Here is a 144179-nt window from a genome sequence, read left to right on the forward strand (position 1 = left end):
CAGGGACCTGGGGGCAGTGGCAGTGGGCACACGGTCCAGGGGACGGAGGCACAGGAACACAGGGGAACTGAGAGGGCTGCTGTGCGACAGGGGGCGGACAGGCCAAGGGAACCCACTCTCCACGAGGCCCTCTCCTATATCATGGGAGCATACCACCACTCCCAGGAGACGATGGTTACAGTCCTGGCCAAGTTTCAGGAGACCCAGCGCCTGCAGGAGGAACAGTATTTGGGCTTCAGGGAGGAACTCAGAACCATTAGCTCCGCCCTGGGCACCATCGTAGGGGTGCTGAAGGCCATACAGAACACCATGAGGGACACCGTGGCACTCCAAGGGGCCCCTGACACTAGCATGGACGATGAACTGCCCACCACCTCCGCCGGCGCTAGTGGACAGGAGGCACCGCCACAGGACCACCACACCAGCACCCCACCCCCTGCAGACAGAGAACCACCCCGCAAGCGGTCCCTGAGATCCAGGAACAGGACAGAGCACGATGGCAAGACCCCGCCAAGAAATGAGACCACCCTGATTGTCATCCCACTGTCCCACTTTGTAACCCTGTCCATATTGGAACTGCCCCAGCTCCACTTCCTATGCCCATATGGGCAGTGCACCTGTGAGACTAATAGACTGGACTCTGCCATGGACATTCCTCCACCATCACCCCTCACCATTTTACCACCCCCCTCCAATATTTAGCACTTCAAGAAACACCCTTGAACCACAAAACAATCTGGAGTCAGTCTGTGATTTTGAAAATGTGTATTACCAATGACAGTGACAAAATCCGTTCTCAAATGTAATGTCAACATACCTATGTCACACATCACAAGTCCATGAGGAATGTAAACAGATGACACACGTTGGTAACCACACCTGTGAAACCGTAATGGAAATGTACAACTCAGTTACCATATACTGGTTGAAATTGACAGACAGGATAGAGTTAGAATTGTGAAAGTACTTGTAGTAGGCAGGAATGTGTACTCACCTGTGTGTCACTGGAAATGTTGCTGGATAACTGAGTCCCTGTTGTCAATGTCTTCTTCCTCTGCTTCCTCCTCATCACTGTCCACAGGCTCCACAGCTGCCACAACACCGTCATCTGGACCATCCTCCTGCAGAAAAGGCACCTGGCGTCGCAAAGCCAGATTGTGAAGCATACAGCAGGCGATGATGATCTGGCACACCTTCCTTGGTGAGTAGAATAGGGAACCACCTGTCATATGGATGCACCTGAACCTGGCCTTCAGGAGGCCGAAGGTGCGTTCGATCACCCTCCTAGTCGCACATGGGCCTCATTGTAGCGTTCCTCTGCCCTGGTCCTGGGATTCCTCACTGGGGTCAGTAGCCATGACAGGTTGGGGTAACCAGAGTCCCCTAATAGCCACACACGGTGCCTCTGGAGTTGACCCATCACATAAGGGATGCTGCTATTCCGCAGGATGTAGGCGTCATGCACTGAGCCAGGGAACATAGCATTTACCTGGGAGATGTACTGGTCTGCCAAACATGCCATCTGTACATTCATGGAATGATAACTCTTCCGGTTCCTGTACACCTGTTCACTCCTGTGGGGGGGGACCAGAGCTACATGGGTCCCATCAATGGCACCTATGATGTTGGGGATATGTTCAAGGGCATAGAACTCACCTTTAACTGTAGCCAAACCCTCCACCTGAGGGAAAACGATGTAGCTCCTCATGTGTTTCAGCAGGGCAGACAACACTCTGGACAACACATTGGAAAACACAGGCTGGGACATCCCTGATGCCATGGCCACTGTTGTTTGAAATGACCCACTTGCAAGGAAATGGAGCACTGATAGCACCTGCACTTGATGGGGTATCCCTGTGGGATGGCGGATAGCTGACATCAGGTCAGGCTCCAACAGGGTACACAGTTCCTGGATTGTGGCACGGTCAAACCTGTAGATGATGATTAAATGTCGCTCCTCCATTGTCAACAGGTCCACCAGCGGTCGGTACACCGGAGGATTTCGCCATCTCCTCACATGTCCCAGCTGACGGTGCCTAGGAAGGACAACAGCGACCACAGAGTCAAACAACTCAGAGGTATGTACCCACAGTGTACACAGAACACGAAACAAAATCCAAAAAGTTGTCTGTATGTGTGTTGAGTCCAGGCCTAGGTATGTGTGACGAAGTTCAAAACAAAGCCATGTGGGCCCCTGAAATGGCGGCTGCCTTACCTCTAAACTGGGACAATGGGATGTGAGGTAACTGCGCTGGCATTGTACACCGTCGCGGTAGGTGGTCGAAGACCGCGGCGCAATGCTGCATTGGTTAACATTGGAACCTATGGGTCCCAGGAGCCAATAAGGAAGTGCGCCGGCGGTGATGATACGCACCGCCGCGGACGTGACCGCCATTTTCTATCTGTTCAATCACTCAATACCTGATCTTCGACAGGAGAGGACCTACACTGGAAGTGCTGCTGTGACCTCGGTCTGGAAGAGACAATGGCTCGTGCTTCTGGGGAAAGGGCCCCAGCCTTCACTGCACAGGAGTTGGAGAAGCTCGTGGACAGGGTCCTCCCCCAGCACACGCTACTCTACGGTCCTCCAGACCAACAGGTGAGTACACAGGGAGCATGTTGTATGGGCTATGCCTGTGTGGAGAGGGCTGGTTGTAAGTAGGAAGGGGGCAGAGTTCTGCGTGCATGAAGGACTGTGAATGCATGTGCCACATGGCAAGGCGAGGGATGTGGGCAACTCACTTCGATGGTGCAGTTGCTAATGACTTCTCTTCTTCCCCTGTACATGTCATGTAGGTCAGCGCCCACCTGAAGAAGGATATTTGGCGTGCCATCGCCAAGGACGTCCGGACCCTGGAGGTCCACCAGAGACGGAGCGACCACTGCCGGAAAAGTTGGGAGGACATTCGCCGCTGGGGCAAGAAGACGGCGGAGGCTCAGCTGGGGATGGCCTCCCAACGTGGGAGGGGTGCCCGTCGAACCATGACCCCCCTGATGTTCCGGATTCTGGCGGTGGCCTACCCAGAGTTGTATGGGCGCATGAGGGCATCACAGCAGACACCAGGGGGTGAGTACACTGACATTCTCATGACTTTGCGCGCAGTGGAGGGGTCTGGGTGGGGGAGGAGGGCTGTGGGTTTCCCTAGGCCAGGGAGAGTTCTGTAGGCTAGGCCCCTCCGTAATGCAGGCCATGTGGCACTCCACCCCACCTCTGTAGAGTGCCAAGTACAGGTATACATGCCCCTGTGTCATCTATGTGTGCTGATGTCCACCATAGCCATGTAGGCCATATCCCAAGAACTGCATCTGTAGAGCCCAACAGCGCGGCGTAGTGCAGGGGGCTGCTGTGTCTGTATTGTCCGTCAACGGTAGCGGTAAGCCATGTACTCAACCTGTCTTTCTTCTGTCGTCCCCCCCCCCTTTTTGTGGTCACCCTGTTCTTGTGTGCATCAGCATCATCAGGCGGAGGTTCAGAGGCACCGGAGCATGAGGGAGCTGCATCCCACATGGCCATGGAGGGCCACACCACGGACTCAGAATACACCAGTGGGACGGAGGGCGAGGGAGCTTCACGGCGGGGACAGGATCAGCAACCAGCGACACGGACTCGTCCTCCGATGGGAGCTCTCCCCCCCCTACCAGCACCGCCCTCCCAGCAGCCCCTCAGCCTTCGCCCCGTGCCCGCTCACCCAGGAGGGTGGGCATCACCTTCGCCCCAGGCACCTCAGCCCCTGCCCCTGACACCTCTGCTGCCCTCAGTGAGGAGGCCATTGACCTCCTCAGGTCCCTCACTGTTGGGCAGTCTACCATTTTGAATGCCATCCAGGGTGTAGAAAAGGAATTGCAACACACAAGTGCATTCCTGGAGGCATTCAGTCTGGTCAGGCTGCCCTTCATCGAACCCTGCAATCTCTGGCCTCAGCACTGATGGCAGCCATTGTCCCTGTCTCTAGCCTCCCCCCTCCAACTTCCTCCACCCAGACCCAATCCCCTGTACCTCAGCCTATCCCAAGCACACCATCAGACCAGCCTGCACACACATCAACACACAAGGGAAGCTCAGGCAAACATAAGCACCACACATCCCACAGGCATTCACACAAGCATTACACACATACAGACACAGCAACATCCACTGCCTCCACTGTGTCCCCCTCCTCGTCATCTCCCTCCTCCCTCCCAGAGTCGTCTACACTCTCACCTGCATGCACTACCACTACAGCCACTAGGTCCCGCACCAGCACACCCACCACCACACCCCGCTCACCTGCACTCACCACCCCCACTACCATTTACACGTCCCCTGTGTCCTCTCCCAGTGTGTCTGTGACGCCCCCTCCCAAAGTACACAAACGCAGGCACACACCCACCCAACAGCCATCCACCTCACGACAGCCTCCAGCGCATGCACCTGCACCCAAAGCCACAAACGTTACACCTCCTACAACCACCTCCTCTTCCTCCACTCCCAGACCACTCCCAGACCCCCTCCAGCTACCCGTCCCAGTGTTCCTAAGAAACTTTTCCTGAGCAAGCTTGACCTCTTTCCCATCCCCCCCTCCAATTCATAGGTCCCGTACTAGCACCTCAGCCAAAAAAATCTCCGGTACCAGTGGTGCCTGTTAGATGTATGTGGAGGGCAGCAAGTGTGACACGGAGCCACAGCACCGCCAGTCCCCCCCCTGTGAAGCACCAGAAGTTGGACAGTGCCCGGCGGGAGAGGGGGAAGACTCCAGCAGGCAAAGCCGCTCACAAGGGTCCCGGGGGGAGTGTCCACTCAGCTGTGACTCCTCCCAAGGTGGTCAAGGGGCAGAAGAAATCGCCAAAGTCTGGGAAGAGCAGCACGGCGGAGAAGACCGCCATCATCCCCGCTGCCCAGGAGGCCACCGCCAGCCCCATCGTCAGTGGCCAGGAGGCCACCGCCAGAGTCAGTGCCCAGGAGGGCAGCCCGATCGTCAGTGGCCAGGAGGCCACCGCCAGTGTCAGTGCCCAGGAGGGCCCCGGCACCCACAGCCCCGCTGGGCAATGAAGGACCGCCATGGCAAGCACCGCTTAACAGGGCACAGACCACCATGGCAAGCACCGCTGAACAGGCCAAGCACCGCTGAACAGGGCACAGACCGCCATGGCAAGCACCGCTGAACAGGACAAGCACCGCTGAACAGGCCAAGCACTGCTGAACAGGGCACAGACCGCCATGGCAAGCACCGCTGAACAGGACAAGCACCGCTGAACAGGGCACAGACCGCCATGGTAAGCACCGCTGAACAGGACAAGCACCGCTGAACAGGGCACAGACCGCCATGGCAAGCACCGCTGAACAGGACAAGCACCGCTGAACAGGGCACAGACCGCCATGGCAAGCACCGCTGAACAGGGCACAGACCGCCAAGGCAAGCACCGCTGAACAGGACAAGCACCGCTGAACAGGGCACAGACCGCCATGGCAAGCACCGCTGAACAGGCCAAGCACCGCTTAACAGGGCACAGACCGCCATGGCAAGCACCGCTGAACAGGACAAGCACCGCTGAACAGGGCACAGACCGCCATGGCAAGCACCGCTGAACAGGCCAAGCACCGCTTAACAGGGCACAGACCGCCATGGTAAGCACCGCTGAACAGGGCAAGCACCGCCAACTCAAGCACCGCTAGCCCATGTGCGGCAGGGGCAGTGACGGAACTGGGACCGTCACGGGGAGAGTGATGCACTCTGGGCTCCAGTCCCCCTCCAGAACCAGTGGAGCACAGCATCCACTTTTTCTGTCCTGCACAGGATGAAGCACTCTGGGCACCAGTCCCCCTCCAGAACCAGTTGAGAACAGCATCCACTCCTTCTGTCCTGCACAGGATGAAGCACTCTGGGCACCAGTCCGCCTCCAGAACCAGTTGAGAACAGCATCCACTCCTTCTGTCCCGCACAGGATGAAGCACTCTGGGCACCAGTCCCCCTCCAGAACCAGTGGAGACTGTTATCCACTTGAGAGACTGTGGCTTTGCACTCCCCAGGATATGGCAGTGGGCAAACCACCCACTGTAGAGACTTGAGAGACTGTGGCTTTGCACTCCCCAGGATTGAACAGTGGGCAAACCACCCACTGTAGAGACTTGAGAGACTGTGGCTTTGCACTCCCCAGGATATGGCAGCGGGCAAACCACCCACTGTAGAGACTTGAGAGACTGTGGCTTTGCACTCCCCAGGATTGAACAGTGGGCAAACCACCCACTGTAGAGACTTGAGAGACTGTGGCTTTGCACTCCCCAGGATTGAACACTGGGCAAACCACCCACTGTAAACACTTGAGAGACTGTGGCTTTGCACTCCCCAGGATATGGCAGTGGGCAAACCACCCACTGTAGAGACTTGAGAGACTGTGGCTTTGCACTCCCCAGGATTGAACAGTGGGCAAACCACCCACTGTAGAGACTTGAGAGACTGTGGCTTTGCACTCCCCAGGATATGGCAGTGGGCAAACCACCCACTGAAGAGACTTGAGATACTGTGGCTTTGCACTCCCCAGGATATGGCAGTGGGCAAACCACCCACTGTAGAGACTTGAGAGACTGTGGCTTTGCACTCCCAGGATGTAACAGTGGGCAAACCACCTACTGTAGAGACTTGAGAGACTGTGGCTTTGCACTCCCCAGGATTGAACAGTGGGCAAACCACCCACTGTAGAGACTTGAGAGACTGTGGCTTTGCATTCCCCAGGATACATCAATGGGCATGGAGCCCCCTCGTGGATCTGGCGTCGTGCAGTCATCCGGCTGAGGCACCCCCCTTCCCTTCACCTTGAGGTGCCTGTTGTATTTCTATCTGATGCCCCGGCAGTGTTCTCTCTGTTTTGATCAGGTATCTGATGTGGGCCTCGCCCATGCATTTTGGGCCCAGTGGTTCACGGACATTGAATGGTGCATTACCTGCACTACTAATCGTGATGTATATTTTGTTGAATGTGTATATTTATCTGTATATATTTGGTTACTGTATTTTGATATATTACAATGGTTGCACTCATTTCCTTTTGTCTTTGCATTCTTCTGGGGGGTTTGGGGGTTGTTACTGTAATGTTTGGATATGCATTGGTTTGAGTGTTGTAGTGGGTGAGGGTCGGGTGGGGGTGTTGCGTGTGTGTGTCCCTGACTTTTGCCTCCCCTCCCCTATGTCGTAGGTGCAGTACGCACCGTTGTCTTCGGCGCCGACGTTGATGATGGTCGTACAGGAGCAGGAAGACTATCGCAGGGAGTATTTGGAGTTCCGGATCCATGGTGTCCTGATTCTTTGTGGAGTGTGTAGAGGTGATCGTTTTCCCTTTGAAATGGCTGTTTCCGTCTTGTTTTTATCCACGGTGAATCCACCCCGGAAAAGGTGGCGGATTGGTAAATTGTGATACTGTGGGCGGTACTTTATCTTCCGCCTGTCTGTTAGCGGTGACTGCCGCGCTGTTTGTCTGTACCGCCGTGGCGGTCGGAGTGTTAAAGTGGCTGTCTTTGTTGGCGGTTTCCGCCACGGTCATAATTCCCATTTTTTTACCGCCGGCCTGTTTGCGGTCTTACCGCCGCTTTAACACCGTCCGCCAGGGTTGTAATGACCACCATTGTTTGGCAAGGATGGAATTACTTTGCAATCACTGGACATCAACCCTGTGTGGTCTGGTGGGACGAAAATTGATATGTTGGGATACACAGTGATAAGGATAGAGTTTTGTGACAGGCAAACTCTAGGCAAAGTATATGTTGCTAAAAGGGTGACAATATGTTGCGATGGAGGCATCAAGTAGACTTGGGAATAATGTTCGATCCCAGTTTGAGGGAAAAGATTTTACTACTGAAGTACGAAGCTAAGAATAATTATATTGTTGATGAGTACCCCAAAGTTTTCAGTGGCAAAGTTTTCAGTGGCAATCTTGGGTTATTAAAGGGTTTTGAGCATAAGACTACATTGAAAAAAATACTTTACCATCTGTGCGCAAAGTGAGAAAAGTTCCTAATTTGATGCTAGGTTAATTGAAATAAGAACACAAGAGACTTTTGGGTGAAAATGTGATTCAAGAGACTGAGGCGTTGGAGTGGCTTACTCTGGTGGACTTGGCATCCAAGGAAAGGGGCAGGAAGATTTGTTTGTGTGTAGCTTTAAGAGATTTAAATAGGTATGTATGGGTGGACCGGTAACGTCACCCCTATATCTCTGAGTCCCTTGCTACATTGGGAGAGGCCAAGGTTTTTAGTGTAATAGATTTGTCTTCAGCCTACCACATAATTCTCTTACACTCTGATACAAGACCTTTGACTTTTCTTGTAACCCCGTTAGGTGCTTACAGGTTCCTTTGTATGCCTTTTGGTTTGGCAGTGGTGGCCTGCTTTCAATGTGTAATGTTAACGTTACGAAAAGGCATACCAAAGGTACTAGTGTTTCAAGACGATATCCTGATATCAGGGAAGGAACTGGTGGATCATGATTACGTTTTGGAACTGGTTCTGGACAAAATGTGTGAGAGTGGCCTCACTTTGAGTAGAGAAAAATTTAAGTTCAGACTATCTTCAGTCACATATCTTGGTCATACTATATCAAGAGAAGGTGTGAGTCCTAAACTGGAATATAATGGAGGCAACTTCACCCACCAAACAAAGATCATGTCAGGTCTTTCTTGGATTTGGCAGAACTCTGTACCAAATATATTCCAAATGTACAATGATCTCTTTGCCTTTGAGGAATTTGATGAAGAAGGGTTGTAGATTTGTGTGGAATGAAGAGTGCATGAGTGTGTTTAAAGCCATTAAAGATGCAATTGCCATTATGCCTACATTGGGGCAGTTTGATGTATGCCCCAGGATGTTGCTATCCACAGACGTGAGCTTCACTGAACTTGGGGTGGTGTTTTCTCAAATGATAGATGATGAGGAAAGGGTCAGTGCATTTGCCTTGCGTTCCATCAGGAGGGCTGAGGGAAGGTGCTTAGTGATTGAACGTGAGGCATTGGCTGTATCATGGACAGTTTATCATTTTAAGTTCTTCCTGTGGGAAATATCTTCCACGGTGAGAACCGATCATTGTCCTCTAGTTAAGATATTTTCTTGCAGAGAAGATGCACACTTGACTCCTAGGATAACAAGCATTTGCAATGCAATAGGCCTCTCATTTTCTTGAGTCAAACCTATTGGCACTGTAAATTCATAACTGGACATTTTTTCCTATATAAATTGGTCAACCCTGCCTCATAATGTTGTCTTTTTTTTGCCATATAATTCCAGTGGCCCAGTATTTAACTAAAGCACTTCCATTTACCTTCTTCCTCTATCTTAAAACATATAAAATTATCATATAAACCTTTATCAGAAATAAACTTTTGGCATTAGAGTGTAATGCTCAAAACACCATAAACAAATATCATTTGAGATGGATTGGAGGGTGAAAGGAAAGAGGGAGTCTGGAGTAAAGATGGAGAGGACAAGTGGTGTAGTAAAGGTGTCATGGGGCCTGGAGTAAGAAAGAAAAATGAATGACTGGCATTTCGGTAGAAAAATACAGCAGTAATTAGAGTTGAGTGAGGTCCATAGTGCCACTGCACCTGTTGCTCCATTGATAAGTAGGCCTCAAGAGAGAAAGCAGATGGGGCAGAAAAAGAGAAGCAGAAGGAATACAACAGACAAAAGGAAGAAAGAAGGGGTCTCAAAGAAATAAAAGAAAGAATGAGAAAATGAAAACACAGCTAAGAAGAAAAAGCAAACGTGTGAGACAAAAGAAAAAAGGGAAGGTAGCTAGCAAACAAAAGATAAAGAGGAAAAAATAATGAAAGAAGTGTGGAAAGAAAAAGAGAAATGAACATTGTAGAAAAAAGAGAGATGGTGAGAGAAACAAGCAGTAAAAGAACCAGGGCATGTACGTACTGACACATTTCCCACAGACACAGAATGGGAAAAACACTTTGACACTTCGGGTCCCGACAAGTAACTTGTGGCTTCCACATACAGATGGAAAAAAGGGGGATTTATAGTAAAACGTGTATTGACAGATATAGATAAGAAAAACACCAGAGAAAGTAAGGAAGAAAGATCTTTAAAAAAGTTAAAGGACACATACCAAGTCAAATGAAAGATCAAATAAAAAGGACAAAGAAAGAATGAAGGGTAGAAACAAAAATAGTGAAAGAATGAATGCCTGGTGAAGAACGAGAGGAATGAAACAAGGAAAGAAATAACCACGTTTTTGCTAGTTTGAGGGAAATAAAAAAAGGGAAAATAAATAGATGAAAGAAAGAGTGAATGTGGATTTTAAAAGCTAGAAAGAGAAAAGTGGGGGAGAAAGAAAACATTGAGAGCAAACAGAGTAAAGGAAAGAACAGAGTGAGATAGGTGAAACAGAGCCTTCCAAATAAAGGTGGCAGCTAAGGCTAGATTTAATTTGCTCCCCCCCATCCTCAAACAGAAGTCAGAGTGTGGAACAGCAGGGGGCACTGCAGAACTGAAAGAGGTGTATTTGCAGAGTTGTATGTGAACTCCAATACAGCAATATTGGGGCGCTTCAGATCGGGGTTATAGACAGAACTGGAATAACAGAAAGGCAGCGGGTGAGGAATCAGAAACAGAGCGGCATGTAATTCCAAGTACTGGAATAATGGGGCATTGCAGGTTAGTGTTGAGGTGCACTGACAGAGTTGTATGTGGCCGGCAGTACTGGAATAGTAACAGGCACATTATGTCATAAGTGAGGTATGTTAATGGAGCTATGTGTGGAACCTAGTATTGGTGTGTCAGTGTTGCAGAGTGATAGCCTGGAGGTGCCCTGGTGAAGCTGCGAGTGGGGTCCAGCATGGGAGTGGCATTGCCTCTGAACAACAGAAGCGAGGAGTCCTGAAGGACATGTGTGTGAGCCTTAGTACTGAGAAGAAATGTGCACTGAATGTCAGAATTGAGGGATTCTGGTGGAGCTGTGATGGTTCGTAACAACAGTGGTGTTGGATGCTAGACTTGAGGTGCACTGGCTGAGCTGTGTTTTGCTCTTTTGGGGTGCAGTATTGGCTTAGCAGGGGGCTGAATATTAAAATTGAGCTGCTGTAATTGAACTGCATGTGAGTGGGGTCCCAGAACAGGAAAGGAAGTGACCTTGCTGGGGTAGAACTGAGGTGCACTGATGGAGCTGTGCCCGAGGTCCCAGTACTGATTGTAAGAACTGAGATGCTCTGGCACACAGCGTGTGTGGGGTTCTGGCACGGACACGGACACAGCTGAGTGTGTGAACTGAGGTGCACTGATGGAGCTGCGCTCGAGGTCTCAGTACTGGAGCAGTAGAGTGTACTGACTGGAAGAACTGAGGTGCCGTGGCAGACAGTGCATGTGGGGTTCCTGGCACTGGCACGGCTCAGGGCTCGGAGTGTGTGAACTGAGGTCCACCGATGGAGCTGCGTCTGAGGTCCCAGTACTGATTGTAAGAACTGAAGTGCTCTGGCAGACAGCACGTGTGGAGTTCGGACACAGCTGAGGGGCTTGGAGTGGGTGAACTGAGATGCACTGATTGAGCTGCGCCAGAGGTCCCAGTACTGGAGCAGCAGAGTCTACTGACTCCAGGAATTGAGGTGCTCTGGCAGACGGTGCGTGTGGGGTTCCTGGCTCTGGCACGGCTGATGGCTCAGAGTGTGTGAACTGATGTGCACTGATGGAACTGCGCCCGAGGTCCCAGTACTGGAGCAGCAGAGTGTACTGACTGGAAGAATTGAGGTGCCATGGCAGACAGCGTGTGTGGGGTTCCTGGCACTGGCATGCCTGAGGGCTCGAGTGTGTGAACTGAGATGCACTGATGGATCTGCACTTGAGGTCCCAGCACTGGAGCAGCAGAGTGTAGTGACTACAAGAACTAAGGTGCTGTGGCAGACAGCGAGTGTGGGGTTCCTAGCACGTCTTTTGGCTTGGAGTGTGTGAACTGAAGTGTACTTATGGAGCTGCGAGTGGGATCCCAGAGCAGAAGTGGGCACTGTCTCTAAGGATTTCGAAACCCTGGTAGAGCTGGGTGCCTAGGCCATAAGCAACAGGCAGGCACACTTGGAAAAGAAAATCCAAGCCAAGGAAGGGTGTGAGCCAGGCAGCTGGGAGAGGGTGCAGAGAGGCCACAAAGACCAAATGTGATCAAGATAGCCTGCTTTATAGCTTTACTTACAGCTAAGCTCTGAGCAAGAATGCTCTGCAAATGAAATGGGAAGCTTTCCCTGGATAGGAGCAAGAAACAAAGTTAAAAAAGGCCCCTACAGCCGAGATAAACAAGACAAAGCATAATTATACAGTAGTTAGTCCATGCTCCCAGACAGAAGAAGGAAGGACAATGAGGCATGACTGACCACTAGCAAGCAAGGATTTCTAAATGACACTTAAACTAACAAATGAAACAGCTGGAAGCCCACAGAAGAAGAATACTTAAAAGTATGCAAGAGGACGTATGCCTATGCTCGACCTAAAAAGGTAGAGTGAAGGACTGACTGAATTTAACTTTCGAGTGGAATATGCTGAGCAAGCCTCTAACAAAGCAGCAGATTGCTTATCGAGGTTGTCCATGATGAAGGAAAAGTCTGCAACTGTGTCCCAAGAAGAAGAAAAGGAGGACGAACCCTTTAGTGTGCATGGATAAGAGAATGTGCGATAAGTGAGGAGGAAGGGAACAAATTGTGTGAGGAGGATGATGTTCTAAAGGCAGTGTCACAATCTGTGAACAAGGAGTGGCCTGAGTACAAATGTTTATCAAAGACCTTGAAAGGATATTGGAATGTACGTGATGGGTTGAGTTTGATGGAAAATAACGTTTATAGAAGTTCTAAAATTGTTCCTACTTTGAGCATAAGAGAGAAGACAATCAATTTGACCTATTTAGGGTATTTGGGCAGAAATTTGACAAAATCCAACCTGCGACAATGGTCCAAGAGTTGATAATCAGGTGGAGGGTGTAGGGAAAGATTGTATGTTGTGTGGAAGAAGTGACAAAAACAAAATACCAATACCACACAACTAGCCCCAGTGGAGGTTCCCAAGGAGCCATGGACTAAATTAGGATTGGCTATAATGAGTCCTGTACACAGTTTATCACCACAGGAGAAATTTGTTCTGTTGTTGGTGGACTATACATCAAAATTGTTGGTTACCATGCATGTGAGTACGTTGAACACCAGAGTGGTAATAGAATTTTTAAGGAGGAATTCGCCAGAGAAGGGGTACCTCAGTTCTTGGTTACAGATAATGAGGTCCAGTTTTGTTCTAATGAAATGTGTGAGTTTCTCAAGGTATAGTCTATTATTCCTTTAAAGACAGCCCTCTATTCTCCACAAGCGAATGGTCTTGCGGTGTGGATGAATTGGTGGTTAAAGATTGTGTGAAGACAGCAGTAGAAATGAGAGGATCCTTGTCTCAGGTCTTGAAAAGAAATGGTGGGCTCACATGACTACAACTAATTGTTTCATGTTAGAATCTCCTTTTTTCCCCTACTCAAAGGCAGATTGCCTGGATCAAAACTCAGTCTTCATTGACTTAAAGCCAGTTTGGAAAAGTAAGTTAAAAAGAAACTTCTTGAAACTGATATAGTCAGGATAAGAAGAGACTACCAGAGTAAGTACAAAGCTAGATTTAATTAACAGAATTGTGCCAATACTGTGATGTGTAGGGGATGCAGTTTTGGGGGAAACCCCTAATTTTGTCAAGAAGGGTACTTCCAAATTCATGGGTTCATTTATCATCAAAAGGTAAAAAGAAACGTTGGACTCTGGAGATGTCAAGACTTGGTGAAAAACAAAAATAAGAAGCTAATGTCTTAGCAAAAGATACAAGTTTTGGATAAGTTAGAGCAAAATTTGTTATTTTTTTAGTATTTTTTTTTATATTCTTGCTATTTGATTGTCCTGCTTGGGCAACATAGTGGATCTGTTTTATTTGCTATTTACAGACTTGGCCCTCATTACAATGCCGGTGATAAAGTGGTGGTAATACTGCCAACAGGCCGGCAGTAATAAATATGAAATTATGACCACAGCGGAAACCGCTCAGACAGACAGCACTTTAACACACCGACCGCCAGGGTGAAACCAACAGGCACCACAGCGGTAACCGCCAACAACCAGGTGGAAGACAATGTACCGCCCACAGTAAAATGACATACCTATCTCCCACCTTTTCCGGGGCAGTACCAACGACATCAAAAGCCTGGTGAAAACAGAACACAGAAGGGAAACAACTCACCTTTGGGGACTCAGGGAAGAACCACGCCACCATGGAGCCTGAACTGCATGTGTTCCCCATGCTTTTCTGCCTTCTGCTCCATTGCGAACACCAATGCCGGCGAAGTGCCGCCTAGCACATAGGGGAGGGAGGGAGGAAAAAGAGAGTGACACACACACGCAACACGCAACACCACACACACAACCAGATGCAGTAACATAACATATACACCCCGTACCCCTCAGGAATAATGCAAGGACAAATACTATAGTGTAAAAAGGCTGTAATAAGATAAATATAGGTGTAATCGGTGCATCCAAATCAAAAAGGAAATACATATTTACAATGCAAGGGATACTGCCCAGTCCTCAATATCCATGGGCCACAGGGCCACATCACAAAGTCCAAGGCCCAACCTCACTCCTACAACGACACGGAGAGAACACTGCAGGGGAATCAGGTTTTAAAATAGATAGGCACCTCAGGGGGACAGGGAATGGGGGGGCAACTCAGTCGGAAGATGGTACAACGCCACTGGTCCTGGAGGGGGCAACATGCCCATCACTCTATCCTGGGGAGTGCAAGGCCACAGTTTCTCAAGTGGGTGATTTGCCCACTGCTTGATCCTGGGGAGTGCAAGGAACAGTCTCACAAGTGGGTGATTTGCCCACTGCTTGGTCCTGGGGAGTGCAAGGCCACAGTCTCTCAAGTGGGAGATGTCCCCACTGGTTCTGGAGGGGGCATCGTGCCCAGTGAGCTTCATTCTGGGAAGGATGGGGTGAGTGGATGGCATCTCCACTGGTTCTGGAGGGGGCAACATGCCCTGTGATGCAGATCTTGGGGAGTGCAAGGTCACAGTCTCTCACCTGGGTGTCAGACCCACAGGATTTGCTAGGGCCAGGCCGCACTACAGCCCAATGATGCAGGACTACACACAGTCTGCCGGCAGTGACGGCTGCTCAGTGGTGGCAGTGGCGGTGCTGGTGGCGGTACTGGCAGTGGTGGGGGGAGGCTCCAGACCTTCCCCTGCAGCCTCGGTCAGCTGCCCACTTGGGCTGCTGCTGCTAGCAATGGTGCTGCAAGGCTGCCCACCGGGGCTGCTGCTGCTGGCAGTGGTGCTGGTGGCGGTGCTGGCAGTGGTGGGGGGAGGATCCAGCCCTTCCCCTGCAGCCTCGGACAGCTGCCCACTGGGGCTGCTGCTGCTGTTAGTGGTGCTGGTGGCGGTGATGGCAGTGGTTGGGGGAGGCCCCAGCCCTTCCCCATCCAGCCTCGGACAGCTGAACCACCATGGTTGGTGGTGGGTGCTCCGACTGAGTCCCAGCACCAGACCTCTTGTCCTTTTTGCCTGCTGGTGCAGGCCCCTTGCCCTTCCTGCCAGCAGCCGGGGATGGCTCCTTGCTCCTTTTGTCAGCAGCCGGGATTGCTCCTTGCTCTTCCTTTTACCAGCTGGGGGTGCCTCCTTGCCCTTCCTTTTTGCAGCTAGAGGTGCCACCTTGCCCTTCCCTGCAGCAGCTGGAGGTGTGTCCTTGCCCTTCCTTGCAGCACTTGGCGCTGACACCCTATCAGTGTTGCTGCCTGGTTCCCGGGATCCTCTCCCAACTGGTGTAGCTGTGGACACTATTGTGCCCCTGGTCTGGGTGGCTGAGGTGCTTGCATAGGTTTTGACCACCCTGGCCGGACGTGAGGGATGGGGGGAGGGATAGGGAAGAGGTCAATGTTGGTGCGGGAAAGCTTCTTAGGGACATTGGGGCGGGAAAAGGGAGAAGGTTTGGTAGTGGAGGAAGAGGGAGTGGTTGTAGGAGGTGTCAGTCTGCTGTGTTTGGGGGCAGGTGCATGGGCTGGATGCTGTTGTGAGGTGGATGGCTGTTGGGTGTCTGAGTGCTTGCGTTTGTGTACTTTGGGAGGAGGGGGCACGCACACAGTGGGAGAGGACACAGGGGGTGTGTGCATGGAAGTGGGGGTGGTGACTGCCAGTGAGGGGTGTGTGCTGTTAGGTGTGCTGGTGATGGGGGTAGTGGATGAGGATGTAGTACATGCAGGTGTGAGTGGAGACGCAACTTGGAGGGAGGTGGAGGATGAGGAGGAGGGGGCCACAGTGGAGGCAGTGGATGTTGGTATGTCTGCATCTGGATGGTGCTTGTGTGAGTGCCTGTGGGATGAAGTGGGGTGCCTGTGTTTGCCTGAGCCACTCCTGTGTGTTGTTCTGGGTGCATGCTTGTCTGCCTGTGTGCTTGGGATAGGTTGGGGATGAGGGGAATGGGATTGGGTAGAGGAAGTTGGAGAGGGGAGACTAGAAACATGGACAATGGCTGCCATCAGAGAGGAGGCCAGAGCCTGGATTGATCTATGTTGGGCCGCCATGCCAGTGTGAATGCCCTCCAGGAATGCATTTGTCTGTTGCATTTGGGCTGCCAGCCCCTGGGTGGCATTCACAATGGTAGACTGCCCAACAGAGATGGATCGCAGGAGGCCAATGGCCTCCTCACTCAGGGCAGCAGGGCTAACTGGGGCAGGGCCTGGGGTATTTGGGCAGAAATTTGACAAAATCCAACCTGCGACAATGGTCCAAGAGTTGATAATCAGGTGGAGGGTGTAGGGAAAGATTGTATGTTGTGTGGAAGAAGTGACAAAAACAAAATACCAATACCACACAACTAGCCCCAGTGGAGGTTCCCAAGGAGCCATGGACTAAATTAGGATTGGCTATAATGAGTCCTGTACACAGTTTATCACCACAGGAGAAATTTGTTCTGTTGTTGGTGGACTATACATCAAAATTGTTGGTTACCATGCATGTGAGTACGTTGAACACCAGAGTGGTAATAGAATTTTTAAGGAGGAATTCGCCAGAGAAGGGGTACCTCAGTTCTTGGTTACAGATAATGAGGTCCAGTTTTGTTCTAATGAAATGTGTGAGTTTCTCAAGGTATAGTCTATTATTCCTTTAAAGACAGCCCTCTATTCTCCACAAGCGAATGGTCTTGCGGTGTGGATGAATTGGTGGTTAAAGATTGTGTGAAGACAGCAGTAGAAATGAGAGGATCCTTGTCTCAGGTCTTGAAAAGAAATGGTGGGCTCACATGACTACAACTAATTGTTTCATGTTAGAATCTCCTTTTTTCCCCTACTCAAAGGCAGATTGCCTGGATCAAAACTCAGTCTTCATTGACTTAAAGCCAGTTTGGAAAAGTAAGTTAAAAAGAAACTTCTTGAAACTGATATAGTCAGGATAAGAAGAGACTACCAGAGTAAGTACAAAGCTAGATTTAATTAACAGAATTGTGCCAATACTGTGATGTGTAGGGGATGCAGTTTTGGGGGAAACCCCTAATTTTGTCAAGAAGGGTACTTCCAAATTCATGGGTTCATTTATCATCAAAAGGTAAAAAGAAACGTTGGACTCTGGAGATGTCAAGACTTGGTGAAAAACAAAAATAAGAAGCTAATGTCTTAGCAAAAGATACAAGTTTTGGATAAGTTAGAGCAAAATTTGTTATTTTTTTAGTATTTTTTTTTATATTCTTGCTATTTGATTGTCCTGCTTGGGCAACATAGTGGATCTGTTTTATTTGCTATTTACAGACTTGGCCCTCATTACAATGCCGGTGATAAAGTGGTGGTAATACTGCCAACAGGCCGGCAGTAATAAATATGAAATTATGACCACAGCGGAAACCGCTCAGACAGACAGCACTTTAACACACCGACCGCCAGGGTGAAACCAACAGGCACCACAGCGGTAACCGCCAACAACCAGGTGGAAGACAATGTACCGCCCACAGTAAAATGACATACCTATCTCCCACCTTTTCCGGGGCAGTACCAACGACATCAAAAGCCTGGTGAAAACAGAACACAGAAGGGAAACAACTCACCTTTGGGGACTCAGGGAAGAACCACGCCACCATGGAGCCTGAACTGCATGTGTTCCCCATGCTTTTCTGCCTTCTGCTCCATTGCGAACACCAATGCCGGCGAAGTGCCGCCTAGCACATAGGGGAGGGAGGGAGGAAAAAGAGAGTGACACACACACGCAACACGCAACACCACACACACAACCAGATGCAGTAACATAACATATACACCCCGTACCCCTCAGGAATAATGCAAGGACAAATACTATAGTGTAAAAAGGCTGTAATAAGATAAATATAGGTGTAATCGGTGCATCCAAATCAAAAAGGAAATACATATTTACAATGCAAGGGATACTGCCCAGTCCTCAATATCCATGGGCCACAGGGCCACATCACAAAGTCCAAGGCCCAACCTCACTCCTACAACGACACGGAGAGAACACTGCAGGGGCATCAGGTTTTAAAATAGATAGGCACCTCAGGGGGACAGGGAATGGGGGGGCAACTCAGTCGGAAGATGGTACAACGCCACTGGTCCTGGAGGGGGCAACATGCCCATCACTCTATCCTGGGGAGTGCAAGGCCACAGTTTCTCAAGTGGGTGATTTGCCCACTGCTTGATCCTGGGGAGTGCAAGGAACAGTCTCACAAGTGGGTGATTTGCCCACTGCTTGGTCCTGGGGAGTGCAAGGCCACAGTCTCTCAAGTGGGAGATGTCCCCACTGGTTCTGGAGGGGGCATCGTGCCCAGTGAGCTTCATTCTGGGAAGGATGGGGTGAGTGGATGGCATCTCCACTGGTTCTGGAGGGGGCAACATGCCCTGTGATGCAGATCTTGGGGAGTGCAAGGTCACAGTCTCTCACCTGGGTGTCAGACCCACAGGATTTGCTAGGGCCAGGCCGCACTACAGCCCAATGATGCAGGACTACACACAGTCTGCCGGCAGTGACGGCTGCTCAGTGGTGGCAGTGGCGGTGCTGGTGGCGGTACTGGCAGTGGTGGGGGGAGGCTCCAGACCTTCCCCTGCAGCCTCGGTCAGCTGCCCACTTGGGCTGCTGCTGCTAGCAATGGTGCTGCAAGGCTGCCCACCGGGGCTGCTGCTGCTGGCAGTGGTGCTGGTGGCGGTGCTGGCAGTGGTGGGGGGAGGATCCAGCCCTTCCCCTGCAGCCTCGGACAGCTGCCCACTGGGGCTGCTGCTGCTGTTAGTGGTGCTGGTGGCGGTGATGGCAGTGGTTGGGGGAGGCCCCAGCCCTTCCCCATCCAGCCTCGGACAGCTGAACCACCATGGTTGGTGGTGGGTGCTCCGACTGAGTCCCAGCACCAGACCTCTTGTCCTTTTTGCCTGCTGGTGCAGGCCCCTTGCCCTTCCTGCCAGCAGCCGGGGATGGCTCCTTGCTCCTTTTGTCAGCAGCCGGGATTGCTCCTTGCTCTTCCTTTTACCAGCTGGGGGTGCCTCCTTGCCCTTCCTTTTTGCAGCTAGAGGTGCCACCTTGCCCTTCCCTGCAGCACCTGGGGGTGCCTCTTTGCCCTTCCCTGCAGCAGCTGGAGGTGTGTCCTTGCCCTTCCTTGCAGCACTTGGCGCTGACACCCTATCAGTGTTGCTGCCTGGTTCCCGGGATCCTCTCCCAACTGGTGTAGCTGTGGACACTATTGTGCCCCTGGTCTGGGTGGCTGAGGTGCTTGCATAGGTTTTGACCACCCTGGCCGGACGTGAGGGATGGGGGGAGGGATAGGGAAGAGGTCAATGTTGGTGCAGAAAAGCTTCTTAGGGACATTGGGGCGGGAAAAGGGAGAAGGTTTGGTAGTGGAGGAAGAGGGAGTGGTTGTAGGAGGTGTCAGTCTGCTGTGTTTGGGGGCAGGTGCATGGGCTGGATGCTGTTGTGAGGTGGATGGCTGTTGGGTGTCTGAGTGCTTGCGTTTGTGTACTTTGGGAGGAGGGGGCACGCACACAGTGGGAGAGGACACAGGGGGTGTGTGCATGGAAGTGGGGGTGGTGACTGCCAGTGAGGGGTGTGTGCTGTTAGGTGTGCTGGTGATGGGGGTAGTGGATGAGGATGTAGTACATGCAGGTGTGAGTGGAGACGCAACTTGGAGGGAGGTGGAGGATGAGGAGGAGGGGGCCACAGTGGAGGCAGTGGATGTTGGTATGTCTGCATCTGGATGGTGCTTGTGTGAGTGCCTGTGGGATGAAGTGGGGTGCCTGTGTTTGCCTGAGCCACTCCTGTGTGTTGTTCTGGGTGCATGCTTGTCTGCCTGTGTGCTTGGGATAGGTTGGGGATGAGGGGAATGGGATTGGGTAGAGGAAGTTGGAGAGGGGAGACTAGAAACATGGACAATGGCTGCCATCAGAGAGGAGGCCAGAGCCTGGATTGATCTATGTTGGGCCGCCATGCCAGTGTGAATGCCCTCCAGGAATGCATTTGTCTGTTGCATTTGGGCTGCCAGCCCCTGGGTGGCATTCACAATGGTAGACTGCCCAACAGAGATGGATCGCAGGAGGCCAATGGCCTCCTCACTCAGGGCAGCAGGGCTAACTGGGGCAGGGCCTGAGGTGCCTGGGGTGAAGGAGATGACCACCCTCCTGGGTGTGCGGGCACGGGAAACTCACTGAGGGGCTGCTGAGAGAGCAGTGCTGGTACCGGGGTGGCAGCTGTACCTGTAGCTGGGGTGGGCACCGAGGTGTCCGCCACCACGAGGGAGCTTCCATCGGAGGAGGAATCCATGTCCGAACTGTCCCCTCCTGTCTCCACCGTGGTGCTCCCCTTGCCCTCCGTCCCACTGGTGCCCTCACCGTCGGTGGAGTCGGCATCCTGAGTCCTGTGGGATGCAGCTCCTTCCGTCACCGGTGCCTCTGCTCGTCTGCCAGATGATGCTGATGCACATAAGGACAGGGTGACAAAGCAAAAAGGGGGGAAGAGACAAAGGATACACTTGGTCAATGGAGGCAACAACACCACAGTTGGCGTACATGATACACACACACAGGGAACAGCCCTACGCCCTAGGCAATGCACTACCAGTCACAATGCTAGTCACCAGGCCATGGATAGGGACACCTAATGCCAATTGCAGCATACCTGAGACCCACAGACCCCTGCCCAGTAGTGGATGCCTACTAGCTTGGTTGGAGTTAAGGTATTTTACATCAGAACCCTGCCAAACATGGGACCTACTCTCCAATGTCAGGCCTGGCCTAGCGGCACCCACAGGCCCGCATCCCCAACCCGGATACCACCCCACCAGGCGCAAGTTGTATATAGGGGCACTGTACTCACCCCCTTGTGGCTGCTGTGATGCCCCCAAGCATCCATCCAGCTCTGGATAGGCCACTGCCAGTATGTGGCCCACTGTACCCCGTAGTGCCCAATGTTAACCAATGAGGAGTTGCACAGCGGTTTTCAACCGCCTCCCGCAATGGCGCACGTCAGCGAAATTACCTCATTTCCACCTGTCCCTCCAAACAGGACAGGCTGACGCCATTTCAGGGGGGTGCAGGCCATGGCTCCTAACTGTGTCACAGTACACATATGCACCATGTGGACCTCTCCAACAAAATACTGTTACAATCACAGCATGCATTGAAGTGTAGTGGTTGGAAATAAGAGATACTGACCAGCTGCTCACCATTTTGCCCCATTGATTGCAACTGCTGCGGATGAATAGGAGATGGAGACATCCCCCGTGCACAGACCCCTGGTGGACTTGGCAACAATGGAGGACAGGCACATTATCCTCACCTATAGACTGAACAGGGCCACAATCACAGAGCTGTGTGCCCAATTGGAGCCTGACATAATTTCTGCTATCTGTCACCCCACTGGGATCCCCTCTTGTGCAAGTGCTATCAGTGCTCCATTTCCTGGCAGCGGGCTCCTTCCAAGTGACAGTGCGCTTGGCAGTAGGAATGTCTCAGACAATGTTCTCAATAGTGCTGACCAGAGTGTTGTCTGCCCTGATTAAACACTTACGCAGCTACATCGTTTTCCCCCAGGTGGAAGATTTGGCCACAGTGAAAGCTGATTTCTATGCAATGGGACATATCCCCAACATTATAGGTGCAATTGATGGTACACATATTGCATTTGTCCCCCCCCCCCAGCGAAATGAACAGGTGTTCAGAAATCGAAAGAGCTTTTACTCCATGAATGTGCAGATGGTATGCCTGGTGGACCAGCACATCTCCCACGTCAATTCAAAAAATCCTGGGGCTGTGCATGATGGCTTTATCGTGAGGAATAGCAGCATCCCATATGTGATGGCTCAACCCCAGAGGCACAAGGTGTGGCTAATAGGTGAGCCCTTGTTCCCACCCACTATATGTTGGTGTTTGGGTATGGTGTGGGCCCTAAGGGTTGGTGTGTGGCTAACAGTTGTCCCTCAATATTTGCAGGTGACTCTGGTTACCCCCAACCTCTCATGACTACTGACCCCTGAGAGGAATCGCAGGACAAGGGCAGAGGAACGTTACAATGAGGCACATGGGCGAACAAGAAGAATTATAGAGAGGACCTTTGGCCTCCTTAAGGCCAGGTTTTGTTGCCTCCATCTAATAGGTGGATCCCTGTACTACTCACCCAAGAAGGTCTGCCAGATCATTGTGGCATGCTGTATGATGCACAACCTTGCCTTACCTCGCCAGGTGCCTTTTCTGCAGGAGGATGAGGATGGAGATGGCCGTGTGGCAGCAGTGGACCCTGTGGACAGCGAAGATGAGGAGGCAGAGGATAAGGATGAGGACAACAGAAGTGCAATAATTTGTCAATACTTCCAATGACACACAGGTAAGACAGTGTCACTTCACATTTAATTGACAGTTTTGTGTTTGACATTGTCACTGGCAGGCTGATTTTCCCACTTCTCTGGCCACTCACTGTACCCTTTGGCATCTCTGTTTGCAGATATTTGTGCCCCACTGTCGCTCCAGGTGTGCTGACTGCAGCCAACTACAGGTCAGTCCTATGTATGCATTACTGTACAGTTGAAATGCAATGTTTAAACCTTGTTAAACTAATACATACTTAAATCATTTGACATACTCCATACTTCAAAGGGTGTTTATTTAAGTGCTAAGAAGTAGAGGGGGGTGTGCAATAGGCTGGGGTGATGGTGGAGCAAAGTCCAGTTTACAGTCAAGTCTATTTGTATCACAGGTGCATTGTCCAAGGGGGCGTAGGAAGGGGAGCAATGGCAGTTCAAGGTGGACAGGGTGACAGAGTGGGACACAAGGGGGACATTCAGGAGAGTCTTATTTCCTGGTTGGGTTTTGGCAATAGTCTCTGGCTTCTGCCTGGATCGCAGGAAATGTTTGCAGGGTGGTTCTCCTTCTGCCGAGGGAGGGGTGCTGGTGGCCTGTTGGTCCTGTGGTGGGGCCTGCTGTCCACTAGCGGCATGGGAGGTGGAGGGCTGGTCATTGGTTTGGCTAGGCTAGTGGCAGAGGCCTGGTAGGGTGCCACTGCCTCCCTCATAGTGCTGGCCATGTCTGCCAGCACCCCTGCAATGGAGACCAGGGTGGTGTTGATGTCCTTCAAGTGCTCCCTTATCCCCAGGTAATGTCCCCCCTGCAGCCGCATGTTCTCCTGCAACTTGTCCAGTATCTGGCCCAGTGTATCCTGGGAATGTTGGCATGCTCCCAGGATCGTGGTGAGTGCCTCCTGGAGAGTCAGTTCCCTGGGCCTGTCCTCTCCCTGTAGCACAGCAGTCCTCCCAGCTTTCCTGTTGTCCTGTGCCTCTGTCCCCTGAACCGTGTGCCCACTGCCACTGACCCCAGGTCCCTGATCATCCTGTGTTTGTGGGGTGGCCTAGGGTCCCTGTAGTGGTGGACACACTGCTGATTGATGTTTCCTGTGGACAGAGGTATGGGCCCTCTGGGTGGATGCTCTGTGGTGGTGTGAGAGTGTGCCTGGGTAGCCGACTGTCCGGAGATCCCTGATGTGCCAGGTTGGTCATCCAGATCCAGGTGAGCGGAGCTGCTGTCATCACTGTGGGCCTCTACTGGGGGGGGACTGGATGTTGGTGGCACCTCTTCTCTGGTGACATTGGCTGGGGGACCTGTGGGGATGTAAATGCAGTGTTATTGTTTCTGCGTGTGACATCATGTGCATGGGTGTGTTGCCCTCTATGGTTGTTGTTGCCCTGGCAGATTTGCTTTTGTGTGAGTTGCTATTTGGTGGGCTATGTGATTCTCGCCAGTGTGCATGCAGTGGTGATAGGTTTCCATGCAGGTCTGTGAGGGGTGTCCATGCAATGGTATTACATGCAGGGCTTGGTATTATGATAAGTGGGTTGTGATGGTGGGGTATGGGAGGTGGTGAAGTGATGGGAGTGAGGGTAAGGGTGGGGGTTTGTGATGGCATGCAGGTTTGGGGGTGATAGTAATAGAGATTTGACTTATCAGAGTCCAGTCCTCCTCCTACTCCTGCCAGGCCCTCAGGGTGCATGATTGACAAGACTTGCTCCTCCCATGTTGTTTGTTGTGGGGGAGGAGGTGTGGGTCAAGCGCCAATCCTCTGTACAGCTAGTTGGTGTCTTGCTGCTGTGGAACGCATCTTCCCCCGTAGGTTGTTCCACCTCTTCCTGATGTCATCCCTTGTTCTTGGGTGCTGTCCCACAGTGTTGACCCTGTCCACGATTCTCCGCCATAGCTCCATCTTCCTAGCAATGGATGTCTGCTGCACCTGTGATCCAAATAGCTGTGGCTGTACCTGGATGATTTCCTCCACCATGACCCTTAGCTCCTCCTCAGAGAATCGGGGGTGTTGTTGTGGTGCCATGGGTGTAGTGTGAGTGGTGTGGGTGAGGGTGTGTGGGGTGATGTGTTGGGGTGTGTGATGTAAGGTGCCTGGATGTTGTATAGGTGATGATGTTATGTGGCTTTGGTTGTGTGGGTTCTCTTGATGTATCTCTCTCTGTTGCCAATGGTTTGTAGTCGTAAAGGGTTGTGGGTGCTGTGGGTGTGTGTTTTGTAGTGGTGTGGGTGTGATGTATGTATGCGTGTCAGGTGTGTGTAGTTTGAATTGTCCAATGTGGTGTAGTTTTGTTTGAGTGTGTGGATTTTGAGCGCGGTGGTATGTACCGCCAATGGTTTACCGCCATTGAATGTCTGCCGCAGTGATTCATGGGTCATAATGCTGTGGGCGTAGTTCTGTTGGCATGACAGTGTGGGTTTTGCTACCACCAGTTTATCACTGACCTTTGGGCTGGCGGACTTGTGTGTGTGGCTGTATAGTGACGGATTGGTATGTGTGTGTCATAATATGCTTGGCAGTTATCTGCCGCAGCAGCGTTATGTTGGCAGCAGTTGGCATGGCGGTAAGCGGGATTTACCACCAATGTCATAATGAGGGCCATTGTTTTTTAATTTTATATAGGTATAATAAACTTTATGATGCATAAATGCCCTTATCTATAGTAATGTATAAGTTGCATTACACGTATGCAAATTACTTATGTAATCTATTTTTGGAGTTTCATATTTGTTTATTTTATTTTTTTTAGTGGAAAAGATGTGTTGTGTTTACTTATGGTGGTTCTTGTGCTCCACATCTTAAACTAAATCTAATTTCAAATTAACTTGGAATTTGTTTACTTGAAGAAGAGATATCCCCTTCGTACACGGCTCCTTTACGGAGTCTAGTAGTGTCACTGTCCCAAAATGCAGAGCAGATTTTATTAGGCAAAGCATTTGTTTGTACAGGCATAAATATTCGCTGCCTATGTAATACCTTTGTTACTGTATCATCCACCACATTCAGCCTTTTTCTTGAAGGTAGGAGTTTAGCTTTCTTAACCTTGAAAGAACAAATATATAGTTTGTGTGGTAGACCTTCCATATTTTCATGCTACTCAGGCATGAAATAGGTCACGAGATGCCCTATATGAGCTTTGAAGAAGAGGGAGTTTGTCTCAGTTCTCAACCAGAGCTTTGGGGAAACAGAAAGGATGAGGCTATTTCTGGGTTTACTCCCACAGGGTAGATCAAGCTTCCCTCTAAGCATTGGGAGGTGCCTACACAGACAAAATACAGGGGTCCCTTACCGAAATGACACCAACGTCGTCATTTCTGCTCCTGGTCACTGGTGGCATATCAAGACATTTGACATTTGAAAATGTTTACAATTCGAGTGAGCTCTCCGGAGGCAGCTTCAGGGTGGCCCTAAATACCTTACCTCAATTCCTATGCTCAATAAAAGCTCACATTCACATCCTTAAATCACTGGCTTTGAGAAAAAAAAAGTTCCCTAGAATGCAGCTCACGTCCAGTGGAGTTGATTCTTCCATCAGCGAGTTCAAAGGCCTAACTGGTTGAACCTGCACATCATCTGCAGAACCTGCAAAACCCAAACCTAGACTTCTGCCGGGGTCAAAAACGGTCCACAAGGGGCAGATAAAATGATAACTGTCAGCAGTGCATGGAAAAGTCCCAGCCACAATCAAACAGTGGAATACTCGTTCTGCCTCAATTGCTAAGGTCTTCAGTGGGAGGAATCCATACTATCTACCTATCAGCATGGCATAGTACATCAAAAGACAGATGGGTGCTAGGCATGGTATAGAATGCTTACAAGCTCAGCTTACTGAGCTCTCAGCCAATATCCACCCAGTTATGTTGAAACCATTTTGGGACGGGTGCAGTGCTTTAAATGGGCCGGTACTGTCCGGTACTGAGTACCGGCACTTTTTTATTTTGAGAGGGAGAGTACCGGCACATCTCAGGAAAAACGTAATACTTTTAATTGGAGAGTACCGGCACTTCTAGGAAACAAGCAGGTACTCTGCCACAGAGTACCTGCACTTTAATTTTTCCATTTCAAGCACTGGACGGGTGACACAGGAAATGCAAACCTTAACAAAAAAAGGCAAACTAAAAAAGCTCCAAAACATCAGAAAATGAAGGGGTTTATCCCAATAGGTTGTAGTTATAAAACAGGGATCAAAAATGAGTTCCAGCACATAACAGATCTAAAGACTGCAAAGAAATGGATCAAGGAAGAAATGTGCTACTTGTTTGTGCTGCACCCCATTTGCAGGATCAGTTTTGCGTGTGCCTTCCAAATGAATGGCTGTGGGAAAAAAATCAAAACTCTACCTATATCTGGACAACAAATTGTTCAAATCCAACTGACATTAGAAGGTGGTGGGATATTTTGTGCAGAATTGGGACTTTACATACTATTTGACACATTCAGAATCATTCCAGTGCAACTAATTCAGTAAGTAGAATTATTCCTGGACACACAGAGGTCAGAAAGGTATATCATTCACTGGTCACACTGTGTTATAATCTTCATTACAATAATCTCATGCACCCTCGGACCAGTTGACCCTACAGATCTCCTTATTTCTGGTCCATATGGCATCATGCATATTCTTAGACTTGTGCTCTCTGTGAGGCCTCTGCAGGAATATCTAGAGGATTAGTCATACCAGTGAACAGAGGATTGGGACAACAATACGACTGCCCATTGTAGCTTTTCATACATTCCTGGTGGTGCCAGAAGTATAAACATGTTGAGAGAAGTGCCCTTCCAAAAGTAATTTCCTCCACAGCTCATCACGACAGATTCTTCACTACAAGGTTGTGGTGGGAACGTGAACAATCTATCAATAAAAGGAAGATTGTTGACAAGGGACTGTGGTACTTCCTGCTTTTCAGAACACTAAACTCCTTTTTAATTTGACAGGACAAAGGAGTATTATCAGAACATTCAGAGAAGAATGAGATCCAGTGCTTTTTCCGAAGAAATTCGGAATATTTAGCACCTGATCTTTGCTTGAAATTTCCACATCTCGGCATTCTACCTATCATGCACTCAAAACAACCAGGGGGAAGCTTAACGTGTATATCCTTGAAGAACACACATGATTTCTCAACAACGGGGTGTTCAATGATGCCTTCACTGGTTTGGAAGCATCAGATTATGATTTATTTGGCCCCATGAGATGCGCAAAGTTTGACACTCCAGTCATAATGCCTGAGCCAAGGCAATTAAATATTCTTTTGTTACTGATCAAAGTCATTTCTTCACACGTTGCCACCAAGTGTTTTACTCCCTGAGGAAATAATCAAGTAGAAAAATTATAACTAAAATGCTCCCCATTTCTCCAGTCGCAATATCCTGACCTTTTCCTGCCTCAAATGCCACACAGGCATCTTCCATGAAATCTGGATTTCTTGACCAGGATATTAAACAAGATCTGGCTCCACAGTCTTCCGTCTCTAAGACTGACTGCTTAGCTCCCAAGAACCTGCAGGAAAGACACTTAAATCATCCCTGGCATTGCATAAATGTTGTGAAAGAGGCCGTTTCCATGAAAAATATTATCAAATGTCCTCGAATGGAAGAAGTTTTGCATTTGGTTGTTGGAGAAGCAGACTAACCCTAGAATGTGCCAAGAAATAACAGTAGTTCCCTACCTTTTATTTGGCTAAAATTCACTGCCACTTTTTCTTAATAAAGTTCACTGCTTTTACTGTTTATTTCAGATGTTCTGCCATCACCTTTTCACCATCGCTGTGATCAATGAAAATGTTACCTTGTCACCAAATCGTTCTCTCCTTCAGAATCAAACACAGCATTGTCCAATTAATGATTCTCCCTTTTTGAACCCATGCATAAGACACGCCTGCAACATGCATGTTGGGCGTTTTCTATGTCGAGCGGACATCACATTTGCCAAGTGTTAGAGTGCAAACCATTTATGTCCAAACCATGTATGTTTATGTTCATAATCGTGTTTGGGGTTTCCACCCTGATAAAGTTTTTCTGCAAGCTCTTCTTCCCTTTCTTTTCAAGCTATTATCAGGATTTCACCGTAACAGGTCCACTTTGTTGGTTTTATTCTTTTTTAAGCCACCATCTCCTCGAGGGTCTTTGTATACCTTATACATAGAACGAGCCCTAGATTATTATCTTGATGAAGCGAAATGTATAAAGAATTTAAAACAGTTTTTTTTGTAAATCACGATTCTAATTAAACAGGTTTAGCTTCCTTAAATCAAGTGAATGTTAGATGAGTAATGTCCTCCATCGTTATCAAAAAGCCAGTGGAAGCAGAAGCGAGGGAAGGCTCCCGCACCCGGGTGCCTCAAGAATGCTGTGCTCCATCATTTCGGGAAATGGGCTAGTAGACTTATGGCATGCACAACACAGACATAACAGAGAGGGTACGCGCATTAACACCACACACAACAGCTGGTCTTGCATAGATATGTGGATTGTTACCGGGGATGTGGACTCCTGGACTATAGAAGTGGCGCACTGCCCACATACACTTTCAGACCACTCTCCTGTGCTTTTGGTGATGCAAATTCTGAGTGGAATACAGCGTGCATTTCTGTGGTGTCTCCCAGCGGGGGCTTTGCGTGACCAAGCCTGCAGGGTGGAGGTACGGGAGGCCATTGTAGAATACTTTGCCTGGTATGAGGGCTCTGTGCAGTCACCTTGGACTCTCTAGGAGGCTTTCAAGGTTGTTATTAGAGGAATTTGTCTGGCTAAGTAGCATGGTGTCCTTCGTGCTCTGCACCGCAAACTGACAACTTTGGGGTATAAGCTGGGAGATCTGGAGAGGCGTTACTATGACTTTGGTGACATTATACTCCTGGCACCGGCTAGAAGGTATCTTGACAAGTATGATGAAGCAGCGAGATGCGAGACGTTTTTTGCGGAAAAATGCGCAGGCCTGATGGTATGGGGAAGGTGAAAGATCCAGAAAAAAGCTTGCTAATCATCTGCACAGACCATGGGCCAGTGATTACGTAGTGGCATTGGAGGATGAGCAAGAAGGATTACAGCTGGGAACAGAGGCAGTGCAGCGGACGATGAGTTCCTTTTTCGCCGCCCTGTATTCGGCTAATGCTCTTCCCCACAATGAAATGTACACTGACTATTTTGATGAGCTCCAATTGTTGTGGCTGGATGACGGTCACAGAAAATACTTGGATGCCCCTTTCACTGAGGAAGACATAGTGCAGGTCATTCTGGAATTGCCAGGAGAGAAAGTGCCGGGTTTGGATGGTCTAACAGCTGTGTTTTATAAGGAATACACGAAATTGAGGGGGACGCACCTCATAGAAATGTACTCTGAATCGCTAGAGCGGGGCCTTCTCCCGCCCTCCCTTCATGAGGCATTAATAGTAACCATTCTCAAGCCGAATGAGGATCCGGTTAAATGTGACTCATACCCCCATTATCTTTAATAAATGTGGACAATAAAATCCTGGCTAAACTGATAGCATCGAGAGTACTTTCCCTGCTGCCGACCATTGTTGGGGCGGACCAATCTGGGTTTGTTCCTGGTAGGTCCACCACTCATAATTTTCCAGACTTATTTTGCAGTGGTACAGTCGGTTGGCCCTGGGGACCATGCAGCAGCAATATTTCTAGACACTACCAAGGCGTTTGACTCTCTGGACTGGTCGTACCTTTTGCGCTCCTGACCCGGTTAGGATTAAGCCCTAGGTTCATCAGTCTGGGCTGACTGCTGTACGCTGAACCCTCTAATACACTGTGCATTAATAGCTCGGTCACTGAGCCCTTCTCAGTTCTCAGAGACACCCGCCAAGGGTGCCCACTTTTGCCACTGTTGTTTGCCATGGCGATGGAGCCACTTGCAGCGCGCCTCAGGCAGCAACACACACATAGAGGTTTAGTCTTTACACCCCAAACTATCCTGGTGTTGAAGTACACAGATGTTGTGGTGCTCTACCTTTGCGACCCACAGACCAAGCTAGACCCCATTATACGCGAATGTATGCTCTTCGAGGATCTCTTGGGCAAAAGCTGTGGAGTTGCCACAGACGGAAGATACTGCTCCATTTGCCTTAGAGTTCCCCCTGAGCTGGGTGATGGTACCCTTGAGATACTGTAATGCTATCTGTACTTAATCACTGATTCCATCTTGACCACCGACTGCATTTAGTGCTTAGCTTAGCTTCAAATGCCATCTCATAGGAGACGCAGGTATTTTTCCTTGCACAATTTGTTCTCTACATTGAACATGTTTTGCTTTTTTCACTAGGGAAGGGAACATAACATGGGGGATGCAACGATGATAGAGTGTATAAGGCTGAGAATGTTTATAGCAGAGAAGGGTACGTCTCTGTCTTGGAAATAAACCTTGGCATCTGCCCAATCCTTTTGTGTGTGTTTTAAACACTGAACAAGTACAGCAAGCACTTGAATTTCACAACTTACTCGAAGGGAGGGGGGAGGTTACCAGAACCTTCCTCTTCAGTTTGGTTAAGGTATATAAGGTAGGGAAACTTGGCGCTGAGGCAGAAGGAACTCATTTCTGAGGGTGGACGCATTGCTCAGAAAAATCAGAAACCCATTGGGGAAAATTTCTCCTGTCTCAGCTGTCCAGGGTTCCAAAGCTTGACGTTGGCAAAAACAAGGATGATGTTGGATTTGATCTCCATGGTGATGCATTTTTAATTCTTAATTATCTAGCTTTACTGTGTGCACGCATAAATATATATCCACTGCACACATATTCGTTGTTGAGCTATTTATTTTTTCTGTTTATTATCATTATTCTACTGCTGTGATTATTTTAGTAGCTACACGTGTCTTGCTGCATTCAAGTTGTGTTTTCGGAGGACATTGCGTTCACTGTTAACTTCCTTTGTATGGGCGGGTGGGTGACGATTGGAGTCATGGGAATTGCTTACATTGCCCTTCGAGCAGGAGGGACTCTTGGCGCCAGACATGGATCTGTACCACGACTGTGCCCAGGTGCAATTTGCGCACTCCTTGATACACCCAGTATAGTTTTTGCCTTGCACTACCCCAGGGCATGACCTGGTGTGGCCCTGCCAACTGTCAAGAGCCCTCTATTTGCCTCGAGGAAGGCCCTGGACTAGGCTTGATATGGTTGCCTGCAATGTGATTGCGTGGCATGACCTACGTCGCAGAGTGGGATCGGCGGTTCTGTATGCACTTTCCATGCTCCTTCTGGATTAAACCAGGATCCCCATCACTGGCGATGCAGGCACCTGATTGAGGCTACAGAGAATCCAGTTGACCTCCATGGGTGCCCGGTACCCAGATCAACAATTTATTACTACTGATCAGGTGCTGTAGGGGGCCTCAAACACTCCACTCTGTAGGCTCACTTATTTTCAGCTTCAGGCTGTGAATAGAGCTCAGCATGCTGACTTTCCAACGGCGCTGACCGTGCTCCAGGCACTGGAAACACTTTAAACATCCATAACACCACACCGTATGGTCACTAAGCTATACAGAATCACACAGTCTATGGCGCTGATAGCTTGTCCTAACTCACGGAGCCTGTAGGAGCAAGATTTGGGGGCACCTATCACAGATGCTGACTGGAAGTATTGTTGTGCACATATCAGAACATTTTCCCCCAAACTATTGACTGTGGTTAATTCATTTTAAATTTCTACACTATACCGCATGGGACTACGTAGTGACTTCTGTTGTCGGAGATGCTCGTCCGTGAACGCGGACTTCTTGCATGCTGACAGGGGATGCCCCAGGGTGTGCAAATTCTGGCAGGATGTGTTTGGGGTGGTGGACATGGCATTCCTCACACGCCTTTGGCGGCCCTTTTAGGGTTTGTGAAGAATGTCCTGTTGGGCATTGGAAAACTGGTTGGCATGATGCTTCTCATGGCCAAGCGCAGGATAACCATGAGATGGTGCCGCAGTGGGGTCGCTTGCAAAACGGACTGGCTGAGGGACTCTGCATATTGCCCGGAACAGCTCCAGTTGTATTGGGATATGATACCACTAAGGTCACGTCCCCCAGACATATGGACCCCCCTGATTAACTGTTTACAAACACAGGGGGTTTATACAGTTGCGAAAGGGATGGTGTACATGGATGAACACACCATGGAGATGGAGGATAATATGCCAGCTGTAAAATGGTGACTTACTGGATGAACGCTTTTTGCGCTTTGCATGCATGTCAATGTGGGTGTCCTCTTATTTCTTGTTACATATATAATTTACTAGACATGATTATTCCTTGCATGATATAACGTTCTGCTGTGGGATCTTAGGCAACGAAGCTTAAATACAGGTTAATGAAGAAAATTGTTTGCTATGATATGTTGAGCCTAGCGGAAATGATGTTGTGACGTCCCTAAGTGCCAGTACATTGTGACTATTCTAGAGAATGTCTTTATTCTGTACCATATATGTTTTTCTTTGTTACTGAAAATTCAACGAATAAATAGTTTTTAAAAAAAGCCAGTGCAACAGTGCTGCACAGGGTCAAGTCTCTCCCCACAAGAGGATAGACTCCCAATACAGACTTCACGACGAATGTCAAAACAGATGAAATCTACAGAACGGCCACCCGGAGATAAGTGTACACACACGTGGACATTACTGCTTTGACTTATATTCACCAGAAAACTCACGTCTGTTTTGGTGGAAAATGGGACATTTCTGCCTAGTTTAAAAAACACAGACATAACTGGGATGCGATCAGCCTCTCACACCCCTGGGCCCCAGCACCACAGTATTAGCTCTGGTCTCTCACAAGCTTCGCTGGTAGCATGCACGTTTTATCTTTTCAGCAAGTAAACAGGAGCCTATTGTTGACAATTTTGGACCCACCCTGCACTGAGGCACCATTTGATAAAAAAACACAGACAGACGCCCGCCGCCTCCTTTTGGGGTTCTAATGTTGGCAAACTGCAGCAATAACGTTACCTCAGCCGGCCCCTCCCGCCCTGCCTGCTTCTTTAGAAACTGTGATTTCTTCAGAAAGGCATTCAGAGAGGGCAGGTGTAACCACAGCGGGTGGGGCTCTCCTGCCTGCTGCAGTTTCTCCCCTCCCGGAGAGGGAGATCCACCTTCTCCTGGAAGCGGGTTGAAAACCGGTATTACAGGTACATCCAAAGACGTGGATGTCACCGTTATTTCTTAGCGCAGGCGTCTCCTCCCCTCTCTAAGCAGGTTTATAGTCTTCCTCCTATCACTTATCGTGAAGTCAGGTCTCTTCCTGCTGTCGGCGACACACTCCACCAGAGAAGTCCGGCCACCCTCAAACCTGCGACAAATAACAGGACGCTGCAAACCGTAAGCCCAAGGAGGCGAGGAAGCGCGCACTGAACATAGATTTCTAAAGCAGGGTAAAAAAAGATCAAAATATAAAAGGAAAATTGCGAATTCGAAAGAAAACAAGGGAAGACATCGAAAGAAGTGAAATGAGAATATAAAAAGAAAGTAGAAGCACACTATAAGACGGGCAGACGTAGAGAGAAAAACAGGATTAAAGAACAGAAAGTGAAAATACAAAGGTGGGAGAGACAAAGGGCGGAGAGACCGAAGCCGCAAAACAAAAGGTGAAGCAAAACGTAAAGTTCCAGGAGGTGGAAACTAAGCACCCTGCAAAAGAGAAAAGAAACGAGATGGAGACCGCGTAAAAAGTCTCTCAAAAAGAGAGCTGCCTGGACCAGCCCGGTGCACCTTCGGAAGGGGCGGGAACCTGTCACCCAACACCTTCCTCCTGCGGGGCTCTCTTCAGGAGACTTACCTACTCCGGAGCAAGCGGCTGAGCCACGCACCCCGTGCACCCCGACAGAGACTCCAGGCAACCCCAGGGAAAGCACACAAAGTGTCGGAACCTCCAGGTAGAGACCCTCAAAGAACGGTCGCGAGGCACTCGTTCACCCCCAGAAGACGATTCTCTGGAGAGGGGTACGACACCCCCAGTAGAAGTCCTCACATTGCCCGAGACCCCAAGAAGCATGCCTCGGGCCTTCCTGATCAAGAAATCCTCTGCGTCCAACAGCAGGAGGAAGTGGTGTGAGGTGCCCGACGAGGAGAGGGGCGAGATCTACATCCCAGGTGAGCCCGGGGCTCCTCCAGGTTGTAGAAATCTTTATTGGGTGGGTCGTACTGTGATTGAAGTGGGGGGGGGGGTCGTCTGGCACCCTTGCGCCCATGGCCCACGGTGTCACTGCACCTGCTGCACTGTTAATCACGTCCTTCCTTCAGGTCTCTGAGTTTTGCGGTTTGGGGGAGAAGGGGGGATGGGATGGGGTTGGTGGGGGTCGACCTTAACGCTCCAACCTCTATTCCTATAGGGTTGATCGCAGTGCTAAAGGCAAGTGGCTTGCTGATATGGGGAAGTGTTGTAATCAGGAAACGGCTATAGGGTGTGCCAATCGATGTTTTTAACACAAATGCAACCTATTCTTTTTTTACAGACCCTAAATCCCTCAAATGATACCCATTACATGGCATTCGGCAATTATTGCTGTTTTGGCTACAACAAGGATGCCTAACACTGTGTGGGCAGCAGGCACTCAACCCACTCGGGCTAACTGTAATCGGGCCTGCTGCAGGATGCCCTGATCTGTTGTGAATGGGGGAGATGCGTTCTTAGTGTCGTAGATGATACCGATGGAAGTAACGGATTTCTTCTGAGGGAAGAAAGAATGGAGTGATGTTGATTGGTTTATGGGGAGGGGTGTGCGGGGTCGGTAGGAGGGACTGACTCTACGTTGGGCACAGCATACACAGGAGTGAAGAGTAAGAGATTACCCCAGCAGTGCATGTGGTCAACGTGTATAGGTCATGTCGCAGCGCGCCTGTTGTCGCATGTACGTGTCTTGGCCTAAGCAGGTCACGCCATTTGTATCACAGCTGTCAGGTGCCCTCTGTCATGAGGGCGACCTGCAACAGGCACTGATTGTGCTCACATAGAGAAGCACCGAGCATGCCGACACTTCAGCCCTATTGAGAAAAGTTTAAGTACCAAATGGGTACTTTAAACATAGGTGTATTTGGTTTATCAGACATTTGCCAGAAACGCAGTTTCTTACCAATTAGGTATTACTGATAGGGACTGTTTCCTCATTTTCCACCTGAAAATTATTATTTTCACAATATTTCTCACACCTGGCAAATACAGCAGCCCGGTCGGTCCCCTAGTAATCAGGACGTCATTTTCCCGTTCCCCTAAAATCAATAGCGGTGCTCTCATCTTAGGCCTTTTTGCAGTGCCACAGAAGTTGCCGGTTCAAATTCCTGTTGCAGAAATGGCACCAGCTGAATAAAAACCACCCCAAAAGTAAGAGCCTATGACATCTCCATTGATGTTTTCGAAAAAAAACTTTGGCAAGCCGATAGATAGTTCTCAGCTCTGGAAAGGCCGGGCTACATTAGCTCAGATAGTGTTTTTCCCAATGGCACGCTTGCCTCCAGATGCACACGCATGCAGGGCCTGCAATCTTGAAACAGGTTTTTTTTTTAGAATACTGGTTCCAAGATGGTTGTGAAGTTCATGCTGCTTGAGTGCGCATGAGTCACGAATCATAGAGGCTAATTTTAATATACCACTCTAACATGGTGGAGGGCCATGTTAGAATGGTAAATTAAAATGGTAAAAAAGTGTAAGCGAAGAGAAAAAAAGGGAAGCAAGCAGCCATGCAGCATTTTAACACTTGCAGCAAGCACAAATGTATTCAGTCTCCCCTGCCTTGCAAACACCTAAACAGCTTGACTTTACAAGTTCAAAACTGCCCGGTTTGCAAACATGGGCCACTCTTTTGCTATGTGATTCGCTAATCCGGCCAATTTTATTTTGGTGCCCGGGACTGTTTTCTGTCTCAGCCCGACCCTGAAGGTCTACACTGGACAGTGTTCACAATAAGGAACAAGAAACAGCTCCCAAGAAGGACTTGTCTTGAAGAGGGTGACAACCAGTCCTCCTGGACACCGCCTGTTCACCCCACCAATCATTCGCATGAACTGTCTCTCCACCTCCATAGCAATCCCATCTGTCTGGTGACTGTAGCACAGAGACTGTGATAAATGCGTGGAAGGGTAAATATAAAGAACACAAAACCGATCCCAACAAACAAACCCACCAAATGAACAACTAACTTCGGGTTCCGGACTACCGTGGTACTCGCCACTAAGCCCATCGGTACCTCGTCAGCGGTAGTAAAGCATTATGAAAATGCTATTGCAATATTCATGCATTCCGGTTTTCAAATCTAGCTCAACAGAGAGCGTCCACTGCCGAGATTTGTGCATAACCTGAAGGCCAAACTTGGAAAATTACGAAAAAAGTACCCCGCATCTTGTGACTAAGAATGTATGTTATGTGAACGCTTTGACAGAATTCCGTGGAATGCCCAATTGTGGTATCAGCGTTGTGTTTGCACAGCAACACCCCTTAGTTGATTTTTTTGTTTATCCTAACGGGCACCTGAACATGTTGAGCCACTGATCTGAGCCCAGCCGCTGCAGGGCTTTTTCCTATAGCCACGTTCGTATTGCACAGCGCACGCCGCAAATTACATTCATTCTCTAGACGCTCCAGAATGGGAATTATTGTTACCAGGAAGTAAACATTTATACTCAGGTTAGGCACGCAAACGCCTCTGCAGCAAGTAGTCCACACAAGCGCTAATTTAACCACTTGGCTATGGTGTTCGGGGATGGGTTTCCTAATCAAAACCCGGGGCCTACACGTCTTATTCGGCAGAGGGGCCTACTTTGCCAACACTCGGACTTAAAGTGTCCCTTATACAACAGAGGAGGAGAAGGGGTTTCATCATGCACGAACAATCTCTCCTGCAGTTGGAGGGGGCGATCTGCCCCCTAAACCAACAAAAGTGCAATTTGGATTGAAAGCTGCGTTATCCGGTGGTTGAACATGCCCGGTGGGGGGAGGCGGGTCGGTTTAACAGGCCCCTCCCTAAATAGCAACATGCACAGGGCTATGATTGAATGGCCTCTCCCGTTAGCTGTCGGCACTTCCGCCTTTGTTCTGGATGAAAAGTTCGACTAATCTCCGGCTCTTGGTGTAACTGTAGGAGGCTCAGATAATTGGGTTTGGGGAAGGGGAGGGCAGGGGTGTGTGTCTTTTCTCATACAGTGGGCTGTGTAGCAGATATTGTCACGATTAGGAGGCTCCGACTACAAACTCTTCTGCAGTGAGGTGGTGTGTGTGTTGGGGGCGGTTTCGTTAGATGACCTCTCGGTCACATACGATCAAACCTGCAACAACCCTGTATCCGCCCCCTCTACCCTAGACCCCTGAGAAGGACAGGTTTGCCTGGAGGAACTCTTTCGCCAGTGGAACAGTTTCTTTGGAACTTGCCGGTGGAAAGTTGTTCCGCTAAACAGCAACAGCGCAACTCTTCCTCCAGTGAGCGTTTTTGACCATTTGACAGTGGTAGAGCACGAGGTTCACGAGCGAGTCCCGTTTTTTTGCTTTACCTCTGGGTCCTGTAAAACCCTTTATAACACCTGGACTACAAGTCCCAAAATGCAAAGAAAACACCCCGCTTGTTTGACCTACTGACGGATGAAGCTGGGGACATCAACAGTCACACTGATTTTAGCTTTTGAAGATAGACTAATTGTTACATAGTTTGAAGGGCTGAAGCACAAACTGTAAATCGGGGCTTTCAAAGACAATCTAAGGTTACTAGGTTTCTCAATGTCACCTGAAGCATGGCTTTCCTTATATGACCTAGTGCTTTCTGGGAGATACGTTCCTCGTTCATGTCAAATAAACCAATTGAACTAACACACCTGAATGCAGCGATTTGAAAGGGAGACACCCAAAGTTGGAATATGGGGTCCCTGAATGCTAGGAGCCATCTCGCAACCTTAGCAATGTGCCTGTTCTTGTAGCCAAAGCAAAACTCGCAGATTTCTCACTTTCTTAGGTTGATCCATGAGCAGCTCACCCGGTCCAGGTTTTTGCTTTTCATTATAGGTTTTGTAGTTCACTTCATACCATTATAAAATCAGGAATACAAGTCTCAGAATGCACAGGAAAAACAACTTGGGCTCAACGAGATAGGATGGTTTGGAAATCCTGAGAGCTCTGCATTCCTCCCTGAAGACAGACGCACATGCTCCAAGATCCTGCAATTGACTGGGATCTAGATGGACATCCTATACAGGGGATGAGCCCAATTTCAACAAAGTCGGTTTACTCGCTCTGCGAATCTAGCGTGAGAGGACATAGAAACTCTCCTTTTCTGATTGTCTATTGACCACAAAGCTCATTTTCTACAGCTAGTTCCCTGTTACATAAAAACATCAGTACCAAGTGGACCCAAATCATGATGTGCAGCACTTTCGGTCAGTCCTGGCTTTGCAGCCTTCATAACTTTGCATTCTGGGACTTGTAGTTTTCTTCTATTAGAACACTGCGATTAAAAATCACAGTGTGCAAATTACCGGTGGATAAAAGGCTACATCTGGCTAAAGGTGTTAACATGAGCAGAGATCACTCGGCTCTGCTAAGTTCCCCGGGTCCACGCGTGATGTGCTGCTCCAGTCTCGTTTCTTTCTTTGAATTCTGGAACTTGTATTCTTGTTTATTCCATTATAAAACAACACTACAAGTTCCACAATTAAAAGAAAAAAAAAATCGTGAACTGGAGCAGGACTTCATACATGGGCATGGGAAACCTGGCAGCTGTGAGCACTTGCCAGCTATGCCCCACTAATCAACGACATCCAAACTCTCACTCTATCACTTACCTGGCATTTGCACAATTTCCTGACTCTCACTTCTTCAGTGTTTTACCATCCAACGTTTTATTCGACACAATGGTGCAGTCATGACAGGCAATGAGCTAGAGTGGCTTCTTTAATGTGACCGGTCTACACTAACTAAATTCAACCCTGATATGGACACTTCTTTCAGACTAACGGCCTTCTGCCATGATTAATACAATATAATAGCTATCAAACCAACCTCTGTTAAACCGCCCACATAGAAACCACCAATACCAACAATTCTTGCAATAGCTCACAGTGCTTTTAACCAGAACTCTTTGCTGCCCATATACTTACTTTAGGGTCACCCTCCCTTTCTGATGTGCCTGACCCTAATAAGTTTCCTTTGGGTCAGTGGTTGCCAAGTAGACTGGAATTTGCACAGTATTTCTCTGAATTATAAACGTCTTGTGGAAGCCGCTTTCCCTCTACTGGGTTTGAACTGCATTTCCAGATGTGGCTATGCAGTAATCACATTTAGAGCACTATTGAAACATTCTTCTCTCTAATTACTTTTAGAACAAGTTCTTGAACCTCAAACAGATCGTGCCATTGTGTTTTTGTACAGTTATTACACACTACTTTAAGGCAAACTGAGTAGGGGTGAAGCATATGTTACCTGAGCAATACCTCTATTTATAATGCTTGTGTGAGAGTTTCCTGAAGGCGATGTTTCAAGGCAAATAAAAGAAAGATTTGTTCAAATTAAAGAATTTGTTTTTTAGGATTCTGACAAGAGAGTGTTGCAATTTCACTCTAATTCAGCATCTTTCCTTTGCTCCTTTTATGTCCCCTAGAGTTCTGAATCCCCTCTTTACCAGAGCTTCACAGATAGGGTGTCAAGATGGATTTGTGCCACTAAGACACCAATTTTCCATTCCTGGGCTCTACCTTTACATACATATCATTGCTATCAAGTGCAATGGTCCAATTGGCCCAATTAAAATTAACCAAGACTAAAACTCCCAGAAGACACCGATATGTTAAATAAAGAACCAGGACTGAAAAAGTTGTAACCTAGTGAAAAGGAGTCATCTGGTCACCCTAATCACAGAGCAACCATGTCCATCCCCTGCCACAAGTGTTTGGGCGGGTTGGGGGGGTGGAGGATAGCCATGAAACAACACAAATTATAGTCTGGGTGAAAAAAGGGGGCATGTTGTGGTGGCTGGATGATGACTGTAAATGTGGTGTTTGTTCCTCATTTCCAACCATTTGAATTGTGCTATCTGATGTGAATGCATGCTTCACTATCAGGAGGGGCTAGTTTTTTGTTTTTAGATTTCGCCTGTATGGAGCTCGTGCTGTGCTGGTAAAATCTTTTGTATTTAATATAAATCATAAAAGCAGCGTACAACCTACCATTACTTTTCATTGGTTTGTGTGCTTACCATTTAATTTTCCTCTGTTTCTATTGGCTGTAGCATACTCTGCATACTATTTCCAGTTGTTTCTCGTGTGGTTCTCTTTTCAGTGTCCCATGGCTCAAGTTCTGTTTTCATCCTCCTTTGTCAAACATTTGTTTATGTTTTGCCTGGACAGTGCTTGTTAACTACTTGGAGCCTTTTTTCCACACCATGGGTAATTTGCGAGAGCCTCACTCTCCCTTTCTCTTACCTTTGATTTTTACTTTGCCTACTCACAAATTAAACTGTATGCAAATCCAGGTCTGCCCCTTCTCTTGAGCACTGAGAGTGGAAAATGTGACTGTAACTTTACACTCTGTGATGTACACGCACCATCACGCATTAACACTGTTAACTTCAGACAGTTTACTTAAACTCAATCGAACAACTCAGTCGCACTCACTTGCACGCTCTATTAACTTTTATTTTTATTATTTTTGTGTATAACCTCTAACATCATTATACTTCCCACACAGAATATAGTGCCAGATGTAGCAAAGGTTTTTCCCCATTCTGTGTCTATGGGAAAAAGTGTTTGTACATATGGCCCATACTGCCTTGCAATCCTCTGCCTGCCCACTCCCATTAGTAGCTGTTGCTACCAACAGGCTCATACCTAAGTTGCTTGGTTCCCACAAGCACATTATGTGCATGTCTGTCCATTTAAACACAGACGTGCAGAATCACGCACTGGCCGTCCATTCCCAGTGATTGCTCCGACACTGATGTGAGTGCAGAGACTCGGCTCTTTAATAATCTTTAATGTGTTTGACTCTTTAAACTGTTCAATTTACCCGTTGTTAATCCCTTGTTCGTGGGGTATCTCTAAGTGCACATGTGCATTTTGACAGGAAGGTGGATAAGCATCCCCGAAAGCTATTCCTTTCTCATATCATGCAAAGTGCGCTCCCTTGAATACACCTTCGGGGTTCCGAAGGTCTTTGTCCCCGCATGTTGTGGGGTTGATTTTCTTTCAACTGCACTCCCGCAAGATGGACAAGACTTTATTTTTCTGTTCAGTATACTGGATTTCATTTTCTAACACACAATGATGTTTCCTTGACACAAGCACGTTTCTGGTGAGCACAAGATGGATACTCCATTGCAACACCGTCTTATATGCAGATTTTCTGGCATGCAGTGACACATTATATTAATTTCTATCTGGGCCTGCACAATAATCATGGGGTAATGTGTCCGTTGGCATGTATAACACCCACGCGGGTCAGACGACTTTGCTACTGTCTTCACCTCTGGGTTTTGCTCCCGATCACGCGTTGTTGGGCATTCCACACTTAGCATCCCTTGGGGGTCCCCTCCTTCACTCACCTGGTGATTTATGATTACAGATGTCTGCTTATGTTTACCCTTCGTGCTCCCTGAACTGGCTTACACCCAAAACAGGTCTCAAATTAATTTCCCCTAATCGTAGCCTGGTGTACTCAAACTGATTGAATCAGATCAACAGTATTCCTTATATCTCTATACTTAAAGAGGTAAGGCTACCCACTCTCTTAAAAACTCTCACGAGGTTTTACAAATATGTTGTATTATCCATTAAGAATGTATATATGCTTTGTTGTAGACGTCTACTTCTATGTCCTAATAAAGACACCATTCCTAAATTGAATCACTTGAGTCAAAACGTTGATGTGCTTTCTGTTGACTTTATAGACAAACATTGGCAAAGCCAATAGGTTTCGCCTATGTGAAATACATTGGCTTTGCCAATGTTTATTTACATTGGCTTTGCCAATGTTTTTTTACATGTTGCACAGAAGCTGATCTGCTGTGCAACATGGTTTAAAGTAAAAAAAAAAAAAAAAAAACACTATGAGCGGTCAATGCTGGCCACGTCAAAGCACTTTTAAATTTTTTACTCCAAGCCATGTCAAAGTCAATATATTTCTCATAGGCGAAACCTATTGGCTTTGCAAATGCTTGTTTTTGGAGTTCCTGACTGTCGGCCCGCCCCAGTGAGGCAACAGCTGCGATAGTGGTGAGGGCGCGCTGTGTGTTTTGTTGATATCACAGCAAGTGTGGTTAGGACCCTGAGCAAACAAACTGAAAAGGCCCTGCCTTCCAACCTCCAACTGCTTAGCAAATGTACCAGTAAAAGGTAAACCTGGGTGTTTCTTCCTCACCAAAGCTTTGCTAGAAGAACGCAGCACCCCAATATTGTCAGTTAATGATAGAACCGACCCTCAGGTCCCCCAAAGCGGTGGCTGAAGTACGTAAGAAAGAAATATGGGAACTGTGATGTTGAGTGCAGTGAATTTGATGGCAGGGCTAAAAAGAACATAATATACTGCAAACATTTTGTTGGTCTCTAGTACAGATGATTGCATATACAATTTGATGAACACAATTTTAATTGAAAAGGAAATGCAAGTTAAACTAATCTGTTGGAAATGCATTGATCTGTTAGGAAGGCTCAGTTGCTTACTGCAATTACTTCAGGTGCCTGAGTGTGTCAACGAATTTCACAGATTTTAATCCTGGTTTGTGCAGTGGGGAATAGTGTTATGCATATCTGTAGTGCTGTGAGGGTCCAGCCTAGGACCGAAAGCACTGCAAATATGTTTGTCATTTGTTTAAAATGTATTAAAAGCAGCATGAGATGGGCTGCTGAAGTTTAAGAAAGTGTTCTAGTGTGTAAGAGAGACTGCACACTGTATAAGATAGGCTACCACAAAATGTGTAAAAATAATTCAGTGTTTAAATGCTTGCTGTGCTTTCAAAAGTTACATTTCTAGTAATATACAATCAGACTTTACCTAGTGAAAACTTTTTTTTAAAATCATAGGTTGTTGTTAAAGTAGGCATTTCGGAACTGGTAACATCATTTGCAGTATCTCTCAGAACGAATAATGTTTTGCCACTATGAAATGTCAGATGACTCCTTCAATTAAGGCCTATACTGGTCCCCAAGCAGCATTTAGACTTGCAGATTAACCAACTGCATGCATTTATAATTCTTTCTTGTAGCAGGCACAGGGGGAGAATGTGTTCCTTCTTCAGCTGTCTGCCCTACTTCCGGGCCATGAATCCCTGTTCTTCCCAATGACCTTTTAAGGCATGGGCAAGGTGGGCTCTAGCCCAGGGCCCCGGCCTTTCAGGGGTCTCCTCTGTTCTGCAGAGTGTTGCCCTGGTTACCTTGAATAATTCTTAAACAGATTGTTTTAAATATCGTTTTTCTTTCATTTATGTTTGGATGGGTGATGCCTGAGAGTCTATTACAAGTCATTTTGCAGAGAAATGTTGTGTTTGTTTCATGCAACATCCATTAAAAAGTCTCTTTTAGATCAAAGCAGGACCTCACCTATGAGAAATGGGAGGGCATCACAGCTATTATTTACAGTAATATCAGTGAGCTGCTGCTGCTACAATATTGAAAACACATCACTATCCATGAATATTAGACATTTAGAATTTGAGACAATGTGCCTGCGCACTGTCAGTGACTTGGCCAAAGAGGGCATTAAAGAAATGAAATTGGATCATAAATTCAAAGCTCTTCTGAAGACGGGCCCCCAAAATACATTTGGTCCAGGGCCCCCAAAACTCTTAAGATGTCTCTGCTCCTGCCCCTTCCCTTTGTCAGTGTGTACCTCTCCATCCCTTTCCCTTCTTTCTGCAGTTCCCTTTCTTGATCTGCGTGAAGGCTAGTTGTGAAAAATAAGTCCTGCCCACCAAAGATAAAAGAAATTGCAGAACGGATAAAAAACACTAGACAAGGAACACGTTTAAAAAATGGAGGCTGCCTAGGTGTTGATGATCTCTGAAAGGGAGAGTTAGTTTGAAATGGTTAAAATAGTTGGTAGTAAAATGTGTAAAGAACCCTCTAGCAGGAGCCAAGAGAAGCTGTTTCTATTGCAGTACACCAAAAACAGCAAAGTATTCCTACCGACCCTTGAAACATAAGACTTGAAGTCTTAGAAGTCCAAACTAATAAATCCATAAAGTCAATATTTCCAAAAGTAGTTCTTCAGTGCCTCATCTGGGGTAATTAATGTTATATATATGCCACTGCAGAGCTATACACTACAATCCCATTTTAGAAAAAAATATTTTCCATTTTTCATTCTTACAGAGATCTGGAGTTTCACACCTCTATGCGTGAGTAGCTCATCCAGACTTGATTTAAACTGCACTCTGGACTTGGTGTCTTGTTCATCCCATTATACAATCAACTACAAATACCAAAATGCAAAGCAAAAACTTGGACTTGTGTTACTCATGCATGGACATTAGAAACCGGAGAGCCTTGTTCTTAGCTGATCCTCACTCCAAGATTGCATATTTTAAAAGTACCTCTTGTCTTAGGCAAGATGGAATTTCCTTCAAGGAAACTTAGATGCTTAATTGGCCAATGAGCGTTCACTTCCTTAACAGTAAAATTCTGAATTTCAAAAGTACACCATCGGCTTTTGCACAAGCAAGGACGTTTTTGGTCCAGCAATCAAAACACTGGTCTTCAAAGTCCCTTACATCTAGACTTTTAAGATTCTGTGAGTGTGAACATCAAAGAGAAGAGACAATTCACCACACTTGCCCATGTTTTATTTGAGCTACACTTGCAGGTGGCCTGCACCAGCGCTCATTTTTAGGGATATGACTTATTTTTGAGATTTTTACCTAGAACAGTAATGAGACATAAAGGTGCTTGAGCCAGCAGATTAACAGAGAGAGCTGAGCCATGCGTTTGGCTTGGCTCTAAGAGCCCATGTACACACTGAGCCATGAAAATATTTGCAGGTATATCAAACAACACACATCATGTACAACTATGTTAAAGTGTCTTCAAAATTCAAAAAAAGTCTATTTCTTTAACATATGGAAGTGCTTCACCACAGTACGTGAGATTATATCACTACACTGAGAAGTATTTATTAAAAGTGATAGTTTTTAAACTTGGAACATTCCACCCCAACCTGATGACAATGACATTGGTGAACTAAGAGACAAGCCATTTGTCATGTATACTTTATGTGTAGCCTAAATTCTTACTATAGATGGAGCAACACTATGGTCTATTAAATAAATTGAAAGAGATTTTTGAAAAGTGCACATTGTGAACTCATGTTTTTGAAGGTGCTCTGAAGTGTGATAATGAAGAAAAAAAGAGCCTCTGTGGAATAAAATATTTGCCTAGGATTGCACATCAAGCTTCGAAGCTGAGATTTATCACAGTTTTTCTAGTTTCACACTGTGCAATTGAGTCACTTGATGAACAAGTCAAATAAAGAGACAGGAAGAGTAGGGTGGAAGAAGAAAGAGGCATGAAGTGGAATCCATACTTTGCATCACGGTATTCGACAGCTCCAGCAATCTCATGTGCAGGTGGTAGGGGTTCTGAGGAAATCTTTGGACCACTGCTCTTATTCTTTTTTTAATACATAGTTAAGCAATAGTTTATCCTATGTGATTAAATATGTCAGCTCTGTCTTTCTCACTGCACAGGAAAACATCCTGCATAGTGTGCAAGAAGAGCTTTCTTATCAATCAATCAGTCTTTTTAAAAGCGCAACACTAGCACCCTTAGGGGTATCTGGGCGCTGAGGTTGACGCATCTGCGCCGAAAAGCCAGATCTTGAGTTGCTTTCTGAAGTCTGCCAGGAAGGGTGCGGTTCAGAGGTGGAGGTCATTCCAGGCTTTGGCAGCGATGTAGGAGAATGCGCGGCCCCCGATGCGGTTTCGATCGATGCAGGGGACATGGGTGAGTGAAATGGAGTGCAGGCGTCTCGAGGGAAGAAATAATTTCAGCTGGTGGTTGATGTAGGAAGGTCCTTGTTTGTGAAAGGCTTTGTAGGCGTGTGTGAGCGTCTTGAACTGGCATCTTTTCTGGACAGGGAGCCAGTGGAGGTTTTTGAGGTGAGGAGAGATGTGGATACACATCGGGAGGTCCAGGATGAGTCTTGCCAGAAGAACTCAGCAGCTCCTATAGCAATAATGGCCCAAAAAGGTAAACAGAAAAATTACAAACTATACAAAATATCTGTATGCCAAAATATTGATATGCACACAATACCACCATCTCACGTTTCTGCCCAAAAATTATAGCACTAGAGGTAAACAATGATACAGTGACTCAGCAAGAGTGCCATGAGTCTCATGCAAGTAAGGAAAATGGCCCCCCTAACCAGATCTCGGTATTAAGAGACTGCAATTATTGGGGTCCAAACACCCATTTTCCCAGTGCAGTTTCACTTGCTGCAATGCTACAATAGGTGGGAATTAAGTAAATCATGATTTGGGAATGTAATACCAGGTAGCCATTTTTGTAGATATTTGTGTTTTGTCTTTATACCTGAGATAAAGTAACTCCCTGCTTGCTCTACGATATGAGGATATTGCAGATCACCCAAGAAGTTTGGGACTGTATTCCTTCAAGAGGTCATGGAACTCCCAAGTGACATGCAGTATTATTTTAAGCTATGAAACAGGGTATTTTCTTACAATATATGGTCACTCAATTACTCTTTTAATCAAACCTCTTACATCACTGAGGTCTGCTTCTTCATAAGAAAGAAATATTATGACAGCAGACGAAGGCAGATGCTAATTTGTTATAAAAACATATTTGAAACAGTCTAATTTAAATTAGGGTGGAAAAGGGTTGTAGCTCAGAATGACTGTTTGCAAGCTGAGAGATTCTATCCTATGTGCGAAAAACATAAACATCTCACTATAAATCTCCCCTTTCTTCTAATCACTGTTCATTTTAGAAATCAGATATTGACGAAATATCAGTTCTCTTCTTTGTTGTTTATACTGCAGCTGCAATGATGCTGCGTGATCTGCTTTTCACCTTGGTTGCTGTCTCTGTCAGCATGCTTTATGATGTCACAACTCAACTGTAATAAATTGTTAGAGTTGAATAGCTACGAAATGTTCTTGTTACAGACGACTACAGGCATCACAATGTATCTTTAATAAGGAAATTAGAGACAGGTTTGTATTCTGGGGTTGCAGGCTTTCCTGCATTGTATTTGTATTCTAGATTTTAAGTCTATTTTGTCAAATGAAACCGATTCTGTTACTCTTTATCTAAAACTTCTGTCTTGTTTCATAGTGAAAAATACAGAATCGTTGTCACAACGTGGAGACTCTCTAAGCTATTCAATTAAAAATGCTTGTACCACCCAGGTGCATTCTCCCAATGATCAACTATCTGCAACTCTTTAACGAGTCAAATGCAAATGAACATTTGAGTTGAGGAAAAGATCAATGGAACACATGGTAGTGGATTAAAAATAACACATTGTTGAAGACAAAGAACCTACAATGTTTCCAACACCACAACTTCTGATGACAGTCGAATATAATTCACAGGGAAAAATCTTTGTGGCATCTGCCATTTCTGAATTGATCATTTCACTCTGTCTTTGCCACATCGATTTTGTCTGCCTGTGTTGTGATGCAGAAAGGTGGGCACGCATTTGAATACACACAGGCCGAGAAAACACATCGAGGCAGCCACTGATACACACGAAAAATGGGCAAAGAAAAATGCAAACATGGGCATAAACTGGAGAGACACTGGTCCTTCTTTAGAGTTTGCCAGTGATACTCCATCAAAACATGACAGACATCCTGTCTGCAGTATTACAAGTGCCATAGGCTATCATGCACTGGTATTATGGCGGGTGGAACATCTATCATTGTTTGTGAAGGAGTATCCCATTCACAAACCCTAAATAAGGCCCATAGTCAACTATGCATGAACGAAGTAAGATACTGGAAAGATGCAGACACCGAGGGACATGAATAGACATGGGTAGAATCCAAGAGAGTATAGGCAGGCACTGTGGAGACACAGCGACACACAGGATGAGACAATCAATGAAGAAACAAACTGAGTCTTGGGGAGGTGTTAAACAGACTGAGCTAGCTAGACAAGGGGAGATACCGGGATACTCTCAAGATGGTCTGATTTTGACGCAAATGAATTGACTGGGCAAGCCAACGCAATTTCATACTACTGTGCAGCAAACCTATAGAAACCTGTGTCAGGATCACGACACTCTGAACAGCCAGTGCTTAATTTGTGCTTGTTGTAACCGGTGCTAAGCACCGGCACTTATTTTTGAGGGCCGGCGCTTATTGTTCTGCCTCAAGCATTTACAGCGAGCTAAAGACACATTTGGGAAAGACGGAGGAAGAGAAACACGAAAAATCTTCACAATGGGAGAAAGCAGAAAACTGCAAGAGTGAGCTGAAGGGACAGGGAGGGGCTTTAAATGGATTGAAGATGCCCGAAGTGGCTTCGGGATTACTTGCCTCAGTATTCCGTGTTCACACATTTAATTGCAGCAGGCAACATGTTTAAGAGGAGGGCTTTGAGCACTGGAACGTTTTCATTTACAAATTAAGCACTGTGAACAACCCATCCATTGGACAGGGCCACACCTACTCTCACATCTCCACCAAGAAGCACCAATAGGCACGACCCCACCCACCCCGGTAACTTTTTAAATAAGCCTTATGAAGCGTGTACTGTCAGGTTACTCTATCTCTCTGACCATATGACAGGAATGTGTGGTTCCACGCTCTCTTGTAAACCTTTAATGTGTAATCTGTTTGGGGCCCTCAATATTGTATATTCGGGGTGCATCTTTCAGTATTTTGGCACAGTTTACAGTGCTGTTATGTCTTTTCAACCCTTTGATGTCCCCGGGAGACCAGTGCCCTTCCAAAAGTAGAACGAGGTCTGAAGCGCACGCAGGACGAGGCCGGAAACGCCTTGTTCGGAAGGTCTTTGGCAAGGTTCCCGGACGCATTCCTGGGTGGTGTCTAGAGTAACTGGTTTCCCAGAGGCGTTGGTTCCTTCAAATGGTTTCAAAATGTTATTTAGGATGCAAATGGTAACAGTAATCTGGGAGGCTCTACAGTAGACGTAGGAAGAAGACGCCGACCATCCCAGCATGGGTGTCAAACGTAGGCACTGATAGCTTGACTGCCGGAAGGCAGTTAGTGGAATATCAAAACATAACATATATGTCACATGGATCCTCATATCAGATTCAGCGAGTTCACGTTGAAATGTGTCCATCAGTACTCTACCTTAACTGGAAGCCAGGAAAGATTTTCTTGCCCTGGCATGATTTCTCATCTCATAAAAAAAAAAACTTGAATAAAAAGGTACCTTTATGTCTTTCAATACAGCATTTGCTTTAATGCGCTTTCCTAGAATGTGCCTTAATCAGTAGCACAGCCAGTTCGGTTGCTCATTTTCAGAGTTGAGCGTGCAAGCGCTGTGGCCTGTTGTAATCTCTTTGTGGTCTTTTAACCACACCTACTCTTGCTATTCATTCTTTGTTGTGCTTGTTTCAAATGCTTGAATTTTATTGGTGCATTTTGTGAAGTCCCTCCTTTGTGTGCTGAGTTCCCTCCCAGGCGATTTCACTAAGTGAACATTTTTGTTGGCCATCACACTACGTCATGCTTTGTCCTGTTACAGCGTGTGATGGCCCCTCCCCTGGTTTCGGTTTGCCTTTCATCCCAGCCGCGATCCTTTCTGACATTCAAGCAGGGAGCCAATAATCCTCACGCTCATGGCGGCCGTGGTGCTTTGATTCGGCTCGCTCATGTCAACTAATTTACTTTTTGTTTTCAATTCAAGTGGCAAGAAAAGCATAGTTAGAAATTTACAACTCCAATAGCTCTAACTAAAGCAAAAGCGAGACCATTGTATTGCTAATGCTTGTTCATCTTGTAAATGACTTATAATGTTATTAGGATTGCCCAAAGGCCATCAGCAGCGTACAGATAAAACCCGGATGGTCCACGTTACCAGAACGTGCTGAGTACTCCAGATGCTGAACACAGCGGGTTCAGTAACATATGGGCTGGTCCAGGGTCTCCATTCACAGCCTGCTATAAATGTTCAAACGCTGGGATGTTCTTTAAGCAACACAACTGTGGTTGGGTGCAATGGAGGTTTAGAGGTGGGGCTGAGGCCCGAAGTCAAACCATACTGTGCACATTGGAAAGCCTGTGCAGAATGAGTTGGGTGCATGGTCACAGGGCCTGCCCAAAGGCCTGGTCGTGCAACCAATCCTCCCTGTGCAAGACCAAAGGCAAGGGTGGGTGGACAAAGGGGTATGAAGTATATCATAAAAAACAAAATTCCATGAAAAGAAAAACTTGAATTGTAAATGCTGGTTTCTTCTGTTCAAAAGATATTAACATAAATTTAACAAAGATCAGCAAATCAATAAAAACAAAATTTAAATGAAGTTATAGTTACTGCAGAAAAAAACGAAAGTGCTTTGAAATTGGCCAGTTATGGTTAGCTGAGCAAACCACAGATTGAGCTTCCGGGAGGCATTGGAGAGACAGCACAGGAAAGAGCATACTGATTATTCCATTAGGCTGAAGACAGTCTGCCAACAACAAGTGTGTGAAGCTTAGGTCTACTGGTAACCCACAATTAGCATGCTTATGGATTTTTAAGTATTTTAAATACACTAAGTGATAAATTGCATTTAAATGTGGAGTTGTTTTGGTGTTGGGATGGTAAATGGTGGGGCTGTCTTTATTATGTGAAAAGTGTGCCTCTGGATGTTTCTGCATGTTCATTTGAACTTCTGGGGATGATATAAACTGTAAAGTTTTTTATGTATATCACATACGTTTCTTATGTGTCCTTTTGAACCCGTATAGAGAGGCTGGCTTATGCTTCATTCTCCCTGGAAGCCATTGCGATTGGTTTAAGTGTCACTCGTCTCTCCTTTCTCAAGTGGCTTCTTTCTTTCCAGGCTGTTAGGCCTGACAGCGTTAGGGTGGTCATCCCCCAACTTTTTGCCTGCCTCTCTCCACTTTTCTGACACTGTTTTGCTGGTTTTAGGAAACTGCGCACTTTACCACTGCTATCCAGCTTTAAAGTGCATATGCTTTCTCCCATAAAACATGGTCACATTGGTTCATACCCAATTGGCATATTTGATCTACTTGTAAGTCCCTAGTAAAGTGCACTACATGTGGCCAGGGATTTAAGATTAAATGTTACTAGTGGGCCCGCAGCACTGGTTGTGCAACCCACATAATTAGCTCCTTAACCATGTCTCAGGCCTGCCTTTGCAAGGCCTGTGTGTGCAGTTTCACTGCCACTTCGACTTGACATTCAAAAGTACTTGCTAAGCCTTAAACTCCCCTTTTTCTACATACAAGTCATCCCTAAGGTAGGCCCTGGGTAACCCAGAGGACAGGGTGCTGTGTAGGTAACAGGCAGGACATATACCTATGTGTTTTATATGTCCTGGTAGTGGAAAACTAAATTTGTTTTCCACTACTGTGGGGCCTGCTCCTTTTATAGCCCAACATTAGGGCTACCCTCACATACTGTTTGAGTGGTAGATTCTGATCAGAAAGAGGTAAACAAGTCATGTTTAGTATGGCCAGAATGGTAATACAAAATCCTGCTTATTGGTGAGTTTGGAATTTATATTACTATTTTAGAAATGCCACTTTTAGAAAGTGAGCATTTCTCTGCACTTAAAATCCATCTGTGCCTTACAGCCTGTCTCCAATCCATGTCTGGGTTGGGCTGGTTGACAGCTCCCTTGTGCATTTCACCCAGACAACCAAAAACACAGGATACTTAGTCACACCTGCACTCATCTGCAAACTGAATGGGTCTTCCTGGGCTGGAGGGGTGGAGAGGCCTGACACACGTTTCAAAGGCTAGTGGCCTGCCCTCACAAAATAGACTGCCAAACCCCCTACTGGGACCCTGGCAGACAGACCTGTACTGAAAGGGGACCTTGTGCACTTCAAAACCACACGTTGAAGTCTCCCCCCACTTCAAAGGCACTTTTGGGTATATAAAGTAGGTCCCTGTCCCCACCAACTCAGACACTTCCTGCGACAGACACTCTGAACCAGATTCTGCAACCTGCCAAGATGAGCCTCCTGGCTGCCCAAAGGACTCACCTGGACTGCTTTGCTGTGAAGGACTGCTGACTTGCTGTTGCCCTGCTGCCTTGCTGGACTCTGACTCTGCTGAAAAGTGCTCTCCAAGGGCTTGGATTGAGCTTGCCTCCTGTTCCCGAAGTCTCAGTGCCAAAAACACTTCTGCTCTTCAAGGAAACTCCTTGTGCGGTGAAAATCGACATACACCCTGCTGGAATTGACGTACAGCCTGCCCAGCGGTGAAAGAATCGCCTCATCGCCAAACAGGAACGACGCAGCCCGGCTCCCAGAGTGGAGATCGACGCAGCGCCTCCATTGTGACTGGAACTTTGACGCACAGCCATACCGGATCGATGCATCTCTGAGCCGGAACAACACAGCCTGGCTTCCTGTGTGAGGAATCACGGCAGCGCCTGCCATGCTACAGAAACTCTGACGCATCGCCATACTGGATCGATGCAGCACCTGTGACTTCATTTCACACACCCAGATTTTCCGTTCGTCGTCCCTGGGCGTCAAAAGACGGAGTGCCGGCAATCAAAGCCCTTGCAGCGTGGAAAGAATCGATGCATCATCTGTACCGTGACTGGAAATCCGACGCACACCTTCCTTTTTCCATGCATCTCCTCCTCTGCGGTCTTCGTGCTTGTAATTGTGACGCAAACCAGGTACTTTGTGAGTATAAAATACAATTGTTGATTTTTAAGAACTTAAGACTCCTCATATCATTTCAAAAGTGATATTCCAACTTGTGCTTATCAAATCTTGATTGCTTTGACCTTAATTTAATTAGATAAGTATCTTATATTTTTCTGAACCTGTGTGGTGTATTTTTGTGGTGTTTTCACTGTGTTATTGCATGATTTATTGCACAAATACTTTACACATTGCCTTCTAAGTTAAGCCTGACTGCTCAGTGCCAAGCTACCAGAGGGTGGGCACAGGATAATTTGGATTGTGTGTGATTTACCCCGACTAAGATTGTGGTCCCTACTTGGACAAGGGTGTATACCTCTGCCAACTAGAGACCCCATTTCTAACACAGGCAAATTGTGATTTTTATAGTGGAGAGAGGGCACTGCAAAGATCAGTGTCTTGGTACCCTTGTGCTTATGACAGCCTGTCCCGACCCTGAGCATGGAGCTCTGGTCTCCTCATAACCCGCAGTTGGCCGAAATGTGGATTTTCTGTATTTTAGATAGATTTAGTGGGAAAATTAATTTCAATCTGGAGTTGCACTGATGCTGGGATTGCAAATGGAGGAGCTCTTTTTTTAATATGTGGAAACAATGTCTCTAGGTGTTTCTGTGTATCCATTTGAACTGTCTTGCAATGATTTGAACTGCATTGTTTTTTTTATATACTGAGGCTTAATGTCTGTCCATAGTTTGTATTTCCTATTGGCTGTTTTTTGGCCGCATGTAGGGCCTGACTATACTCCTGCTTCCCAGAAAAGCTATTGCAATTAGCCTCTGTCCACTTTCCTTCCCTACCAAGCCACTATTTAATCCCCCCTCCCACACTTGGAGTGTTCAGTCCACCTGTCCAGGTAAAGGGTAAAGAGTTTAAGGGTGGCTTCCTATGTCCTCTTCCCTGTTTGGACTTGTTAAGGCATGGAAAGTTACTAGGGCCAGACAACCTGATCCTCCAGCAAAACACGTTGTCCTTATCTCTTCCCCCTTCCCCTTAAGCTAACATCTTCCACCTACAGGTTTCTTCGATCAAAACCAGGGGTACAGTGTATGCAGTTCAGGTGGATTTCTGCATGGTATGCACTCAAAACTTTACTTGTGGCCCAACAGTACCTTCAAGGTTGGGCCTCTAGTGCTCTTGAGTGGATACCTTATAGCAGTTTCTGACAGTCTAACACTATCTCATGGGTTTGTGCTGGTACTTCACCTGCGTGGACTCCATAAAATAATTTCCAGTGGTTTCAGAGTGCTGCCTTTTGTCAGGCTCCTATTACTCCAGATTCGACACCATGTAGTATTTACAGATGATCTAACGGTGCCTCCTGGGGATAGGCCCCTATCGTGTCTGGGTGGACTCCATAAAGTAATTGTTGGTGGTTAACAGTGCCTTCTGAGGATAAGCTCCTATTGCTCCTGGGAAGACCTACATATAGTCAATACTTATGGGCTAAACAATGTCTCCTGAGATTGCTCTGTTTTGCTCCTGGGTGGAGTTCAGAAGTGATAGAAGTATCACTTTATATGTGCCATCTTCAAAGAGAGTCTGCAGTCCCTCGCTTTCTCCTATGCCCTCCTCCTGCTCTCTTTGTGTTTTCCCCATACCCCCACCCTCCTCCTGCTCTCCATTGTGTTTCAGCCACCCCAACCACCACCCGCTCTCTGTTGTTTTTCATCCACCCCACACCCTCCTCCCGTTCTCTGTTCTTTTTCTGCCAACCCCCTGCCTACTTCCGCTCTCTGTTCTTTCAACCTCTGTTGTTTCACCCACCACCCTGCCCTCCTCTTCTGTCTCTTGTTTCAACTCCCCTCCAAACTCCTTCCACACTCTTCGTTGTTTCAACCTCATGCACTCCGTTGTTTGGTCCACCCACAACTTCTTCCTGCTCTCCATTGTATTTCCAAACTTCCCCCCTCATGTTGCTGGACCCGTCTACCGCCCGCATGCGCTGTTTTATACATATTGTACAGCAGCGCAGGCTGCTGGGCAACATGTCTTAAAGGGAAAAAAGCCCTATGATTCGGTCAGTGCTGGCTGCTTCATCATGCTTATTTTTTCTGTAACGATGTTGCACACCTGCTTGGGCTGCTGTGCAACATGTAAAAAAAAACATTGACAAAGCCAATACATTTGACATAGCATGTTTTTAAAGCAGCCTTTTCTCTACATCTGACAGGGTTGCTTAAAAAAATATAATTCATGCAATCTGAATGCAGGGATTGAAGTCTGCTGTCCCTCCAAAGCCTCCACCACCTGCACTCGCAGTCAGGTGGTGTGAGGGCTACTTCCTCATACATATTAATTTAACAGGAGTTTTTGCAAGCTTGTGCTAATGGGAATTTTGCGATGTGACTAATTAGTACAGCAACTGCAGCACAAAATGAAGGTCCGGTGGTATGTAAAAAACACCAACTGCTTAATGACATCTGTCGTACTTCAGACACATCGTATGGCTTCCTTATCCATTACTAACTCCGTACTTTATTGCTCGTATACATTCTATCCTTATTCTCCCTCTTTCAGGGTGGAAGAGATCGGAATCTATGCCCTGGCACTGACCAGACTTTCTGGGGAGCTCACTTCTTAGGTCTAGTAAAAACTAACCCTTCCACCTGCCCATTCAACCTTTGACCTACAGATTAGAACTCATGCTCAGATGTTTGATATTGTTGATAAAGGAGTTTATTAATAAGCAGGGCCACTGGCATTTAGTGGCGTAACTCAAAATGAATGTGAGGAGGGGGTCCCTGGGTCTCCCATAACTCAGATATCCATTTGCCTTGGGCTGAATGCCCCCCCCCCCACCCTAAAGGGTTGGACCCTATTCATTCAAATTCACCCATGCACCACAGGGGCTGCATTTGGAATTGTGTGATTCTGTGGCCAATTTTTTTTTGGCACAAGTATTGATTTGAGGCATTCACTGCATAAATAATCCATCATCTGCTGCAAACAAAATTATGAAGTAATGTTATCACAAAATATGCCGCATTAGGTCGCGTAATTTGCCTGTTCTTGCCACATAATTTAGTCAAACTTGCTACATAAATTGGTCTTCCAGCTGCATAATCATTATTACACTGGCCTCTTATACAAGGACCCGAGGTGAACGTGGTCTAACAGTTTCCACAGTGACTGCACAATGGTCACCACTGGGCTCTGACAGTTGCCAGTTCCTTCCTGAGTGGAACAAGAACCAGAGAGGTGATAAAATTCCCTCTGCCTGCACCAGCCTAGTGAGTCATCCCCTATCACTCCCGTCCTAGAGAACAACAAGGAACGAGATAGGAAGGACTCTAGAGAGATTATTTGGAGTGGTTTTGTTTGAGAGAATTTACCAGAATGAAAACAAAACGGCTCCACCCGTGACCCAAGCGCACGTCGAACAACTTTTAACACGGTGTCACGAAATGGGCGGAGGGAGGCGAGGAAGGGAAGACGATGCCCAACCCGTGGGTGGAATTGGCTTGGACTCTCAGATCTGTGTAACAGTCATCTTGTCCTGCCGAAGCTTGTAACTACTGCCGGCAGCCTACACCCTCCACCCGACAGAAACCGCTCTGCCGTGCGGAGGCGGACACGTGCAGACGCACCTTCTGCTGGGCGGGAAAGCTGCTGGATGTGCGAACGTTTGGATGAACCACGGAGTGGAGAGCGAGGGTGTGTACGTCAGAGCCTGTCTGCTAAGATTCTGGAACCCGTGTAAAGAATTACAAGACGGGAGTCCGAGCGCACCTGCACTGTGCTTTATTCTGTTATAATGCAACATTTGTGTGGCTGTTTAGAGACCTGATAAGGCGGCTCTTCTTGGACGCCCTTTGGGTGGTAAGTGGTTGGAAAGATGGCAATTGTAAGATAACTGTTAATGGTATTAAATCACGCCTTTTCATCCTATGGGCTTTGCCATAGCTTTTGGCTGATGCTGTGCAGCTAATAAAAGAAAACAATGAAAAAAAAGAACTTTGCGATGATGTGTATACGATCATGTGCGAATACGCGCATGCCTGTCACCACACATGCGCACACATATATTATGATGTAGCTGCCATTTCAATTCTTTTGCCTCTTGGAGCAGCAGATTTTTAAAAAAACGTAAATGTGTGTGAAAGCAATTTTGAAAAAAAAGTAAGATCTTGGGAGGCGCAAACATAAAACGAGGAAGGAAAGCCACTTAAGAAGTAACAAACGATAATGACAAGAAAGTCAACCAATGTTAAGCAGTGGACTGACTCCAAGTCCACTGAAAGTTTCTGATATGGACCTTAAGTGGTCTTTTTGCAACAGAGAGCAAAATAGACTAGTTTTAGACTGAGCCTGCTGGAAGACGCATTTGATTCGCAATCATCTCAATTAAAAACGTATTCAGCACTTACAGTGTCATTTAATTTTTGCTGTAAAAATGTTTGTTGTGGCGGTTTCATACATATTGTTGCTGAAGATTTCACAGTATGATGGAATGGTGTCGATCACACCTCTGAAACATCTTAAATACCCGAGGCTAACCTGAAATGAGGGTAGCTCACCAGTATTTTCATTCGTAAAAAAAAAAAAAGGCATGTTTTTCTTAGGAGCCCACTGCAGGGGTCGGCAAATATCAAGCCTGCCTAGTCTTGATTCCATTTCATGCCTGTTACTTCCACCACCCTTCACCTAAAGTTTATTTATCTCATTCTTAAAAGTTGTTTTTCAACCCTGTTTTCTTCTTTTCTCTCTTTGCCACTGTTTTCTTCCTGTCTTTTATTTCTTCTTTCTTCCTTTTGTCTTTTTCCTCCTCTTGCTCTGTGGCAAAGTTTGAGGATGACAAATAAGTCCGGATCCCAAAAAATGAGTGCCGGTGCCAGGCACCTGCAAAAACAACAAAATGATGGATGGAATGCCTGAATTAATCTCAGCTGCTGGCAATCGCTCAGAACAGCATCCCAATCCATTGTTTTCTGATCACCATGCCTCCTCAGTTTGAACCCAGCCATATGCAAATCAGTCTTGACTGTAGACCTCATGGGAACAGTCCCATCCGACTAGGGCGAAACTGGTCCTGGGCTGCTTGTGTTTTGGCTAAGGGAGGACCTGGCTTGGCAGATCGGGCTGGTCTGTTCCTTTTGTTGCAGGGTCAAGACTGGTTTGCATATAGCTGGGTCCAAACTGAGATGGTATGGTGTGGAAAATAACAATGGATTTGAATGCGGCTCAAGTGATTACCAGTGGCTGAGATTAAAACAAGCATTCCATCCATCACTGTTTTGTAGAATTACGGTGCCAGGCATCTGCCACCACTTACACAAATTGATTCTACATTTTATCCTGGAGGAGGCTACCTGCCCAAAGATCCAAGTACCTGATGTTATGTCATGTTATGTGGATTTTGTACAGTGGATTTCACACCCATAGTGTCTCTCTTGGCACTGGAAAGATTTCCACTGCCGCCAGTCTGGGTCACAGGCTGCCAACATTTGTTGGGTAATGAAATAGGCTTGAGCAAGTAGGTAGGATTTTACCTCATTTTTGTTTTCTTCTCTGATAAAACACCAGTGAGTTCCACTGTCAGGAGAGGTCAGGAGAAGGAACAGCTGTCCCTTTTTAGAAGTTTATAACTTGGAATACCAGTAGGGCTTAGGTGGCGAGTTGGTTGCGCTGGGAATATACGACCACTTCAGTTTAGCAGTGTCCATTTTGACTGCATTTTGAAAAGCTGAGGTTTGTTTGCCAGGTTTTTATTCACACCTAGGAATACATTGTCTGACTAGTCTATAGAAGATCTGCATTTGGAAGAGCAGACTAAAATGACCTCTTGTCAGTGCGTCTGACAGTAAGCATGTGGTGCTGGGTGGGTACACGAGGGAAGCTGTGCACCCAATATCATAACGTAAATGTACTATGACCATTGGCTGAGACATAATCTAGGGTGACAGCACCACATCCACATGGTGTTGCCTCTTCCCGCATAGCCTGCTCAAACGCAGATGTTGAAAGGTGTTGCTGTCATTTCAGTTGTGCTATATTTTGCAGTAATTCCCAGTGGACCTTTCCTAAAGATGCCAATGCAGGGTACTTCAATGGTATTTATCTTTCCAGTTAGTTTTTTTTATTGTGCTGCTGCTTCACGAGATTTGTCCATGTGACTTGTGCAGCGCTGGATGTTCGAATCTCCAGCAAATCGACTATGGTTGATATCTGGTTCGTCAATGTTTATACCTTCTGGTGTGAAGGAGAGCAAGCAGCTAAGCTTTCTAGCTCGTTGCATCCAAGTTGAGTTACATGCACTCGTTTTTACCAGACCAGAAGGTTTGGCTGTCTGTTTCATCGTTATTTCAATCTTTTCCAGTGCTGTCATCATCCTCTGCTGCGCTTAGATTAGTCCCAGAGGTCCTCCTACCTAATCTTCGCCCCCTCCCTGAAGAAAAATAAATGGGGGTACGATTTGCAAAAGGTTTTCTGCCACTTACTCTTGTAGTTCTCTCAATTTACTCCTGAGTTCCACGATTAAATCAAGAGTAACCCTGGGGTACTCCTTGCTTCAGTGCTTAATTAAAAAAAAACATGAGTGCCAGGCCCAAAGTATTTCATGAGAGGCCACAGGAGGCCATAGCAGCTCGTACGCCGTACCAGCGCTGCAAGTGCCTGTACCACCATTACCTTCTAACAATAACTCTATCATCTGTGCCAATTTGGATTATTCCATGTAACAAAAACTGTAAAACTGGCCTGGACGAAATATGGTTATGCTTTTCTGTACTGAATTTGAAAAATCTTGTTTTCTCAAAAATATACGGAAAGAAGCACCATATGGTGACCACTCAGACATAAGTGCTTAGATGGAGAAAGAAGCGCTGATACCAGCAACATCAGCACACATTAAACTACCTTCTGGAACAAGCCGGCTGTGCTATAAGGGTAAGTCACCCCACCTTATTGAAAAATCCTTACTAATCGGGACCGCAGTGTTCCAAATCAAACAAAATATCACCCTTGCTCCCCGCCGTCTTAGCGCACTGGCCCAAATTTTGAAATAATAGCTGATGTTGTAAAACAGGTGAACTGTGAAGTACTGTCAAACCTGCCCTGACCACAGTTAGCCTTTCCTCACAGCTACATTGTGGTCACCATGGAACCACAACAAAAGCCATGTATCTATAACCCGCCTTTACTCATTGCAGAACACAGGATCACAAAGATGGAGGTGGGCATCTGTCCCAGGTAGCATTAGTTGAAACTGCTAAACATATTGCAGTTTGCTACAGAGGCTGACAAAATTGCTTTCAATGTACTGGAGTAATTTTTCAGTTCTGAATCCATCAACTAGGAATTTGCTTGCCTCAAAACAAAGACCTACACTTCACCATCTAAAAGCAGCCACAAGTTAATATAATACAATTTATGCTGCAATTAAGGGGGTTTGGATTCTAACATAAAAGCATTATTTGGTTGAAAAGAGTTTAGACGCAGTCGTGTGGACTAGTGTGGAACTACAGATAGGTACATAACACATTGAGGAAATTGAACTGCTTGCCAACCTTGTAACTCTGACAGGTAGCAGGTGTAGGAATGTACCGTCGCGGAAGAGCCAATGACCCAGGTGCCCTTCTGAGTGAGAAAGGCCACCTGGCTGTGGACATCTTACTAGATCGGTTGCCGCCTTTGGTGCCTTTGAGCACTGTGTTCTACTGGAAGTGCTGGAGGGAGCTGCTGGCTCTCACAAGCACTTTTTAGAGCAGAGTTCAGAATAAGTGGAACACATTTCTACAGAAAATGTTAACCCTGTTTTGTGAAATAAGTAATTTATTATACTCAACTTGATGAGTTTGTGAAGGTCGTAGAGTATATCACCAGAATACCATGTTTTAAATATTTAGCTACAGAAGTTTAATAGCCAGAATATTCACTACCGAGTGTTCTGAATGACATTGTGGCAGAAGTGTTGCAGCGGTGAGAATTATCCTGAGGTTATATCGATCATATTGTAAAGGGAAAGACTTTGTTTTCTCTGTTTCCCCTTTCGGCGGTAACTGAAGTTACTGACAGAATCAGAATTAAGAGTGATGCCGGGCACCACGCAACCAATGATTTCTCAGTACACGTTTTACTAGGAAAAAACAAACAAATTGTGGGAGGCCAGGTTGGGACAAAATGTCATTAAACGTTTTGGAATCAGTGGAGAAACACGGATGTCCGAGGTTATGCCCGATTTATTAGTTCAAAACTCATAATGACCCAGTAATTCCTCAACCTAACAATTATCAGTAATTTCAGATGCAAGATTACTGCTGAGGCGGTCCAGCATCACTCATAACCGAGATAAAATGTCTGCTTCACGTACTCACATTAGTGAATTGTCATGGACCACAAAGGCCCCAAAATTCCTCCTGTGATGTGTTAAATGTGTGGGTGGATGTGATGGTTATTGGGCCCTACCTTAGAGGGCTCCTGTGCAAACTTGCATTAAGTGTCATGCTTTTGTAACGCAGGATGAAAATAGCAGAAAGGGGTACTACTAAAGTATCTCATGATACCACCTGGATACCAAGATACCATTAGCCATCCTTTGGATTAAACAGGAGAATATCGAATCCCAAATATCGAAGGGACAGTGTATTGTGTCCACAATAACGTGGGACAAAGTAGTAAAAGTGAAGTGCACAAGGGATGTATGGATGTACTCTCCTTAACTCCACACCTGTATACCTTGAAGATGTGTAACACCAAGGTACGTATATGTGGAGTTAGGCATAAAAAAATGTATATAAACTTACCTTTTGACATTTTGTCCCTCAGTATTGTGCGAATGATATCCTGTCCTGTCGATATTCGATATTCCCAGCTTTCACCATGCTTTGTCTTTCCTTTCAGTAACTATGCACCCAGAGGGAGCTCCTGGATGTAAAACATTTCCTTTCAGGATATTTAAAATATTGAAGTCCCAATAGAAGTATAGTGGCTGGATGGAGAAGCAATGATAGTCAAGGGTACTGCTGCCTGATTAGATTCCGTGTGTTTTTGTGTTGTAGTGAGTCTATGGTTGCACTTTCATCATCCTTTTACTAATGTTTGCCTGTTTTTGATTATTGCAGTTAGTCTCGGGTTTGTGGCCCAGGCGGTCCCCACCTTCACTGAGATGCCGCCATCCTGCTGTGAGGCGATTGACCTCTCAAGACGAGACTCTGGTTACGGTGAAAGTAGTCCCCTCTACACATCACATGGACCAGAGGATGATGCTGAACGTGTCTCCGAGACGGACAGTGAAATCACAACCTACCTGCATGCCAAGATGACGGTAAGGGTGCTCGAAAGAACCCCCAAGAGAAAAGGACATTATTACCTTCACCTTTATGAGCTGCCCAGAATTCTTCACACTGGCTGGGCTATTTTTTATGAAAAGGCAATTAGTGATAGCACTGCCAGATAACAAGATGGCTGCTTTTATGTGGTGGCTGCTGTATCTCAGAATAATTTGACCGAACATCTATTTATGCTTCCAATGTCAAGAAAAATGAAGCCTACTTTAGATGCCATTTGCTAGCAGGGCCAGCACAAGATATGGGCAGTGTGGGCAGCTGCCCAGGGCCCTGCACATAGCCCACCAACTTGGAGCCCTGCATCAGGAAGACACAGTCAGGCCACCGGTCCTTGTGTGCCCCCTGCCTTTCTAATTGAAAGAAAGTTGTCTTATTGCAATTGTGCCCACAGGAGAGCCCCCCCACTCCAATGGTCCCAGTTGCAAGGAGACACATTCTGCAGGTTTGTCCTGCAATTAGACCTCTGCCCACACTAAGGCACCTTGGGATGCTTGTTGTCCTTCAGTTTACCTCTCCCCCAGTATTAACAAATAAGCAACTCTCCACTTGCAGCCTCTTATGAGCTGTTAGAGGTGCTTTTAGGTGGCTGAGATGGAGGGGCTGCAGTCCAGGAGAGGGCTGCACAAATCAGCTTTAGGAGCAGGGGCATCTATTGAGACTCTAACAGCTTTAAATGTGTCACATTGTATGAAATCAAGAGGGGTCCCAAACTCCCTTTCTGCACAGGGCCCCCAAAATCCCAGCCCCGTCTCATTGCTAGTTTAGCTTCTCACCAAAGACACCTGCACATTCAAGTAGCAATGGTGCTTAAAGCGTCTCCCTCCCTCCTGTCTGAGCTGAGCGGCTGGAATCTTGTGGCAATGTAGGAATATGTTATAAATCGGGGTGGCGAAATTATGGAGCAACCAAAAAAAATAATACAACATTTTGCAGTGCTGCACATTGCGTACCAGTATTATTTTGCTTTTTTACCACTTTAGCACATATGTTCAGTTTACTAAATGGTAATAGTGTATGTGAAAACGGTTTGCCTCGTTAATACCAGTTTGACTCCTGTTTACAACAGTCAGCAACTGAGTGCTGGTGCTTGAATTGCAGACAAAATTATGGAAACTGTGACCGAGTGCAGTCCCACACAGGTCATCATCTTCAAAACCCTTTGAGTAGACCGAGTGTGCGGAGAGAGCAAGTTCAGTCCTCCTTAGAAGAGTCCTTTTCACCCTCCTTCTAGCTCTCTTCATCCTTCCATCCAATTATCCATCCGTCTGTCCATTCCGTCACCTTTCCATCTATTCACCTATTGCTGTCATTCAACCATCCATGTATTCACTCTTCTGCATCTCTCCATTCTTCGGTCCTTCCATCCACACTTTCACCAGTCTTTTCACTCTTCCATCCAACCTTTCACCCTTCCACCTATCAGTCCTCTCACACTCCCAACCAGTCATTCTTCCACCCGTACATCCTGCCTTTCACTTTTCACATGCCTTCTACCTTCCTTCACGTTGCGTTCCTTCCTTTCTCCTCTGGTTCTTTTTCCCCTTTCTACCTACCCGCCTTTTTTTGCTCTCATCCTTACTTTTGTTTTCGTACCTTTCTTGCTTCATATCTTTCGGATGCTCATTATATTCCCACGTGCTGTTCTCTCTGCATTCTCCCCTGCTTAATAATTCTGTTCCTGTGTTCCCTTCCCTAATGTATGTGTGAGCCCAGCTTACCAGTTTATCGGGCCCAGCCGCAGCCCCCGCCTAAGCTTCTACAATGGGGGATTCCCCGCACCAGGGCAAGGCATGTGTAGGAGGCTGGCCTGGTTTGTAGTGGTACCAAGGGGTACTTACACTCTGCACCAGGTCCAGTTATCCCTTATTAGTGTAGAAGAGGTGTCTAGCAGCGTAGGCTGATAGAAAAGGGTAGCTTAGGAGAGCAGCTTAGGCTGAACTAGGAGACGTGTGAAGCTCCTACTATACCACTGGTGTCATATGCACAATATCATAAGAAAACCCAATACACAGATATACTAAAAATAAAAGTACTTTATTTTTATGACAATATGCCAAAGTATCTCAGTGAGTACCCTCAGTATGAGGATAGCAAATATACACAAGATATATGTACACAATACCAAAAATATGCAGTAATAGCAATAGAAAGCAATGCAAGCAATGTACAGTCACAATAGATTGCAATGAGAGCACATAGGGATAGGGGCAACACAAACCATATACTCTAGAAGCGGAATGCGAACCACAAGTGGACCCCAAACCTATGCGACCTTGTAGAGGGTCGCTGGGACTGTAAGAAAACAGTGAGGGTTAGAAAAATAGCCCACCCCAAGACCCTGAAAAGTGGGTGCAATGTGCACCTAAGTTCCCCAGAGAGCACAGAAGTCGTGATAGGGGAATTCTGCAAGGAAGACCAACACCAGCAATGCAACAACGATGGATTTCCGGACGAGAGTACCTGTGGAACAAGGGGACCAAGTCCAAAAGTCACGATCAAGTCAGGAGTGGGCAGATGCCCAGGAAATGCCAGCTGTTGGTGCAAAGAAGCTGCCACCGGATGGTAGAAGGTGTGGATTCTGCAAAAATGAAGAGGGCTAGAAACTTTCCCTTTGGAGGATGGATGTCCCACATCGTGAAGAAGCTTGCAGAGCTGTTTCCGTGCAGAAAGACCACAAACAAGCCTTGCTAGCTGCAAGGATTGCTGTTAGGGTTTTTGGATGCTGCTGTGGCCCAGGAGGGACCAGGATGTCACCAATTGCGTGAGGAGACAGAGGGGGCGTCCAGCAAGACAAAGAGCCCACTCAGAGGCAAGCAGCACCTGCAGAAGTGCCGGAACAGGCACTACGAAGTGGAGTGAACCAAAGCTCACCCGAAGTCACAAAGGAAGGTCCCACGACGCCGGAGGACAACTCAGGAGGTCGTGCACTGCAGGTTAGAGTGTCGGGGACCCAGGCTTGGCTGTGCACAAAGGAAATCCTGGAAGAGTGCACAGGAGCCAGAGCAGCTGCAAATCACGTGTTACCCAGCAATGCAGTCTAGCGTGGGGAGGCAAGGACTTACCTCCACCAAACTTGGACTGAAGAGTCACTGGACTGTGGGAGTCACTTGGACAGAGTTGCTGAGTTCCAGGGACCACGCTCTTTGTGCTGAGAGGGGACCCAGAGGACCGGTGATGCAGTTCTTTGGTGCCTGCGGTTGCAGGGGGAGGATTCAGTCGACCCACAGGAGATTTCTTCAGAGCTTCTAGTGCAGAGAGGAGGCAGACTACCCCCACAGCATGCACCACCAGGAAAACAGTCGAGAAGGCGGCCGGATCAGCATTACAAGGTTGCAGTAGTTGTCTTTGCTACTTTGTTGCAGTTTTGCAGGCTTCCAGAGCAGTCAGCGGTCGATTCCTTGGCAGAAGGTGAAGAGAGAGATGCAGAGGAACTCTGATGAGCTCTTGCATTCGTTATCTAAAGAATTCCCCAAAGCAGAGACCCTAAATAGCCAGAAAAGGAGGTTTGGCTACTTAGGAGAGAGGATAGGCTAGCAACACCTGTAGGAGCCTATCAGAAGGAGTCTCTGACGTCACCTGCTGGCACTGGCCACTCAGAGCAGTCCAGTGTGCCAGCAGCACCTCTGTTTCCAAGATGGCAGAGGTCTGGAGCACACTGGAGGAGCTCTGGGCACCTCCCAGGGGAGGTGCAGGTCAGGGGAGTGGTCACTCCCCTTTCCTTTGTCCAGTTTCACGCCAGAGCAGGGCTGGGGGATCCCTGAACTGGTGTAGACTGGCTTATGCGGAGATGGGCACCATCTGTGCCCATCAAAGCATTTCCAGAGGCTGGGGGAGGCTACTCCTCCCCTGACACCTTTTTCCAAAGGGAGAGGGTGTAACACCCTCTCTCCGAGGAAGTCCTTTGTTCTGCCTTCCTGGGTCAAGCCTGGCTGGACCCCAGGAGGGCAGAAACCTGTCTGAGGGGTTGGCAGCAGCAGCAGCTGCAGTGAAACCCCGGGAAAGGTAGTTTGGCAGTACCCGGGTCTGTGCTAGAGACTCGGGGTATCATGTAATTGTCTCCCCAATGCCAGAATGGCATTGGGGTGACAATTCCATGATCTTAGACATGTTACATGGCCATGTTCGGAGTTACCATTGTGACGCTATACATATGTTGTGACATATGTATAGTCCACGCGTGTAATGGTGTCCCCGCACTCACAAAGTCCGGGGAATTTGCCCTGAACAATGTGGGGGCACCTTGGCTAGTGCCAGGGTGCCCACACACTAAGTAACTTAGTAACTTAGCACCCAACCTTTACCAGATAAAGGTTAGACATATAGGTGACTTATAAGTTACTTAAGTGCAGGCTGCAGTGGCAGGCCTGTGTAAGAATTGTCAGAGCTCCTTATGGGTGGCAAAAGAAATGCTGCAGCCCATAGGGATCTCCTGGAACCCCAATACCCTGGGTACCTCAGTACCATATACTAGGGAATTATAAGGGTGTTCCAGTATGCCAATGTAAATTGGAGAAATTGGTCACTAGCCTGTTAGTGACAATTTGGAAAGAAATGAGAGAGCATAACCACTGAGGTTCTGGTTAGCAGAGCCTCAGTGAGACAGTTAGTCATAACACAGGTAACACATACAGGGCACACTTATGAGCACTGGGGCCCTGGCTGGCAGGGTCCCAGTGACACATACAACTAAAACAACATATATACAGTGAAATATGGGGGTAACATGCCAGGCAAGATGGTACTTTCCTACAGCATGCCGTTTCTTCTGGTTCATCATGAAGCGTAAATTACTCCAACAGGGTGTGTACAAATGCGCGTTTCTTTTCCGAAGCTGGCTTCCTACTCAGAAGGCTTGTTAAAGCTCTCTGCCCCTTCTCTCGCTGCTTTGCATGAGGGACTCGCCTCCTCTTTCCTTTCAGCTGCAGGTAACTTAAGACCAGCAATGACCATTTAGGAGCGGTTGTTGTTTTAAGAAAAAGAATGGGAACTGTTTCCACAAAATGTAAAAGTAGGAATGTTTCCAATACTGCCAGCCCTATCCATGGCACTTTTACTAGCAACTTTTGATCAGTTTGAGTTAGAAACATTTTTTTGTCGTAACCTAGACACTGAGCAGCATTCATGGCCTATATGACATGTACAGTAAACCAACAATTATGCAGAAAATGCAGCAGCCACAGAATCGCATAGTTTCAGTAGCCCTAGTTATGAGAAACCATCCAAGCCATTTTATTTTCATTATAATATTGATATGAAGATGAAACATATGCATTCCTTGTATCCTTAGGATACTTTTCCAGTGAAGTGATTTTAATGACAAAAGTTCATCTCAAAAGCAGGCGAGGGAATGAAACGTCCAAGTCACAATATTGTAGTGCTTGGGAGAACAAACTCAAGACCAGTCTCAGAGCCAAACATAGACATCATTGGCTGATTCTTGAGAAATTCAGCAATATGATAGGCATACAAGATTGAGATATGTGCTTCTTCCCATGCAGGTAGAGAATGGAAATTGCCCAAGGGATCCTTTCCGATGCCACGTGTGCCAGAAGACCTTCTCCTTCCAGCGCATGCTGAACCGTCACCTCAAGTGCCACAATGACATCAAACGGCACGTCTGCAACTTCTGCGGCAAAGGCTTCAATGACACCTTCGACCTCAAACGACATGTCCGAACACACACGGGTAAGGAAGAACCCAACTGAAACTGACAAACGTATGCCTTTTCTGCCATTTCGAGTACCAGCAGCCAATAGCTGGTAGCTCATTCTGTCTTGAAGGATCACTCTCATCTCTCCCACATGCAGATCACCTTAACACAGAGGTCTTCAAACTGGGGTCAGGCCCCCCTAGAGGGGCCTCAAGTGATCCCGGGGGGGGCCCAGACTCTGGCCAAAATAAATATTATACAGATAACAGGCCTTTGTTTTAAGCAGAAGCATGTTATTGCAGTTGTAAAAAGGTAACAGTACTTAACTGCAATGTTTAAATAGGTTTAGACATATTTAAACATTGCCATGTTTATAAAATAATTGTGAAAAGTTCTGAGGGGGACCCAATGATTTTTATTTTTCAACTGGGGGGGGCGCGGCATTAAACAGTTTGGAGACCTCTGCCTTAACACAATAACTGCACCCCAGTGGTCCTCACCTTGATATTCTGTTACTTCGTACAAAGGATCCAAGTCACAAAATAAAGACAACACCCTTCCAATCACAGATCCTACATCGTGTAGTATGCTCCCAATCTATGCAAGCACTTCAGAACCCCACAGCGGGATAGTAAGCGCTATATAAATGTAGCAGTTCAATACATTACAGTACCATTGTGGATTCCTAGCTCTTTTCTCCATCCAGGTTAAAGTGACTGGTTTGCGTGTTGTTAATGTAATATACACACCAGTGCTTAATTTGTAAATAAAAACGTGCCGGTGCCCAAAGCCCTCCTCTTAAACATGCGGCTGCTACAATTAAATGTGCGAGCATTGAATACTGAGGCAGCATAATCCTGAAGCCATCTCGGGCCTCTTCAATCCATATAAAGCCACTCCCTGCCCCTTCAGCTCACTCTAGCAGCTTTCTAATTTCTCCCTTTGTGATGCTTTTTTGTTTTTGTCTTCCTCCGTCTTTCCCAAATGTGTCTTTTGCTCGCAGCAAATACTTAAGGTAGAAGACTAAGCGCCGGCCCTCAAAAATAAGTGCCAGTGGTCAGCACCGGAAACAACAAGCACAAATTAAGCACTGATACACACCAATTATTTCCAGCACATCCGGCCATGGGCATGGGTAATAATAAAAACTAACTTTATCGCTTCAAACCACACTTCTGTCGTGTCTCAACACTGTAAGTTTCTATAAGTTACTATTACCTAATTCATGGTACTCAATTTAGCAACCTCATAAGGCTGAAAGGCTAAGGGGCACATGTACGTACCATTTTTCCTGTCACAAACGACATGATTTGCAGAATAGACCATTTGCAACAGGAAAAAAACATTTTGGTATGTACAGATCCTATTTTGCGATTCAGTAATCTATTTCATGAATTGCAAAATAGGTCTGCGAGTCGCAATTAGGAAGGGGCGTTCCCTTCCTAATTGCAAGTCGCAGCGCAATGTAGCATTGTTTTGTGACCGTGAATGCGGTCACAAAGCAATCGCAGTTAGCACCAGTTTCAAACTGGTGCTAGCCCATTCGCAAATGGGAAGGGGTCCTCATGAGTCCCCTTCCCCTTTGTGAATGGCTGCAAAAATATTTTTTCAGAGCAGGCAGAGGTCCCACGGACCACTGCCTGCTCTGAAAAATTTAAAAAAAAACTTTTCATTTTTGTTTTTGAAATGCATCTCGTTTTCCTTTTAGGAAAATGGGCTGCATTAAAAAAAAAAAACTGCTTTATTTAAAAGCAGTCACAGACATGGTGGTCTGCTGTCTCCTGCAGGCCACCTTCCCTATGAGGGCGGCCATTCCCAATGGGGTCGCAAATTGTGACCTACCTCATGAATATTCATGCGGTAGGTCATTTGCGACCCCATTGCGAATCGCAAACTGTGTAAAGTACTCTGTTGCACATCCAGTTTTGCGACTCGCAAATTGTGAGTGGCTAAGACTCACAATTTGCGAGTCACAAAACCGGATCTTTGTACATGTGGCCCTAGATGTGTCTGCCATGACTCAGACTTGTGACTTTCACATCACGGATTGCCAGCAGCGATCGTTCAAATGTCTATGCCATCCAGCTCGCTGTCAAAAAGATACAACCCACTCGAAATGCTCACTCAACCCCAGCTAACACGGGGACGATAGAGCCAGTAAATCCCCATACCCCTGAATAAAGCAGCAGCATACAAGAGAGTCCCTTAACTATGACTTTCATGTCCTTAGGGTTTGGCTGTAGCCACTGTTGACACCGCTATCAATCTTAAGTATCCTTTAAAAGGGCAGTTCTTCCCCTTGCATCAGCAGAAAAGAGTATCTACTGCAATCAGAAAGCCACCACTTACTCTGGTAGTGTGTAGTATGCCAGCAAGAGCCAATATTAGGATGGTATGCCAGAGTATGCAATAGCATTTATGTCCACCACAGCCTCCACTACCTCTGGCTCATTAGATATTGAGCTTCACCAAATGTAAAGAGCAGTGGTGCTCCGGCTTTGGTGACTTTCAGGGCAGGTCTGAACCCACTGGGGAGTGGTGTGTCGAAAGCTGCATCTTGGAGCGGGACCAGCATGGTGCTTTAAGGACATTGATTATAACAGAGACTACCACGCTGGTGGTAGAAAATTTATTTTATGGAATGGGCACTTTTGAGTCAATTTATGGTCATAAAATTGTCTTTCCGTATGTGAGACTGAATACATTTGCCATTCAAATAGGAGAACATTGGTACACCCAGTCTTCTGAGAGGAGTGGCTCCAAGAGACAGTCATTTTGGCCACCTTTAGAGGCGAATGAAGCTCATTACTGCTGACAGCTGTTGTAAGGAAGCCATGTTCCTCTGTGCTCCTGTACACTGGAAGCCACACTACTTCAGTCAACATGGTTCGTTCGTCAAAAAAAAAAGGAAGTTAATGGTTATGTGTCATTTTAGGTTTTTGTTGATGGATCTGATGTGACTAGTCCATGTTCTCGAAAAATCCTGTTAACTGGTCAACTGTATGTACGTGCATGGGCCACATGGGATGGTCCATGAACCTCCTGGAACCTCCCATATGTGTGACTATTGCTCGCTGTCTGAGGATATATCTGCCTCTGTGTGAGCTTGTTTGCCAATTTAAAGGCAGGCCTTTACATCACCAGAGAATTTCCGTCTGGTGTTATTTGACAAAGTCATGGTTTGTCTTTGCCCATTGGAGGATTTAAATAATCAGGTACGTGGAAAGTGAGCAAACAGCAGATCTGATCCTCATATTGGAAAGTGAAAGCTGTTGATCAAATCTAATAAAGCCCGCCCCAAAGTTTCAACTTAATAAAAAATAGTATTAATAACATTTATAAAGCTGTGCTTTCATTACAGAAACTCCTTTTGCCCCTGTCTTGTGGATTTCATTTTATGCGTCCACGCTTAAATGTAAGATGGAGGGATCACTTTGCCTTCAGCTTAAATGAGAATGAAACAGCTTAAAACTTCCAATTGTGCAAAGTTTCCGTAGGCCGCAACTCCTTTTCTGCCCTGGCTCCTAAGATCTGGAACAGGTTTCCTGAGGAACTGAAATCTATTCCATCTCACTCACTCTTTAGGAAATGCCTAAAAGCCTAGCACTTTACACTTTTATTTTTTTCCTTCGTTCACAGTTCTTTCTATAGCACCAAGAGTCCTTCAGATGATTGATTTGCGCTTTACAAATTCTAACTTATCTTAACATATAGGACGGAGTAGAAGCTGAGGTAAACAGTTGATGTAAAGAGTAATGAGAAAATATAGAGGATAGATGATCTGAACACACTGAAAGCCAGACCGCAAAGCGTGCATCAGATGTAAGCTTTTCTGTCTTCCCAGCACATCAGGGTACAAACTGGTCGCAGACCCTGCAAAGATGCTTTCCCAGTATCTCTACTTCGATTCCTTTTCCCTCAAGGCACACCAAGATTTACACCTTCTCTTTCTCTTCCTAAAGAAGGAAGACTTTTAATGCATTTCATGATCATGCATATTGAATCCAAAAAATAAATTGCCGATCCTAAGACTGAAACTCATCCACCATGTGCTTAATTTGTGAACAAAACATAAATAAATAAATATGTGCAGGCAGCAAAGTTCTTCTTAGAAGCCCGCTGCTGGAGCTGTTAAATATTGAGATTACTGAATGTCAGGACTCCCTTACTGACTCACTGCCTCTGTATTTCACTATTGCAGGTTCTGTTTCATCTTAGCGTCATCCATTTGTCACTGTCCCCAAATATAAATGCTGCTGCCAAAAACGTGCAACCACCATCACACATTAAGGCATTAAGTTCAACATCAAACCAATTATACGTGTGGACAGGTCTATGTGGCATACATTTATAGGTTGAAACAAGTCCTACGAATTGATAATGTGAAAAATTTAGCTGTGAAAGTTTTGTCTGTACAGCTCTAGTCTGAACTACTGAGTAGGGAATATTGTGATATCTTAATATCATAGCCAAAGGTTTGAGGACCAAAATATCGAAAGGTACGTGCGAATAGGAAAGTACAGATTTACTATTATCCCCAATTCTACATACCTTGACAGTATATGTATTATCAAGGTATGTGTGCGTGTATATATAAAGTCAACACATGCTTACCTGTCGATAATTTTGTCTTTGATATTTTGGTTAGTTATAGTAAGATATAACATTATTCCCTACTAGATATACTGGACCCTCACCGTCGGTAGTATCACTACTGTATTAAGGGCCAGATGTACGAAAGGATTTTACCCATTCTGTATCTATGGGAAAAAGTTTTTGTACATATGGCCATAAGTGTTTATTTAGCATAGACAATGAAGGCGGAACTGTTGTCAGTTGCTTACCGGTCTTTCCCTTCCAGGTGTGCGTCCATACAAATGCAGCCTGTGTGACAAGGCCTTCACTCAGCGTTGCTCGCTTGAGTCCCATCTGAAGAAAATCCACGGTGTTCACCAGCAGTATGCCTACAAGGAGCGGCGCACCAAGTTGTACGTATGCGAAGAGTGTGGGTTCACAGCTAACAGCCAAGAGGCTAACTTTATGCACCTACGGGACCATCACCCTGAAAGCCCCTTGTTGAGGAGAACCTCCAAGAAAGTGACAGTAGCTCTGCAAAACACTGTTAGTTCCCTCCTGCAGCACAGCCACATCATGTGAGTCAAGAGACGAGTGTTGCTAGCTGTTTCCGGTGCTATTGGATGCTGTTTTCCATTGGCGTCCTGAAGGAGGGCCTGCACCCCAATGTCTGGGAGCAGTTGCCAGGGTACCGCCTTACTACCAGGGTTCCAGTGTACTGCAGAGACGATGAAAAATGTGTGTGGCCATGCCAAAACAGACAGCAGGTTGGCAAATTCAACCAAAGAACAGTTGAGAAACTGCACAAGAGGGTGGATAAATCACACCCGAACAAGCTTTAACAGAAAGTTAAATTCCTGAACAGACCAAAAACCAATGGCTGAGTGTCCAATACATAAGGAGAGAAGCATTGACACCTATCTGCATGTAGAAGTGCAGGTGTTGCCAACATGACAAAGAAACTAAATTTCAAAAATCACTTCCGTCTCTTTTAGCTTTGAAGCATCGTTTAAAACAAAAATCACACTGCCCATTCACATTTAACAATTCATACTTATGTACTAATGTTGAGTTTTTTACATGTTTCAGCTCAGATCTGTTCATGGAGATAATTGGACCTGTCAAAACCTATTTTGGGGAGGTTATATTGTGCACAAGGCCAAGGATAACGTCACAGAATTTAAGATCTTTTATGCTAGCCCTTCACTAGTTTGTCACTCATTGATGGAGAACCTCGGAGCACATTTATAGGTTCCATGAATGTTAGTTGTGAACGAAGAAATCTTTGGGAAACTGTTGAAGTGTAGCAAGTGCCCCATGTTTTGCTGCCGCTATCGACCATGGAGGTGAATGCTGCATAGTTTGCACAGCGGTTAAATCTTTAGCACTGGTTCAAAGAGAACACAATTTTTTTCCTTGATTTTGCGGAGGAAGAATGTTGTTGATCGAAATTTTTTTATGACAAACAATACTTTTTTTGATTAAAAAAAAAAAAACTTAACTTTTGGATACAAATCTGACACTTGGTTGCTTCTTCTGGTTATTTGTGCAATCACTACAAAACTACTGCTGCTTTCCTACAGACCAAGAATATATGGTTTTGAACAATAATATATGTGGATGTTGCAAAGCACAATCAGCTTTTTAGTAAGACTTGAAAAAAATCGTGATGTTTGGGAATGCATTTTAAAACCAGTTATTGGCAGAGGCTGTTATTTCCTATAGGTGCTTTGAGGGTGGGGGATACATAACATTTACATACATACGTGTGCAATAGTGGTAGAGTAGTGTTTCATACTGCCATACTCACATTCTTAATCGTTACCCTCAGTTTCCAGGGTGATCTCCACTGGGGCAGAGCTGGAGGTGGCAGCTCTGAAGAAAAGGAAGCATGCCTCACGTGTAAGGAAATGCCACTCCGGGGTGACTTTTAGACATGGGAGAATTTGGGGGAAAAATAAAAATCAGAAAATATATCCGCCTGGTGCATTAAGTTCATTCTGCTGTGCAGATGCGCTGAAGCTTCTAACTCTCCCCTCCAACACAGACACACGCGCCTTATTGGAACCAGTGCTTACGTAGGTGTCAGGCGCGTGCCTGCTTCTTGGGTATGCCACGCGGGTGGGCTGCGCGGGACTTGCACTTCCCATTATGCCCTCCTCCTGCATTTGTCGCGTGACTCCTGTGTGTAGAACAGGTGCAGCTGAAAGGTTACAAAACTTTAAGGCACAGCTCGAATGTACACGTTTTCAAGAATCTGGTCCGCGGTTCTCTGCTGCCACTTTATCACAGTCATGTTAAACACTTCCTGTTGTGATTCACTTCTACGTCCCCTGGATGTGGAATAACATCGCGGTATCCTCCAGGACTGCCCGGCCTCTGCTTCAGTTTCTAGAGTCACACCTCTGAACGACACTACATCACGACGCACTAGCAGTCCGTGTGTTAGCTGTATCTTTGCCTTCGACCATGCGTTCCCGTCTCAGCCACGTTCAAGATCTAAAAATACAACATACTTACACACTTCGATGCAGGTACTACTAAGGTTCGCAGTATTATCGGAAAAAAACCTGCCTCGGCCAAGAGCCGTCTTCCACCCGTTGTATACCTTTGAATATTCCAGGCTGTATGCCAGTCTCAGCCTTTCACCTAGGTGTAGCACTGTACCAGAGAGAAGAACATACAGATAAATGTACTAAAAATCTAGCACTTCCGACATGTACATTTAGGGCCAGATGTAGCAAATGTTTTTACCCATTCTGTGTCTATGGGAAAAAGTGTTCGTACATATGGCACCAAGTAGCTACAGTGATCAGAAAGTGTGAACGGAGTCTTTTTTTACCTAAAAATTAAGAAAACTATTTGAGTATGATTTGTATATTTCTAAATTTGGATTAAAAGGCTTGTAATGTTTAGGATTTAAGGGATGAATGAGAAAAATAGGAGAAAACATTGAGATGTTATAAAGTTTGTGATTACAATGCTTTGTAGAAACTGTGACATGTTGATCATGTGTAAAGAAAACGGGTTTCACGAGAGAAACGTTTCTCCCATATAGAGGAACACAGTTTACCATTTGGTCTTCTTGTCAAAAATAAATATTGTCCCTTATCTGACAAAATATTAAACTGTTCCTGCAAGATTTCCTTCTTGATCTCCTCCGAGAAGGCAGCAGCAGTTCCAAATCGCACCTACATTTAACTCTAGGCATCAAGATGATTACTTCTCGTTCCACATAAATTAAAGTGGGATCATACCTTGTCTGAGGTCTGCGTCCTTTAGGCTAGACCTTACCAAACATTCTTAGAGCCTCCTCAGCGATTTTTTTAAAATTAAATTCTTGCACAGCATTGCTTTTTTAATTGCCTGCAGAAGGGTGGCAGGATGTATCTACACCTTCTGTTCTGTATTGCACACCCTCCCTCCCTTGAAGATGCCTCCTCCCCCCGCGCCCAACGAATTAAAAAACATACTATCGCATCATAGAGATTTTATTTTTAAATGTATTCAACGATGCTAGACTGCAGCTGCTATGCTTTGCAACATGGACAAACACATTGACACAGCGAATAGAACACATAGGAGAGACCTGTTGGCTTTGCCAATGCTTGCTTTTGTTTGCAGTGGCTGCTTCTTAAGAGAATATCTTTACGACCAACGAGGAAGCCCTACTCAAGGAGGAGAGGCCATAAAATAAACTATAAGCATTTTCTTCCACCTGAAACTCAGACACTTCTGTTTCTCCTTTTATTTCCATTATTATAGATATTGAATGTTCCATACATTTCCTGATGTAAGATTTAAAATATGGCTTCTGTCCCATTTCTTCACAATGAGTAGCTGAATCCACAATCTGGGGTCTGGATACTTCCTAGGTGGGACTTACTGGTAGACCCCAGTAAACCAATAGACAAAAACGATGAATTTGTTCTAAAAATAGTTTGAGCATAAGGTTTAAAACTCTGATTGTAAGGGACTCGTAGCCTCCTTTCAGCCTCACGTCTACATACCTATTTTACAAGAAGAAAGTATGTGGTACACATATAAACTAAAGCAAAATATAATAAACCTACTAATCTTGCACTGAGGATTTTGTTACAGATTTAAGTCGTACCCATGGGGACTTCTTCCTGAGTCGTATTGCTCATTAGCTTCCGTGGTCATTGTTTATCTACAGAGAAAGAAATAAACATTTGCAAATTACTGTAATTAAAAGTTCTGATTTTAGGAACTATCTCAGGGGAGAATACACAATCGCCATGGCAGATGGAACCAGCAGCACCCAAAGAGACAAGAATATATGTTTTATAGATTTCAGTGTACCAGATTTTGTATATATATATATTAATCATTTATGAGATTGTTATGACATGACCAAGACTCCAATGAGCTCAGGGTGACTTTTATAGTATTCTGTACGCTACCTCCAAGTGTTTGAATGTTGGGAAACATCTTTATTTTAGATTTAAATGATGATCAGACTTTACCTTTTCTTTGGAAATGCAATAGGCTAAATCAATGTTTTGGAGGAAGCTTTTGTAGCTGCTCTATTTGCATCATACAGAGCAAATATGGGCATATTTCAAATCCCTCAAGCCATAGTACTGCATGGCCATGATCATGAGTGGACGATTAAAATCCAATCACTCTCCTGCCCGTTTGCACAAAGATTAGTATCAATTTAAGCAGGTATATTCTGAGAGTAGAATTATGAATGTAAAGCACCAATTCCATAAGTAATTCCTAATTTTTAAGACGAAAACCTGAAATATGAGATTTTTTTGCATCACCCTGAAAATACTGCACTGTGGCATCAGTATTTACCAACTGCGGTAAATAACTCATCTAGGGCCAGATGTAGCAAACATTTTGCATGGTGCAAACTGCGAAAATCGCTGTTTGCGCCATGCAAAATGCCATTTGCGATGCTCATTCACAATTTGCGAGTCGGTACCGACTCGCAAATTGTGAATGCGACTCGCAAATAGGAAGTGGTGTCCCCTTCCTATTTGCGACTCGCATCGCTATGCTAAATTGCTTTGTGACCGCGAATGCGGTCGCAAAGCAATTCGCAGTTACCACCAGTGTCACACTGGTGGTAACCCATTCGCAAAAGGGAAGGGGTCCCATGGGACCCCTTCCCCTTTGTGAATGTTGCCAAAAAGGTTTTTCAGAGCAGGCAGTGGTCCAATGGACCACTGCCTGTTCTAAAAAACCGAAACCAAATGGTTTCGTTATTTTTTTTATTTTGCAACTCGTTTTCCTTTAAGGAAAACGGGCTGCAAAATAAAAAATAAAAAAACAGCTTTATTTAAAAAGCAGTCACAGACATGGAGGTCTGCTGACTTCAGCAGGCCACCATCCCTGTGAGTGCAGGGACTCGCTATGGGGTCGCAAAATGCGACCCACCTCATTAATATTAATGAGGTGGGTCTTTGCGACCCCATAGCGACTCGCAGTCGGGGTCTGAGACACCGTACTGCATCTGAGTTTGTGAATCGGAAATTGCGAGTCGGATTCGCAAAATCAGAAAATGCTACATCTGGCCCCTAGTCTGGCTCACGTGAACTGGGCCTATATTGCAAAATCACACTTACAACGCTGTTTTCTTGAGATAAAGGATTAGAAGTAACAGTTTATAGCTTCCAACATATATCCTATTGCCGAATTAAACAAGCGCCTTAACGTTTGTGCCTTAACTGCATATTTTTGAAGGTGGATCTGCATTACACCAGAAAGACACGGCTTCTGTCAAGCCACAAGCAAGTAGTCGCATGTACAAGTACAGCAGGAAAAGCAACAAATGAACCATCTGTATGTATCCTGCTGCCATACTGAATAGTGTCATGCTTACCATATGCTAACTGCTCTTTCGTATTCTCATGTTCTGCGTGATTGGAAAGCTGTGTTAACTGCAGGGTGCCCCCGAGCCAATCATATCACTGTATGTCTGATTGAATGTGGATATTGCAAAAGTTCCAAAGGGCAAGTCTGGAATTTGGATTTATTATTTTTGATAACTGTGGTCTGTGGCATGTGATGTTTCTCATGGGCCTGTGTAATTTCTGGGGCTTTACGCTACCATTTTTATGTGTTACCTTGTTTACATTCCATTTTATATCTGTCCTTTCAGGCAGAACATTTTGGCTGTTATCCATCAATGGATCCACATTTTGTTTTGTCACTACAACAAAATAAAGTAATTTTAAAGCAATCTTGACCTGTCTACTTGATTTACTTTAACCACCCACTGTGATGCTCCGGGTGTCAATTCCTCCTTTATCTCTATTTATAATGCTAACCAACTTTATTGGAGTTTTCAGGTGTAAATTGAAAAAGAAAATTATTATGTCATGATCAATCACACCACCAGGCGCCACATCCCATTAAATGATAACCACATGTCTGTGGTCATCACTCATGATATGGAAGTTCTTCCCAATTGGCTCAAAGACAACACCATTCAACCACACACCCTAGCCTGATATAGCAAGCAAGTTGTGTGGGTAAGCTCTTTAGAGTCGCACCTAGGGCTAGCAGGGGCTATGCAAATAATAAAGCTAGTGGCAAGTGAATGCACATCATACCCTATTAGTTAATAGGCAATAATTGTCAAAATAATTATTTTTTTTATTAGAAGAAGACTGGTCGACACTGAATTACACATAGGAACTCATGTATGTGAGTGATATAATAATGTAATTCTTTTTTGCAATAGAGTGTGCATTTTGTACAGTTTTGTTTTTTAAGGATTGTACAGCCAGCTAATATTTTATGTGCATCAACTTGCTAAAAGTATTAACAATATCGTCGCCCCCCTGGCTAAGTGCCAGCAGATGAAAAATAAAACAATAGTTCGCAATCACTTTATTTTTAATCTGCTGACTCAGTGTGCAGGGAGGGGTGGGGCTGGACTACTGGAGGGCGGAGATAGGAAGAGGAGTGGAGTGCACTAAGTGCGCGTAGGTGTTTGGACAGGCATCTTAGGCCGGCCATACACACTTGCGCACTTAGGTTTTTCCAATCCAACTGTGTTACACAGCCTGGCTGGAGAAACTGCACAGACCCCAGAGCACTGTTCGAGCTGCAGTCCAAGCAGCTCAGACCAATCCTGACGCTGCTTTCATGCTAGGTTTAGCATGAGAGCAGTGGCAGGATTGCTGGGGAGCCTGTGCTGGTGTCCCAGTGAATGCTGGGACACCATCAGACACAGAGGAGTGAGGCGGCAAGATCAGCGGGAAAGGTAAGTGTTTTTTATTTATTGTTTCCCCCATCCCCGTCGTCCTCTACCCCCCTTGACATTTGCAGCAGCCGCTGATGAGTATTAATACTAAGTTAATAGCTGCATGCTCCAAGGCAATCTTACTGTCTGTGTAGCCAAACCAAATAGGGTATTACATACACAAGTGGGAATATGGCCCTTCCCATTTCACAGAATTAAAGCTAAAGTGTGATGCAGTCTCGGTGCGATAGCAACAGTGATAACAATACACAAGAGCCACTCGAAATGTGTTTTTTCGCTTGTAGATATTGAAATGTCCCCTGCAACCTTGCCCCTCTTTTCAGTCCATTTGTGTTGAGGGGGGGGGGGGTTGCTGACCTTCTATTGCTACTGGTACAGTGAGATGTAGCTTCAAAATGTTTTCATCCCTCACAGCAGGGATATCAAAATTAGAATAAAAAACAGGTCTGCTAAGTAAAGGTCCCCAGGGTAATTTTACAGGTTCTGACATAGCTGTCTATTACTCCCCAAAAGTCTCTAACAATTTGGTCCTGCGTATTATACCTGTAGGTGAGAATGTGCCAAGAGAAGGCAGCAGCTCTTCCTTACACTGCATCAGTGGTGGACTTGACTCGAGTGTGCAGTAAGAAGAGCAAGTAGATTATTTTTTAATACTTTTTAAACTTTCGGAGTAATATTTTATGATTAACTAAATTATCTCTTCATATTTGTGATAGAATTTTCCATTCTCTTACTAAATTTGATTTTTGTCTTATTAAAAGTCTCAACTCTTAAAGGACAGCTATGTTCTATCTGAAAAAATAGCCTCATAAGCAAGACATGGGTTTAGAAGCCACTGCACCATTATTCAGACAGATGGCTAAAACTTAGCATTAAGCGGGAAAGCAATAATTGTCACAGTGTCTCCAGAGATAATCTAGTTGGAGCCACCGTACCACAGTCCATGGTACAAGTGATCCTTTCAATTTTCTGTGTTTTTGTGCTATCTCGCCTCTAGGAACCAAGTAGTGAGAAGGGCACTGCCTAAATGCCAGCAGATGCTTCAATTCTCTTTCTATGCCTTCACATTTAAGGTCATAATTTAATAACCTGAAATAATAGGAGCTTTGCACCTTTACTAAAATGATTCAATCATCGATGGAAGGTATCGTTATTGCCCTCAGCAAAGGGCAACATTGGCCATGAACCAGGATGCCAAATGTAGGCCATTGGTACCACTCGGGTTCTAACATGATTTTTTAGCAAGGTATGGATGCCTAGAGATGAAAAATATGTAATAACAAGTCAACAATCTTTGCCTTCTGTCTGATATTGGATTAGCAACCATAGTCAAATAAAAATACTAGTTTTCATATTTCTAATAAATAGCATTCAAATGCTTCATAATATGTGGGGAAAAAAATCTAGTTCAACCAGATTGGTTAAATTCAATATCATTTAAAAATAATTACTATTATTAAATATAATAACAATATAGTCCTTAAATTAATAAAACAATAAAACTTCACTGTATTCCTCATATATTGATATAGATTATAAGCATAATTTTCACTTACAATTTCAAATAATAGGTGTCATATCTTACATAGGCATTGTATATCATGAGTGAACATAACCACAATTTTATCATCCACATTTGTCATTATCGTCTTCTTTTTCTGAATAGGTGTCACATTCTCTGCGTCTTTTTGATTTTCACATTCGGGAAGTCTGCACATCAGTGCGCTTGAGGTCATTTATACAGTAGACACATACTGGCAGTTTGCAGTTCCTAATGCAGTTGCAAGTTAATCGATCTAACACAGCCTGAGGTGCTGACTGCCCCTCCGTCCAGTCCACTACCAGTTGCTCTGCTTCCTCATGTTTTTCCAAGTTCCTCCCGCTCCCAATCGGACTCTGTGTCTGTGGATCATTCAGAGGATATCCCTTGCTTATAGTGGCTTGATAATTCACACATTCAGCATGTTTCTTCAGACAGACTCTGCAAGGTGAAAGTTGATGACTGTCTATCTCACCCTTCTTTGCGCAGAAAAGGTGATATCACAAATCATTCACATGATGAACTGAAGATTTTGATGCATACAGCAAGCACCAGAACTGCTCTAATTTGTTCATTAGTTATTCAGAGAGATCCCGTTCGTCTCCAAGCTGCAAAAATGTTTTCTGTGTATGTCTGTTGGCAGACAAGATTTTGAATGCACTTACTTTTCTTTTTCCCACAAATGCGCATACAGTATCACATCCGGTAAACATCTGGAGACCTATCATAGCTCAACAATGATTTTTGCCAACAGTTGAAACTATTTTGCCAGTGCCAAGGACTCATATGCATATTTTAGGACCACATTTCACAAACAATTTAGCCATGATTCTGTCATTGAATCCCAAACACATCATAAACACATTGGTGTCATCTTAGCTTATCATTACTGCCTCATAACCCTCATGAGTAGCTTTTGCAGCATGCAGCAACAAACCACTATCTGCTTCTTTGTATGTACTTTTGAGATCGGGCACTTCGTGGCTCCCTTCAGATGTGATTTTGTAGCATTTATCTTCACAGTTTGTGAACAGTGTGTTATTCTCAAGTTTTACAAAATACTCTGGTTTCTTCCATTCGTTACAAGAAATGCGATGAGAGTTGTTTTATTGGATTAGGAATTTCCTCCATTGTCTGACAATCTGGGAAGGTGAGATGCTCTGTAAATGGTGACCGAGTTCTTCCCCTCTGATTGTTCTTTCGCTGTTCTCAAGAGACTTCTCATTGCACGTATAAAACACAATTCTTTGACTCCTATTTCCTACCCAAGAAGCATAGAGAAGACAGACATAGCCCCTCACCAAAATGTGATTCCTCTCCTTTTGCTCTCTGAAGAAGAACCATGTCATTAATCAGCGTGGCTGAGTTTCCAGGTATTTATGCAGCAAGGGTAATGTTTTTCTGTAAGTATGTTGCTTAAACAGCTTTGTTTGTTCTTTGCAACGGACCTTCTGGAGTTGCGAAACGCCATGATAAAGGTCCTAAGTGATGAGAGAGTACATCTGCCATTTGAAGGTTCTGATTCTGTGCTGTCACAATGATTCAACCAAATAGTGCTTTGTCTGCTTTCATGATGATTGTCCTGCCATTGCTGTTCACTGCCTTCTTCTTTGACACGTTAGTGAAGGTTTTTAGTTTGTTCCTTTTCATTGGGTCATGAAACTTCTTAATAGGTGGATTATTCGCAAGTCGCTCAAGATTGAAGTCTGTGTAGCACTGTTCACCTATTTCATGCGCCTTCATTAAATTGGATAGTATGGCTCTCATTATAAGTTTGGCGGGGCCGCAAGCCAAACTGGTACCACCACCTGACCACCAGTGCGGCCAGAACACCGCCCTATTACGAGTTCACTGCAGGGCAGAAACAGCGTTTCGTGGCGGAAACAGTGTTTCCGCCCACCAGCCCAGCCCTGTAGTGAACAGGGCCTTAACCTTGACGTTTGCTGGTAATCAAGCTGGCGGCAAGGTGGCAGTGCGGCGGGTGCAGCAGCACCCGTCGTGCTTTCCACTGCCCATGATTTGGGCAGTGGAAAGTGTGATGGGTCTGTCCATGGGGCTCCTGGCATCCCCATTCAGCTAGCCTTTTAATGGCAGTCCATCTTCCATGAAAGGGCTGGCGGATTAGGGAGTTGTAATCCCCAGGGTGCCGCTGCATGCAGATTACTTCCGCCTAGACTGCCAGGCTTTCGACTGATGGCAACCTGGTGGTGTCGGCTGTCGGACCGTTGCGGCTTCACCACGGTCGTAATGTAACGGTCGGACCACCAAGACTGCTGCAGTCCAACTCCACCACAAGTCTGGCGGTCTTAAAACCGCCAGACTCGTAATGAGGGTCTATGTCTTGAGATGCCTTTTTTGCCATGGGGAGACTGAGATCATGTGGCCCAAAAAATGGGTTTATCCAGCTTTCAAACAGACTAACATCTCTCTTATCAGTATCTTCGTCTTTTTCAATTCATAATTTAGGTAGGTCTGCATGAGTAAAATCTAATCTATTGTTACAAACCATTTCCCTAATCTGACTCAAAAAAGCGCTTCTGTGTTCAGCCATCATATAATATCTTTTCACAGGACCCGTCTTCAGTTTGAACCTTGTCATACCACCCAGAGTTTGTCTCTTTGTTGACTAATACCTCAATTGTTTGATCCCCCGTAATTTGCCCAAATGTATTAACATCTGACAGTTGAACTGAAAAGTATCCGTTGATGAAGTGGTGGTATATCTCTGGATCTTTCACTGCAAGTAATGTCATTTCAGCATAGTATACAGGAAAATATCCAGCATGGTTCATCCTATCATTCACAAAATACCATGGGATCATAGAGCGTATGGCGGTAAGATGTAAATGCCAATTTCCTTCTCGAGCAGCATTCAGCAGAGCCAGCAAGACATTTTCAACAATATCCACATATGACATCAAAAATGCAGAGAGATCTCCATTGCCATGATTATGTTGTTCCAGGAATACATCCCAAAGCTGTTTTACTTTGGCAAAGGCAGCACTCTGCAAGAGGTCATCTAATCCCTGTTGGCATAGGTCTTTTGCAAAGTCATTAACATCCCCAATGAAGGAGTAGACTATCTGAATGTTCTCTTCAAAATTCTTCCCTAACCAGGGGATTAATTCCAAGCAAGCCAGTCTCTACATAGCTTCATACACACATTTGTGTACTCGAACTGCATGATTGTAGATACAACCTTCTAGTACTGATGATATTGATCCTTCTGCTATCATGTCCACTTCAATGCAAAGGTCGTGAAGGCCAGTGTTTTGAAAGCATTTTCCAAGAATGGACAGGGCATTACAAATGGTGTGAAAGGTGCCCTTTCAAGGAATGATTCTGTCATATGTTGCTTTATGCTTCCACACGATTTCAGTTGCCTTTACATAGAGAACATGATCCATGACCACCACAATTTTCACCAAATGTAGTGATTCCCTTATCAGATCTGACTGTTTCAAAATTTCAGAAATAGTTGTCAACGCAGTTCCATTAATGGTGGGCAAGTAGTCAATGGAATTCTGTGATACACTAACTAGGTCTGCAGTACTGATGTTAAATCCTGTCCAACTTGGTATTATCTGTGCAAGGCTTGCTTCTTCTCTTGTAACAACAATGGCTGAGGCCCAACTCGTTCACCAGAAACATACATAAACAATTCTTCAGTATTTGTGGTAGTCAATGTTCTTTGCTTTTGTTTCTCAACACTTAAGAGAGGAGCTTTAAAAGGTTGTGGTCCAAACAACTTGGGCTGCACAGCTATACTGTTGACTCAATGAGTTGTCCCCTTACCAGTAAGAGACTTCCAGCCTATCAATGTTATCTCATGCTACGTTAGTGAAGACATGAGGCTGAATGGCAACTGGAAGAACAATTTGCTCATTTAAGGTAGCAGCAAGTTTCTGAAGACATAAGGCTTCATTTGCTTCCAGTTGTGAGTATGAAATCCCATGACCAAGTCTGTTTAGAGTGCAAATGATTTCAAAATTGCCTGTCATTGTTTTTACGGTGTATGGGAGCAACTATTGCTTAGGGGGTTTCTGCTAGCTATTGTGACTACATATATAATTTCCTGACTGAACGATTGCATAAGTAAGGCGACCCTTTTGGACGCCTTTGTGTTTTCTGGAGCTCCAATCAGAATTCCTAATAGGAACCGTTTAAGGTAATCTGGCACTGTAAATGAATCTTTATCAATGTCTGATAGATGATATGGCCATGATGTTGATGTCAAATTTATTTTAATCATTGTTCTTATGTGTGTTGATGATTGACCAGTGATCTTGTTCATGTCTGTTGCCTTAACCTTAAAACTGATAATTCTCTTTCCAAACTCTGGGTATCTCTTACACCGTCCTGTAGCATGATACTGTCAGGTTGGGCTAATAATTTTCCTTGGTTGGCTGGGAACATGTGGAGTATGTCACCGAACCGGAAGTCCAATTTTCTTCAAATATGCTTCGTGGTTGATTTGTCTAATCGCCGTATTCCTCTCCGTGTCATGAGGGTTTCAAGCTTTTAAGTGAGTATTGTCACATGTATTACCTCTTTGTTAGGGATAATCACAGTCCTAATGTATTAAAATAGTTCATCATATGCTTCATCTCTCATATTTTTGTAATGATCATCGGTTTGAATGTTTGATGCATGATCTTCCTCCTTTGCTTTGACCCTTGTATTGTTCCTATAACAAGAAGCATGATAATGGGCTTCTGCAACCAATATGTCTCTACTACAAACTGCTAAGATCTTTGAATCACAATTAATGGTTGCACACTCTTGAAGACTTTTTTCATCTCTAAGCTCCGTGGCCTTGATTAATTTCTCACGGGTTGATGTTCCCTTGTAGTATTTTAACTTTTCACAAAATATACATTCTTCAGCATACACGTTTGACTTTAATGATGTTCTTTTTAAGAGTTTATTCGTGCAGTCACTTGTTTCAGCGTAATCACTGGCACTTGCTTCAGCTTTTCGCTTTATAGTCTGTAAATCTCTTCTTAGTAAATAGGCTTGTCACGTTGTTTCTCATTGTACCAATGAGGCTGCTGGATTTGGACGGCAGCATCACCTGAATTGTGGGTGTAGGGAAGTACCATCTTCCTTGGCATGTTACCCCCATTTTTACCAGTATGTCAGTATGTTTTTGCCTGTCTCACTGAGATCCTGCTGGTCAGGACCCCAGTGCTCATAGTTTATGGCCTAATGTGTGTGTCTGTATAGTGCTTGACTGTGTCACTGAGGCTCTGCTAACCAGAACCTCAGTGCTTATGCTCTCTCTGCTTTTAAATTTGTCACTGTAGGCTAGTGACTTTATTTACCAATTTCAATTGGCACACCGGACCCCCGTTATAAGTCCCTAGTATATGGTACCTAGGTACCCAGGGCATTGTGGTTCAAGGAGATCCATATGGGCTACAGCATTTCTTTTGCCACCCATAGGCAGCGCAGGCAAACCCTTGCACAGGCCTGCCATTGCAGCCTGCGTGAAATAACGCACATGTTATTTCACAGCCATTTTCACTGCAGTTAAGTAACTTATAAGTCACCTATATGTCTGACCTTCACTTGCTGAAGGTTAGGTGCAAAGTTACTAAGTGTGAGGGCACCCTTGCACTAGCAAAGGTGCCCCCACATAGTTCTGGGCCATTTCCTGGGACTTTGTGAGTGTGGCGATACCATTGCATGCGTGCCCTACATATAGGTCAATACCTATATGTAGCTTCACAATGGTAACTCTAAATATGGCCATGTAACATGTCTAAGATCATGGAATTGGTACACCATTCCAAATAAGGTATTGGGGAGCCAATTCCATGCATCCTGGGGGCTCCACTATGGACTCCCAGTACTACCAAACAGCACTCTGAGGCTTGCACTGCAGCTACAGCTGCTACCACCTCACAGACAGGGTTCTACCCTCCTGGGGTCTGGGCAGCCCAGTCCCAGGAAGGCAGAACAAAGCATTTCCTCTGAGAGCAGGGTGTTACACCCTCTCCCTTTGGAAATAGGTGTTACAGGCTGGGGAGGGGTAGCCTCCACCAGCCTCTGGAAATGCTTTGAGGGGCACAGATGGTGCCCTCCTTGCATAAGGCAGTCTACACCAGTTCACAGTTCAGGGAACCCATGTCCCCTGCTCTGGCGCAAAACTGGACAAAGGAAAGGGGGGTGACCACTCCCCTGTCCATCACACCCTAGGGGTGGTGCCCAGAGCTCCTCCAGTGTGTCCCAGACTTCAGACATCTTGCTTTGGAAGGTGTGGGGGCACTCTGGAGGCATCTGAGTCACCAGTGCCAGCAAGTGACGTCAGAGACCCCTCCTGATAGGTCTATACCTGATAAGGTAGCCAATCCCCATCTCAGGGCTATTTAGGGTCTCTCCTGTGGGTTCTCTTCAGATTATGCTGGCAAGTTTCCTTCAGGAATCCTCTGCAACTACTACTTCATCCTCTGACCTTGGATCAACCGCAGCCTGCTCCAGGAACCGCTGTAACAGCAACAAAGTATCCACAAGGGATACTTTTCCTCTGCAACTTCATCTCCAGCCAGCAACTGCAACAGTTTCTACGGTGTGCACACTCTGAGGAGTCTTCGGTCCAACTGCACCAGAAGGACCGAGGAAATCTCCCGTGGGGTGACAGAGTCACTCCCCTGCTCATGCAGGCACCTTCCAAGAGGACAACTGGTACCCTTGGACTCCTCTCACAATGACGAGCCTGCTCCCAAGGACACAGAGGGTGGACTTCATCAACATAGACTGTCCTGAAGTCCTGCTGACGCAATTTGGAGAAGGTAAGACCTTGCCTTTCCTGAGAGCGACGGTACCCCTGTGTACTGTGTCTTGTTCAACAACTGAGGCCTCTGAGCACTATTTGCAAAATTCCTTCGTGCACAGCCTGGCCCAGGTCCCCAGCAATCCATCTTGTGACTCAACTCGCTGAGTTTTTCTGGGTCCATCCAGCGCCATTTTAACGCAAAACACACTTTTATCGTAACCAAGGCTTGTTGGTGACTTCCAACACGAAATCACATCAGCATCCATTTTCACATCGTGGGACATCCTTTGCATCATGCAGGAACCTACTGGCATCTTCCTAGGGTGCATTCCTGCAGTCTGCGACTAACCAGGGACTCTCCTTTTGCACTCTCTTCTGGGTTGGCAGGGGCTCCTTTTGGACTTGGTCTCCTTCTTTTGAAGATCTTCAGGTCCAGGAATCCAGCAGTTGTTGTTTGCAGACTTGGTTGGTTACTGCAAAATCCCAATCATGAGGTGAAGTGTGTCCTAAGGAAACTTGCAGTACTTTACTCCTGCTTTTCTGGGCTCTATGGTGGAGTAATTTACTTACCTTTACTGTATTCTTACTCTCCCAGAGATTCTGCACACATTTCACTTGTCTAAGGGGGAATTTGTGATTTGCATTCCACTTTCTTAGTATATGGTTTGTGTTGCTCCTAGACCTATTTTCTCCCATTGCATTCTATAGCATTTCCTATTGTTTGCACTATCCTATGTCTAATTACTTACCTTATTTTGGTTTCTAGTGTCTGTATTGTGTACAATACTTACCTCCAGAAGGAGTATTGTCTCTAAGATATTTTTGGTACTGTGTCACCCAAATAAATACCTTTATTTTTGGTAACACAGAGTATTGTCTTTATTTGTGTATAAGTACTGTGCAACTGTAAGTGGTATTGCATGAGCTTTGTAAGTCTCCTAGTTCAGCCTAAGCTGCTCTGCTATAGCTACCTCTAACAGTCTAAGCTGCTAGAACACTACTACATTTCACTAATAAGGGATAACTGGATCTGGTATAAGGTGTAAATCCCAAGGTACCCACTACAAACCAGGCCAACCCCCTACAGTGGGTAACTAAGTTTGATCCCACTCCATGTTACAACTGTCAGCCCTAAACCATTTCCAGCCAGCTAGCAGAGCTTCACCTATGCCTAAGAGCAGGAGTGAATTGTGGCAACCTGGCACATGACATTGTGACTTTTCAGGGAAATTGTGGTGGATCAGATCGTAGCCCTTTCTCCCAGTTACATTCGTCTCAACCATGCAAAGACAAACAGAAGCAGAAAATGGTTCAATAAGATTTTTTGAGTCAGCAGCGTTCTAGATGAAAAGACATAAACTGCAATACTTAGGATTATAAAACATACTAAAAACAGAAGGATGACAAGAAAAGTGAAACACAAGAAAAGTCCCACCATACTGTCACTATGCAATATGTATAATTTCTACCTACGCCATTATTGTTCTATGTTAGAGCACAGCAGGATAAGCCCTAATCCGCCCTTCAGGACCCCCCTGGAAGACATCATCCCCCATACCTGAGTATGGCAGTAGTGAAGAAACATGTTGTCTATTGAGACACCTTCTCCTTATAGGCCAGAGAACCAGCAGTCTCGGTAAGCAGCTGTAACAAAGTCAAACAGCGTGCGGTGACAGTCATCTGGCTGGAACCTCTCTTTAACATACAGGGGCAAAGAGATGTTTTATAATAAAACAGATAGTGTTCTGAGAAAAGTGTCCCAATGGAAAAATATGTATGTTTCTGTGAAATGTTAGAGGCACGATGTACCACTTTGTGCTGGCAACCCTATCTTGTTGCTGCCTTGAACAAAGCACAGAATGAAAGAATGTTGTAAAATGAAATGTAAATGCATTCTTAGGTGAAAGAACAACAAGATAGAGGAAAACAAAACACCACCATAAATGTGATAATTTCTAAAACAATGAAAATGGAATAAAATGAAATGTAACTAGGTTAAAGGGCACTAGCAGCAGCTAATAGCTGAAATAACATGCCCAAAAACACAACTAAGATGGCTTTGTTTCATCCACCCCTGGTTGGTTCAAAGTGGGTAAAACAGTCTAGTTCCTAAATTAAAAGCAACTACAATCTAATACCTAAAACACATTTATACAAATGTGAACTATGACATGTCAAAACCTACTCAAGTAGACAGACTAGAAAAAATTGAAATGGACAATTTAAAATTTTGCGTGGGCGTCAAATAAAACCGGATTTTAAAATTCAGTGTCATTTTGAAAATCTCCAATCACAACCGGGACAATTGAATCAAGGAAATATTCTACTTCGGAAGGAGGTAATGTGAGCAAATTGGTTCCAAGGAAAACCAAAGAGCACTCATGTTCCAAAACCTGAGCTACAGCTGAGGCAGCAGTATTTGGTGTTGTGCGGGATGTTGAAGCAAGAGCTGCGTGATCCACAAAGGGCAGTTCATAAATGGCTTCCCTAACAAATGCACCCTCAATGCGCATGTCTGGTAATGAGCCCTCAGCGAGAACATCAACAGATCAGCGTCCCATGAAAGTAAGCACTACGTAGAAAGACAAACTTCTAGTGCACATTTGAAAAAGCACCCAAGGCACGGAAACACTGGCTGCACACAATCCAAAAACTGTCTAAATGACAGGGACCAGTTACACTCCAGTACTTTCAGGAGTGGTGCTCTGAAATACTGCATCTTGCCTTCACAACACGTTGCGCTGGTGGAAGTGCCATCAGCCTCCTTGTTACGATGGAACAGCCATTCCCAATAAACAATAGCAACAGCAAGATGCCCACTATTATAGCCAAAATAATTGGAAATCCCAGAAAAAGCTCGAAAATATTGAGTCTATCGCTGAAGGTATTATACCAAATATAGAGGAGAAGGTGCTAACGAAACCAGAACCAACAGTCTTAATGAAATACAATCCTTATAGTGCTGGATGCGTTAAAAATCCGTCTCACGAGTTCTCCAAAGTGTATCGGAAAGTTTGGATTTACAAGGGACTGTGTCTCTGCAGATGACCGCTCTACTTGGAGCGCATAGGTCTTGCGTGCAGATGTCAGTGCCACATGTTTTGGAACAATAGAGCTGCTAGTCTGCTTAACTTGTCACATTTGAAGTCGCAATACGAGGCCAAATATCTGCTACTTTTGTCTGTTGCATGGGGAGAAAAAGTGTGGTACCGCAACAGGTGACAATTTGGAGACCAAAACTACATAAGCAATTCTCGCTCTCATCCCACAACATCTTCCACTATTAAGAAGCACATAACTTCCGTTAGAGAGCACCTGAAACGCTGGTCAAGGGGACTGGAACTTCCTTCAGATAGCAAGCTAAATTTGCTGCAGAAGCGTTGCACGCCCAGTGCCAGGACAGCTAGTTACAAACCATTGAATGGCTCACAGAAGTCTCTCATTCGCTGCTGCTAAGAAAGACCTCTTTTATGGCATTGAGACAATTGTGTGAAAAGGGTAGCTCCCACACCTAATGAATGTAGCTATCTCCTAGCCTTTCATATCTGCCACTGGAATGTGTTTTAAGCAAGATGTGAATTGTAGTGTTGAAATAGGCAGATTGATAAACCCATGTATTAACCATTCCGCAGATGGTATTTCAGGCACAGTAAAAGGCAAAGTTCTAAGTTTGTGCTTTTTAGAATGACATAAGTTGCTTCTTTCTTAGCCATTATTTGTTCTGTTCTGTCAGATTAAATTCTGAAAAAATGTCCATTGTGCTAACGTATTGCCAGGGAACGTGACCACACTTCAATGTATGTAGTGTCCAAACTAACTACATAATGGACCTAAGCTGGCTCTGTCCACGGTGAAAAAATGACATGTCACTTTGTACAATGTCTATTACAAATAAAAAAATATTACTTAAAGTGTCTGTGCGGTCAGACAAAGTGTTAATCCCATTATCTACAACGGCTAATGCTTTCTGTAAATTCTCCTGATCTGTTTGCCTTAACAGGGCAGTGGCTTCTTCTTGGGAAAGTTTCCAAATTTCATTGTAAATTGCATATTAGAAGTGCTTTTTACGTTGTCTTCTGGGGCCTAACAGGAAATCCTGCACATCTGTGTTGTTTGACAGGAGACTGAGGTGTTCTTTTACAGCATCTAGTGAAGAACTTTTTAACCATTGCTGGCATAATTTCCCTACACTATGGCCTTCATTATGACATTGGGGGTAAATCCCACTTACCACCACGCTGACTGCCGCCTACATACCGTGGCGGCGGAAGATATCCCTTCACCATATTATGCCACACACACCGATCCGTCACTATTCAGACACAAACCCGCCACACCAAAGGTCAGTGATAAACTGGCGGTATCCAAACCCACACCGTTACGCCAAAAGAACAACCCCCAACACAATATGACCCACGAATCACTACAGCGTACATTCAATGGTGGTAAACCATTGGCGGTACATACCGCCGCGCTCAAAATACACACACTCAAACAAAACAACACCACATCAGACAATTCAAACAACACACACCTGACACCCATACACACACCACACCCACACCACTATAAAACACCCACCCACAGTACCCACAACTCTTTATGACTACAAACCTTTGGCATGAGACAGACACCATAAACACAGACAAAACCAGAGCCACATACTACTACACCTATACACCACTCACGCACCCCACATCACACACCCCAACACATCACCCTACACACCCTCACCTATACAACTCACACTATACCCATGGCACCATAAAGACACCCCAGATTCTCAGAGGGGGAGCTAGGGGTCATGGTGGAGGAAATCATCAGGGTAGAGCCACAGCTATTTGAGCATAGGTGCAGCAGATATCGAAAGCTAGGAAGATGGAGCTATAGCGGAGAATCATGGACAGGGTCAATGCCGTGTGACAGCACCCAAGAACCAGGGATGACATCAGGAAGAGGTGGAACGACCTGCAGGGGAAGGTACTTTCCATTACAGCACAACACCAACTCGCTGTACAGAGGACTGGCGGTGGCCCCCCTCCTCCTCCCCAACAACTAACAACATGGGAGGAGCAAGTCTTGGCAATCATGCATCCTGAGGGCCTGGACGGAGTAGGAGGAGGACTGGACTCTGGTAAGTCAGCTCTCTACTACTACTACCACCCTACCTGCATGCCATCACATACCCCCACCCTCACCCTCACTCCCATCACTCCACCACTTCCCACACACCCAACCATCACATCTCAATCATCCCAGTGCCAAGCCCTGCATGCCATACCAATGCATGGACACCACTCACGGATCTGCATGGACACCTATCACTAAAGCATACACACTAGAGAGAATCAGCTAGCCCACCACATACCAGCTTACACAAGTGAAAGCTGCCAGGGCAAATACAACCAAAGAGGGCAAGCCACCAATGCACAATATGTCGGACACAGAAACAATAACACAGCATTTACATCCCCACAGGTATCCCAGCCAATGTCAACGGAGAGGAGGTGCCAGCAATATCCAGTCCCCCAACTGAAGATGCCCACAGTGATGACAGAAACTCTGGTCGCCTGGATCTGGATGACCAACCTGGCCCATCAGGGACCTCTGGACAGTTGGTTACCCAAACCCAGTCACAGATAACCACAGAGCCTCCCCCATCTAGAAACACCACTACAGCACCCACCCAGCGTACCCACATCTCTGTCCCCAGGACACGTCAATCAGCAGTGTGTCCACCTCTAGAGGGATCCCAGTGCACACCTTAAACCCATGACAATCAGGGACCTGTGGTCAGTGGCAGTGGGCACAAGATTCAGGGGACAGAGGCACAGGACAACAGGGAAACTGGGAGGAGTGCTGTGCGCCAGGGGAGGACAGGCCCAGGGAACCGACTCTCCAGGTGGCACTTGCAGAGATCCTGGGAGCATACCATCATTCCCAGGACACGATGGGCCAGATCCTAGACAATGTGCAGGAGAACAGGCGGCTGCAGGAGGGACAGTACCAGGGGATCAGGGAGGACTTGGAGGCCATTAACACACACCATCCTGGCCTCAATAGCAGGGGTGTTGGCAGACATGGCCAATATTATGAGGGGGGCAATCTCACAACAGTGGACCCCTCCCACTAGCCAAACATCTGAACTGCCTTCCACCTCCGCTGCCGCTAGTGGACAGGAGGCCCCACCACAGGACTCACAGGCCGCCAGCACCCCTCCCCCTGCAGAAGGGGAACCACCCTGCAAACGTTCCCTGTGATCCAGGCAGAAGCTAGAGATTATTGCCAAGACCCCGCCAGGAAATGAGACTCTCCTGATTGTCACCCTTGTGTCCCACTCTGTCACCCCGTCCACCTTGAACTGGCATTGCTCCCTTTCCTATGTCTCCATCTACAATGCACCTGTGCTACAGACTGGAACTATACCCTGGAATTTCATCCATCATCACCCCATCCCACTGCCCTTGCCCGTCAATATCTTAGCACTTCAATAAACACCTTTGCAACAAAAAAAAAAGAAATATGGAGTATGTCACATTTTTTAAGTATGTATACGTTTAACCATGTACAAACATTGCAATTCAACTGTACAGTTAATGAGCACATATGAAAGCTCTGAAGTTGGTTGCAGTGCTCACACCAGGCGCTATTGTGAGGCACCAACATCTGTAAAAAGAATTGCCAAAGGGTACAGTAAGTGGGCATAGAAGTGGTAAATAACAGCATGCCAGTGCCAAAGAATTTCAACATAATGACAATGAAATGTAAAGTAACACTGTCTTACCTATGTGGCATTGGAAGTATTGTCTGATCACTGCTGTTCTGTTGTCCTCCTCCTCATCCTCTGCCTCCTCATTCTCACTGTCCACAGGGTCCACTGCTGCCACACGGGCATCTCCAGCCTCCTCATCCTCCTGCAGAAAAGGTACATGGCGTCTCAGGTCAAGGGTGTACAACATGCAGCATGCCACTATTATCTGGGAGACCTTCTTGGGTGGGTAGCACCTGTTAGATGGAGGCACCAAAACCTGGCCTTCAGGAGGCCAATGGTTCTTTCTATCATCCTTTTGGTTCGCCCATGTGCCTCATTATAACGTTCTTCTGCCCTTGTCCAGGCATTCCTCACAGGGGTCAGTAGCCATGATAGGTTGGGGTACCAAGGGTCACCTGCAAATATTGAGGGGCAACATTTAGCCACACACTATCCCATATGGCCCACACCATAGCCACACACCAACATCTACAGGGTGGGAACCAGGGCCCACCTATTAGCCACACCCTGTGTCTCTGTAGTTGGGCCATGACATTTGGATGCTGCTATTCCTCAGGGCAAAGGCATCATGCACTTACCCAGGATACTTAGCACTGATATGGGAGATGTGCTGGTTCGCCAAGAATGAAAACCCTTACGATTTCTGTACACCTATTCATTTTGACGGGGGGGACAAATGCAATATGTGTTCCATCAATCGCACAGGAGAGGACCTACACTGCTTGTGTTGCTGTGACCTGTGTCTGGAACCTACTCTAGCCAGTGTGACTGGGGAAAGGGCCCATGCCTTCACTTCGGCAGAGTTGGAGAGACTGGTGGATGGGATCCTACCCCAGTACAGACTCCTGTATGAGCCTCCACACCAACAGGTGAGTACACTGTTGGCACGTTGCATGTGGCATGAATACGTGGAGTGGTGTGTGAAGGCACCGTGTAAGGGGGGTGGGTGGATGTCCCCTGGGTGGCGCACAGGTTGTGTGCTGGGCCATGTGTGTGTAAATGGTGATGTGAAGGGGTATGGCAGACCATAAGTTTAACAGGCAGGACTGTCTGACTAATACTATTTTCCCGTGTGTATTCCCTTTGCAGGTCAGCGCCCATCAAAAGAAGAGTATATGGCATGCCACTGTGAAAGACGTGCGGACCCTGGGGGTCTATGGCAGGCGGAGCACCCACTGTCGCAAATGGTGGGAGGACCTGAGAAGCTGGGCACGGAAGACGGCAGAGGCCCAGCTGGGGATGGCATTCCATTGAGGAAGGGGTACCCATCGAGCCCTGACCCCCCTGATGGTCCGCATACGGGTGGTGGCCTATCCTGAGCTGGATGGGCGCTTGAGGGCATCACACCAGCTACCAGGGGGTGAGTACAGTGCCCATCATTACAACTTATGCATGGTGAGGTGGTATCCGGGTGGGGGATGTGTGTCAGTGGGTGCTCCTAGTCCAGGCCTGACATTGCAGCATAGGTCCCCTGGTGGCAAGGGTCTAAAAGGGATAATCCTACTACCTAGCTCGTAGGCATCCACTACTGGTCAAGGCTGCATGGGTCCTAGGTGTGCTGGATTTGCCGGTGTGTGCTCCTCCCCATGCCTTGGTGGCTAGCAATATCACTGTTATTGCAATGCATAGTGTGTAGGCCTGTAACCTGTGTGTGAGTGTGCTGTGTACGCCAACGGTGGTGTTGGTGCAGCCATTGACCAAGTGTATCCTTTGTCTCTTCCCCCCCTTTTTGTTTTGTCATCCTGTCCTTATGTGCATTAGCATCATCTGGCGGAGGAGCAGAGGCACCAGTGACGGAGGGAGCTGCATCCCACAGGACCCAGGAGGCAGAGTCTACCGACGCTGATGGCACTTGTGGGACGGAGGGCGAGGGCAGCACCACGGCAGAGACTGGAGGGGACAGTTCAGACACAGATACCTCCTCCAATGGAAGCTCCCTGGTGGTGGCGGACACCTCTGTGACCACCGCAGCTACCGGTACAGCCACACCCCCGTACCAGCACCGCCCTCCCAGCAGCCCCTCATCGAGTTGCCCATGCCCGCTCACCCAGGAGGGTGGCCATCTCCTTTGCCCCAGGCACCTCAGGCTCTGCCCCAGTTAGCCCTGCTGCCCTGAGTGAGGAGGCTATTGACCTCCTGAGATCCATCTCTGTAGGGCAGTCAACCATTGTGAATGCCATCCAGGGGCTGGCAGCCCAGATGCAACAGACTAATGCATTCCTGGAGGGCATTCACACTGGCTTGGCGGCCCAACAGAGATCAATCCAGACTCTGGCCTCCTCTCTGATGGCAGCCATTGTCCCTGTTTCCACCCTCCCCCTCCTACTTCCTTTTCCCAATCTCATTCCCCTCAACCCCATCCTATCCCAAGCACACAGGCAAAGGAGCATGCACACAAGACAACACACAAGAGTGGCACAGGCAAACACAAGCACCACACATCATCCCACAGGCCCTCACACAAACACCTTCTCCCTCCCAGTTCCGTCTACACTCACACCTGCATGCACTACATCCTCATCCACTACCAGCATCACCACCACACCTAGCAGAACACACACCTCACTGGCAGAAACCTCCACAACAGCCATGCACACGTCCCCTGTATCCTCTCCCACTGTGTCTATCTCCGCCTCCTAAAGTACACTAACGCAAGCACTCAAACACCCAACAGCCATCCACCTCACAACAGCATCCAGCCCATGCACCTGCACCCAAAATCAGCAGACACCTCCTACAACTACTCCCTCTTCCTCCACTCCCAAACCTTCTACCTCTTCCCGCCCCAATGTCCCTAAAAAGCTTTTCCTATCCACCATAGACCTCTTCCCTTCCCCTACCCCCTGTCCTGCACATCTGGCCAGGGTGGCAAAAACCCAGCCAAGCACCTCAGCCACCCAGTCCACGGGCCCAGTAGTTACCACACCCACTCGTGGTGGGAAAGGATCCAGGGCACATGTCCTGAGGGTGAAGGAGCCTGCACCAGGCAGCCTCAAGACCAAGAAGGCTGCCCCAGCTGCTGCCAGGAAGACCAAGGAGCCAGCACCAGCAGGCAGGAAGGGCAAGGGGCCTGGGGCGGCAACTCTGACGGAGCCCCCACCACCAACCATGGTTGTGCAGCCATCCAAGGCTGCAGGGGATGGGCTGGAGCCTTCCCCCACTAGCAGCAGCAGCACCACAACCACCACCACCACCAGTGGGCAGCCATCCGAGGCTGCAGGGGATGGGCTGGAGCCCCCCCCCACCAGCAGCAGCACCACCACCAGTGGGCAACCATCCGAGGCTGCAGGGGATGGGCTGGAGCTTCCCCCCATCAGCGGCTGCAGCGTCACCACTACCACCACTGAGCAGCTGTCACCACCGGCGGACAGTATATAGTCCTGCCTCCATGGGCTGCTGTGTGGCCTGCCCCCTGCAAATCCAATGGGTATGACACCCTCCTGAGAGACTGTGACCTTGCACTCCCCAGGATCAAGAGCACACTGCACGATGCCCCCTCCAGAACCAGTGGGTAAGACACCCACCAACCCCAGGCTCCACAGGATCAAGAGCGCAGGGCATGATGCCCCCTCCAGAACCAGTGGGTAAGACACCAAACAACCCCAGCCTCCCCAGGATCAAGAGCACAGGGCATGATGCCCCCTCCACAGCATGTGGGCAAATCACCCACTTGAGAGACTGTGGCCTTGCACTCCTCAGGATCAAGCACAGGGCATGTTGCTCCATCCAGAGCATGTGGGCAAGTCACCCACTTGAGAGACTGTGGCCTTGAACTCCCCAGGACCAAGCACTGGGCATGTTTCCCCCTCCAGAGCATGTGGGCATGTCACCCACTTGAGAGACTGTGGCCTTGCACTCCCCAGGACCAAGCATAGGGCATGTTGCCTCCTCCAGAACAAGGGGTTTTGTTCCATCTCCCGGCTGAGGTGGCCCCCCATTCCCCACCCCCCTGAGGTGCCTGCCTATTTACCAACTGATGCCCCTGCAGTGTTCTCTCCGTGTTGATGCAGGTGACAAGTGGGGCCTTGGACTTTGGCCTGTGGCCATGTGGCCCACGCAAACTGAGGACTGGGCAGTGTCCCTTGAACTGTACAATTGTAAATATCTGTAACATTGGATAAGTTATTTTTGTACTGTGTTGATATTATTACACTAACTTCAGTACATTCATTTTGTCCTTGCATTATTCACCCAATTTAGGGGGAATAACTTGTTTTCTTGTGCATCTGCTTTTGTGTATGGTGTGTGAATGTCAGGTGTATGTTGTGCGCGTGTGTATCACTCTATTTTTCCTACCCCCTTTCCTTGTGTGCTATGCGGCTGTACTTACCGTCATCATCTTCGCCGTCGTTGGTGTTCGTGGTGGAGCTGCACGTAAAAGAGCATGGGGAAGACATGCAACTTGGGCTCCATGGTGACGTGGTTGTTCCCTGTGTCTCCAATGGTGAGTGCTTTCACTGCTGAGCTCAGTTTCTGCCAGGCTTTTCCAGGGTTTTAATATGGTGGGCGGAACATTGACTTCCGGCTGGCTGTAGGCGTCTACTGCTGTGGTGGCTGTTGTTTCCGCCCTGGCAGATGATGTGGTAAAGTGGCTATCTATCTGAGATCTATCCGCCATGGTCATAATTTGGTGGTAATTACCGCCAGCCTGTTGGTGGTATTACCGCCACTTTTACACCAACCACCAGGGTTGTAATGAGGGCCTATATGTTGTTACTATACCTGAGTGTTCTAATGACACGTATTGAGGGTCTCATCTACCGTTCTAAAAACCCCTGTGGAGTTTACAAACTGTGCATGACAACCGTTTGTGTTCATTGGACACAGTAACCACACACCAAGACGTGAAACCGATGGGTTAAATGTTCCGTTCTGGACCCACCCATTGAACTGTTCTTCAGTTGCATTAATGAATTTTTGCCAATTGTTAAATTTGGCAGAGGCGGGGATACTGGGCACATTCAGGTGCGTATTTATACTTGGCTTGCGCCCTTTTAGCGCCAACAATTCTGAAGCTAAAACAGCGCATAGCTAACTCCATATTTATATTTGATGAGTATACATCAGCTACACATACCTGTAGTGTAAACATACATCTGTCTGCTGCATTGTGTCCCACACATGCTTATACAAGAATATTTGCCAATGAAGACATGGGGTTGAATCATGAGAAATGGGGCAGCACCTTCTCCCGGGTCACCTCACATGCGCCCCTAATGCCACTAAGAACACCATGGGCGTCATTCTGACCCCGGCGGGCGGCGGGAGCCGCCCGCCTGGAGGGAACCGGCAGAATACCGCTGCGCGGTCAAAAGACCGCTGCAGGTATTCTGGGTTTCCCACTGGGCTGGCGGGCGACCGCCAAAAGGCCGCCCGCCAGCCCAGTGGGAAACACCCCTCCATGAGGATGGCGGCTCCGAATGGAGCCGGCGGAGTGGAGGATGTGCGACGGGTGCAGTGGCACCCGTCGCGTATTTCAGTGTCTGCAAAGCAGACACTGAAATACAAAGTGGGGCCCTCTTACGGGGGCCCCTGCAGTGCCCATGCCATTGGCATGGGCACTGCAGGGGCCCCCAGGGGCCCCACGACACCCCTCACCGCCATCCTGTTCCTGGCGGTCGGAGCCGCCAGGAACAGGATGGCGGTGAGGGGGTCGGAATCCCCCATGGCGGCGCAGCAAGCTGCGCCGCCATGCGGGATTCCCAGGGCAGCGGAAAACCGGCGGGACACCGCCAGTTTTCCTGTTCTGACCACGGCCAAACCGCCGCGGTCAGAATGCCCTGCGGGGCACCGCCAGCCTGTTGGCGGTGCTCCCGCCGACCCCGGGACCGCCGGGGTCGGAATGACCCCCCATGTCTGTTCCATCTACCAGAAAGGCTCCACCATGATCTTGTGTCTGTGAAAAAATCACAAACATTAATGGATGACATAGTCTGATGTGTTAGGTGTATAGTGGAGATACCTGACCTTATGTGCACCCTAATAAGGGACCCATGTGAACAAATAGCTGTGCCCCCTCCCAAAGCCAGCGCTGTGCATCTGTTGAAAGTGTCTGTCAGAAATCATGTAATAGAAGGCAGGTGAAACTTCTGCAAAAAATTACTTCATCCTACCAATGTGGGACACACACTCACGTACACTTCATGGCTGGCACAACCATCATCTGCCACAAAGGGTCACTAGGGCACATTAATTTAAGGGAAATGACAGAGAGCAACACTGTGGGCCATCCAGTCGACCCTCATTTACACAACACAGGGATGCACCTAATTTAATAGTATACAGCACACCTCTGTGTTGTCGCCAGTGCGTGTCTACCAGCCCCAACCCAGGCATCATTGCACCATCATGCAAGGTTGTCTGCGTTGAGGGCTGCGATTGTTCATATGTGGGAAGGGACACCTTCCAGCACATCAACTAACATGCCTGGCATTTTGCTCCTACTATGCATGCAGCAGTATGCAGCACATATAGAATTTGCTAAAACATGAGGAGGAATCAAAGTATTCCTTCTTGTTGTGCCTTGCTAACGCCACCCCTGGAATGGGGTGTGGTATTGGTGCTGCCTCAGGTTAACAAAAACTCCCAAATCAGAGTCAACTAGAAAATGCTATGGGTGTTGCTGTGGCACACCCACAGCAACACCCATTGCATGCCCCTTCCACGCAAAGGGTTGTGTGTGAAGGGGCCATAGTCACAAGGTGGCATCAAACAACAAAAAATAGCATAACGTCACTTTTAAATATGGGGCAGGGCATAGCGCTACTGGAGCTTCTATAAAGGTCACGCTCTGGTGGCGCTAGGTGCTCGAAATTATGCCCAAGTCTCGCACTGCATGCACAATGTAACATGTCAAAAAGGATGGCACAATCTTGCTTTGTAGGGCAACAATGCTTTATCAACATCTGACACCATTGTGCTGCTAGGAAGTGGTATGTGCCATGTAAGACTAGTACACTGCTCCAAATATGGACTACACAACACATGGGCCCAAATCATGACCATCACTTCTAGGAACAACATAATAATTCCCAGGCCTTTGAGCCACTACCCAAGTTTGCAATGTCCATCAACACAGTTCAAAGAAACCATTTCACAAGAACAGGAACATACAGTACACCACAAGCAAGTTTGTGTAACAACTCCAACGAAAAAGTGCAACTGCCATGGGACGTACCCAACCACTATCAACGCTTAACAACACATCTCCTCTCAAGTCTTTGCAGCTGACCAAGGGTATGACATCCAGCCGTGGGTGATGACCCCTTTTGCAAATCCCACACTGGTGGAACAGCGGGCCTACAACGAGGGACACAGGAAAACCTGCAGTGTGGTGGAGAGGACATTTGGCCTCCGGAAATCCAGGTTCAGGTAGGAAACCTGTTATATGCTCCACCACTTGTTTGTATGATCACCTTGGCATGTGCAATCCTGCACAACATTTGTGTCTGGACAAATATCCCCTGGGGTGAACAGGATGATGGAGCAGATCATGTGGAGAGGAACAAATTAACACTGCAGCCGGAGTCTGTAGGAGACTCCACATTGTGGAGAACCTCTACACATGACCACAATACTTGTAACATCACATTGTAAATAGCGCTAATAAATCACTTTGCACCTGAATCTCCTTGGTCCACTCATTCTTGACTACCTACTCCATTGGAATGTGACTCTAACCACTGTAAGCCGGTAGGTAACACAAAGGTGACCAGTATGGTAGCAACCATGTTTGTGATATGAGTGGGTCTACTGCCACCATATCAAATATCAGTGACATGCAATTTGCGGGCAGTGGAAACCTGAAGGTCTAGATCCATGAACGGCTACATATATTGGCCCGTCAAGTGGGAAAGGTGCCAATACCGAGACCATCCACCACAATGACACCATACATAACAGGATGAATGCAAGGGGGGGCACATGAGGTAGGGGCTATCGCCAAATGGATAACAAGTCAGGAAGAGCACACTGTCACAACTCATGGTGACAGTAGCATTGCCTGCGTAGTACCTGTGTGATAAGGGTGGTATATCATTATGAACTGTGGTCCCTCAGTTGAAGACCAGGGATTGTAGCAAATGTCCCATGCTGAGCCTGCACAGTGTAACGATGGAAATGTGTCCCAGCACTGCCATGTGCACAACCCAGGCACATGGTGGGCTGTACCTCACGTATGGCACACACATGTTGGCTGCTGAGTGCGCAATGGCTTGCCTTCACTACATAAGCAGCCCCTGGGTGCAGAATCACTATCCAAACTCATGACCCATTGTCACCATCCATGGATATTTTTGGACAATGCACCATCACATATTCAACTGGGTTGAATGTAGCCAGAGTGGCAAATGATCACATTTTACATAAGGTGCAAACGTTTCACACAAATCTCCTGTCCTGACACATGGCTAGCCCAAATCTGGGAAAACATGTGCATACTGATGTAAGGTGTATGTTCTAGGTAGCAATTGTTTTGCCAGGATCAACACTGCTTGATGTGACAGCATGTATATCTAGTATGCTGTGAACAACTACATCACACAGCATCAAGCAATACACAACACCCATTGTCACTCACATGACAGGACAAGTGCATGATGGCAATATAGACAATTAGTCCCATACATGTTGTGGCCTCCAACATCACAATCAGATGTGGGATGTGCTACTCTGTCCAGCATTGTTGAAATATGTTTGAGACACAACGTCAAACAGAGTGGGAGTAGACCTACAGATATATGTTGCAATTGGCTAATAAACTATCCAGCACTGAGATGATGTGACACCTCAATATCAGTCAATCATGGTAAGAGTTACCTAGGCTGTGCCATGCTGGAAGAAATGCTAACGCGTGTACAATGGACGTACTTGGATGGACTGCTTCCAGACACCCACACATACTTATACATACAACATGGGATGTCAAATGGAGACAACAGAAGTGGTGTGGCAGGGGTGATGTCATGTGTGTGTGAAACACATGACAACTCACAAATACAGACAATGGAACTATACCTATCAAGTTGGCAGGAGAAGGAGATTTGAACATCTTCCATGAACACAAGTCACATGTTGCATCATGTCCATGTGTGTATATCGACAATGTTGCAGTATAAGATGTGCACAAAGTGCTAACAGACTAATGAATGGGAGCAGTGTAATTGACAATACATGCCTCACCAGTAGTGGAGGAATACATGGAGAAAGGACACACATAGACCAACACTGATTGTATAACACATCAATGTCTACATGTCAATATTACACATTTGTACAGAGAGTGTGGCCGGGTCAGTACATCACCCAGTCATGTTGCCCACTTGCATACCATGGTATTTGCCCATTGCATACCACCATGAGAGAAGGCTGTGACAGATAACACTATCTGTACACTGGCATGTTTCCAATGTTGAAGTCACAACAGAGACACTGGGCCAAAATGATGCCCCAGGGAATGCTAAGGACATCAAAACATGTCATGTACAAAATGTCCAAGATCAGAGTGATGTACATGAGAGGGGAAAGCTGACTTTAAGTACGGCAGTGGTAAATGTGAGATCCAGGACTGTTTGACCACAAATGTGCATGTGTCTGCTGGGGAGTGTGCAAAGTACTGCTGAGTGGCAAACATGAAGAGGCTACGTCCCTGCTCAATGAACCTACACACCACTGCTCTAGCTACATGAACATATCACATTGTCAGGGACCTGATGCATGTGCTCAGGGGTGTGATTAAACTGGGGTTCCATTGACTTACCTCCTCACATGCAACCATGGTTTTGTGTTGCTATAGGAACTCACACTGTTGTTATAATGAGTAGGCTGGCAGCTATGCCAGACTGTGACAGTGTTATGCCATTGTTTGTGACGGTCATTACTAACCTGATGGGGAGAAATATGGATGCCTAGTTGATGGCATGCACACATATGCCACATATGTCAGCACACATGGACCACTGTATTGGCTCAGCCATGGAAATGTGTATGGATTGAGAGCATAAGGCAATCTAGCACAAATGTAGGGCATAGGTGTCACAAGATCAGTGACTGACAGATATGAGCTACACGTGTGTTCTGACATAAGGGAACCTGGGTGACAATGATGTGACAACACATGCATTTGGCAAATGGCAACGTGTCAATGCAGGAAGAATGTAATGCGAGATTTCACATCCCAGGAACACACCACTGTCGTCACATGTGACAGAAATCACAAAACATACGTCCATACACACATATGGCAGATACCAATCTTACATAACATATGTGTACATGACATCTCCTGCACCTACCGTGCATGGCAGCACAAATGGCACATGTGTAGTCGAACAACATGAAGGAAACTCCAACAACAGCACAGAGTGAACACACATACACAGGCAAATTGGCTGGGTTTACGTGATGTTAATGCAGTCAAAGTCCACTGAGTACTGTGTGTAGAAGTTTCCATGGTTGTCACATGCATTACCATGTGTTGGACATAGGCCACCAAACATGTTTGGTGTCATAGGTTTGTGAGCATCTGTATCTCAGACTAAACAACGCAGTCCACACAAAAATTAGCTTACGTGCACATTTATACACACATATCACATGTGCCAATATGTCTGTGGACACATTGTAGCTGCACATGCACATGTGCATGAGGTATTCAGTAATTGCATGCAGCACACTCACAAACTAACCCATAGGTCCAACATCCTATTGTTACCATAATGACAGAACTGGACATACACCCACATTTACACCATAGCTGTATACCTCATGTATCACCTCACGTCACTCAGGGTGCACTCAAGGGTCACAATGAAAAACTCCACACAATACCGACATGCGTGAAAACTTTTCACACATACTCATTTGTCATACAATTCCCTTAGGCTAATAGACGCAAAGCCCCTGTGCATCTATTGCTCGTCCACAGACCTTTTTCACGCTAATGGTGTGAAAATATGGCGCAAAACCGTCACTCATCAAAAAAAGATGCATTACTTCAAAATGTGAGGTACATGCTCAGGAACTGATGTACCAGGACATCCTGCCTGCAAACATGCTACAGTGAGTGTAGTTTCACTTTCACTGTACAGTCTGTTTCTCTGTGACTGTGTGAGGTTGTGTTTTTGTTGCTGGTGGATTTGTGGAATGTTTTCTGTGTGTGTTGTGTATATTGTGCTGTATCCTGTTTTAAATTTGTATTATTATTGTGTCAATAATTGTATTTTGTCTATTGAGTGCACTGTAATTGTCTCTGTTTTGTTGGGAGTTCATCTGTGGTAGTTAAGTAGTTGGGGCAGTTTGGGTAGTTGGGGTAGCAGTAGGGTTAAGTTTCATTTATTTTTTATTTGGATGAACTCCATTCACCACTAGTAAAGTCTGGGAAAGGGCGGATGAGCCTGAAGTCTGCTGATGAGCTGGGTGGGGGGTTTAATCTGGCTTGTGGCACACTCCCTTCCCATGATGCTGCAACTGGGTTGCCGGGTGATCCAAGGCTACCCCACGGAGGCAAGGCGGCTGCGGTGGGGCAAGATGCTCCATCATTTGACCCAATTTTCAAAACTGGAAGGAACGACCACCAAATCAAGCACTGCTGGGCAGATATGGTGTTAAGGGAGCAGGATCTGCTCGACCATCTGGGAGTAGAGATTGGTGGAACAGTTGGTAAGTCACCCATTGCATACAACCTCATTTTGTTAGCAAATGCATGACAGTGCTGTTAAGTCTGAGTGCTGCTCACAATGGATGTGGACATGTCGTATGCAAGCTGTATGAAAAGTCTATCCCCCACGTTAGGGCAGCATTTCAATTGTACAACAAGGAAGCAAATGCAGGGCAGCTGTATAATTTACCATGCACAATCATCTCCAAGTGTTGTGATGCATGCATATTGTAACTAGGTAATGAACAGCTACAAATGAGGCCTGCACCATGCAACATGCATGAAAGGGGCCCCAAAACATTGTTGTGATCTCACATTTTCATCCGCTGAGTCAGAAGATAATTCCCTAGGTATAATTTTCCAGCACTTAGAACGGCTGCTGTGAGAAGCTGTGTAATGTGGGCATATAAATGTATGAGAAGGGCCCACATTTACTCAGCAGTAGTTTTGATGATCTGTTGCATCTCCTACTGAGTGCATCATTGACCTTCACATGAATAGATGATGTTGTGACATATTTCTGACTAGGCATACACATGGCGGTGAGTAAAGGGTGCTCTGAGTGCCACAAGAACAGTACAGATGCAATTGGTAATGTACCACTGCAGTCCTATTGGGCCCTTTGTGTAAATAGCGAAGGCCATGTTAGGGTGATTGAACTGGCTGTTCCATGTTCCAGTTCACAGACAGCTTATATGATGTCAATAACCAGACACGTGCTGAGTCAGTTCCACAGGCCTTTCGCTAGTCACTGACAGTATGGGGCTGCCCTGCATCAGCTCCATCACTGGCATGTATCACTCCATCACTAACCCATGTGCATCCTCTGACCACTGAGCAAGTGTGTCTGTGTTGAGACATATTTCTGTGCCCATGTACTAATTCCTCACTAGACTAACAAAGGTATACAATGGCAGCAATAGTAGGCCACACACTATTGGCACTACATCCACGATTTCATTAAGTCAATGTGCAGGTAGGTGCCTCAACATCACATGTGTACACTCCCATAGCTATTTTGAAAGTATGTGTGCCTTGAAATGGCACACACAGATTACTTACTTGACTGAAGGAGGTATGATGGCATTTCTCAAGACCTTGGAGTACCCACACAACCCCAGGGTAGTACTTTGTCAGTTAACTGTGACAGTGATGTAGATGTTTACAACATCAGATGCAGGCTAAAATGCCATGGGTGTTACAATGGGTCAGGCACTGCGACAACCATTGCATGCCCCTAATATGGAATAAACATTATCAAGCAGTCCCATATGGTGATGGAGGTGTCGTGCTACCAGACAGCTGCATGACAATGTCATGTATAAATGTTGCAGTGATAAGCACCACAGGAGTGTCAGGGACCGTGATGGTTTGTAGGTGCGTGGGTGTACCTTATCAGAGAGTATGTGGGATAGAGTGATCATAGAAGTTGGTCAGTTACTGTGATCTACCACTAGGATGACTACCTCATTCAGCCTAACAAGTTTACACTGTACAATGTTGTCCATGTACTGCAACTTGTCTTTTACACTAAGCAATGTTTTTCATTAATGTCTTGCAGTTGGACCCGCCCCCTACACCATTGGAGAGGTGGCACATATACAAGACCCCGAAGCATCCAGTAAGTGTTACATTATGCGTCCTGTGAGCCAATCCAGGGAATGCTGTGAGTAAGTCAGAGGTGTGGAATACAATGACAAGAGTATTTGGCCCTGACCAATGATCTGATATCATAGGAGGATGGATAGTGGCATCATGCATGTCGGAATGTTGTGCAATGAGAATGGCCTGCATGTAGTTCACGGGCCAACCGTGAGCTGGCATGGAATTGTGTATAACAGGAATAGTTATGGCTGACCACATATTCATAGCTGTCTACCATTATGGGTCACAGGGCAGCTGTACACGTACATAGCATGCCTGTTGACAACCACTATGTCACAGCACCATTGTCAGCACCATGTGCCACACATAGCATACACTTATTGACATGATGATACAGATGTGGGTTCTACCTGCAGATGTCACTAGAGGGGAATTATGTAGGAAACACACACACACACCAGGTGCCTAAGTAACCTTTAGACCTAATGTGTTTGTAGGACATTACATGCAGCACAACAGTCAGTAGTGTACACAATTTGTGGACAACTCCACTCCAGATGGTTGTGGGAAAAGTCTATGATTCCCCCACACCAGGGGCCATATGTAAGAGCCCCTAGCGTCACTAGAACATCACTTAATGTGACGCTCCAGTTGCGCAAACCTCAGCTCCATATTTACAAGAATATGGAACACAATTTTTAGTGCCGTGCGCCTCCTTGTAAATATGGGCCCCTCCGACGCAGGAGTGGCGTTAGCAAGGGGCTACGAGGAGGAATACTTTTATCCTCCTCATTCTTCCCTTTTTTCTATGCGTGCTCCATTCTGCAGCACACATAGAAAGAGAAAATTGTTTGTGTGTGGGAATGGACACCTTCCCGTTCATGAACAATGACACCTTCAACGCAGACATCCATGCACGATGGTGCAAGGGTGCCTGCCTTGGCGCAGACAGATACATTTAGGGCCAATGCAGGGGACAGCACAGGTGTGCGCCTTATCCAATTAAATACGGCGCATCCCTGCTTTGTGAAATTGACAGAGCGAGGTGCAGCAAATTTTGGTGGTGCATCGCGCTCCGTCATTTCCCAATGAATATGGGCCCAGATATCTGCAGTTCTCACACCATGGTCCTGTCACATTGATAATTGTGACTGATGTAGGTCACATCACATATGCAAATTATGTGATTTGTCTGTGTGTAGCTGGTATCTTATTGATACATGACATGCATGTACTAATGATGTCACACCTTTCAGGATACAGTTGAGGCACCCAATGCTGTGCCAATATCACTGTGAGCTTAAGGCCATCCACACATGTAGGACTACGTAGCACAGCATAGGGGGCTTCAGTTCTGTAATGTGTTGACAACTGTGATGTGCAGATCAGACTTTGCCCAACCGTTCTTCTGCCAGCATTGCATCAGTTGTACATGTGGGCACATAATGGGATGTGGGGTGGCCCCTTGTAACATATACTCACGGCAGGTCGTACACATGAATGTAGATTTACCTGACCTCAGAATAGCAGGTTGGTAGTTAGCAGCCCCACAATGATATGAGACACACCTTGACTCCCTAATGAATGGTCAGGCTGTGATGTGTCACAAGGGGTGTTGAGGAGATGGATAGCATGCCCAGGCCCCTAGTGGCCAGGGAGACAGTTAAATCAGACCTGTAGAGGCACGTGATCCTCACAAGGTAGATGACACAAACGTTGATGAGGGTTGTATTTTTTCCTGTCAGCTCTGGGCCCTTTTGATTTTCTGTGGATTGCCGTTATTTCACTGACATGATACTGGTGATGTCTGGTTGGTTTTAGACATAGATGAAGATCAAGCCATTGTTGTAGAATGTATGTGGGGCTATATATGTGTTACTTGCAGTGTAAGTTTAAACTCTGTACAAACTCCACCCAATGCGGATACTGAAGCTTGCTTGTCTTCATATTTCAGCTGCCGACATAACTCTTGAGCAGAGGCACATGTCCATGAAGAGGACAGACCATTACCGCCACATCCTAGAAGTTGAAGCGGGATACCATAGGATAGACAGGCATTACAGGCATGAAAGTGCTTCCGGGGAATGGCGTGCCTTTCCACATGGTGGTCCCACGATACAGGTACCAAGGGACACAGGAGCCAGCACCTGAGGGATGTAGGGAGTCCCAGGTCCACCTACGCCCTCAACATCAGCACCACCTGTCAGCACACAGCCACAGGTACAGCCACCAGCAGCCGGTGTCCCGACTCAGTTTGAGCTGGATCTCAGGAAGTACTTAAATGCTATCCTCAAGCAACTGAACAAACTGGAGGAGTAATCGGCTGACAACCAGAGAATGTTAAAGTTCATCAAGAAAAAAATCAAGAAGCAAAAAAAAAAAAAAATTGTAGGACTATTTGAACTACCTCTCAGTTCCTTCCTCTTCCTATTGTGGTTTTGTTAGTTTTGGGTTGGGTTTTAGAAATTTAGGGCCATATTTATACTTTTTGACACAAAACTGCACAGACGCAGTTTTGCATCAAAAAGTTTAACGCCGGCTAACGCCACTTCTTTGCGCCACGCGGGCATCAAATTTATACTTTGACGCTCGGTGGCGCAAACCACGGGTTAGAGTCATTTTTTTTTACTCAAACCATTGCGCCACGTCATAAACAAAAACTACGTTAATGCGGCGGTAAAATGACTTTAATCCGGTTTACGACGTCGCAAACCAGACACGCGCCTTTTTTCGCCACAATAGCATCAAAAGGTGGCGCAAACACAGCAAAATGTGCAAAGGAGCCCCAAAATCGATCCCAGAAGCCATGAGAGACCCCAGGAAGACTACAACCGACCAGGAACCAGCCAGGAGGTCCAAGACAAGACCCATGAGAGGGAGAAGAAGAAAAGGAAGTGCCGGTTCAGTGCAGAGGAGCATGAAATACTGGTGAAAGAGGTGGCAGAACACCAGCATCAACTTTTTGTCACCTCAAAATTGCCAATTGGGAGGAGAGAGGCAATTTGGCAACAAACTGTCGACAAGCTAAACAGTGTGGCAGAAGTACGGAGAACAGTCACTGAGTGCAAGAAGCGCTGGCATGACTGCAAGCGCAGGACCAAGGAAAATATGGCAAGGAACAGGAAGGCAGCACTGCAGATGGGAGGTGGGAGTCCAGCACTGCAGGAGGCCCTGGACCACATGGAGGAGATGGTGGCAGCCATCATCCCTGAGGAGATCATCACATGGATTCAAGGACAGGACAGCGCAGACTACCAGGAAACCACACAGATGCAGGGTAAGTTGCATGGGGGACAAAAACGCCTAAATGTTAACTGTAAGCGGGGGGGACATACCTGCTGCACAATGCATGTCAGCCATGATAATCAGGTAGTGGAAAGGGCAAAGGCATGGCACGGGTGCATGGGCTATGCAGGGGAAACCAGGGACACAGCACAACACTACACCAACAACCTTTGCATGGGGGTACTCTGCCATGCCAAGGCTGTTGGAAAGGCAAAGGCAGTCCAGGAGGGTGGGGTACAACGTAAAACTGGCCTGCTGTCACCCAACAGCTGGTATTGTCGCTACATGAACGAGGGCTCAATTACCAGTCTCAGGCCATATCCGCAAGTGGTATTTACCATTGACAACAGTTGCCACTACCACCTTGTACTGTGTGTGCAGGTCAAGTAGCTTGTGGCATTTACGTGCCCATGGATAAAACACACCCAAAATAGAGGGTTCAGGATGACAATGTTATCAATCCCTGTAATTCCTAACAAAGTGCAAATCCTGTCAAATGCTCCTGTCTATAGGCGCAATAAACATCAGGTATTGTTACTTACATTATGAAGTACACAGCAGTAATGTCATACCCATGGTGCACATTTCAGGGTGTACCCCGTGCCTGTGTTACAACAGCTGCAGTGCCACCTTGCAACGTCCCAACTGTCATACTGCTAAGACAACAGCGTTGAGGGGGAGGACATATGTGTCTAGCTAGTTAAACACACCCACACAGTCATAAGAGGAAATGGAACACTGCCAGGACCATCACTACAATCCAATGTAGCACACATTCCCCAACATCAACATTACACACTACCAAATGCTGACACCTGTATTGTGCCATGCCAATGCTATACATGCTAGGTCTCAGCAACACATAGGTGGATGTGAAATATCTGAGACTGGGTCAGTTCCTGATTGTTAAGTGTGGTGCAAGTGGCATCAGAACACCCACAGCCAGTGCAAGGCCTCACCATGATAATGGAAGTAGACGGAGGGTTGAGTAGGACAATAATGTGGCAACATACAATTTGGACAGAACCTACTCCTAGAGGATGTGACGCAGACAATTCCCCAAACTGCCCACACTACATGTGACATCCAGGTGGGGCATAGGCCTGGGAGAATGCTAATCTAAATGACAGGAACAATGAAGAGGAACCAAGATTACAATGTTCCACTAATAGGAAGTCATATTACAAATGCCACAACACAGACACACTAATTGTACAATATCTCATTGCAGAGGAAGATGGCTGTCCTGGGGATATGCCTGTCCTGGACTTCCCTGATGACATGGATGACGAGCTGACAAACATTAGTCAGCAGACCCTCCAAGATGTCCTTGGAACCCCCTCCAGACCCCACCTTCAGTTGCAAAGAGGAGCACAGAAGTAGCAGCCATCACAGAGGAGCCACCCACCACCCCAATAGTGCGATCTGCCAGCTCTAACCCAGCTGAGGACTCTGGGGACACTGGTACCACCTTTGAGAGGACTGTTGTTGGAGTACAGCGGCAGCTGGCCAAGGAGGTGCGGGTGGGGATGCAAAATATGGTAGCCAGCCTTGAGGAGATGCTCATGTGCATGATGTCATCTGCAGAACAGGCAGCAGCCATGAAAGCGCTGCCATCCATCCTGCAAGGACTACAACAATGTGTAAGGGAATTCACAACAGCAGTAAGGGAGTTGACACAACACCTGGCATCCCAAACCTTTCACTGCGTGCACAAATGCAATCATGACCCCCTCAGGGCTGACCTGGCTGCCTACCACAGTGATGTAGCTGCTATACTCAAGAACCAGCAGCTCCTTCTTGCTGCAGTAATGCCCTTAATAGCCCCACAGTTGGCAGCTACCAGAAAGTCTGACTCCACGTCTTCAAACACTGAAGTGTGTGTTGCCCTTTCAAACCCACCACCACCAAGGGCAGAGGAGACGACACACACATCAGAAGATGAAGACGTAGAACAGATCACCTTCACCCGTAGGAGTATCCGGTAGCACCAGTCCATGCCACATGGGCACTGATATCCTAGGTCCTGTGCTTGTTAACATACCAGTCTTGCTACAGTTGGTCACATGCACTGTTCTCCAGCACACTGTTTACCTTGACACTATGCTCTGTGATTGTCTCTCACTACCTCATTGGCAAGTCATGTTCCTCTGCACTGTATGACACTTCACCCCAGCATGTCCAATGACATGTCCCATTGCACTTGTGTTGCATCACAATAGAAGGCGTCACACTAATGGACTCACAATCCTGGACTATGTAATTATTGCACTACAGCACTTTAAAATAAATAGCACTTACACAACCACTTTGTCTCTGTGTAATGTGACACATAAACTGTGTAGGAGATTAGTGATGTATGTCACATGTCAATGGCCATAGAATGTCAATACAACTGCGTTGAAAAATTGTGGACTGATAACTATGCACTGGGGTCTGGATTGTATCATCATCTGCGCTACCTGAGGCTTATTTATGAAGTAAATTGAAAACAAACAGTATAATGCTGTGTTGGACTCAAAAGGTCAGCTTCAAGGTATGTATAAGATGAAAATCAATTTGGCCAACATTCCCTTCAAGACAATCTTTATGTATGTGACATCTGACTATAAACTTTCATCACACACACACACCATACAGCAGGAATGGATGTGTACGAGTGTATGGACAAACGTGTAACCTGGGAGTACAATGTAAGAAATTATGGGTGTGATTTATGTATAAAATACTACATAAGATTATAACATCACTAAGCTTATCAGGGTTCACATGAACATCAGGCTGCAGGCAGACGTACCACAGTGCCCAAGATTCCAAATCAGGACTCAAACGATGACAGATTTAAAAACACATCCAAACTTCACAACACATTGGGAACCATAGTAATCTTGAGTGGTGGGTGCAATGGATGGCAGATGCATAGAGAAGTAGCTTTGGTGTAGCTGACAATGTGACTGCACATTAGGAATTGTGAATAACCATGTCAATAATGGGATTCTGATGCAGGATGGAAAACAAATGCAAATACTAAATTGACACTGTTCACCCATGTCAAGGCCCTGATCCCCAAGCATATGACACATACTGTAAAGGAGTACCTAAAACTTTATTTCACAGTAATAAAGATACTAAAACTAGGGGAAACACCTTAACTAACCTAACCTATCCTAACTACACATTAACCACAAATGGTCCTAACTATCCTAAGCTAAACTTACCTATCACATTTAACTAAACACTCTAAACATCAATCCCCCACCCCCCTTATGTGACGGGACACATGCAGGACAATATATACTAACCTAAATACATACTAACTTATCCTAAACAAATATAAATTTTGGTGTTTTTTTTTAAATATTTTTTTTAATATATATATATTTTTTTACACATAAACCCCAACATCATCCCCCACCCACAAAAAAACATGTAATAATATAACCCCCTCCACCCCCCAACCCACTTATACTAACTAAACTAACAGCCCACTCTAACCTAACACTAAACCCATTAAAGATAAGACCCAGGAAAGAGGAGGGAGGGGAGGGAGGGGAGGGAACCATGGGTGAGGATCCAAAAGTCACAAATTGGCCCTCTGCAGGATCTTCTTAATACCCTGCAGTCTCCTGCTATTGAGGGGCACCTGCTGCTGCAGCCTGTCCATCCTGCGCAACATCCTTGCATGTCACGTCTCATGTTCTGAAATTCTACATTGTCTATCACTGCAGCTGGGGTTGTCTGTGTTCCACTTGTTGATGGTACTGCTGGTGCTGGTGCTGTGCTTGGAGGGGGAGGTGCAGGAGCTGCTGCCTGTGGGCCTGGTGCAGATGAGGTTGAGGGACCTGCGACAGTGGCTGTCATCCTTTCAGTGACTGTGGTCTGAGCTGTAGTGGTGGTGGTGGCTGTTGTGGGCAAAGCTGGCCCCCCTTGGGTAAATGCACTCCAGACCCCTGTGGCTCTCTCATGGCGATACCGGCGTGCCATATTGCGGAACCCAGACTCCACATCTAGTATGTGGCAGTAACGCATTGCCCGCCTCTGGAATTCCCTGATCTCATGGGCATTCATGGTGGCAGCTGTAAAAATAGAGAAAGTCAAACATTAGTGACATCATTATGTGATACATCTACAGATGATATTGTAACACTTCCTCAAAAATAGCTGATACTGTCCTAGGGCCAGATGCAGGAAACACTTTGCGACTCGCAAACAGCAAAATTTGCCGTTTGCGACTCGCAAATGCGTGTTTCCCATGCAGAAATGCATTTTGCGAGTCGGGACCGACTCGCAAAATGCATTTCCGAATCGCAAATAGGAAGGGGTGTTCCCTTCCTATTTGCGATTCGCAGTGGAATGCAATTCAATTTGCGACCGCAAATTCGGTCGCAAATGGAGTCGCAGTTACCATCCACTTGAAGTGGATGGTAACCCACTCGCAAACTGGAAGGGGTCCCCATGGGACCCCTTCCCCTTTGTGAATGGACCCAAAACTATTTTTTCAGGGCAGGTAGTGGTCCAAAGGACCACTACCTGCCCTGAATAAATACCGAAACTAAAGGTTTCGTTTTTTTTTTAAAGTGCAGCTCGTTTTCCTTTAAGGAAAACGGGCTACACTAAAAAAAAAAAAACTGCTTTATTTAAAAGCAGTCACGAACATGGAGGTCTGCTGACTACAGCAGGCGTCCATGTTTGCGAGTGCCTATAGTCGCTATGGGTCCGCTATTTGCGACCCTCCTCATTAATATTAATGAGGTGGGTCTTTGCGACCCCATAGCGACTCGCAATTTGCAATAATGCTACATCTGGCCCCAAATCACAGTACAGATCATAGAATGTCCCTGAGGAATGACAGGCCAACACAGCCTACACATCTACCATCTAACAGCACAGCAATGCACAAAAAGGTGTGTACCTACTTAAATGATCTGTGCATATTTGTACTGCTATTAGTCACATAACAAATGCTGCAAGTACTCCACATGTGTCAGGCCAACTAATGACTATCTTCTGGAAGACAACCAAGGCCCACAAGACCTGTGGTTTGTAAATGGAATTGCCTGGATGGTATGCAGTTTCTAATCATAAGGGGCATCCTAGGTTGGAACAAATTAATGTTTGAATTACATGTCTGTCTTCTACACTGGGATCCTCACACCTAGGTACACATATTTCCTAATCCTAACCCTGTGCCGCGGGGGGATGGACATGCAACACATACTTTCAAACATCAAGGACAGGCAGGAAGCTTTGGACAGCTGTCCATGGGTTTAGACGGTCCACCACAGGTAAGGAGGGCTGCTAACTAGGATTGACTCAAACATTGGACAATCACATCCACATTTATATTTCTTATTGCGGACAATTGTCAACATCATTTGATCTCACTGATACCTTTCCCAAAAAAAGCACATAGATGCAAGCACCCATCTGGGCTTGACCTGCATGCACACCTATGACATGTCACTCAAGTGCCACATAAACGGAGCACAACATGTGGAGCTAGATGCTGCTAGGAAGTCAAACATACAGTCCTACATGTTCATTATTTAACAGGGATGCTCAAGGGTATGGTTACTACTTCGGCATCACTGGTCTGTGTGAATCAGGGTATGACTTGCTGACTAAATCATGAAACTGGCCACCTCCAAATTAATCATTGACATACATGTAGCAAAAAATCACCCTGTTCACCTACCCAAGCCTATAGTGCAGCACTCAACTCCCAATATATGACTTTCCACCACAGAATGTCCAACTCAAACATGGAACAAAATGTCAACCTCCAGTCAAGTCACATATCAGATCATGTGTCAGCACATCATACCTTGCAATGAGTCCAACACACAGGAGTCAGTCACACAACAGCTGCAAACACAACACAGGACAAACATATTAACACTTACTGGATACGTCTGGGTCCGCAAATCGAGCCACTTTACCAATTGTGTAGTGGGCTGGTCCACCTGTAAAACATGGAAGGGTGAAATGTGCTCAATGTCTGCTACCTGTGCATAACTTGGATAAACAAATTACTGTGTGTGACATTTTATATGATAGAGCAGCACATCAGGCATGGAGACACCCCAACAGACATACTACTGCAAACATGCATTGACACTGTCACTCCAGTGAGTGATAGACACCAATATGCACACATGCACTGGCCCTAACAATCATGTGGTGCCAAACATGATTACTCAATTTAGTGCAGAATTGTTTCTAGAGGGTACTCCATTTCATCATTTGATATTATGAGAGACATGCAAAGCCGTATTCCTGGTGCACTGCAATACCAGTGACCGGGGTATTGTGGCTTTTGTATCAAGGGAAAATTAGTTACTGTGTGATGCTCATGTTGGTTGAGTTTAGTTCTGGAATTATTGTGCTTTCAATGGTCCATTATATGTGTGCCTGTGTTGTATGTAGGTTACATATGCCACATTGGCAGTGTACCCAGAGCTGTATATGCCCCATGACACCATGATGGCAGGGATCCTGTGTGTTACTTGATAACAATGTTACGCTAAACATGGGTTGGCCATTTATCTAAATCAAAACAGCTAACAAATATATGCTGACAGTGTCTATTTTGATCATCCGTGACAGAATACATGGGCACATGTGTAGTCATTGCACCTGAAATGTGTTACTTTGGGCCCTGTGTACCTGTATCAGGTATTGTAGATCACAGTTTGCCACATTCATTAGCTTACATTTGCCAAGTTGGGTGATCTGTGGTTATACAACCGAACTGGCACTGTCCCCTAATTGAAACATGGTTTAGCAAATGTCCTACTTCTGCAATCTTGATGACGTAGATCTTGATTTGTAAGCACCTTGAGAATGGCGGCACTCACGGGAATGCTGGCCTGCTGATCTTAGCATAAAACCATGTCTGTGATAGCCTTCATACTGAGAAGTCAACAATTATACATATACATATGCTGCACTAGATCAGCAGGGGTATACCAAACAGAAACTAGCAAACTATTTTGTGACTTTTAATGTATGATGGAAGCAGTCAGTGGTCCCTTGCTCAACATCATGCAAATAAATATTTTCTGACCATGCATTCACAAAGGTCAGGGATTCCATGATGATCCATTAACCTTAGAAAAATGTTTGGCTATAAAGTGACACAGATGGCAAATGCACCAGCTCTGTACCAGCAATTGTGCCCAAGGCAAAAATGTTGTTGGGCTATGCTACTCAATGATAGGAGTTCTGCGCCTACTCCAAAAAGCCACAAGAGGAACCTGTGTACCGCTACTGCAATCTGGTAGAATCCGGGCATAATTACGTTTGGCCATGTGAAAGATTATCTGTCCAGACGTAAACACACAGAAACCATGAACTTAGGGCCAGGTGTAATTGTTTTTTTTTATGTGTAGCATTTGCTTCATTTGTTTACGCTACAGCTATGGAAAGTAGCACAAAAAAATGGATATTATCAAGTGTGCATTACATTGGCATCCATAATTAATTTAAATGCTGCACAAACCAAGTTGAAATATCAGCCTAAGACATTAACTGAGGTTAGGAAGATATTTATACGTAGGACCATGAATACTGAGCAGACATGTATTAAAGGATTTGGGAACGACTTTGGTTACTTGCATTAGCATGTGAAATACATCTCATTCCTGGTACACTCACAGGCCCTGAATTATACTTTTGTTTGTGCCACATTACCATCATCTATTGACGTAAAAGCAGCACTTATTAACAAGATAAAGTTGTCTTATGTAAGTTTGTGCAGCTTTTGCGTCAACAAATGACGGTAATGCGTAGCGAAAATAGTATTCATCAGGGCCACAGTTTCTTCAACTTGCATTCCACATGTCCACAGATATTGCATGCAGCATGTCCCAAAAACTGCTACTGTCACTACAGAGCACTTAACTGTACACATTAGTCTAATTTGTACACACCAACAGGGCCACCAATCACCACACCCCGTTGGTCCAGCAGGTCTTGCTCTCTGGCCACCAGGTCAGCCTAGCGATGTTTCAGTTGGTGGTCGTTGCGCTGGCTGTTGAACAGTCTTTTTAGGTGGAACAGCACCTTTGACCACCTGAGCCTCCTAGCCTCAGTGTGATACCCCTGTATCACCCTGCCACCAGCCTCCAACATCAGGGTGAGGAAGTGGCAAACCAGCCAAATAAAAGCCTCAAGCTCCTCCTCACCCATTCTCCCCAGACATGGGCTTCCCAACATATCAGAAATATTAGGGATAGGAAAGGGTAAAGAGGGAAATACATGGAAAGGAGGTATGAAAAGGAAACTTATAGAACCCACAAACAGCCCAACAATACCCCAACTACCAATACCCACTAACACACTCCCAACAGTACAAAGACAAAACTAATCTAAAAAAATGACAAAAACACACTTACACTGATTTACACAGACAATTACAAAAACAACAGATGACAATGGAAATAGCACACAGGAGACAAAAGCACAATATTGACAGACACAACTCTATACACAGCCACAGAGTCTAGAAGAATCACAGACTGCAAAGTGAAAGTGAAAGTACACCCACTGTACCATTTCTGTAAACAGGATATCCCATTACATCACTTCCTGTCTCAAATGCGGTGCGTTTTTTTAATGATGTGTGAAATTTTGACTAATGTAAATGACCTATGTTTCTCCTGTGGCTGTGGAGGACCAGCAGACCATGCTGCATGTGTTCACATATTTCCAGTGGTTCATTGCACAAAAGTGTCCAGTTCAAGTGTGTGGCCATGTGTACCCTGAGTCTGTGGAGCCATTCCCTCAATTAACAGAGTATCCTTCAAAGCAGATTTGCTCTAAAGCCAAAGATCAACTAATGGCACACATGGTGATAGCCCAGCTATGGCACTGCAAAACTTTATTAAGGCTGACGACAGGGCAACCTTGGTGTGCTCAAAAACTTAATGGATGAGTAGTAGGTAACATGGCAGCTTTCATTACAACATGTGCACACAGGGTGGTCTGTAAAATTCCCACTGCATCAGGGAACATCAGTGCCTCTGTGCTAATTAATCTCATAGCTAGTCGTCACACAAGCACCATCAAAAGGTGGCGGCAGAAGTGATTCTGCGTGTGGACTTTTAGGGCACAAACATGTTTTGTCCTCACATAGACTTTGGCAAGCCTTGTTTGTTGTGCTGGAGGCACCGTACAGAATCCATGCATACAGCCATAGCACACTGTCACTATTTGGCAAACATATTTACAGGCAATACCAGACAAGGGATGGGGTCTGGGTTAGGCCATTTGAATACATGTCCCAGAACTGATTACGATGAGTAACATGATTAAAATATACTATCTATTTGAGGATTCATTGTAGACCTATCACAAACAATAACCCATGAGGCAAGAGAGGGCATGGAAAGCAAATGTGAGACAAATGTAGCCATAGGGAACCTCTATGTTGTCTAGAAGGATCCTGGTCCAGGCACTGATTCTTTCCCGCCTGGACTATGGGAATTCTCTTTATCTTAGCTCCCCAGAATACGTGGTAAGGAAGCTGCAGATTGTACAGAACACGGCAGCTAGGCTCCTTATGAACTGCCCCAGACATCTATCAAGCCGGCTCTTGTAGCACTCCATTGGCTGCCGGTCAAACAGCGCATACATTTTAAATCCATGTACATCACTCACAGAGCCATACATAACAAAGGTCAATTTTTTCTCAGAAAACACATCTCCATTCACACTCCTCGGAGACACTTCAGATCTTCTTTTGCCCGGCAGATTCATATACCCTGCGTCTATAGATCATGGGGGGAAACTCCTTTACTATCAAGGCTGCCCATCTCTGGAATGCCTTACCTCTTGAGCTTTGCCATGAACCCTCTGAATCTCTTTTTAGGAAGAGATTGAAAACCATTCTCTTTAGTCACTAGTCTGCCCTTCATGTTTTCTTCTGGATCTTCCTGTACCTTCAGCGCTGGGATGCCCTAGGGTAGCTACGCGTTTTATAAATGCATAAAACTAAACTAAACTAATGTTGAACGCAAAGCCTGGAACCAGTCTGGCTACCAGGATGCAGGCTCCGTCAGGAACAAACATGAACAAGGCAAATACACAGTGAGCAGACTCAGACTGGGACAAGCAGGAACAACACTGTGAGAACTAAAAACAGTTTGTGCTGTGGTCAGCAACATTACACAATCGCCAAAGGACTCTGGTACACAAGTGATTTGTATGCCAATGCACAACAAGGAAATTCTGAAACTGGCAGCTTCTAAACACTTCTAGGCAGCAGCAAGGGCAGGGCAGTTTCAAATGGCTGGTCTGCATGGTAGTGCTCACAGGTGTGTGCAGCTTCAGTCTCTCATAAGTCGTGGAGTTGAGAATCATGTTCAAAGGGCCAAGTGGACCTTTCACATGGAAAGCAAGGACAGCTGATTGCAGGTCTTACCGACTACCAGGCAGTGTATTATTTGACCTGAAGTACATGCAGACTGATAAACTATGACTATAGCATGCTATCCTGAAGTGGGAAGCACACAGGAGTCAGAATGGGAGTCTGGGTGTGTGTAGGTGAGGAATCTCAGGGTACAGATAGTCCATTTACAGGGCCCCCTGGAGAAGGGTGAGGAGAGACTTAAAACATGGCAGTGGCAGGACTTATTACTTGGGATGGACTGCGCAGGGCATGTTTTGTGAGCAATGCTTGTCATACTTGGGGCACTTGTGCTATCCATTTTCAGCCTAGATGGACTTTTTGTCACACATGCTACTTGCAGAGATAGCTAATATCACACTTACTGCTGTCAAGGGTCTGGTCATACATTCCTGTTACCAATGCAATGGCACATCCACTACCTCATGTATGAGACACATTTTTTCATTATGATTGATGGTGTCTTAGTGGTGTGCCATGTGCTGCAATGGACCATGTTGGCAACATGGATGTGTCTCATAGCTGTGGTCCTCTGATATTGCCCTTCACATGTGAAATAGACAGGATCTATGTCATTTATACTGTGTGTGATGTTGGCTGTACATTCATAGCCATCAAATGTGATGTGGCATTTTCAGGATCCTAATCTGTATTTCTGCAATGCTCCATGAGGCTAAACTCTGATTATGATTCCTAGGGATCATGTGATGCATACAAAATTACCCACAGCATGATTGAGTGATGAAGGTAGGTGTTTAATGACATATGATAACAAAGTGGTGATGGTGACTACAGTTAGAAGAAGTTTTGTACGATATGTTGTCTGCGGCGCAATCCTGCAGCAGTGTTTGGATGTTCCCCCTCATTTTCACGGACAGCATCCTCCTCTTCCTCCTCTTCAGGCATTTGTGGGTCTGGTTCATAGAGGGGAATGTTCCTCGTTACACAAATGTTTTGCAGGATGGCACAGGTCAAAATGATCTTGCAGATCATTTCAGGTGAATATAGGAGGCTGCCTCCGGTGATGTCAAGGCACCTGAATCTGGGCTTCAGGATACCAAAAGTCCTCTCAACTATGGTGCGTGTCCTACGGTGTGCCCCATTATAGGCACGCTCTGCTGCTGTGCTTGGGTTGGCAAATGGGGTCATGATCCATGGCTGGATCCCGTAACCCTGATCAGCTGAAAGAGAAAATGAGGGTAAATATTTGGTTGTTGGTTGCACCTTGATTATTACTTTGCATGGCAGTTGTTATCTTGTGTCGTCTGTGACTCATCTGTGTTTGTGGTATTGTGTGGGATCCTAGGCTTCTAAGATGTTTTTTCTGCATTGGGTTGTTTAACTTTCAAAACTGGGGTTTGGCTGATTGACCTGATATCAGAGGTATACTTCTAGACTTGCAGTTCATTGTGTATCTCCCATGCATTATGTCATGTGAAAGAAGTGTCCATGTGCCTTCACTGGAGGTTACATGATACTTCCACACACACAATTGATTCCACTGTGGTGGTAACTCAGTTGCACTATATGGGCTGAACATCCCATCCAATTAGACATTTGTAATTGCATGTGAAATGCAACCGTGAGGCCCTATGATTTGGGTAGGTGACAATTTACAACACATCTCCATAAGTTGGCAGCACTGTAGTTTTGTTTTCACAATTGACAATGCATAATTATCCCATGTGTGACAAGCTCGATGCAAACCTATTTTTGTGCCCTCACCGAGTTGGCTCATGTGCAAACATGTACCTACACTACTGAACCTGCTCCTGGTAAGCTGGCAAACCTGGTAGTGGGGGTGAAGGTTTTAGCGTCAGAAGGTCCATGTGCCTGTATATCTGTTATGTATATGTGTAATTGTCTCAATCCGTATATGTAGCAGTGTGCACTCTGCATTAGTGTCACATCAACATGTGTTAATAGCACAGTTCACTTCCTTATTGCAAGCGGGCAATGTCACCCCAGGAGTGATGTGAGATGTTGGTACTGCCTCAATGATTCGATGTCACCTTCATTAGAGTCAGCATCATCATGCTATGTGTCTCATGGTGTTTGACCTGCAGCGAAACACATAACAAACCCCTTACACAGTACGTATTGCTTGGAAGGGTTTGTGATTGAGTTTATTGATGTGATATTGGAAGATTCATCTTCCAAGTTGTACTGCCAGTTAAGGCCATTTCATTGTCACTGTGTGGTTTTACATTGGTCCCTTGTGGCTCTGGAGTGGCATCTGTTGTTATTTGCATCTGTCATTTGTTCATAGGTGTGTATCCCATTGGGTCAGAATATCAAACATGACTAGCAGTGTCACAACCTCAGTGTCTTCCTGGCCAAGTGTCAATGTAGTGGTGTATGTGTTGTGTGTCCTACAGGGTTGCTGTGCTGTGTGTATATTACTAGGTTTCTGTACCTACCAACAAGTAGGCCATTGCCATATTGTCCATCCTGGAAGTGTTGATTGATGGTGTTGTGGCGGAAGATGAATGAATCATGTACACTTCCAGGATACTTTGCCACGATGTTGGTGATCAATCCAATGTGATCCACAATGGCCTGCACATTGATGGAGTGTGTGTGCTTCCTGTTGTGGTATAAATGCTCCATTGCAGCAGGTGGCACAATCCGTACATGTGTGCAGTCAATGGCACCAAGCACGTGCAGGAAGCCATTGATTTGATAGAAGCCCTGTTTGGTCTCCTACTGCTTCTGCTGTGTGTTGGGGAAGCTGATGTGGCGGGGTGTGAGAGAGATGATGGCATCCAGTACTTTGGGAAGGAAGGCAGAGAATGAGGGCTGTGAAATCCCGGCAACCAGGGGACCAGTGGTTTGAAAAGAGCCACTTGCCAAAATGTGCAGGACAGCTAGCAGCTTGGTCTCTGGTGGGATGATGTGGGTGTCTGCAAGCTGGGTGCCAACTGTGGCTCAATGTGGCGCAGCAGCTGCTGTATGGCTTGCCAGTTTAGTCTGTACCTCTGGATGATGTAATGTTCCCTGAGGCCCTGAAGGGTTGTCCTGGTCCTGAATATCCTCTCCTGTCTTCGGTGTTGCGTTTGGGGTCCCTGTTGGTGTTGTGAAAGCTGCTGCTGTTGCTCCTGTGCTCTGCGTCTTCGTGCATGCTGAATGAATAGCACCGCCATGTCTTCCTTTTTGAGCTTTGATGTTGCTTTTGTGTGTTTTCCTTAAGTACTGGTGTGTTTGCCCCATTTTAATGCCTGCCATGACCCAGGCGTTAATTTTTGGTGCAAATCGGGATGTGCATCATTTTCCGGCTCTGCCTTCCACCCGTGCTCCATTTTTGCGCGGTTGGATAAATATGGTGCACAGGTGTTTAAGTCATTTTTTGGACGGGAACGCCTACCTTGTATCTCATTAACACAAGGTGGTTTCACGCATCCAGAAAATGACGCACACTTGGATAATCTGACGTTAGATGGGTCTAGCGTCAAGGTATAAATATGGTGTTAGCTTTGAGCCGAATTTGTGTAAAAAAAAATGATGCAAATCTGGTGCAAACAGAGTATAAATATGCCCCTTGGTATTAGGTTAGTGTAGGGTAGGCATTAGTTAGGTTAAGTATGTTGGAGGTGGGTTTTTAATATAATGTTTTTATGGGGTGCGATTGGGTGGGGGTAATGTTGGGGTATGTGTATTTATGTAAAAAAATAATAAATAAAATATTTTGTTTATTAGAAAAACCCAAATAAAAAATATAATTGTATAGTAAATAGGATAAGCTAGTACATGTGTAGTTTAGTAATTGTCCTACTTGTACCTTGTCTCTTAAAGGGGGTCGGGGGCCAATGTTTAGAGTGTGGTGTTTCATGTGTAAGATAGGTTTAGATGAGGTTAGATAGATGTAGTTGTTTGATGAGTATAGTTAGTATAGGTTAGCCTAGGATAAGGTAGGTTTTAGTTACTATATAGGTTGTTGTTTTAATAATAAATCCTCTTTATTTTGGCATTCATTTTGTGTTAGTTGCCTGAGTATCTGGGTCTTCTCATGAGTGCACGTGGCAAATTGGGGGAACAGCCAATGGAAACCTTACTGTTGTGTAATCCCTGATTGACCATGTGCTTCTCCTATTGGCAAAGGAGCTTTCACTTTGTCTGCAATATCACGTCTACTGGTCCATACATTTGCCATCCAGTGTACCCGTCATTCACAATGTCCATGTGTACCTTGTCTTGGACAGGTAAATCTGGTACTTCAGCTGTCATTGGTGGGGTCCTGCAGTTTCAATATTGAGAACTGAGACACATCTGACAACAGGTACAATTGGAACTGTATCCTGCAACACTGACAGGTGCCCATCACTGATGAGGTTAGCTACCTCTGTACCACACAAATGAGTTGTTCTGGGACTCCCAACTGTCTATATTGGCATTGACTTGGTTCTCAGCCATACCTGCCATATAGCAGAAGTAAATGATAAATGCAAATATTTCAGTTTTTATACTCAGTTAATTGGTTGTATCAGACAATACCATCATACACCTTTCTCATGTTAGCATCCTTGTGTGTAGCTTGGTGTTCTACAGTCCTGCACTCATGTACTGCTAAACTGTAATCATTGCAATGGACTCACACAATTCAATCATTTAGCTGAGTAGCTGGATCACAGAAAACATAAATATGCTTAATGTGTACAAGTTGTTTACATACAGGTGGAAGCGTGAAAGTGACTTATTTACAATGTCTTGGTATAAGACCCCATTAGTGAAAGTCATGGATATGTGACACATTCAGAGTCCAGGGTTAAGGGACTTGTCATGAGACATGCTTAGAAGTAGTGTCCATTAGTGAGGAGGAACAACGATTGCTAATTTGTATGTCCAAGACAATGACAGTACATAGCAGACAAGTCGACAGTGGGTGGGTGAAGAGAGCACATTTCCTACTGTCACGACACTGGCATGATCTTGAGGTCAGAACTTAAGAGAACTGTCCATGTGGCACATACTGGTGCTACCGGGTACTCTTCCCACTGAAAGTAATTTGTTCTACAACTTCATCCTTTGGTGTGTGTGGTGCCTCTTGTACCATTGGTGGTGCTGTTGTAGAGGTAGAGGGAGGCACACACACTTCAGGGGAAAAAGATGTGGAGTCTAAGTTCCCAGCAGCAGCCATTTCTGGTAAGATATAAGGGATCAGTGCAGCAAGGAGGAACTGCTGATTTTTCAATATAGCTGCAACATCGCAGTGGTTAACAGTCATGTCTCCGCTGAGGGAGGCCGCTTCCCGCCGAATGGACTCCAGCCTGTTGTCTGCTATGCTGCTGCCAGTTTGGGAAGGGAATTGTTGGGGCCTCTCCCACCTGGCAGCAGCTATGTCCGCCAGGGACTCCTGGACTCCATGCAGTGGGGAGTGTGTGCCTCCAATGGCAGCTGTGTTTTCATTACCTGTTAGGAGGCATGTCCGCACTCCCTCTAGGCTGCCTGTCACAGTCTCCATCGCCATCCACACCTGCTTGGCCAGCTCCAGCTGGACTCATACCACTGTCCTCTGAAAGGTCTCTGGGTCTTTGGTGTCCAGGGCCGTGTCAGTACTGGCAGGTGGTATATTTTGGTTGTTGGGTAGTTCATGTGGAGACCCCGCAACACTGTGGGGGTTATTCCAACTTTGGAGGAAGTGGTAATCCGTCCCAAAAGTGACGGTAAAGTGACGGATATACCACCATCCGTATTACGAGTCCATTATATCCTATGGAACTCATAATACGGCTGGTGGTAAATCCGTCACATTTGGGACGGATTACCACCTCCTCCAAAGTTGTAATAACCCCCTGTGTGTCCTCATTGCAACTGGAGGTGGTGTCTGGAGGGATCCTAGGTCTTCCTGGAGAGTTGGTTCATTGATGATTGTTAGCTGGTCATCCAGGTCATCATTGAACTCCAGGTCAGGCAGCTTGGCAGGAGGGAAGCCATCATCCTATGCAATGAGATATTTTGAAATCAATCTTAGATTGTTGTGGTAGTTGACATGGCACATAGGTGGTCATTCTGACCCTGGTGGTCATTGACCGCCAGGGCCAACGACCATGGAAGCACCGCCAACAGGCTGGCGGTGCTTCCTGGCCAATTCTGACCGCGGCGGTAAAGCCGTGGTCAGAAAAGGGAAACCGCCGGTTTCCCGCCGGTTTTCCCCTGGCCAAAGGAATCCTCCATGGCGGCGCTGCAAGCAGCGCCGCCATGGGGATTCCGACCCCCTTCCCGCCAGCCTGTTCCTGGCGGTTTACACCGCCAGGAAGAGGCTGGCGGGAACGGGTGTCGTGGTGCCCCTGGGGGCCCCTGCACTGCCCATGCCACTGGCAGACACTGAAAATCGCGACGGGTGCCACTGCACCCGTCGCACCCCAGCAACTCTGCCGGCTCCATTCGGAGCCGGCTTCATCGTTGCTGGGTCTTTCCCGCTGGGCCGGCGGGCGGCCTTTTGGCGGTCGCCCGCCGGCCCAGCGGGAAAGTCAGAATGACCGCCGCGGTCATTTGACCGCAGTGCGGTCTTCTGGCGGTCTCCGCCCGACAGGCGGTGCCCGCCACATGCCGGGGTCGGAATGACCCCCATAGTGTATTCAGTAGTGGAGGCTCAGTGACTAGTTAAAGGCCCAAGATTGTTATTGTGCATCATGTGGATATATTTTTAGCTGCTAGAACCACTGGAGTGTCATGTAAAGGGACGCTCCAGTGGCGCTATGGGCTGCGTCATATTTACTAGGTGGCATTAAACCACTTCTCGTGCCTTGAGGCCACCATGTAAAAATTCGTCCCTTCCCATCCTGCACTTTGCATGGAAGGGGCGTGCATTGGCTGTTGCTGTGGCTGGCCCACGCCAACACCCTTTGCATTTTTATGCAGCCCCAGATTTACGTGTTTCTTTTTAGACCTGAGGCTGCGCCAATATCTATCACCACCCCAGGGGTGACATTAGCAGGGCACAATGTCGACTTATACTTTATTTTGTCAATGTGTGCTGCATTACACTGCACACATGGACTAAGCAGATTGCCATATCAGTCTCTTGTTGTGCAGGAAGTCCTCCTTCCTACACAACAATATTCTCCCCCTCAACAAAGCCTTCCTTGCACTATGGTGCAAGTGATGCAGCGTTGGTGCTGGACAATTAATGTACCACTGGCACAGGGGTGGACACAGGGATGGCCCATATACTTTAGATTTTTGGTCAAGAATGCATTTACTGAATGTCAGTGCGTGATCCAGCCTAATTTGGTACACAGGCACCCACCTTTTCCAGCTCTATCTTGTTTGATGGTGTGATTGCAGCTACTTGCACTACTGCACAGATGGGCCCTCTTGACGAGTCTGAAGGTCCTATGACCACCTGACTTGCAGTGGTGTTTGGACCACCGCCAACTGCAGCAGTCCAACAGGCACAATGGGACAATGGTGTAAGCGCCACAGTCCAATGGCCTGACACTGCCACGTTGCCGGCAGCCTACGGGCTGGCAGTGCCACTGGTCTTGATCCTCCAGGCCAGCACTGCAATCAGCACTGCCCTCCAGATTATTATCCCACTTTCCCACCAGCCTTTGCATGGCAGTCTGTCCACCATACAACGACTGGTGGTAATGGGGTGTGGGGTGCCCCTGGGTGCCCCTGCACTGCCCATGCACTTGGCATGAGCAGTACAGTGGCCCCCATGGGCAGCCCCTTTGTGCTTTCCACTGCCCAATTCACAGGCAGTGATAAGCACACCCCAACATTGGTGCTGGCTGTATTACAAGCCAGCGTCAATGTTGTGGTGAGTTTCCCACAGAGTTGGCAGCCCTAGACAGGATTTCTACCCACCATCCCAGCCAGAATCTCGTAATGTCTACCGCAGAGGGAAGACCGCACTGGAGGTCTTTTCAACACAGGACTTTTGCGGGCAGCCTCCGCCGGCAAATTTCGTAATGGGTGCCATTATGTTCACAGACATGCACCATGTGTTGTATTTGTTCAATTGTTTGCCCATTCCTATGTTTGTAATATGGTTGTGTCTGAGATGTTTTGGGTTCACCCTGTATGTGTTGTGTTCCACGGGTTGCAATCTTTAGTGAAGATTTTTCTCTTGTGGCATAGTTCAGGTCAGCAGCACTATGTGTAGCTCAACACTGCACAAGGTTAGTTATGCAGGAAAGAGCCATGTTTGCTAGGATATAGGAAAGCCCTGCAATTCCCCCTGCAGATGCACTGATTTGTTCTTCCTGCACTGAGACAGGCATTGTTGCTGCATGATGTAGGCGTGGCTGCCCTGAGGGGATGAATTGTTTCTGTGCAGGGTGGTGTCCCTTCCTGCACAGGTAGAAGTAATGTTAGCAAAGCTGGCATTTTAATGTGTGGTGCAAGAAGTGGCACACATGTGTACTGGCAATGCTACAAAGAGGTAGGGGAGTATTTTTGCGAGATACACAACCCTGATCCCACTCTATGGTATTGACTTCCATCCTAGTGCCAGATTTCTAAGTTTTGTGAGTACAGGAGGTTTGAAAATATGCAAGGGGTGTTGTGATGGCACAGCCCCAGGCACAGTATATACACGTCCCTTCCAGCCAATGTGCTGCATATTTACATGGTGTAGTATAGCCCTGGTGATTGGTGTATATCCACTTTGTGTATATGTTGGGGGGCATGGCACAACCAAGGCGTGTGTACATATGTTGCTTGTATAGGGATGGTGCATCTGGATTCAGGGCACATGTGTCCCCATGCACTCCTTAAGAATGCATTGGGTGTGTCCTATCTACCTCCCCCATCTGGCATTTGTAAGATACCCGTTAATTTACTCATGCAACTTACCCTGCATTTTTGCTGGTGGTTGGTGGTCTGTGCTATCCTTTCCTTGGATTCCTGTGACCAGCTCTTCCGGGATGAACGCTGCAACCATCTCCTCCAGCTCATCCAGGTCCTCCTGTGGTGCAGGACTTTCACCTTCAGTCTGCAGTGCTGCCTTTCTGTTCTTGGCCAATTTCTCCTTAGTTCTATGCTTGCAATCATGCCAGAGCTTCTTGCACTCAGTGACAGTTCTCTTCACATCTGCCACACAGTTGATTTTGTCCACTACTTGCTGCCATATAGCCTCTCTCTTACCAATTGGCAATTTGGAGGTGATGAAGAGCTGGTGTTGGTGCTCACTGACAAGAATGTTGTGCTCCTCCTCACTGAAGCAACACTTGCGCTTTTTCTTCTCCTTCTCCAGGGACTTCTGTGGATCCTCGTGGCTGGTGCTTGGGCGATTGGAGTCTCCCTGGAGTCTCTCCTGACCTGATTCTTCCATTTTCAGTTGCACTTGCACTTGCACTTTTTCCTTCTTGTGTGTTTACATTTGGTGCTAATGTGGGCAAAAAATTGTGATAACCCTTTTGCTACATGCCACTTTTGCAGTACTCATATAATTTTTCTTTATGACAGGGCACAATGGTTAACGTCATTTTTTTTTACACTCACCATTCCTTTGCACTGGCTTGCCCCATTCCATACATATGGCACCCAGCTTATTACTATTGAAGCTCAGAGGGCATAGAATCAATCCCAATACATGCCAATTATCAGAAACAACTCCAGGTGTTATCACATCATTAATGGAAACTTTGATTATCAAAAGAAGCTTTATCCCAAACAATCCCATCAGGAATTGGTATGGCTGAAATGTACACTAGGGACAAATCACGAGTGACCTTATAGGAGGACAAATGTGGTGTTAAGACCTCATCCACCAGTTCAACTGCAGAGCTTTCAGGAAGGTAATGAACATGTATCAATAAGAAAAAGACAATGACAAACCCAATCCACAGAAGGAAGGCAAGTACAGTTAGTAAAACCCACAGATAGTACCATGGATAAATGAAATAGTTAATTTTGAGCCACTTTATCAGCTTACTTGCCCTTGAAGGTCTTGTTACAGAAGAGGCAGATGAGTCAGTGAAAGAGTCATTGACATCAGAAAATATACAGAAGCAGTTTGTGCAAAACATAGAGCTGTGTTTGGAAGCGGAGAGCTGGCAGAAGTATTCCTTGGTGGTTCATAGTAATCCATTTGAATTGAATTTGAGAACAACTGCTCATTGGTGTGGATGCTTCTTGCCATAGAAGAAGATAGTGGTACTAATGAAAAATCATCTTCCATGCTTCCCAAGCTCAGGGAAGTGTCAGCACTGCTGTTCAAAACCTGTAGAAGAACATCCTACTCTGTATTGAGAGGGAGTCATGAACTACCCAGGAGTCCTCTAGGTTTGCTTTGTAGAATCGGCCATATGGTGTAGCTTGACATTGTCGGTGGAGAAAAAGCAGTTTTCTTTAGAACAAGTCAGTGGTGGTAGAATAACAGTTCTGGTACCCTGTATTCTCAGGACTGGAACCGGTACACAATAGAAAGGACCAAACTCCTTTTTCACAGCAATCTTTGCACACGCTAGATCCCCAACTTTTGGAATGCAGCTGGTAGGTGTTATTGGTGCATCCCTTATTCCCAAGAAAACAGCACTGGCAGATGTGTTGTTGTCACAGAACTGTTGTAAGTCCTTCAAGACAGTGCGACATTTGTTTATGTCAAAAGGTGTATCTGCCGCCTCCACGCCAGGGCCATCAAGATCTGTAGCATACATTTGTGTTCTAAACAGGACTTCATATGGGGTTCGCCCTTCCAGGGACCTTCTGTCATGCCACGGCGGCCGCGGCTCTTACGGCGGCTGCGGCCGCAGGCACAGGTCGCCGCGGCGCGGCATTCCTTTCATGCCGCGGCCTGTGGGCGGGCCGCGGGGGAAGCCGCGGCTGGCGCGCAGACCGCGGGAGAAGCCGCGGCTCGTGCGCTGGCCGCGGGAAGATCAAGGGGCCTGATCAGGGGTTGCGGCACTCGCCGCGCCCCTTTCCTTAAGTTCTGCTTCAAAGGCAGACGCGGCAGGCTTGAGACCCCGAGTGGGTTTCAGGCCTGACCGCGTTTAACGCATTAGTGCGCTTTACATCCAGTTTCCTACTACTGCAACTAACATCTGCTCACCACTTACCAATGTCTCCAGGCAAAGGCCAAACCCTTGCACATGGTGGTATTTTTATGCCTGCCTTTTCCTTTCCCAGCATGCTGCCCACTTCCTCTCTTCCCAGCATGCATTGTTTCTCTTTGTTTAGACGCATGTACCTGATTCACTATTACATTCTCTTCCCCAATCCAAAGATGGTGGTGTTTCTACTTCCTGTTTCCTACTTCCTGTTTAGAGGTATATAAGGGGAATTCAGCTGCTTGTTCATTGCGTTGCAACACTCCTTGGTGGTAGTCACGCTCCGACTGGTTTCTTCCTGTGATTCCAGTGTTTCCTGACCTGTCTTCGTTCTCCAGTCTTCCTGATCTTCAGCCCTAACGCCTTGGTGTCCTCCTTTTGTTTCAGGGAGTTCCTGTTGGAGGTTTTTTACCCTACTGAGGTTTTTCCTCAGGGACTCCTTCTGGAGGGCACGGACTGTAGTGGCTTGCTCTTGCCAAACAGCACCGTGGCTACCGGAAGGGGTCGCCCCTACCTCGGCCAGAGCAGAACCTGCCGGAACCGGGGCCGTTCCCCAACTCTTCTCAACTTCGACGGTAAGCCCATTGAAAACCGTGACACCTTCTGGGAAGATTATTAAATGTTCTCTGGACTTCATACATGTGATTAAGCCAACTACGATCAGTGCCTAATACTCTCTCTGTTAAGGATTGATTTAAGTCTTGGTTCTTTACTCCACAACCCTGTTTCCCTCGGGATGATATGGAGACAAATAGTACAGTTAGACTCCTAACGAAGCCATGGTGTTCCTGAATGCCCTTGAGGCAAAAGCATGGCCCTGGTCCAAATAGAGAGCCGCGGCTGCATGCATGTCAATAAAGACTTAAAAATCTTCAATAGTAGTTTGAGCCTCAGCTGAGCGTTGTGGTCATACCCTTAGAAATATGGAGCATGATTCGACAGCGAATAAGATATATTTGTATACACCATCAGGTGTCAAAAGACCACAATGGTCCATGTACAAATATTGTAGTGGTTTGTTGAAAATTAAGATGGGTGTCTGCGGTGGGCATTTGACTGTGGACCCTTTTATTTGCCGTGACAGATGGCACAGTAAAGGACATACTGTTTGGTCTGTTTGTATAGAACGAGCCACCAGTAACATGCTTGTAGTAGAGAAATAGTAGCCGCCACACCTGCATGGGCAGAAGCAACTCCCTCATGCGCTGTTTTAATCAACTCATGTCATTGGTCTTGGATGGGGATCACACGATCACCTACCTCTGGTATCGATCGTAGGGCAGTATTTAGGTTAGATATAAGGTAGGAATATTTGGCAGGATATGCCTTGGCATAGGCTGGCATTCAGCTGAAGGTTCCACAGCAGCCAGTGTTTCATCATTCAACCTCATCCGTGAATGAGTTATTGCAGCAACAGAAGCCATATCTACTGCTGACTTGGCCACTTCATCAGCGAAGGTATTAGCTGGAACGTGTATTCCAACACATTGATGTCCCAATGTATGAACTACATGGAACTGGGTAGCATTTCTTTCAGATCTGCTACTTCCCCCCACAGTAACTTGTGTTTGATGATGTTGCCTTTCGAATCTCTGAACCCATTCTCACACCAATAATGCAGGTATTCATTGAAGGCCTGGACACAATATTACGGATCACAAACGATTAATGTTAATTGTCCGGGATCCGTATGTTCCAGTGCCATCAATAGAGCCTTAAGCTCTGCTAGTTGTGTTGTGCAATCCCCTAAGGTCTGCATCAAAGTATGTTGTGAATGAAATTCACCATCCTTCATGTAGCACTCACAACTGCACAGGTGCCGGAGTATTGATGTTTGGTCCCTATTGCTGGTTGGACTGAACCATCAGTGTGGATAATTATTATGTGATGTTGGTCAATAGGCAAGGTGTTATCTGGAACTGGGTATTCTAGTTCATATAGAAGTAATTAATTGAGTTTGTAATTTAGGGAAAAAATCATAGTCAACATCAGTGGTCATCAGTGACATTACCTATTGAATCCAAATGTGGATGTAGTGCCTTTGCATTAGGAACGCTGGCTTTTGTGACAGCCTTGAGGGCTGGAATCGGAGATATGACAATAATGCATTTTCTCTGGCCCAGAGGTCTTTTTTTAATGACAGCCATCTGAACAGCAGTGAGAATTATTTCTGTGGGAGCAAAGCATTGTTCAGCTGTGGAATACAGATGTGATTTGTATGCTATAGGGAGGGTATCACATTGAATGTTACATAGATGAAACCAATGGCACCAGCAATTACTCTGATGACCAAATGTGTTTTGTTGTCACATGTGTGTAAGTGTTTTGCTGAAAGCAAATCTTGTTGTAATGCTCTAAGAATGCGTGTGTTTTGGACTGTCCAATATTTACTTGAAGAATCAGGAACCCAAGGGTAGGTCGCTCCCCCTGCCGCTGCAGCTCCACCAGCCCAGGCTCCTGAAACCTCCAAGCAAGTCCTGCGAAACTACAGTAAGTACTCCCCCCGCCCAGCCCCTCGCCCTGCCCCGCGCTACTCACCTCTTCTCCTGCTTCTTTCTTCATCTTTGATCTTCCTCTGTGCTCTCCATCTGTATTCTTCATCTGTGTTCTTCTTTCTTCCCTGCATCCCGTCCTGCGTGTTCTTTCTTCTGTCTTCATCTGTGTTCTTCTTCTGTGTTTCTTCCCTCTCTTCTGCACCGCGACCTGCATGTGCTTTCTTCTGTCTTCATCTGTATTCTTCTTCTTTGTACTTCATCTGTGTTTCTTCCATCTCTTCTGCACCGCGACCTGCGTGTGCTTTCTTCTTCTTTGTCCTTCTTCTGTGTTCTTCATCTGTATTCTTCTTCTGTGTACTTCATCTGTGTTCTTCTTCTGTGTACTTCGTATCCTCTGCTTCTCAGGGCTCTCCTCTCCTCTTCCTCTCCTCTTCTCTCCTCCTCTTCTTTACCCTTCCTCGTGGCTCTTCTCTCCCCTGTTCTTTTTTTTTTCATCATCAGCTTTATTCGATCAATGACCATAAAAGCACATAAAAACAAAGATAGTAAGTAATACTTAAGTAAATAAATAAATACACATCTATAAATTGGTATAAAAACATTAAAACAATAACTTGAATTACACATAAGATTCTAAAACTTATCTATAAAAGAAATGAGGCCTTAAATTACTTTTTGAAGATGGCATCGTATGCGCCAAGCTGTTACTAAATACTTGCTTACTAAAAGAATTACGTCGGCTGAATTATGGCTTTTTAGAACCCGTAGAGCCAAAGAGCAGTTCTTTAATCCCATAGCCCGGCAAATATTGCGAATCCATTTTGATCGCGGGATCACATAGGCTGGGCAGAAGAACATGAAGTGCTCAATGGTTTCAAAAGTACTGCCACAGGCAGGACATATATCGGGAAGATTAATCGACCCCCACCTATGGATCAATGACATCAAGGGCAAAGAGCCAAAACGAAACCTTGCATGTAAGCTCTTGCCCTGCAAATCCGGTATAATATCCAGATAGGATTCAAATTTTGGGGACCATTTAATATCAATGAAGGAATTAATTAAGCGACCATGGGATTTGTGGGTTATGTAGTTATCCCTAACATAAGACCAATAGGTTAACTTTAAAACATTTTTATGCCGTCTCTCTAGTTTATGGGGATTTTCCCAATAATCACCCAGGCCCAATAGCCGAAGCCAATGGGCCACATGGCGAATCCAGGGAAGAGTGATAGCGTTTTGGCATTTTAATAGATCGAGTAATGAGGTCTTATATATATCTAGTTCGGGGGTTATCCATAACCTGATCCAATAAAGGAGAGGTCTTAGAGTAGCTAGATTTGCTACTCGGCTTAACCCCAGATCTAGAAATAATGGAAGCAGGGGTGTGGTGCGTGGGCATGCATTTAAAGCCCTTGCAAAATTGTTTTCCCCCCACACTAATCTTGTTACAGTTAGCGTAACCCCATACCTCCGCTCCGTACAGGGCTGCACCTTGAGCCTTAGCTGTATAAATTTTTATTGCTGGGGAAACAACTTTTGTAGAGGTGCTTTGATAGAAACGCAATATAGATGAGGCTCTGTGTTGTAGGAGCCCTGCACTTTTTGTAATCTGCTCTTCCCATGATAGTTTACTAGTTAACCTGACTCCCAGGTAATCTATAGAGCTTCCTTCCTTCAAGGGTACTCCCTCAATATGAATGGAACATTTTTTCCTAGGTCCCTTGGATAACACCATCAGTTTTGTTTTGTTAATATTAACCCCAACCCATGATCGCTACAAAATTGGTTAAACCGGTCAACGAGGGTTTGCAACCCCATTGGTGTCTTAGAGATGAGAAGCGAATCATCGGCGAAGAGCAGGATGGGGATTTTTTGTGTGTTCAGGGAGGGGGCATCCTTCTGGCCTATGGACACAGCCTTTACTACTTCATTGATAAATATGGTGAATAGTAGGGGGGCTAGCACACAACCTTGGCGAACTCCCCTTCTAATTGGGATCTGTTCTGTCAGTTCGCCTTGTTCACCCCACCTCACTTGGGCATACGTGTTCTCATGTAATCGTTTTAACAGGAGTAGTAGGTCCTCTGGAACTCCCAATCTACCCAGCACTTCCCACAGTTTGGCTCTTGGGACCAAATCAAAAGCCGATCGCAGGTCTATAAATACTACATACAGGCCCTGCTTGGTAACAAGAACATATTTCCAATACAATATGGCCAGTCGAAAGACCTGGTCTATCGTGCTAGTTTTAGCACGAAACCCTGCCTGTAATTGGGAAAGGATTTGGTACTCCTCAACCCAATTGGTTAGCCTCTGCAAAATTTGTTTAGCAAAGATCTTTTGTAAGATGTCTATAAGGCTAATTGGCCTATAGTTAGCTGGAAGATTAGCATTTCCTTTTTTATAAATGGGTATGATCTCTGCCCCCTTCCATATACCTGGAATTTGTCCCCCTGCAGCTATGCTATTTGAGATGGCATTAATATACCAGGACCAGATATATGGTTCCGATCTATAGAGATCTCCAGGAAGCTTGTCCGGTCCAGGTGCTTTGCCAGGTTTCAGGCTATTTGTAGCCTCAAGGGTTTCTTCTTTTTAAAGATGAGGTAACCCTCAGGGACACACTGGGCCTCCACTTGGAGGGCCATGCTGGAATTTGAATCCAACAGTTTTGTTGGAGAGTGGACCACATTGGTGTCCATTGGGCCCTCTGGTAGGGCATAAAGAGTAGTAAAATGTTTTACCCAGCTTTCTGGTTGAATATGGTTGCTGGGACAACTCCTACCTCCATTTTCTCTTTTAGACAGAAGTTCCCAAAAACACTTGTTATTCTTCTCTCTGGAAGCATCTAATAATTCCTGCCACAGGGAATCCTCCCACCGCTTTTTTGCATTAGACAAGGTTACTTTGTATAAGGACCTAGCTTGTTTAATTTCCCCCTGGGAACCAAACATTACTGCTGCTCTTAACCCAGACTTAGCCTTTGAGCACCTCTCATCGAACCATCCCTTACGTGCCCCTTTCCCTTCATGTGGCTTTGACCGCCTTGTTTTGTAAAAGAACCCCCGTAGCTGGATAGTCATGCTGTCATGTATTTTGAGAATCGGAATATTCCCCACAGCCTGGTCTTCGTACTCAGCCAAACTATTTAAGAACATTTGATATATTGCTCTAATATGGTGAGGGTTGGACATCACTTTTGGCCAAGTAATCTTAGTAAATTTGTTGTTCCAGCAAGGTGGCGGAATTATTGTAGCATAGTTATTAAGTGTTCTCCTGAACATTTCTCCAGAAAGGGTAAGGAGCAAAGGGAAATGGTCACTATCACATCTCACTTCTACTTTCATGTCTACCAAATGGGGCTACAACCTAACATCGACCAAGAAGTAATCAATAGTGCTTATAGACATGCCCCTTTTGAAAGTTGGTGCGCTGTTCATATCAGATGGAGTTCTACCATTACAGGCCCTAAGGCCATGGTTTAAACATAATGTGGCTAATTGCATGGCCACCCGAGATTTTTTGCAAGGCTGAGTAGTGGATAATTGTGGGATCCCCCACTGCTCATCCTCTTCATCAGTTAAACCACTTATGAGAATAGAAGGTTCGAAGGTACAGTTAAAATCTCCAGCTATGATTAGGATAGTTGAGGGGTGGAGGCTTCCTACAAATTCGGACAAAAGAGCCAGGGTATGGGACTCAGAGCCATATGGGACCGATCGTATATAAGCATTAACAATAACAATTGATAATCTTCTGTTGAACGTAATACACATGGCTTTTAGATCTACAGAATCAATTTCCAAAAGCTTATAGTCACACTGCAGATTCTTGTTAACAAGTAATAAAAGCCCACCTTTCGCCCGGCCCCTCCCCTTCTCTGGAGGTATAACAGGTGCACTAAATGAGAGAAATCCATCTATGTTGGTAGCATCCTCCGCCCAAGTTTCCTGAAACAGACATATATCAATTTTTTTAATAAAAGAGGCCCATTCACCATCATCTAATTTCTTTGCCAGGCCGGCAACGTTCCATGACATAAGATCTAACGTACATTTATCTTGGTTTATCACCACGATTGTGCATCCAGCATCTACTGCGCTCGGGTCATTACTACAAATGTCTAATGATGATGCTTTATCATCCCCCGTCAAATGTAAGGCCTTGGAGCGGGCCGTCACAGTAGTTGCTGATTCAGTAGTCAGTCATACAGGATTAGGCAGCGGCCCAAGATTAGTAGCTTCCTTTCGTACAGCACCTCCACGGGAATTAATTAAACCATCGAATCCTGCCGGTCCCATGGCTAGTCCAGAATTATGTGGGTGTAACATGAGTCTTATTCCCCCCCTGGTTGTTGCACTATCCAAGTGGGTACGAGAATCAAAATCCATTAATTGTGTCACCATAGACTTATCTTCAAAATAGATAGTTATTGTATCAAAATTGGTCCCTGTGATGCTGCTTCTCTTGGCCGATATTATGTCAGAACGAATAACAGAGAGACAACTTCGTCGGGAGCGTATCCAATGTATGACTTTGTTAATCAAGGAAGCTTGGTTCTCAGCTGACCCTGGCGATAGTTTTGGAACATTAGTCAAAGAGATTTTGTTTGTTCCCTGACTTGTAGGCAGGTCCTGTTCTTTAATAACTGTACTCTCAATATTGTAGCGGGAGAGAGTGATGTTATTATAGGGGATCTTGTGTAGCCTGTTGGGGGTTTGTGTAAAACTGGACTCTTGGACAGTTTCCGGTAGGTCAGGTCTGCTGGTCCTACCTCTAGCTCTATCACTAGTTAAATTACTTGACCAGTTACCTTGACGATCTCCGTGTCTAGGTACATTTGTAGACCTCCTTCTGGGTTTCAGATTATCTTTGTTGGGATCACAGCGGTAATCTTCCCTCCCTTGAAGAGCTGTCCCCCCTCTAATGGGGAGACAAGAATTATCCCTTGACTCCGCCCCCTTTGTTGGGGCAGATGATGGGAAAGCTTCTTCCCCCCTGACCTCCCCACAAACTTTACAAATCCCTGCACAAGCATAGTTGTTTCCGTGCTGGTGCGCACGGTTGCTCTTCATAAGATCTATTAATACAAGAACCAATCCCTTGACTTCATCGACTCTCTGAAGGACTGTAGCCAGGTTATTTCTACTAGCTGCAGATTCTTTGCCTTCCGACTCGGACTGGGAGATCGGTGGGATAACACTAGGGTTGGATGTTCCAACTACTGGCTTGCTTTTGGGCACACTCGTGGGCACGGGCGAATCCTCTATTGCTAATAGAGGTTCAAAGCGATTAGTACACAATAAGCTTGGGACCACCTTGATCACCGGGGTCAATGGTAGGAGAGTTGGTGTGTGTGGTACATGTGGGAGACCCCACTGGGATACTGGAGGACTCGCTATATTATGAGTGGGTTTTGGGGTGGGGCCCCTACAGTTATGCGGGCCCCCATCCCCATCAACCCCTGTTATAGTATCTATAGAATCCCTTGTCCCCTTCTTTTTAAATATCTCTGGGATTTTCCTATCCTTAGGGGGGCCTCTCTTTGGATTATTTGCCCCTATGGTTGTTTGTGTACCTAACGTAGACTCAACTTCTTTAACTAGGAGGTCTATTTCATCCAATGGGTTAGACCCATTGGGTGTACCCAGATTCAAAGGTCTACTTGGGCGTTTTTTTGCGATTTTAGTACGCTTGGATTGCGTTGGTAAATCTATAGCCTTTCTTTTCCCCATGTTAAGAAGATCCCCGTAAGATAAAATAAATACAAAAATACAGTGGTAAAAGAAAAGAAAAAAAAAAAAAGACAGCTCCCTTACTTATGAGTTGAGTGTCCTGTCACTGGAGGAACTGGCCCTGCCTGACAACCCTCTTCCGGGGATAGCAGCGTCTCACTCGTTAGCTGGGTGCTTGTTTTGGATTTGTTTGAAAACAGCCCTCTGGGTGTTATCCTCCGGATGCCAGTAGAAGCTTATGGAAGAGGCCTACTGTTGTTGTAATATAGATGAAAGAGGGGGGGCCCAGCCCAGCCTCCTCCGGTCTCAGACGGGCACAGGACGGGCCCGCCCTTGGCCCGGGCTTGGCCCGGGCAAGCCCGCGCGCGTCCCGCGAGGCGGGAGCACTTTCCAAGCTTTAAAGGGCTCCTGCCCCTCGAATCAATGCCGCCTCCTCCTCCGCCCCCAGGTGCCGGTGATCGCGTTTCCCGCGAGGCGGGAGCGCTTTCCAAGCTTTAAAGGGCTCCTGCCCCTCGAATCAATGCCGCCTCCTCCTCCGCCCCCAGGTGCCGGTGATCGCGTTTCCCCCCTGTTCTTCTTTTCTGGACTCCTCGCTCCTCTTCTTCTTTACCTTCTCCTTGGCTCTTCTCTCTTCTGCTCCTCGCTCTTCTTCTTCTTTACCTTCTTCTGGGCTCTTCTCTCTTCTGTTCTTCTGCTCCTCTTCTTCTTTACCTTCTTCTTGGATCTTCTCTCTTCTGCTCCTCTCTCTTCTTCTTCTTTACCTTCCTCCTGGCTCTTCTCTCCTCTCTCTTCTGCTCTTCTGCTCCTGACTCTCCTCTCTGACCTTCCTCACTCCCCTCCACCTCTGTAACCCCCTCCCCTATCTTCCTATCTTTTCTTCCTAACTCCCCACCACCTTTAACCCCCCATCCCCTATCTTCCTATCTTTTCTTCCTAACTCCCCAACACCTTAAACCCCCCTCCTCTATCTTTTCTCCCCTCTACCTGACCCCCCCACCCTCCGCTTTCCCGCCGCCACCTCCTGCTCGCCTCCGCCCCCTGCTCCCATTCGTCGCCCCACTCCCGCCCCCACCCCCAGCTGACCCCTCCTCCCCCCCTCCTTTCCTCCTCCCTCTTATGGCGGGCGCGCCGCTGGCGCACCGAAGGCGCGCCAAAGGCAAGCCCGTCTGCGCCCATCCGCGCCTGGACCGCGCACAGCGCCACGACCCCTGCCCACCAGCACTCCTAAACCCCGCAGCACCGCTACGACTCCGTCACCCTCCACGCCCTCAACCCGGGGCGCTCCAGCACCTGCTTCCAGGCTAACCTGAAACGCACCCACGGACCCTTCGTATGTCACACCTGCAAACTCACCTTCCAGCGTGAAAACACCACACCCGCCAGCCCACGCGCCAACAACCACCTCAAATGCATCCTGATCAACGCACGCTCCGTCCACAAGCACGCCGTTGAACTATGGGACCTCCTGGACTCCACCGCACCGGACATCGCCTTCATCACTGAGACCTGGATGAACGCCTCCTCGGCCCCCGACATCGCCATAGCCATCCCCGACGGCTACAAGATTTCAAGGAGAGACCGCACCAACCAAGTAGGTGGAGGAATCGCCATCGTCTTCAAGGACTCCATCAACGTCACCACCTCCACCAAAGACACCCCCCTCGCCGCCGAACACCTGCACTTCCAGATCCACACCGACCCCAGGACCACACTCAGAGGAACTCTCATCTACCGACCCCCTGGACCACGCGCCCTCTTCAGCGACTCCATCACAGACTTCATCTCCCCGCACGCCCTTGCCTCGCCGGACTACATCCTCCTCGGTGACCTCAACTTCCACCTGGAACTGAACAACGACCCCAACACCACCGCCCTGCTCGACAACCTCGGCAACCTCGGCCTCAAGCAACTGGTGAACACCCCCACCCACATCGCCGGACACACGCTAGACCCCATCTTCACCGCCAGCAACCACATATCCTTCAGCCACTCTTCAGCTATACACTGGACCGACCACAGATGTGTCCACTTCACCTTCCGACGCGAGACTCGCCACCTCCGCACACAACCCATCCCACGTCGACAGTGGAACAAAATCCCCACGGAACAACTTCTCTCCACTCTCAACGACAACCAACCCACCTTCTCCTCCGACCCCAACGACGCAGCCCTCAGCCTCACAAATTGGATCACCAACTGCGCAGACAACCTCGCTCCCCTCAGACGGCTCCCAAGACAGACCAACACCAAAAAACCTCTCTGGTTCACCGACACCCTTAAGGAATCAAAGAAAACCTGCCGCACCCTTGAGAAAGCCTGGCGCAAGGACCACACCACAGACAACATGACTGCCCTCAAGAATGCTACCTGCGAACACCACCAACTGATCCGCGCCGCCAAAAGACATTTCTTCACAGACAGACTGGACAAAAACAGCCGCAACAGCAGAGAACTCTTCAACATCGTCAAAGAGCTCTCCAACCCTAACGCCAACGCTAACGCCATCACGCCCTCACAAGACCTCTGCAACTCCCTCACCACCTTCTTCCATCGTAAGATCACCGACCTACACGACAGCTTCG

At 46.4% G+C, this 144179-nt stretch overlaps 1 protein-coding gene across 1 annotated transcript; it reads left to right on the plus strand.

The window, feature by feature from the left end:
• Positions 1-33974: 33974 nt before the first annotated feature.
• On the plus strand, positions 33975-79297 carry OVOL1 (ovo like transcriptional repressor 1). The gene is made up of 4 exons (XM_069207872.1): positions 33975-34870; positions 62634-62836; positions 68357-68543; positions 73370-79297. The coding sequence occupies exons 1-4, from the start codon at positions 34771-34773 to the stop codon at positions 73663-73665; spliced, it is 786 nt and encodes a 261-aa protein (XP_069063973.1). The 5' UTR covers positions 33975-34770; the 3' UTR covers positions 73666-79297.
• Positions 79298-144179: the final 64882 nt, after the last annotated feature.

The sequence above is a fragment of the Pleurodeles waltl genome, chromosome 9, assembly GCF_031143425.1.
Source record: "Pleurodeles waltl isolate 20211129_DDA chromosome 9, aPleWal1.hap1.20221129, whole genome shotgun sequence".
Classification (NCBI taxonomy): Eukaryota; Metazoa; Chordata; class Amphibia; order Caudata; family Salamandridae; genus Pleurodeles; species Pleurodeles waltl.

Coding starts and splice junctions, on each gene's coding strand:
- OVOL1 (XM_069207872.1), top strand. CDS start 34,771: ATGCCTCGGGCCTTCCTGATCAAGAAATCCTCTGCGTCCAACAGCAGG. Junction 34,871..62,633: donor GGGCGAGATCTACATCCCAG/GTGAGCCCGGGG, acceptor TGATTATTGCAG/TTAGTCTCGGGTTTGTGGCC. Junction 62,837..68,356: donor ACCTGCATGCCAAGATGACG/GTAAGGGTGCTC, acceptor CTTCCCATGCAG/GTAGAGAATGGAAATTGCCC.